This window comes from Amphibalanus amphitrite, unplaced genomic scaffold (assembly GCF_019059575.1).
Source record: "Amphibalanus amphitrite isolate SeventyFive unplaced genomic scaffold, NRLGWU_Aamphi_draft 000073F_arrow, whole genome shotgun sequence".
Lineage (NCBI taxonomy): Eukaryota > Metazoa > Arthropoda > Thecostraca > Balanomorpha > Balanidae > Amphibalanus > Amphibalanus amphitrite.
The window spans coordinates 376,252-482,139 of NW_024881569.1; the positions used below are offsets into that span (position 1 = coordinate 376,252).

The 105,888-nt window shown below is 49.0% G+C and overlaps 4 protein-coding genes and 1 non-coding gene across 15 annotated transcripts; 3 read left to right on the forward strand and 2 right to left on the reverse strand.

Annotated features, from left to right (window-relative positions):
- The first annotated feature begins 1,182 nt into the window (after nucleotides 1-1,182).
- Nucleotides 1,183-33,126, forward strand: LOC122379170 (collagen alpha-1(I) chain-like). 5 transcript variants are annotated; one of them, XM_043361133.1, is made up of 19 exons: nucleotides 1,191-1,442; nucleotides 7,565-7,765; nucleotides 7,914-8,114; nucleotides 8,558-8,899; nucleotides 9,454-9,572; nucleotides 11,266-11,462; nucleotides 11,844-12,468; nucleotides 12,725-12,838; nucleotides 13,687-13,778; nucleotides 14,142-14,330; nucleotides 14,869-15,532; nucleotides 17,008-17,210; nucleotides 17,538-17,686; nucleotides 17,987-18,163; nucleotides 18,504-18,671; nucleotides 27,529-27,600; nucleotides 29,208-29,265; nucleotides 29,396-29,517; nucleotides 29,960-30,668. In XM_043361133.1, the coding sequence occupies exons 1-19, from the start codon at nucleotides 1,296-1,298 to the stop codon at nucleotides 30,098-30,100; spliced, it is 3,981 nt and encodes a 1,326-aa protein (XP_043217068.1). In that variant the 5' UTR covers nucleotides 1,191-1,295; the 3' UTR covers nucleotides 30,101-30,668. The 5 variants fall into 5 exon arrangements, with proteins under 5 accessions (XP_043217067.1, XP_043217065.1, XP_043217064.1 ...); XM_043361130.1 differs by lacking the exons at nucleotides 29,208-29,265; nucleotides 29,396-29,517; nucleotides 29,960-30,668 and adding exons at nucleotides 31,446-32,210; nucleotides 32,400-33,126 and having other exon boundaries at nucleotides 1,184-1,442; XM_043361129.1 differs by lacking the exons at nucleotides 29,208-29,265; nucleotides 29,396-29,517; nucleotides 29,960-30,668 and adding an exon at nucleotides 31,446-33,126 and having other exon boundaries at nucleotides 1,184-1,442.
- Nucleotides 13,285-13,366, reverse strand: Trnas-cga. The gene has a single exon. It is a non-coding gene; the product is annotated as a tRNA-Ser (tRNA).
- A 1,862-nt stretch (nucleotides 33,127-34,988) lies between the features above and the next one.
- LOC122379171 (glucuronokinase 1-like) lies at nucleotides 34,989-44,869 on the forward strand. Of its 5 annotated transcripts, none has more exons than XM_043361138.1 (16): nucleotides 34,989-35,022; nucleotides 35,902-36,010; nucleotides 36,321-36,427; nucleotides 36,751-36,795; nucleotides 37,159-37,345; nucleotides 37,732-37,889; nucleotides 38,146-38,295; nucleotides 38,736-38,912; nucleotides 39,274-39,365; nucleotides 39,616-39,778; nucleotides 40,157-40,385; nucleotides 40,682-40,859; nucleotides 41,106-41,235; nucleotides 41,618-41,750; nucleotides 43,674-43,813; nucleotides 44,287-44,869. In XM_043361138.1, exons 2-15 carry the CDS (start codon nucleotides 35,954-35,956, stop codon nucleotides 43,782-43,784), a joined length of 1,917 nt encoding a protein of 638 aa, XP_043217073.1. In that variant the 5' UTR covers nucleotides 34,989-35,022; nucleotides 35,902-35,953; the 3' UTR covers nucleotides 43,785-43,813; nucleotides 44,287-44,869. The 5 variants fall into 5 exon arrangements, with proteins under 5 accessions (XP_043217073.1, XP_043217071.1, XP_043217070.1 ...); XM_043361135.1 differs by lacking the exon at nucleotides 34,989-35,022 and adding an exon at nucleotides 35,243-35,330; XM_043361136.1 differs by lacking the exon at nucleotides 34,989-35,022 and adding an exon at nucleotides 35,024-35,041 and having other exon boundaries at nucleotides 43,674-44,869.
- Nucleotides 44,870-58,269: 13,400 nt separating this feature from the next.
- On the forward strand, nucleotides 58,270-81,482 carry LOC122379172 (neurotrimin-like). Its single transcript, XM_043361140.1, has 7 exons — nucleotides 58,270-58,428; nucleotides 65,939-66,066; nucleotides 70,539-70,746; nucleotides 77,393-77,563; nucleotides 77,934-78,062; nucleotides 78,766-78,904; nucleotides 80,575-81,482. The coding sequence occupies exons 1-7, from the start codon at nucleotides 58,326-58,328 to the stop codon at nucleotides 80,912-80,914; spliced, it is 1,218 nt and encodes a 405-aa protein (XP_043217075.1). The 5' UTR covers nucleotides 58,270-58,325; the 3' UTR covers nucleotides 80,915-81,482.
- Nucleotides 81,483-98,498: 17,016 nt separating this feature from the next.
- Nucleotides 98,499-104,052, reverse strand: LOC122379173 (Golgi pH regulator-like). 3 transcript variants are annotated; one of them, XM_043361143.1, is made up of 11 exons: nucleotides 103,978-104,032; nucleotides 102,917-103,017; nucleotides 102,462-102,625; nucleotides 102,139-102,245; nucleotides 101,593-101,818; nucleotides 101,069-101,294; nucleotides 100,579-100,722; nucleotides 100,122-100,307; nucleotides 99,778-99,843; nucleotides 99,380-99,594; nucleotides 98,499-99,291 (listed from the first exon to the last, which is right to left on the reverse strand). In XM_043361143.1, coding segments are annotated over exons 2-11 (1,377 nt in total). In that variant the 5' UTR covers nucleotides 102,959-103,017; nucleotides 103,978-104,032; the 3' UTR covers nucleotides 98,499-99,290. The 3 variants fall into 3 exon arrangements, with proteins under 3 accessions (XP_043217078.1, XP_043217076.1, XP_043217077.1); XM_043361141.1 differs by having other exon boundaries at nucleotides 98,499-99,594; nucleotides 103,978-104,052; XM_043361142.1 differs by having other exon boundaries at nucleotides 98,499-99,594; nucleotides 104,007-104,047.
- Nucleotides 104,053-105,888: the final 1,836 nt, after the last annotated feature.

Consider the following 105,888-nt stretch of genomic DNA (forward strand, 5'->3'; position numbering starts at 1 on the left):
TTGGCTAATGATTTATGTGCTTGTTGTATCATGGCCAAACTACTTTAACAGCAATAATCCCTGTTTCATCTTGATCTTGCTTTTATTTCCATTTGAACTCAGATCTTGAAACAATCATCTGAAGTGATATCAGATACTGACTTCTGTTTCTCTTGAAAGCAAGTTAAAACAACAATGATAAACTAAGGCAGGAGATGTGAGTTGTGGCAGTAGATTTTTGATTCAACATATGTCAACCTTATATTGCTTGAGACCTCTGTGACAGACAAACAAATATTTATAGTTTTTTGATAGTTTGGATTCTTGGCTTGATTTAGCAGATCAGCTGTGAACCTTGACTTTGAAATCACATAAATGTCATGGTACCCGAACGAATCCTCGCATGACATTTCTTCGTAGCACAATTTTTCGTCCGCATTTCTTCGTCTACAAATCTTCGTCGGTGCATTTATTTGTCCCTCAATGCTTACTCTTGCATATATTTGCGTTGAAGAAGAAATGCGAGCCGATTTTCATATACCCTGGTGCGAGACAAAGTAATGCGATAGGTACGAATAAATGCCCTGACGAAGATTTGCAGACGAAGAATTGCGATACGAAGAAATGCCATAAGAATTGTCCTGGAACCTTTATTGGCCATCATATATTGACCTTGATAAGATAAACGCATCATTCGCGCAATATTTGTCGCACTTTGATACCAAACTATTGCTTCCAAATGCCGACGTAAAGAAAACCTTTATGTGACGTCATAGAAACAGCGGATTTCCCAAAAAGTAAACAAAAATAAAAGTCTTATATCTCGAAAACGGGTGAATATTTTCCGGTAAAATTTGGTAGATGTTCATTTTCGCTCTTTGTGATTCACGCTACATCACTTTTATGCCAATTCATCAACTTTTTTGAAGGTGGGAGGGTCCCTTTAAAGAAACTCCTCCGAAATCCAAAAGCCTATTCGGGTCCATAGAGAATAACTGCGGTCCCCCGCAATTTCGTCACGAGCGTCGGACCAATCAGCGTCGAGTACTGCCGAGCGCTGATTGGTGAATTTTCCGCTAGCGTGTAAGTACTGCTCGCGGAACAAGAGTTCGTCGACAATCCTCCACAAACGTCTGTCACCATTTTTCGTAATGCTAAACAGCCGGAGCGTACCCCCCTGGACCTGGCAACACTGGTCGCAATTTTGGATATGGCGGCGTGGTGATGTGAGGGAGGATGACAGCTACTCTGTGTTATTTTAATTATTTTCCAGTCATTGAATGGTAGCTGTGTCTCCAAAGTAGTTCAAGATCAAAATGAGCGGCTGGGCTTGGGCGAATGCCGCTCAGGCGCTGGCAAATCAAGGGATCGGTGCAGATCCACCCGTACCGCAGCCCGCGTCGATGATGGACGCATGGCCGAACGCCGGAACTGGAGCCGGCTATGCAGGCTACCCTTTAATGGTAAGTGCTTTTATTTTAATATTTTGTTATGGGCGATTTCAGTCAACTATGCATGCCATTTGTTACCCCAACTAAAGGCTTCAAAAAAATTGTGTGGTCTTTCCGTACTGATACTTAAAGGGACCCTCCCACCTTAACATTAGTTTTGAGTTGAGATAGCCAAATTGGTGGCCATGGCCTGCAAATACCGGTTTGGGCACTCACAACATCGAAAAATGCTTTAATTCGGAGATATGGAATTTCAAACTTGCAGTTTTCGGATTCTAAGGGGCTAATGCATTGAGATGCCCCCTTAGAATTTGTGACGTCAGCGGTAATCTAACGATTTTAAAACCTTATACTAACATCTTTGTAAAGCAGTGGTGGTATATGCTATTTGCGCGCAACATCTGCCGCGAACGCCGCACTTCTAAAATGAAGTCGCTAGGAACAGCGGAGATCCCAAAAAAGTAAACAAAAGTAAAAGTCTAATATCTTGAAAACGGGTGAATATTTTTCGGTGAAATTTGGTAGATATTCGTTTTTGCTCTTTCTGAATCGAGCGACATCACTTTCATGCCAATTCATTAACTTTTTTGAAGGTGGGAGGGTCCCTTTAAATAGGTACCTACAATATTTACTGACTACTGTTGCCAGTGACAGTTGCCACTGTCCTTCTCCACTGACTGCGCATTCCACCTGCCATGCACTGCATTGAATGGAAAAGCTCCAAGGCTGAGTGAATACATATTACAATGCTATTCAACCGTGAGGAAAGTGATGTCAAATTGCTTTTTGCGAAGCAGCGCAGTGCCAAAGGCAATGCCATAGTAAGAAGGTTCAAGTTAGAAGGTGCCTACTGCAGGCTATTGCAGTTTTTCTCCTGGCTGGAGTGGCAGTGGCTTCTTGTGATTTAGGGAAATTCAAGAGTGAGAGGTGAGAGCTGGTGTATCTTGTCAACTCTGCTTCCATAACTCACAGGTGCCTGTTCAAGTTTCTCTGGTCGCCACAGCTCCCACTGTAAAAAAGGCATAAAGGCAGGGATTAGCTAGCGGCCAGTCAGAGCCCTTATCAGCAGCCCTAGCTAGCGCGCTAGCCCGTTCATGTTGCCTTGGCAACAGGCTATTGACCAATGAGATGCGAGGGAAGTGTTACATCACTGATTTTTCCATACCAGTGCTCCCACATACCAGTGCCATACCAGTGTTACCTAAGCTGGAATTAAGCAACAGATCATTTAAAACACCAACTTCACATATTTTCAATTGGAATACTCATAGTCTTCTAAAAGCTGGTATATGTGAAGATAAAGTCTGAGAGTGAGTGGTATGTAGGTTGGTAGATAGGTTGTTGGTTGGAAGGTTATAGGTGAGGTAGGTAGGTGGTAGGCTGTAGGTATGTAGGTTGTAGGTTGGTAGGTTGCAGATTAGTAGGTTTGTAGGTAAGGATAGGTCAGGCTAGATTTTTTTTGTGGATGCCATTTAAATGCATTCTTGAAAAGCTGTTTCTGGCACTCAATAGCTGTTTCAGCCTAAAAATGGTTGGCAGCACCTTTGGTGATAAATAGCACCTAAGGTGAAAAATGACCAAATTTACCTGTTTTTGGCACTAGTTCTTCAGTGTGGTCTACTCTAAATCTGGGGACTGGCACCTAAATTCTGAGAGTAGTACCTACCTATCTTAACCCTCGCCGGCACAGGGGGGATGCAACCCCCCCTAAGGTTTTTCGCGAATAACTCGCGTAAAAAGCGGCCGATCGCAACGAAACTTTCAGTACCCTCGCATTGATCAATTTTACACCTACCCTGAAAATTTCATGACCCTGAACCAAATGACCTTTGACCTGTGACCTCTTTTCCGAGACCATGTTTGGCCGGAATCGCGATTCGGCGTATGTCGGCTCGCATTAGCCGCGCGTTTGCAAGCTTTTCGTGGTTTCAAACGTTCAAACATGTGATTTGACGTTGCTCCCATACATTAGAGTGGGTATCAAGGTCACCTGAAGGTCAGGTCAGGTCATTGACCTTTGGTGACCTCGGGTGACCTCGGTTCACTTTTTCGAGTTTTACATGTTTCTAGGCTAGTTTTTGGAGCTGAATTCGAATTTAGCAACCATTTGAACATTTACGAAGTAGTTTTGGTGCCTTCGTAACATGTTACGAAGCTGTCAGAGGCGGTTGACACGTATTACGAATACCCGTCACAGCCCCTACAGGTTGACCTGACCTGACCTGACCCAACCTGGTCTAAATGCTTAAAGACATCATCTCTGATCAAAACTAACACGATATTCGTGATCAGCACCCCGGAAAACCACATAGCAGCCACATTTTACGACTTTCTAACAGGTCCCGATTTTCCCGGTTTTCGGGTCATTGACCTGACCTGGAAGGTCACCCGATGACCTAGGACCTTAAAATCGGGTATCATCGGCTTCCTCTCGTGACGGGCAACACGCTCGTTTTTTCCGCGAAGCTCTAGCTCGATCAGGGGCTAAACGCGAGGGGGGGGGGGTCGTACCCCCCCCCCCCTTGTGCCGTCGAAGGACGCAAAATGGCCTGTGCCGGCGAGGGTTAATACGTAGTACAGTATATTTACAGGCCATTCCACATGGTGGGTTAATGTCATACCTGAGTCAAAATGCATAATTGAGACATGGACTAAAAAAGAAAAAGGTGAAGAAACACGATGCATTGCACACCGATGAGTTAAAATACACACATAAAACACATGAAAATAAAAAAGCACGTATCCAGTAAACGTAAAAACTCTGCTCGCGTTTCGGAGCTGGTGACGGCCGACGGCAGGCGGTTCCAGGACGAGGGCGCCCGACAAGAAAAGGCGCGACACGACATGGCCAGCCGAAATCCCGGAGGCTCTAGCATACCAGCCAATGTCGCTCGTGTGGTTCGCTGGGATACATCGGCCCGGGGACAAACAAGGACCGGACCGCGGCGGGAGCTCGCTTGTCCTTCAGTGCGCCAAAGACGCGGACGCAGTCGTGGTGAATGGTCATCTCACCTAAACCACGCCAGCCCAGCTCTTTCAGAATTGGCGAAATATGGTCACGCGCAGGTGCCCCCAACACGATCCTGGCCCCAAAGTTGATCGCCCTCTGCACTCTCTGAAGGTGACATGCGGCGGCCCCGCCCCAGGCGGAGAGGCAGTATCGGATATGTGGGAAGGCATGACATTGGATAAGTAGCTGTCGGGCCTCGGGGGTAAGGTGATGTCGAATTATATAGAGCGAGAAAAGGATGGAATTGCACTTTTTGACAACAGTGGATATGTGCGCTTCCCAGGATAGTGTTTGGTCGACCGTCACGCCCAACAGCTTAACGGAAGGAGAGTGTGTTAGTGTATGACCAGAGATACTTAAGTGAAAGGACGAGGTTTTCTTAACGTTGCTAGTGGCGCCAGTAAGGAGCAGGGTTGTTTTGGATGGGTTCATTTTTAAGGAATTGGATGTGAAATAAGACTGAACCGTAAGAAGGGTTTCCTCCTGACGGGCTTTAAGGATGGGTAGATGTCCGGGATGGACGGAGTCAAGGAGCTGGGTATCATCTGTGTAAGAAACCAACCGTCCATGTGGGAGATAGGAGGGGAGGTAATTGGTGGAGATGCTGAGCAGGATCGGGCCGACCAGGGAGCCTTGAGGTACACCATGGGAAGGGGAAGGATTAAGGAGTCGCCTCTCACCGCCTGCCGTCGCCCATCCAGGTAGCTCCGAAACCATCTCTCGTGGATACCGTACCATTGTAGTTTCGATAGAAGGATGCCGTGGTCGACGCTGTCGAAGGCACGACTCAAGTAGGGAAAGGCACGACTATCTAGTAGGGAAGCAGATGACAGCACTGTCGAGTCCATCTGAAGTGCAGTCTGTAGTTGCCAGTGCAGTTGTATTTCAAGGGATGACTCGAACGAGCTGGCTGGAGGAGACCGGCGGTTGACAGCGCGTGGGAGCGGATAATTCGCTGTCTGGCCGGCCGGCGTCCTGCGTGCGGACTGAGGAAAGGCCGCCCCACACTGGACCTCGCACATGCGGGTTGCGAGTTTTTGGGTTTTCGTGTTTCTTGAAAATTAAAGAATGCACTCTATGTTGAGTGGCCCACATCACCATGTAACAAGCGAGTCTGCATGGTTTTAGCATGCGAGCCAAGTTGCATCGCATTCCAAAAGTTGATTTTGAGTCAACTTTTGATTTTCCTCGCTGCGAGGGCTGCGAGTTTTGGTGTGTTTTGTTGAAGTCGAATTTTGGTTCATTGTGCTGTTATTGCGATAATGTGCAATGTCTGAGGGTGCACCGGCTTCACTGCATTGATGTAGTGACCATAAGAGAATGGTTTAATCACTCCATGAATGAGTATTATACTCGAGAATCCAAAACCCGCAGACTCGCAAGTCGCAACCCGCATGCGAGGTCCAGTGTGGGGCGGCCCGAAGAGTCGAGAGAGGGGCGGTGCGGTTGAATGGAGAGCTGGGTGGAACGTTATCGTGATCGTGTGGATTGTGTGGACTGTGGTGTTGTGTGACCAGGTCTAGGACAGTGGCTGCTGACACTGGCGGATCCAGAAAGGTGGTATTTGACTCCAAGACCACCTTTCTAGTGTGCTGGAAATTGAAAATTTGTATTGGAATTTGGAAAGTACGCCTTTTTTTTCTTCATTTCATTTCTTCATTTCTTCAATTTCAAAAACTCACCGGATTTCGACTCTTGCACTGCTGTGCAGTTTGAAGAAAACTTTTAAAGATTTGTGTAGTTTTGGTTTTATTCTCGAAAAAGTGCGAATTTTCGTTGATATCGGGCGTTGCGGGGAACATTTTTTCCAAAATGCCCCCCCCCCCTCCACCCCGCGGATCCGACAGTGACTGCGGAGCGTCGCTCACTGAGATGCAAAGTGTAATTTTGATTGGACAGCTGGAAAGCCCCTTGTGATCATCTGTGATCATGAAATTCGTAACATGAAATTCGTGATCAACACCCCATAACAACCTCACTAATAGTCTCAACCATAACAACCTAACTTTACGAAGTTTTGACAAACCCTTATTGTCTCGACGTTAGGGTCATTGACCTGACCTTAAAGGTCAACCAATGACTTAGGGCCTTAAAATTGGGTATCTTTTTTCCGCGAAGCTCTAGCTCGATCAGGGGCGGCAAGGCAGGAGGGGGTCCAACGCCCCCCCCCCCCCTCCCATACGTTCGCGACTGGCTAAACGGGCGAGGGTTAAGGTGTTGACCTCGAGACAAGGTCAGGTCAGAGCCCATCAGGTGACGAAGTTGGACGGAGGAGGTCATATCGCATATCATTCGATTCGGCAGGTCTTCCTGGGTCCATTGGTGGGTTTCCAGACTCGCTAGCTCAGTTGGTCGGTAGCTCACTAGGTCGAGAATTATTGACGAAAAACGGATATGATCTTAGTTTAGTGACGTAATGACGTCACGCCCGGTCTACAATGCAAAAGCGAAGCATCGGACCCTGCAAGGACTAAGGAGTGCACGGAATCACGATTCCGTGTGCTTGAGATAGTTTTAGATTATTCCCGGCGCCAAAATAACAGTTTCCATATTTCCCCATAGCCCAGATGTCACGTGGCCGACCTGACCTCATGTATCTTTAGAAAAAATCTGACATGTACAAATTGTGAGGCTTCTCAAGGATGAACTCTGCAAGTTCATCTCCCTGTAAAAGCGCATCTGGCACTGAGGGCTTCGCAAACTTGCGACAAACTTATTTTTCTGAAAACTTTCGACCGGCAAAAGATGAATTGCACCGGCAAAGACATTGCAGGACCGTGCGGAGATTTGCTAATGACGTCATAGGTCAGTGACCTGACCTGACCTGAAAATGCGGTTGGTGTAAAAAGATCCGGCTTGAATCAAAGGTCAGGTATGCCAAGTTTCAGCTCTCTATCGCCAGTGTGTTCTAGCTATCGCGAAATAACTCAGGAGGGGGGTGGGGGGGTTGGCGGCCGGCGAGGTTGAAAGCAAGGAAAAATTGCACATTCTATCCATGAAAGATTTGGACATTATTGCTAAATGGTTCAGCTAGTGGGTTCATACTTCTTGAAAATAAATGCTGGAAATAGGGTCTCAAAAGAACTTCCTAGCATCTAATATATTTCAATGTATTTTATTACAGAGGACTGGTCAGAAGCAAGTGTACATGACTGGGGAGGCTATGACAATGAAAAACAGAAAGAGGAAACTCTGGTTACGCTACTTGCGTTCACAAGACCCCGTAGACTATGACCGTTTTGTTCGCGTTCGAAACGACCTTCGGCGTCTAACAAGGAACCTCCGTGGCTTACACGAACAACTACTGGAGGAGGAGGATGACGAGGTAATCACCATTTATTTTGAAGGCTCAATCAGGGCTCAATTACTATCGAGATCCTTGGTGTTTGATTCCTGCGGATGCCGCGGTCCGTTCAGTGTCGCCTCTGTAGCTCGGCTGCAGCTCACCGGGTTCCCCCTCCCCTCTGTGGCAGCCGGCGGCGGCGGGCGCGCTGCAGGCGGGGGGCCAGTTCGGCGCGGCGGCCGGCTGGGGCGCCTACCAGCAGCCCGGGATGATGATGGGAGCCGGCGCTGGCCAGGCCTACCTGCCATCCGGCCAGCACCTCTGGAACGGCCAGCAGCAGCAGCAGCAGCAGCAGCAGCAGATGGCGGCGGCCGCCCAGTGGGGGCAACAGGTGAGCCGCGGCGACCGTCTTACCTTACGGAATTTTGAGGCTAACGAGTAGTGGCATTTATAGCCAAGTATGTGACCATTGCAACCTTTAGGGCCTTGATTGCAACCACTATCGTCCTTTTATAATTTTGCACTAATGGAGGCGATTCTTCAAACGTAAGTGTCAGGGTCCTTCATTGTTCCTATGGAAGCGCGTTGGGCTCCACGCCTTTGATTTTCGATATCTGATGCTTTTGCTTACGTTAGTTCAGCATGTACGTTTTTCGATAACGTTGTGGGCCTTCAAAGAACAGCATAAATGGCTCATCTGGCTAGTTAACTAACTTGTGTATATGTATAGCTTGACGAAGTAGCTCCATAGTAACAAGGTTATGTGCTATTGGTTGAGAAACATGATTTCACGTTGCCTCTCAGAGGTGACCTCTACTCCGCTCTGTTTTGCAGATGGCTGCCCATGACGCGGCGCTGTCCGGCCAGCTAGCTGCGCGGCCGCCTGCCCCGGCTGAGAAGCCGCCTCCGGCTCCGGTACCGGCGCCCGTCCCCGGACTGGCGGCCGCTCCGAGACTGGCTCCCCCAGGCAGCACCTACTCGGCCCCCGGCGCGTCCGCCGCGGCACCGCGGCCCGTCCAGCCGCCTGCCAAGGCCCCCGGACAGGCACCCAGCGCGGGCCCGGGGCCGGCCGCGCAGTCCCAGGTCCGCCGGGAGCCCCCTGTACCCGGCTCGGCAGCCGCGGCGGTGGCTGAGTCGGCGGCGGCCATCTCCCGGCTCACACCCAAAGAGCAGGAGGTGAGTCATGATGACCGCCACACAATGTCACACTTCTGTTAGTTGTTTGTGTACCTTGCTGTCTCATGTTATTTAAGCTGTACTCGGCTTCAACACTACTCAGCGTTGCGAGCCGGAAGATGCTGGGATTTATATGTGGGATATGTCGGATATTATCGTCTGGACGACACCTGGCGCGACACCTCTGTCACCTGGCGCGTCCTCCCTCCGTGCTAGTACGGTACCTAGACTGTGCTGATGGACCCAGTCAGGTACTGTATTAGCGCGCTGGGATGGCGCCGCTCGCACGTCCAGAGAGGGCACTCAAGTGCACTGAGTATGGCGGAGCCGACTGATTTTTCATGCTTCAGCATTTTTAGACTTGTAATGTTCACGTGAACCATAAACAACATATAATTCTTGTCATTGATCAGGTTAACAGGTTAAATCTTTAATGCTGGTCCGCTGTCAGTGGCCGTGGTTTCTGACTTGTTTTGTTGATTGTGTCTATGTTCTTTCGTGGTTTGCCTGCTCCCAGTAGGACTGCTACTGACAGAAGTGAATCGCTTCCATAGGAAATTCGCCAACTGCAGCGAGCGGACGAGCTGTTTGACAAGCAGTTCAAGGCCTGGGAGGAGCAGTTCAACAGCTGGAAGAACGAGAACAGAGGACACGCCGATAAGTCTCAGCTCAGGTAGGCACGTGGTGGCACTCTGCACAGGGATTGCCAGAGCTTATGAGATCCTGTGTCCGTGAATGTCAAAGAATTAGTGAATAGTGATGCTGGATGGAACATATTCAGCTCTTTCTGAAGGAGTTCCTAGTTGTACATTGAGCGATGTTTGTTTTGTCATTGAATCCTCGCGATCCTCCCATCTTCATCCCGCCATCCTCTTAGCGTCATTCTTTCATCCCCTCGACACCTTCATCCGTTCATATTTTCACCCTCACCCTGCCGTCCTCTCACCGTCATGATGTTATATTCTAATCCTCATCTCGCCGTCCTCTTACCTTAAGCCAGTGGTCGGCAGGCCCTCCGGGGTCGTGCCCCCTTTTCGGGCGCCAGGCAGGGCCATTACCCCCACCCTACCAGACACCATTGCATACACAACCGAGCTCACTATACCTTTCCGTGACTCTTTGGGTATTTCGGGTATTATTATGTAAAAACGTCGGATCACGACACAATTTTACCCTCGAGCCGATCATTTTTTTTATCTGCCATAAAACATGTCATACATTGACAGAAATAACTGTTGACTTGTTAGGCAGTTGTTTCTTGAGATCATGGAAGGTCATAAAATTTCAATTCTAGAAGGTACAGCGGGTTCTGATCTACTACACAATTGTCATTGACCCTTTGAAAGTCTTAAGTCACCCAATGGCCAAGGAAGTTAACCGTCACCCATATTGGTGTTTTGCCAGCCGCTAATTTATGGGGGGAGAAATTCGTTGGACCCCTATTTGTCGTTCGGCCCCTGATCAAGCATGAGCTTCGCGGAAAAAACGAGCGTGTTGCCCCTGACGAGAGGAAGCTGATGATACGCAATTTTAAGGTCCTAGGTCATTGATTGACCTTCCAGGTCGGCTCAATGACCCAAAAAGTCGGAAAATCGAGACCTGTCAGAACTTCGTAAAGTGAGGATGTTGTGGAGTTTGTCGGGGTACTGATCACGAATTTTATCTAAGTTTTGATCACAGATGTCTTCGTGCATTTAGGCCAGGTCGGGTCAGGTCAGGTCAACCAATAGGCGTCCTGTCGGGTATTTATAGTAGGCATCAACAACCACTGACAGCTTCGTAACATGTTACGAAGGCACCAAAATTACTTGGTATATGTTCAAATGGTTGCGAAATTCTAGCTACAATGTATAAAATTGATAAACCTGTACTGAAAATGTCATCGCGATCGGCCGCTTTTTGCGCGAGTTATTCGCGAAAACCCGAGGAAAAGGGGGGTCCCCTATAAGTGCGAAGGTTAAAATTGGGTAGCAGCGTTTTCCTATCGTCACGGGTAGCACGTTCATTTTTCTAACGCAAAGCTCCAGCTCATATTTCAGAGGCCGAGAGGCTGGGGTCCGACCGGCCCCTCCCCGTTTACCTTAGCTGTTATGAAAACGCCAATAGAGGGGCGACGGTTAGCGTTCGATTTTTGAACCCTGAGACCAAACAGGCGTGATGTCTGTCCCATCAAGGGAGACATTAATTCTAAGATACGGCTTTCTCAGAGGCCCCCATTACCCCCCGCCGAGGGGCTCCATTACCCCCAAAGGGGGCCTGCCCCACCATTTGCCGACCCCTGCCTTAAGCCCTCCATCGTCGCATGGCTGTCCTCTCACCGTTTAATGTCGTCTTCTTATTTACCATCTCCCCGCCACCCCGCCCAGGTCGTACGAGGAGGAGATGCTTCAGATGAAGAACAAGCTGCTGCAGCGTCACGAACAGCTACGGCGACGGCTGGCTCAGAAACTGGCCAAGGCTCGCGGCGAGACACCGCCACCGGACCTGCCGCCTCCGCCGCCGGCCGCCGCCGCACCCGGGCCTGGCGCCGCTGCAGCGCGAGCACCCGGCTCCGGCCGCTTCGGTGAGTCGGTTGTCGGCTGTGAGGGCGTACGTGATTGAACAGGGATGGATTGGTCGTTTTGAGCTAGATGCTTCCTTGTGTATTGTGTTACCAGTGGTGCTTTCCTGTATGTGAAATAAAATGTGTCATTTTTTTTTTTTTTTGCTTAGTTGTCTAGTATGCGACGTAAGCTGTACCATTTTACTTCTACTAGTTGTCGTTTTGTTCTCTGTTTTTGAGTTACTTTAACTAATTAGAATCGACCTATGATTCCCTATTTTCCATCAATCCATGAATAACCGACGAATTGCTGCCGTGTAGCAGTCCTTCGTCATGTCCCTCACCCCCGAACGTGAGCACCGCTCCCCCTCTGACGTGAGCACCGCTCCCCCTCTGTCACAGACGAGGAACAGTCGGGCAGGGGTGAGCGCGGCGACTACGACGAACACGGCGGCTACGGCGAGGACTACGGCGAAGGCTCCGGCTACGACCGGGAGTACGGCGAGAGCGGAGCGTACGGCGGTCGTGGCGGCCGCGGTCGGGGGCGAGGCGCACGCGGCCGCGGCGGGTACAGCGCTGAAGACCGCGGCGGCCCTCAGGACGATGACTACTCGTGGGACGGACCCGGCGGGCGCGGCCGGGGCCGTGGACGAGGCCGGGGAGGGCTCGATGAAGGATTCAGAGGCCGCGGTAGGGGCGGCTACGATGGTGACGGACATGAACGCGGCCGGGGCCGGGGAGCCCGCGGCCGCGGCCGTGGTGGCTACTCTGCTGAAGATGACTACAGCCACGGTGATTACTATGAGGAGGAGGGTGGTTACGGCCCGGGCCGCGGTGGCCGCGGAGGACCCCGCGGCTTCCCGCGCGGTGGACCCCGCGGTGGGCCCCGCGGCGGCCGGGGTCGTGGCGGGTTTGGCCGCGGCGGAGGGCCTGGAGGAGGATACGGAGACGAACCGTATGACCCAGCCGACCCCGGCAGTTACGACTATGACGGCGGCTACAACGACTGGGACGGCTACGCCGACGAGTGAGTTAATGGAAGAACTGGGTGCAAAGTAATCGATACGCGACAGTTTTTTTTTTTAATTTTTAACTCATACACACTACTGTCAAGTAGTCCTAGCCCCTAGGTTAGCATATTATTAATACTGCTGTCTTAACATTGCGTTGCCGTGCATTATCCAGCTCTGCCGTATGGTAACAAGTGGCCCTCCACATTGTTCCATCATATCAGGACTATCTATTTCCCCGACTGACTCCTGTGCACGCCGTTCGTTTCGCAGCGGCACCGGCCCCAGGGAGAGCCGCGGAGATCGACCGGGAGAGTCCGCAGACTCGTGGCAGGACCTCGGTGGAGGGCTCAAGGGACGCCCGTTCTCGTCTGCGCCGTATGCCAGGTAAGGAGACTAGCCCCGGTTGTAGTGATGTCGGGGTCTGGTTCCTATGACAGTCGCTTCTAGCGTCCACCAAGCCTGACTGTTTACGCGTGGAAACCAAACTAATACATATATCTGCATCTTCGCAACCGGCCGCCTGCAAACAGTGAAGTTTTATGAAATTTCAAATTATGACGTCCCGCGGGCGAATTGATCAGCTGCTTACGCAGAGCGTAGGATTCTGTGTTTTGTTGGAGTGCATTGACAGGGGACTGATAGTCCCAATTTTTTTTTTCTTCAAGAAATCAAATCTTATTAACATTGAGCGCTTTGTAGGTGATAATAAGTAACCACTCGTTGCTTCGAGCACGGGAAAACGGCCCCCTGTGTGAGGTGCGCCGAGTCGCGGATGGTGTTTGTGTCTATCCGCTTATTGTGATGTCAGTTTGCCATACTTTCAAAACCTCCGCAGCCTGCAGGATTCGAACCTGCGCGGGGAGACCCCATCAGATTTCGAGTCTGACGCCTTAACCACTCGGCCAAGACTGCACCCTGTGCGGTCAAGTACTGCCACTTTATTTATATCGACAGGATAACACAGATCCCCTAAACTTCATGCAATAATGAACTCGCTGGATTAGTTAGCTCGTCGCGACTTGTCACGTTCTCAATCTGGTAACAGTAATTGGCAGGATTCCGACGAAGGTCTTGCCATTGAGAACCAGTCGGGTCACACGTCCAATATCAGCTGAGCAGGCTGTGGCTAATTATTTTGTATTCGTCGCTCACTGACCAGCCTCCCAGCCCGCTCCACGCCTACACGGAAGGTCGTCTGATCAGTCGCCTGACCGTTCTGTTTGCCTTCACAGCGGTGGACCCGACAAGGGAGGCGAGGGCGATGACCATGCCGTCATCGACTACGGCCACAAAAACGCCCTGGACGTGGTCTCAAAGTTCGACGGTGAGGCGATGGGTGGGGGTCTTGGGTGCGGGTCTAGGGTCAGGGAGGAGGGGTATTTTGACGCCCTTTGGAAGTGCAGTCAGAATTGGTATGTGACGAGCTCAGAAAGTTAGGTACCTGTTAGTGTTGACTTGAAGGGGTCATTTATGTATTGCGGTGTTTTGAGTCGTTCTAATTGATGGTAGCAGATAAATGGAATCACAACACACACACTATTGATTACAGTGCTTGTTTTCAGCTTTTCTCAGAACTCCATAGTTTGTTGTGCATTTTAGACACCACCTGAACCAAGGTTTAATCTTAACAATCTTCGAACCACAGAACTAACCATGCGGCTCTCGCTGACGTCCTGCCCTGTCTCAGGTGGCGGTCCGCCGCCGTCGCTCAAAGACGCCATCGAGAGTGTGTACGAGGCGTTCACGCGGCCAGTGCGCGAGCAGTCCATCTCCTCCATCGCCTCTGCTGACCGGCTGGTGGGTCTGGGTGTGCCAGAGCCGGTACCGCCCCCGCCACCGCCGCCGCCGCCGCCCGGACGCCACTCGTACGGCAGAGGTGAGTCGATCTGTGGGGAGATAGACAAGGTGGGAGTGTGGCATATATCGACACCTTTTTTTTAAACCCCACATCTGTTCTCCGGTGAATTTTCGGGAAGCACGAAAGATCTCTTTTTAGAAGTGTCCAATCGTCCGATCCTGATCAAATTTGTGTGTTCGTAAGCTTGCTCTGGCATTGCTTGATCTGCCAAGACAGACAAACTTGAGAAAAATCGAGTGACTGTACCTTTTTTGAAGGTTTCTAAACAACTTGTCTGAACTTCACGGGAGAACAAATGTGGGGTTTAAAAAAGGTGTACAAAGGTGTAGATAAAAAGGTGTAGATATGGCTGAGTAGAGGGCTGGGAATGATTCAAAGTTAATGGTGCTGGTGCATTTGATGGTCTCACTGCTTTAGTAGATTGCAGTCAACATGAACGTGTTGGAGAAGCTCATACCATCGTGTGGCAAATCGCACGCAAGTACGGCATTCTACGTCCACAGTTCGCCGTTATAGTTTGCCTGCAGTGTCACCTCTTTTCGTCTCCTGCCTACAGATCCGGACGGCTACGGCCTGGGCCCCAGCCACCCGGACGACTACGCCGACCTGGGCCGGCCGCCGCGGCGCAGTCGGTCCCGCTCGCCACGGTTCCGCTCCCGCTCGCGGTCTCCGCGGCGCTACTCACCCTACCGACACCGGCCGCGCTCGCGGTCGCGTTCGCCGCCGCGCCGCAGCCGCAGCCCGTGGCGGCGTGGCTACGACTCTCCCCCGCGCCGCAGCCGCTGGTCGCCTCCTCGTGACCGGCGGCCTCCCTCCGACGACCGGCGACCCCCCTCCGACGACCGGCGACCGCCCTTCGACGACCGGCGACCGCCCTTCGACGACCGCCGACCTCCGTACGACGACCGCCGGCGGATGGACGACCGGCCACGGGACCCGTACGACCGACCGCGAGACCCGTACGACCGACCACGGTCTCCGCACGACAGGCATCGAGATCGCTACGACCGGCCACGGGATCCGTACAGTCGTTCACGGAGTCCGTACAGTCGTCCGCGCGAGGTGCCCCTCCGATCGCTGAGTCCGTCTGACCGGCCGCGATGGCCGGGTGATCGGGTGCGGTCGCGGAGTCCGGGCCTGGGCAGGGGCCGAGGTGGCGGAGTAGTGTACGACAGGCCGCGGGGCCCGGGAGGCGGCGACGATCGTTTCCGCTGGGTGAGGTGAGTTGGACGAGGTGTCATTGTATTCAGCGGGTCAGGTAATCTGGTTATGGGGTAATATTGGTAGCATTCAGCGCGCTGAGCTATCAGCCAAATGATGAGCAATAATTATGCTTAACCCGCGCCCTGCTGGGGGGGGGGGGGGTGTTTGAACACCCCCCCCCTTGTGGTTTTTCGCGAATATCTCAAAAACGGCGGCGCGGAGCGCCGCCGTTTTTGGTACACCTTATCATACATCAATTCTACACATGTGAAAATTTCAGACCAAGGTCATTCAAGGTCAGGTCACCAGGTCACTTGAAGTGACCTCACCTCATAAAAAGTTTCAATGTCTGTCATAGCTACACCGAGTGACCGATCGCTTTGAAACTTTCAGCGATTGCTAAGAGCAATAGCATGTACAAAATGTATATCTCAGAATTCTGATATCGATGACCTAAGGTCAGGTCAATTTTGCGACCTCCCCATTATAAGTCAATGGGAGAAAATTGAAATGCGCCTCTTTTGGACGAAAGGCGTTATAAATACTCCCAAACATTGAATTACAAGTGGTTGAGACACACTGAACATGAAAATGGTGTCCGTGACCCCTGTTTATGCCCTGAGGTCATCTTAGGTCACGAATGGTATCTAACAGTTTTTCGCAAATAACTTTTGATAGAGGCATGCTAGAGCGATGAAAACGCCTTAGATGTGTTCAGCTCGACGATACGGATCGACTGATATGCAACATGACCCTTTCCGGTCAGGTCATGACCTTGACCTGAGGTCAAATTTTCAAGTTGACCTTTCAAGGTCAAGTTATAGTTCATTCGATGCGTCTTGACGAGAGGAACACGATGCCGGTAAAAGTAAGCTCGTACAAGGTTTGGGTCAAAAGTTATTGCAGAATAACTGTTTCCGAAAAAATCGGCTATTTTTGCAGTTTTTGCCCCCTGCAGGCAAAACCGTTGACGTTAGGTCAAATCTGAGGAAATTACTCAGAATGGGCGTTAATAGGGCTATCGAATGCGCTTCTCCGCGGCGCTGTAGCTCTATTGGTTCCCGAGTTATGCGTTGGCTTCTTGGAAATTGTTGACATTCTACCTGGAAATCGGCGAAATTTTGCCTTCAATGACCTCTGGTGACCTGACCTTTGACCTGACCAAAAAATTGACCGAAGTAATTTCCTCATTATTTTTGACGTTCTTTCGAACGCCGCCTTCCGCGTATCGCTACGTGGCCCAGGAGCCGAGTTATAAGGGGGGGGGGGTGTTCAAACACCCCCCCCCCCAGCAGGGCGTGGAAATCCAGGACCCCCAGCCGGGCGCGGGTTAATGATATGATCTTCGATCCATCATATTCCGTCTTGTAGTCAGTTTCTCATTTTAAAATAGTTACCTTAGAACCTGGTGCGAGTTTTTCGTTGCTATCTTTTTTTCTTTAATGTAACAGTAAGTATCCGCTATTGACCTCCTCCCCCGTCTCACCCTCAGGCCGGGAGCTGTGCCGCAGGACCCGGGCTCCCCGACTCCGCGTGCTCCGCCTGCTCCTCCCGCTCCCCCGGCCAACCCCCCGGCTCCACCCCAACCGGAGCCCCTCTTCCCGACTGTGAACGTCAAGGATCTGCTGCAGCCGCCGGGTCGACTGACGCGGCCCTCCAACCTGGTCATCATACTGAGGGGGCCGCCCGGATCGGGTGAGAAACTCATGGACTTGAGGGCGTATGTTGTTTGGATGAACGGACAGCAGTCATCTGACAAAAAAAAAAACTGCATTAGATTTGGCGGCAAATAACTGGTCTAAAAATTTGAGCGATTATCATAGTTATGCCTGTCTAGAGCATTGAGAATGATAAACGATGCACAGATAGCAATATTTTTGCCGGCCTTGTGACTGTTACTGTCACAAGCAGCTGGCCTTAATCAAACCTTCAGCCAGCTTTTTATTCCATTCGGTCACGTGCTTAGTTATGCTCCCACAGTACCAATTGCCAGTCCATTTTTTACTTCAATTGTCCCCGCAGGCAAGACGTACACGGCGAAGCTGATCAAGGACCAGGAGGTGGCGAACAAGGGCAGCGCGCCTCGCATCCTCTCCCTGGACGACTACTTCTGCACGGAGAAAGAGAAAGCCGTCACCGACCCAGACACCGGCAAGAAGGTCACCAAAAAGGTAACGGAGGCGAACCGCTGTACTTATACTCGTAATCGTTTATCAACCAGGATCAGAGGATGAATTTGACTGGCGGGGTGAAGGGATGTATCGAGGCTTTGTGTTCCAGGTAGGTATTCTGCCACGAAACATATGCTTTGTTAGTATTATGATAGCTTCGCTGAATCGCCTTGCGCCAGTTTGAATGGCGGTGCTGTCTTTACCATGGCCTTGCATGCCACCCTATTGTGTCGAACCGACCACTCATCACTCTATGATGTGTTCGTGATGACCTGACTCTGACCTCCCCGCCTTCCGCAGGTGATGGAATATGAGTACGACGCGGCCGTGGAGGAATCGTACCGCGTCTCGCTACGGAAGGTCTTCAGGAAGACTGTCGACGAGGGCTTCTTCCATTTCATCATCGTTGACTGCGTCAACGCGCGGACCAATCAGTACGACGAGATGTGCTCGTACGCCAGCGCTCGCGGCTTCAAGGTGCGTATGAGGGTGGTGGGCCTGAGGCATGGATGTGATGACTGGGGATGACGTATGGCTGGCGGAGGGCAGGTATTATTGGAAATACTGAGCAGTTCCGGGGATGGTTTACCGGAGGAGGATATGCTGGGTGGGCTGAGCTGAGATGGAGGGTAGTTGATGGACTTTGTTGGTTTTTCTTTGAAGGAGTGCGGGTATTGAATGATACAATTTAGTCGTAGCTCACGTCGTGTGTTAATTATGAAGTACGTTATACTCAAGGTCGTGCTACATGATGTATAGCTAATCTTTTTTTGCTCGCCGACTCCCTGCTAATCACTATTCCCTCCGTGTCCACTAGGTGTACATTGCCGAGATGGACATGGATGTGGCCACGTGTCACAAGCGGAACATCCACGGCCGATCTCTGGATGATATCCGAGAGGTGGTCAAGAACTGGCAGCCCACGCCTCGACACTACATCAGGGTGGATGTGCGACCGGTGCTTCAGGACGACAGCATCCAGGAGGTAGGTCCTGCTGCCGTCGGGCGTGGGGTTTGGGTGATTTGGTCCGTGGCTGAAAATGCTATGAGATGTGACCGAATCGGGTATCGGGGCGTTGATTTTGTCGCTGTGTCCTGTCACACCGTGATTATTCGGACGGTAGGAGCGGGAAAATGTAATAATTGCATGCCTGATGGCACAGATTTCTGTCACCAGGACTAGTTGACTTTGGGCGGTGACCCTTGCCCTCAGTACTAGTCGAGTACGAGTCCAGGTAGAAGTCAGGGTCTTTTTCAAATATGGCCAGAAAGAAGTACATTTCGTGAAACAATGACACATAAAGGGTGAAGTATTAGTGACAGCGACAATGATAATGCAAATGTTGAGCAGTGCTATGAGATAAGAGGGTTGAACATGTGTTTACGTGCACCGACTGAAACCCACGGGCGGCATGTCATCGCTTTATGAGCTGGGCGTGCTCGCCGACCTGGTAGCAAACTTCCTTCGGGAGTGGAAGTGGCAGGAGGCTTTGATAAACCAGGTTTGGCAACCTGGTCGTAGGCCTCACGCCGGAATAAGTTATTTCGTATCAAACCAGGTTTGGCAACTTGGTCGTCAGCCTCACTCCGGGATAAGTTATCGCGGTGTCAGGTTTGGCAACTTGGTCGTCGGCCTCTGGCAGATCGCGACGCGAGGAGGTTACCTTCCGTCGGCTTGTACCGGGCATACCGGCCAGGTACCCACCGGTACCTATGGGCACCTTATTGGCGTCAGCTCTAAACCTTATTGTGTGAGATGTGACAACTTTCGGTCCGAATTGTCTTGATGGAGTGCCAGAGACTGAATCTGACCGGGCCTGCGTGTCGCTCAGCTCTTACTGAGCATGCCCGTTGGTGACAATCCCCTACGTTTGGTTCCTCCGGTACTCTTTCTTTCGTTCATTACGGCCTTCGGACTACGGGTGCTTTAAATCCCCAGCTTTGAGGAAGTAACGTTACAACTGGGCGTGATATAACCTGGTAGCTGGTGCGCCATTACGCCAATTCATCATCAGTACCATCAGCAATTCATCGATGTTTGTGTCCGAAGTAGCCCCGAAGAGTGTTGAGGCGAATCTTGAAGAAAACATGGTGCTAGCACGGCCCAATTCTCAGGAAACAGTACAGAACGCTGCCGCCCCAGCCTCCTCAGTTTTCGCCAGCCGATCGCCACTGGTAACGCTACAGCTACCTGACCTTCGCTTAGGCGTCTAAGACAACCAACATGCTATTAGCCTAGTCTGGCATAATCAAACGCTTGACTTGCTTATCGACAGGGTGCACGTAAACACTATGTTCACCGCCTTTGGCTCACAGCACTATCCATTGTTCGATTCCCGCAATAGCATTGTCGCTGTCGCTGGCACTTTTACCCTCGGGTGTCATTGTTTAACGAAGTTTCTTTTTACTCAGCTGGAAACGGCCGCTGAGAACATCAAAGCGGAGGGACTTCGTATCGCTGAGCTGCTCAAGAATTACGATCAGCTTCTTCCTTCCGATTACCGAGAGTGTGGTCCAGGCGCCAGCTCATACTCCCGAAGTAGTCCCCTACGCTCCAAGAACGGGGGCAAGATGCACCTCATACTGGGCGACTCCTTCGCGCAAAGAGCCAGGTTTCAGCCCGCCGATCCTGAAGACGAGATTTTCAGTCGCTGTAGAGGCGGAGCCACATGGTCATCTGTACTCGGGAAGATTGCAGAGGATCTCAACGACTGGGCTGCTATGGTACAAGAGACAGGAATGGACCGGGGCAATTGCGCCATATGGCTGAGTGGCAACGACGTATACACGGGCGTCGCTCGTCCCCCGAACTTTGATCGTGAACATTTGGAGGAAGTGGCGCAGACGGCCAAAGAGGTGATCACGGCGGCGGAGGCAGCGTGTGTGAGGGTGTTTGTGCTCGGACCCCTGCCGCGATACTGCGCCGACCTGCCCGGATCCGCCTGGGAGAGAACGGCAGCCTACCACCTGGAGCGTGCTCTCCTGAGAAAGAGCCTCAACGCCGACACTCAGCTGCTGAAACCGGGACGAGGCATCACAAGAAAGTTTCAAGGCCGGCACTCGCTGATGGACGGCTGTCTTAAATGGTTCGCGCCCGACCGCATGCATCTGTCGCCTCTGGGGTACCTAAAACTGGCGGGCCATATGCCTGACTGGCTTCGTGTAGGCTACTCGGAGAAGTCCGAGAAGTCTGAGCAGTCTGAGAAGGAGAAGTCTGAAAAGTCTGAGAAGTCCGAGAAACCCGAGAAGCCTGAGAGCCCTGAGAAACTCAAGATGTCTGAGACCCCCAAGAAGCCTGAGAAGTCTGAGAAGCCCAAGGATCCCGAGAAGTTTGTCAAGTCTGAGATGCCCAAGGAGCCCGAGACGTCTGTAAAGTCTGAGATGCCCAAGAAGGCCGAGACGTCTGTAAAGTCTGAGATGCCCAAGAAGCCCGAGACGTCTGTGAAGTCTGTGATGTGCGAGAAATCTGAGAAGTCCAAGAAGCGCAAGAAGTCCAAGAAGGCAAAGAAGCCGAAGCAGTGTGTGGTATCGAGTGTGGTATCGAGTAATCTGATTCAGCTCTAGTGACGAAATGTGCTGGATGCTCTCACATGCACATCATGCGATGGCGTTTTATTTGCGTGCCGCGGCGTGTCCTGGTAGACTGAAGGATAACGTTTCGTATGTTTCTTAGTTCCAGAGAAATGCTGTTTTTGTTCCTCGGTGTGTAGTATGTCACACAGTTTGTGTACTGATGTTTCCTCTCGGAGCCCTGTGCGTGGGCCGGGGACGCGTCCGCGCACCGGGCGCCTGGCCGCAGCCCTGCCGCGCGAGCTCGCGTGGAAGGTGGAGCTTGTAACCCGGAGAGGTGCCGCGTGCAAAAGACGTGTTAGCCGGGAACGGTCTGCGTCTAGTAACGGTCAAATATTCCACCCTGCTGTTTGGGGAAAGCTCGGTGTTCTGAACCGGTGTAGCACTCCCCAAAACATTGTTTTTTGTATTGTTTCTGTTCAACATACTATACAGTCCATTTGTAATTTGTATGCATCGCTGAGTTTGTATCGCTGAGTGATCCGGAGCCATACAACACGGCTACATACACGTTACACACTGTTGCTATTCTATAAAATGTATCGGAAATAAATGCGCGTTTTCGCACTGAAATCCCTTCGAACTTGAAAGATCACTGTATAAGTGACGGGGGGTGGGGGTCTCAGGTGGGTGTTTACTGTTCAGTAACAAAATGGTAATAAAAGGCAAGCTGGAAATCGGTAAGAAAATTGCTTCTCACAGGGAAGTCCCAAGGTGGATTCTGAAAGTCGGTCTCGGACGCTACGGGGGGGGGGGGGGCGCACCCTCCAAACGTTTTTCCAAATAAAAAGATCGTTTCGATTGTTTTTGTGCAATTAAAAGAAAATCTTTCCTCATAAATTTGTTATGCTCTCTTTCTTGACTAGAAAAAAACGACGAAGTTTTCATCGAATTAGACGCTGCGATGAAGGCATTCGACCCTAATGCTCTAACCCCTGGGATCCACCAGTGGGGAAGTCGAAAACTACAGCTGCGAGATAGTATGAAAAGTGACAGCCAGAACCCACGCTAAGCAGAGCACGCTGCCCAGGCCCCGGCCCCGGCCCCACAGTCTGGGTGGGGCGCTTCCAGGGTTTGGATGCCAAAGTTCACAGCTAACAACATGTTTTTATATCCGCAAGCCCTTTATTAAGCCGTTTGGGCGTAAAGGGCAGCAGAAGGGGTGGAAAACTGCGTTAGTCGCATTTCGCGCCCTTTTATTAACCCGCGCCCTGGTGGGGTCTGTTTATAACGCGACCTGGTGGGGGGGGGGCTATTTTTTGCCCCCCCCCCCTCGTATCTCCGAAACTACTGGACGGATCCGCAAAATTCAAACGGCGTTCGAAAGGCCTGTTAAATTTGTCGAGGAAAACCAAATTTCATTGACCTCGGGGTCACCGATGACGTCACAGGTCAGGTCAAAGATGAAATGTTTCACCGTTCACGGGTCTTCTAGGGAATGCGCTATAACACCGAGGAAAACGCATTTTGTCGAGAATCAGCGATAGGGCGTCAGTTGCCTAGTAGATATATTACTATTAGAGGTCACTGACAATACCAGGTCAGGTCACAGGTCAGGTCACCAAGGGTCACAGGTCAGGTCACATGAGCCCAACTTTACTAAGGTTGTGTGATGCATGTTTTATGGCCAATTTTTCATTTCCAACTCAATGGTATTGGTTATAAGACTATCAGGTACGGCTTAGGTCACTTTCTGGTGAATTTCAGGTCAAGGTCAGGTCAAGGTCAGGCCAAAAAAGGTCAAATTTTAAAGTTGATAGTTTTGCATAAAATGGGTATTGATTCGATGCAGCTCGTCACGGAGAGTCTAATGGTGGTCTTTGTTTTGCGCTACGGGGTCTAGAATTGCTAAAAATTGAGTTTGAAAATTTGACGTCATCAATTTTGAACAGTTTTTTCGCTATAACTTCGCCAAAAAAAAAGAGGTATCGATCTCAAATTTGGTATGTGGATGGAAGGCGGTAAGGACTATCACATATATTCCGGTTTTTGCGAAATTCAAAAAACTTTTTGGATTTTGCGATTATTATATGCAAAAAAATTATTTTTTGATTTTTAGGGGTCAAAATCCAAAAATTTCAAAAATCCGAGATAGCAGTTTTGTAGCCCTGTTGATTCTACAGCTTTTATGTCTTAATCATTTTTCTGTATTTGCAAAGCTATAGGCCTGACAGCTCTTCCCGCGAAACCCTTTTTTGGGTCGAAAACGGCAGAACATGACGTCACTCTGACGTCATTTCCGGCCAACCTATCATAGCCTCTGGAAAAATGTTTGGTCACAATGTGTAAAATTGATGTCCGGGAGGGTACTGAAAGTTTGGTGACGATCGGCGCAGCGGTTCTGGAGATATATCAAAAAGTCTGGAGGGGGGGGGCAAAAAATAGCCCCCCCCACCAGGGCGCGGGTTAAATCGACCGCAGGTTGGATGGGGTCGCACCGGTGGAGTCAATGAGTCAGTGGTCGAAAATTGAATAATGGGATAAGTCAATGGGTCAATGGAGAAAATTGAAAGGCGCCTCTTTTGGATGTAATTCTAAACACTTAAAAGGCACCGTATTAATAGCAAAAATGACACACTGAACTGGAATATGGCGCCCGTGACCCCTCATGCATTAGGTCATCTCGGGTCACGAATGGTATCTAACAGTTTTTCGCGAATAACTTTTGATAGAGGTATGCTAGAGCAATAAAAACACCTTAGGTGTGCTCAGCTCGACGATGCGGATCGTCGAGATAGGCAATATTACCTTTTCCGGTCAGGTCATGACATTGATCCGAGGTCAAATTTTCAAGATGACCTTTCACGTTATAGTTCATTTAATGTGTCTTGGCGAGGGAAACACGATGCAGGTAAAAGTTAGCTCGTACACTGTTTTTTTTCTTCTTCAAGTTCTTGCATAAAAACGTTCTGAGAAATCGTCCATTTTGGCGGTTTTGCCCCCTGCAGGCAAAATCGTTGATCATAGATCAAATCTTCGTTAATTATTCAGAAAGAGTATTAAAAGGGCTATCAAATGCGTTTTTCGGGAGCGCGGTAGCTCTATTGGTTTCCGACTTATGCGCCGGTTTCTGGAAAATTGTTGACATTCGACCTGGAAATCGGCGAAAGTTGGCCTTCGATGACCTCTGGTTACCTGACTTTTGAACTGACCAAAACGTGACTAACTTCGTCATTATTTTTGACGCTCATTCGAACGCCGCCTTCCCCGTACCGCTACGTCGCCCAATAGCCGAGTTGGAGGGGGATGTTCAACACCCCCCCCCCCAGACGTGGAAATCCAGGAGCCCTAGCGTGGCGCGGGTTAGGTTAAATCTCGCCGGTATGGGTGTTTTGCCAGCCGCTAACGAATAGGGTGGAACTTTCCCCCCCCCCCATAAACGGTCCCTGATGGTGCTAGAGCTTCGAGGAAAAAACGAGCGTGTTTGCTCGTGATTAGAGGAAGACGATGCTACTGAATTTTAAGGTCCTATGCCATTGGTTGACCTCCCAGGTCAATGGCCCAAAAGTCGAGAAAACGGGACCTGTCAGATCTTCGTAAAGTGAGGCTGTTATGGGGGGGGGCGGTGTTCGGGGTGCTGATCACAAATTTCATGAATTTGATCACAGCTAAGGTCTTCATGCTAGTTTTAGGCCAGGTCGGGTCAGGTCAGGTGATGTCAACCAGTAGGGGGTCCTGCCGGCTATTCATAGTAGGTGTCAACCACCACTGGCAGCTTCGTTACATGTTACGAAGGCACCGAAACTACTTCGTAAATGTTCAAATGGTTTCTAAATTCGAAATCAGCTCCAAAAACTGGCATAGAAACGTAAAACTAGAAAAGGGACCCAAGGTCATCAAAGGTCAATGACCTGACCTGACCTTCACGTAACCTTGACACCATAATGCATGGGACCAACATCATTCTACATGTTTGAACGTTAAAAAAAAAAAAAAAACCACAAAAGGCTGCAACTGCGCGGATAAAGTGAGCCGACATACGCCGAATCGCGATTCCGGCCAAACCTAGTCTCAAGAAATAGGTCACAGGTCAAAGGTTATTTGGGTCAGATTCATGAAATTCTCAGAGTATGTGTAAAATTCATTAACTCGAGGCTACTGAAAGTTAAGTCGCGATCGGCCGCTTTTTGCGCGAGTCATTCGCGAAAAACCGAGCGCGCGAAGGTTACGTGGACACCACTGGACAGTAGTAATGGGCTTGTGTGATGGCAAAGTTCAGTCTGGCGGCTGAATCTGTGCGCCGTTTGGCAGCGGCCCTGCTGCCCACTGCACAATGCCCATTGCCCGGCGACAATTAGTGCGTACTTACGTATGTTTGTTTTCCCCTCAGTTTAACACCATCTCATCGGTCGCTCGGAGTCCCGTGCTCGAGGTCACCGACCCGGAGCCCCAGCGGTGGCTCGCTCGGCGCCTGCCACGCTCGGCGCCCCCGCTGCACCTCCTTATAGGAGACTCGGTGGCGCGGGATGCCGGCCTAAGATCCAGGCTGAACCGGCACCAGTTTCTGAGCCTGGCGAGAGGTGGCGCAACATGGTCCTCTACAGCCGATGAGCTCCCCGCCATCCTGGACCGCTGGACCTCGGAGGCGGAGAGACAGGGGAGGCGGTTGGGCGAGGTCGTCGTTTGGCTCACGGGTGACGATGTCTATAGCGGGTCAGCCATGCTCGCCGGCTTCGACGAGACCCTGGAAGAGACGGGCCGGCTCGCCAAGGCTGTCTGTCGGCACCTGCAGAGCCTGGCCCGGGTGACGGTGCTCGGCCCGCTGCCGCGACTGTCTGAAGAAACGTCCGGGAACGGCTGGGAGACGACGGCCGCCTACCACCAGGAGCGGCGCCTCAAGCACTCCCTGCCGCCGGGCGTGCACCTGGTCCTGCTGGGCCGGCAGCTGATGCGCCGCTCGGCAAGACGCTACCGCTTCGCCCCCGAGTGCGCCTCCTACTTCCGGAGTGACGGCGTGCACCTGTCGGCCGAGGGGTACGGCCGGGTGGCCGACGCCCTAGAGCTGCCCATCTGGCTGGCCATGACGGCGGCCTGCGAGGACCTGTGAGAACTGCCAGTGAACTGCAGAAGTGGACTTATGTTCAGCCCCATTTTGGTTGGGATGAGTTCTAATAACTTGGCAAAGTGAATTATTATTTATCGTGTTTTTGCCTGCTTGTACCGGCTCGACCGCCCGTGTTTCTCCTCGGCCAACACGCGGCCGCTGTGTGGCGACACGGCGTCTCTCGCTGGAGCGGGCTGTGCGGCGCGGACTCGTGCAGTAATTGGTCTGCAGCTGACCACGTGATCGCGAACCCAGGTCGGCCTGGGTCGCGCCGGCGGGGACCAGTCGGGCAATGGCTGCAGTTGTCGCGGCTGGGTGTGTCGGCCTCGAATGTATATGCGTTTGTTGGGGACGTCGGCAGTCTCGTCTGACGACATTCTGTCGGCTTACTCTGCGACGCATATACATTGGGGGGTCAAAATATGGCGTTACATCTGCCCTGCAAGCTTTCACAAACTTTTTTTTTTACCCAACCACCGATTACACAGTGCCGTAGATTTGTTAGCCGTGACCGTCTGAATGGCCGATCGGCGAGCACATTGTGGAGGCTGCTGTTTGACTTTCTATTTGAGCGTGCCTTGCACGGACGCTTTTCAATACGGCAACCCGCCTATTCAGGGAGGATAGGTGCCGAGTTGGTACTGGGCCGAGTCTGAGCCATTGCTGTTGTTGAGTTTTTGATGACCCAAAATACATACGGTCAATGTATTTAAACTTTCTTTGAGGCTGAGATTGCAGCACGCATATTTGATAAATATGTTATCAACGGATGATCTTATTCTAAGCAGATGCGAAGTAAAGGAACTCAAAGTAAACGTAAAATCTGATGCCACGCATCCGCATCCCATTTTCCCCTACTGGCTCAATCATATAAACGCCGTGGAATGGATATGGCAGCACTGGCTGAAGTTCAGCTGCAGAAAACGGCTATCAAATGCAAAATGGTTTTCACGCATTTCAGTCCATGGTATGTTGACAGTCCAAAGAATCATTTTGTCGACTCTGATAACCATTTGTCGGCACTGGTGTCACTGTCAATATTACCAAATGCCGTGAATAGAATAGTAAGGCATTTTATAAGATTGGGCCACTGTGCGTCATTGTTTGACACCTTGTATCGACATGCAACGCCAAGTAACAATACGTAACACCATGTAGTGTAGCACTTAGTTATAGCTGTGAACACCATTGTAACATAATGTGACCCTTTGTGACTCGCGGCTACCAGGTGGAGATGGAGGACACGGAGCCGGAGAAGCCGTCAGCCGGAAAGAACAACGACGAGCCAGCTGTACCCGGGGTGAGTGTTCTGGGGCGCCGCAGGTCTGCCTGGGGAGAGGGACGCTCGGCCGGGGGAGACGGACAGACAACTGGAAGAGGACATACAACTGGGGGAGGGGACAGACGACTGGGAGAGGAGGGCGGACGACTGGGGAGGCGAGATGTGATGAACAGCGGGCTTAGGAGACGGAGGAGCCGACACTGGTCAGGGGCAGAGTGGTCGACATTGGGTACCGGACGATAGCTGTGACGATACATGTTAGAAGTACCGAACGGGAAGAGGCGACGGTAAAAGGTTATTCGGGGTATGCATTTATGGGAAGCAATGACAGCTGGCGACATGGAATAAAGACGTTGCATGAACAGATGGGAATAGACATAAGTGTGGGTGCCTGTCCTGATACCACGAGTTCTCAAATCAACCACACTAGGGTTTGGGGGTGAATTCAACAGACTGTCGGTCGCAACTCACGCTGGAGACGAACATCAGACACATTATAAGACTGACGCGGTCGTGGCGGGACTGGCGGTGTGTGGACAACGATGACTGGTTCAGGACTTATGGGACTCTGACGACTGACGGTGGTAGGGTGGGTGGGGGTGGGGTTGAGGGAGGGGGTGGGTGTGAGTGATGTGTGCCCTACGAAATGAGTGAGTGTGTTGTGGTTGAGATGAAGCCAAGTGGTGCCAGTGGTCAGTGATCAGTGAAACGGCAAGACCAACAGTTCGTGGTGCAGTGTGATGGTGCCGGCGGAGAAGACAGTCCCCAGTCACTGTGCCCGTGTTATTTACTGTCAGTGAAAGGGTTACCCCTGGGTGACCCAGCCGGCTGGTCTGGAGCCATGCTCGCTGGCGATAGGAAGTCAAGTGCTGGTGTAGACGGTCTTTCATTTTTAAACCAGTTTGTGCACAATAACTGATCAGTGCTGATCGGACAGAAAATGTGAATTTAACTGTACCACTTTTTATGTGTATCCATTGTTCATTATAATTCTTGTGTTACATATCGATATTCGTTGAGCTGTTGTAACGCTGATTGTGGTATCCTTCATTGTCCACAAAATGTGTTATGACCTGTTTGGATGTACCGGAGTGTCAATAAACGGAACACAATGCCTGCAGCCCTGCACATCCACTAAGAACTATTGAATAAAGCGAGTAACCCTACGCATTGGATAACTCATAAGTGAACTACGAACAAAGTGTGGAAGTGCATAAGTGAACAAGTGCAGTGTTAAATTGGTGAAGTGCTTGGTGCATCGCTTTGCTTTGATGTGCGAATGTTTATTTTTATGATGTTATGATCCGTGCAATCTGTATGAAGATATATTCATGCGAAGTGATAGTGTCAGTCATGGTAGCACTAACACTGGTAAAATGTGTGATCATGTTTGAAGTCTTTGATATGTGACTTTGTTTTGTGCATGCATATCTTTGAAGATCAAAGCATCAGTGGTGAAATCACAAAAATGTCAAATAATATGCGTGGTTTCAAATTCTGCTCTGTGAAACGTCTCACTGCTCAAGCGAATCGTCATAAGTAATAAGTAGTACCGAATGTGTGTGCGGCACTCGCCTAGCGATGCGGCATCTCTGTAGTCATGCGTCCACTCTCAAACACTGCAGGAAGAAGACGTCACTGTCAGCAAGTGGGAGAAGATGGATCCGTCAGAAGAGCGACTAGGTAAGCACTTTTGGCTCTACATCTAAAAACCGTTTCGATCTTTTGATTTTTCTTCTCGTCTGATATTTTCTATTCATGCCTGATGGTTTTGCTGTGTGTTTGTGACCGTCCATCCGCCTTTGCGCCGCAGACAAGCTGGACGGTGTGATCGCTGCGCGGAAACGGAAGGACGCCCACCCGCAGACCATGGAGGACTACCTGTCCCTGCCGGACGACTACGAGAGTCGCACCGGCACCACCGGCAAAAAACGGGTACGGATAGACGCCGGATAAGCTAGATGGTGGGACGAAAGGAGCCAACTCAGTTCACAGAGTACCCTTGACCGGTTAGGTCGAATGCTGGCTTCTCTCTTCTTGGCTGGTTGAATTTCACAGACATACTGAAGGAACTGAACGAACCGAAAGATATCCAGTCAGATCCAATCGTGTTCTTGTTTACATTAGTGTCTTACATCGCTCATCTAGCGTGGCTAACCACCAGTCAGCTCTAGTCAGCAGTCAGCACCCCTGGGCCCTGAAATAAATGTTTGTATTTTCACGCGGGGGCACTTCATGATTTAAGTTTTTCTAGCTTTTTTTAATATTTATTTTTGACCAACGACACTTGGGTGACCGGTTTTGGCGACGGGCGCTGCCATCGCGTCTCCGGGTTTCCGCTGGACGCTGTCTGACCCGCCGAGCCGGTATGTTTCAGGTGCGCTGGGCCGACGTCGAAGAGAAGAACCAACAGCGCAAGATGCGTGACATGGGTTTCGTGGTCGGTCAGACCGACTGGAACCGCATGACTGACCCGACCTTTGGCGAGTCGGCCCTCACTAAAACCAAGTACATCTGAGGCGGCTTGCGGCGCGACCGTCCGCCGTTTTACGCCACTATGAGCATCCCATCCTCTCAGCCCTAGCGAGTCGTTCAGGACTGAGTGATATGGCTTCACAAACCGTTTGGACGCGTTTTTTCTGGACATTTTTGCGCGGCGTTGAGGCTCTGCGACGGAGCCTGATGACGTTTGTGGTATTAGTGTGGTCGGTTAATTCGGCTTATGGAGGGACGTCTAGTTAGAGCGAGACGGACTCACATTTTATCATCGCAACGTTCCGAATGGGCGACGCCCAAACAAACTCAGTGTCATTGACTCGGTGTCGTTAGTGGTTGGTCGACAGGGCAGCCGACCGATTACGCCCGACTGTGGCTTCGTAGGTGTGTTTGGCAAGTGGTTGTATGTCTGTTTGGAGGTCAACTGGAACCTGAGTTTGGTCCATTTTGCGCCGTGTGTATCGAGGGCCCATCAGTGGGGTCTCCCGATCTACTCGATGTGAATTGCGGATGGTCAAAAGAAAGCTTGGTTTGAGAGGTTTAGCCTGCGTTACCGATAATACATTCAGTGGACCCAAAACTACAAACAATCCTCAAAACTGCTGCAAAGCTGCCGATGCCCTGGGGCGGTGTAAGCATGATCATACCGGCTGAGAGAACGATGCCTTGTACTGCTGTGGCTGACTGTTGCCGCTTACCAGGTGAGTTTAATTTCGAATTTTCGCTGTCTCAGCAATGTTGTGGAAATGATGGGAAATTATTTACTAGTTACGTATACGGCACACCTTTCGATGTGCTTACTGCGATTATTGCATCATACAAGTGAATTCCGCAACCGTTTTCGCTGACCGCTTTATCCAGCATGCCAGCTAATTAGCCAAAAGACCGGCGAAGTTTTGACGGACGGGCAAATTACCAACTCTCGGTTGTAAATGGCCAGCTGACATTTATATTTACCAATGGGACCCAGTGAAATAAGAAACTTATAAGCTGCAACGTTTATAAAGAAAATACGCCTTAAGATAAGTACCCGATTGATCGCAATCAATCAGTCACATTTGTGACGCATGAAAAAGGAATGAAAGCTAACAAAGAAGTTGGGATGAAGGGTGATGTTTGAAGCTAGACCGCGAACGCAGCCGCCCATAGCGACATTTATCTGGCATACATATCAGTCAATAAAGTCGATAACAACCGGTGACTAAAACTGGCACCGCCAACTATTTTTTATCGGAGTTTTTTTGTGTTGGTATGCCATCTGTTCGGTACAAATGTTCTGTCTGTAGTCTGTACCTGTGGTATCCGTGCCGCCCATCCACGTTTCGCACCGCGGTATGATCCGTTGCTGACACCGCTCTGTGTTTCAGGCCGCGGCTGAAGGCGTCTGTCCAGCGCCGGGGCCGTTCCACATGAGCAATTGGCCGCCTGGTCCGCCGCAGGGCACTGATGAGACGTCGAACGCCGCTCCGGACTCGATTGCGGCTCCAGCGGCTGATGAAGCGACCGTTTGGCCCTCCGACAGGGGGCAGCGGCCGCCGCTGCCGCCTGGTCCACCACCGAACACAGATACCGACACTCAGCAGCAGCAGCAGCAGCAACAGCAGCAGGACTGGTCGGTACCAGCTGCGGCTCTCGGCGCGGCGCCGAGCCCCGACCCGCGTCCGTCCACTCCGTCCAACCACCGGCCGCCGCTCTCCCCGAGACAGCAGTCGGCCTCGCCGCACCGGCTGATCGGACCCTCTCTGCCCGGCGGTGTGATGACTCCTCCGTGGCAGCCCCCGCCGTCCCACTCTCCTCGACAGCCGTCTCCCTCTCCCCGACACACTGCGTTTTCGCCCCACCAGCCGCCTCCCCGCCAGTCGGTATCTCCACACCAATCTGTCCCATCTCCCCTTAAGTCTTTCCCGCCTCCACAGCATCCGCCCCCGTCTTCCCGACAGTCTACCCCGTCTTCCCACCGATCTGACCCAGCTTCTTACCAGTCTGCACCGTCCCCATCTCCCCATCGGCCGTCTCCATATCCACGCCAACCTGTCCCATCTCCCCATCATCAGACACCGCCTCCCAGCAATGGTTCTCAGTCTCCCCACCAACCTGTCCCATCTCCCCATCATCGCCTGCCCCAGACACCGTCTCCCAGCCATTCTTCTCCGTCTCCCCGCCATCAGACACCGCCTCCCCACCAGTCTTGTCTATCTTCCCGCCATCAGACACCGTCTTCCCGCCATCATACACCATCTCCCCGCCATCATACACCATCTCCCCGCCAGCTGTTCCCATCTCCCCGCCATCAGACACCGTCTTCCCGCCATCAGACACCATCTCCCAGCCATCAGACACCGCCTCCACATCAGTCTTTCCCATCTCCCCGCCATCAGGCACCGTCTCCCCGCCATCAGACACCGTCTTCCCGCCATCAGACACCATCTTCCCGCCATCAGACACCATCTTCCCGCCATCAGACACCGTCTCCCCGCCATCCGTCGCCATGGCAGGCGGGCGCGGCGCCGTGGAATCGACCACCACCGACCCCCACAAACATCCAGCCGACCTCCCCCGGGGTGGCGGGCGGGTGGCGGCCGGCGGCGCCCCAGCCGGCCGCGCAGAGTCGCTGGTCTGCGCCAGTGCCGCAACTGGTGTGGCGCCAGAGGCCTCCACAGCCACGGCCGGCGCGCTGGTAGTGTCGTATCGAAGACAGAATCATCGCATCAAAGACATAATTCATCAAAGACAACGGTGGAATGAGTGACTTACGTGTCCATGTAGTGGGTCGGTTTGGGCGGAGAGTTCTGGAGATTGTACAAAACGCGATTGAGGTGTCCTGGCACTATGTGCTACTCCCGCGATGTACGTTTTTGGCGTGACGAGTTCCAAGGAACCCAGAGGTGCTCAGTAGGAAACGAGGTCAATTATGGCGGGTTTTATGCAATACTGCTGTGTCTTGGAGGGACGATGTTTCGGTGTATGTAGTTACGATTGACGATATGCCTTTTAGTAGCTTAGTTTAGTCAGCTGTTTGACCCTGCTCTATTGGAGCTTATTAACTGCCTAATATGTGTTGAAGTGCATTAATATTATTTTGTGCTGTGATTACCTAATCGTTTTTGCTACTGTTCTCGTCAAGTTTTACTTGTCTTTGCAAAGAATCTAGTCGATGCTAGAATGAAGTCTTTCGATTTGCTTGCTCACGCGTATCATGCATAATGTACATTCATCTGTGATGTTATTTTAGTGAATTGGTTATGTCGAAGCCTTTTAGGTTAGGGTCAATGATGCATCTTTCTGTATCACCTTGGTAGAAAGACGTCGCTCTCAGTCAGAGCCTATTGATTGGTGATATTTTAGAGCTTTCTTGTGTTCATGCCTGGTCTTCTGGAAATGTTTTCGAATGAGGTACATTTGAACTGCTGAAATACAGGTACGAAAAGTGCAGTTCTATTTCGTTGATCCTGATACCGAGATAGGGCAAGTCAATATCTCGTCTATACATTAGGCGTGACAGGTATAACCAGCTCCTCGATTGCTGCATATTGCAAAATATTGACCGGCTACGTATGTGTTATCCTTTATAGTGCTGACTCTGAGGACTTGTGGCACGATGTCTTGAACGGTATCAGTAATGCGAAGATTGACTTTCCTTTTCGCTTATTCGTCCCGCATTTTCACAGCTGCCGGAAAAGGTGGGGGGGGGGGGGATTTCTGCGTGCTATGTAACGAGTAACGACGTCTAGAGTGCCGAAGGAGTTCACCATTGTCCAGGTGCCACGGTGCCTTGCTGTTGTCCATCAACCCTGCCCCTGGTAAGGTAATTAAACTTGAAAAAGTCTGCCGCTTGGCGTGCAGGAAGTCTGTATGCGGCAAATGGCATCAGTCGTCCGGAACGATAATTGAGGTACCGAGGCTTCTGCGTCGCCTACTGATTTCCCCGAAAAAGACAGTATGGGTGGCAGGCAAATTCAGCAAAATATGCAAAAATAAATACGGACTGACGGCATACCGCATAAGTGTAACTTTATATCTCTTTGTGGGTGCCCAAGCACCCCCAATCCTGAGCTCAGCACCCCCTGCCTCCTTAAAGCACCCCCAGCCTCCTCAAAACATTCCCAGCTGACTCAAGGCCCTCAATAATCAGTAGGTATTTCCATCTCCTAGTACTGTAATGAGCTCAGTGAATCATGCAAATGCTATGCTTACTCAATTCAGTGACTAAGAGAATATACATTGAATAAATTGCCACAAATTAAGACGCATGATACTTGTGTTTACATTACATCTGATATTATGGTGCTTGGGACGAAGTAAGATCTCCAATGTAAGGGACATACTGTATGTAATGTAAGGGACATATATTACATTATGTAGGGACATAATGTAATATTTCACGAGAACCATGTCCGGAGAGTAACCATCGAGCCTGTCCCGTCAGGCGTCATGTTGGATAGCCCTCACTATCAATATAAGCTCATTCGTGCAGAGCTATGCAGACCAGGCTGCCTAAGCGCGGACCTTCCAAAAGTCCAGTAGGGCTTGAATTTAAATTTTAAACCAAACGTGTTCTGAAATATGTTCAGGAACTTCCGTGATTATTAATGCATTGGGTGAGCCAAATTCGTTTTACAGTGGCGCTATTAAAACAAGCTTTCGAACCGATTTAACATCATTTCTTGCATGATGCCTGATGGCTACAATAAAAAAGAACAGCTGAAAAAAATATCTACGAAAAATATGGCATGCCTTTCTGAAAGCTATTGAGCACCCCCAATGATTTTTGGAAAACTACACCCATGACTGACGGGAGTGAAGCCCTGCCCAGTGCCCACTAATAACCGATCAGCTTGTGAGAGGGGATTCGCGGTAATGAAGGAAAACTCGTCCATTTTTTGGATTTGGTAGCCAATCCGATGGTCTAAATATGGCAGCGGTAATAACCGATTTGTTTGTTTGGTATGTTGTGGGATAATTTGTGCGTGCTTTTTGAGTGAAATATGTGCAAATAAAACTTGCAGCATATCTCACAGATAAATTTGAACCTGCTAGTCATTCTTATTTGTGACAAGGCTCATTGATTCTTGTTATACTGTTGAATTTAAGGATTTGTCCTGCTTCGCGTCTGTAGCAAGCGCGCCATTTTTGGCTCATCTATTTGGTTCTTGTACGAAACGAAATGATTTGATTAATATTTCATAAAGACATTAACAGTGACACAAGACAAAATCACAAGAGTTCAACAAATTTTACGCATGAATCATCCAGTAGGCACTAGGTACTGACTTCGAGAACAGTTAAATTGAAGATGCACAAGAAAGCGTAATTTCCCATTGACATGATACGGCTGCCGCAATCCTTATTCCTTAGCCGAAATCACCTCTTTTTGTAGTTTTAATGGTCAGTAATTTTTTGAAATTATCTGATAAAAATCCAAAATTGATACCAGATTAAAGGCCTATCAATTCTACACATGAATCAGGTTGTACGTATCTTTGAGAACTTAAAAATTTAGGTGTGAGAAGAAAAACAAATGAAAATGCACCATTTTCCCATAGACTTTGTATTTGTTCCAAAATCACTTGGGTCTAGATTTTCTGGTGTGGCCCTCCCGGCTCCCCACAACTGCATGTGCGCTGCACTAGAAAATGATCAAGTGACCAAATCCAGATCACAGATGGGATCACCGTATTTATAGTCACCGTGCGGAAATCAACATGAAAGGTTAAGGGGTTTTGACAGGTTATGATACCTATGTATTATGAAATGGTAAATATGTTACACTAACAGGTTCAATAATCATGAAATGTCTATTAATAATGTTGTTTTTTCTTCCAGGATTGACACCTTAATGCTATAATCTGGTGTTCTATAATACTGAACCAACAAGATGATCTGTATACTGATGGCAGCAGGACATGCTGCAAAACTTGAAACAGACATACGAGTATGTTCTCGCTATTCTGAACAGATTGCTAAGTGTTTGTAGTCAGAAGTTTAAGTGTTAACTGCTTTTTTGCTTTTTATCATTTATGTAGGGAGAGTTTCAGCAAATTAAGGTACTGGAACTTTCTTAACCTACCTGATGTCTTTTGATCTGCTAGTTTTATACAAGGATGTATTGCTGTTTTGATTCCAATTGTGTTCAAAAAAGCTGTAAAGTGATAATGATCCTATGTTTGTTCTCCATTTTCATGTTCATTTTGGCATTGATGAATACCTATTCTTGTTGAATTTTCTTACCATTCTGACAACAGGAGGAGACATCTGACCAGTTCAGGCATCTGGAGGGTGTTCCGAAAGCACTCCTGCCAGGAGTTGGTGGGAAAAGGATCCTTGACTATTGGTGGAATGCCATCAAAACGTGAGTTCATTGTGCACTCATTATGTTGGGCTTAGTTTCAGAGGCTGTGATGAATGATATTAAATGTAGTAATGATATGAAAGTTAGAAGGTTCATTGAATATTTGTTTATTTTTATCATTGTGTGGTAGCAATAGTGACTTGTGAGGTTCAGTTGCATAAACACAAAGTTTATGCATGCACAAAACAAATTAGAGATAAACTATGTGATCAGTTACACAGGCTTCTGAGTTGTAGCTGATTGCATTGAAAGTTAGGTTATATCTCTTTGAAAGTTAGGTTATATCTCTTCAGGGATTTCTATGTTAGTTTCTTCGTTTCCAGGCGCCAGCTGTTCAGCGATGTCTACCTGGTCACCAATGCTGACAAGTGAGTCAACACTCCTGCAAAGCACACAACCAGACATATTATTTAGATCTAAGCTACTTAGAATACGCATATTGCATGCGAATTTAATAATTAATTACTTTTGGCTGCCTTTTTATATGACACGTAATAATTCTGCTGTCAGCAGAATTATTACTATTAGAATTATACTGAGATACCACAACTCTCTGGATTATTCCTTTACCCTCTGCTGTCTTTTACCACCAAAAACTTTATCTCACTAATCATTTCATTTATTTCAGTCATCGGTATACACTATACAATGATTTCTTGCCATCAGAATTCGCAATATCAGTTCGCGGTTATCTTCTAAGTCTGGCTGACTCATTCAAATCTTCCCCTTAGGTACAAACACTTTGAGCGGTGGGCGATGGGCGCCGATTTCCCGGTGGCCAATATCGTCAACAATGGCTCCAGTCTGTCGGCCACACAGCGCGGCGCGCTCTGTGACCTGCAGCTGGTGCTGGACACCAAACGGCTGACGGCCGGACCCTGCGACGTCATGGTGGTCGCCGGAGACATGATGTTTCAGGTGATGAGATGTGTCGGCACAACGGACACCGGGCGGGGATATCGGGGCTTCTCGTAGTGATCTGAGATGTGGTTACTCCCTGTAGTTGCTGTAAATGGGGATGATGGTCAAGCAGAGAAATTGTCGATCATGGGACAGGAGCTAATGCACTTATTGATTTCGCTGCTTTTGTTTTATATTCAGTTATACTTTAATTGACTTTTATTTCATATAGGTAAGCGATGTCGGAATTTGAAGCTCGTGTGTATGTTGTGCTGTACTTACGCGAATTTCTTTACTGTTATTGCGAAGCACCGTACTGTTTTCCACTCAATATTGTTTTGCCAGAACCGAAAATCTGCCAGTGTGACTGACGATGAATGACTGCTGTGATCTTGCTCACACAGGACGACACATTCGACCTGACCCAGGTGCTCAACTACTTCCGTCTGAAGCGGGAGACGGGCGACCTGGCGCTGTGCTACCAGCTGGACGGCCAGGAGGCGGGCGCCGGAGGGCTGCGGTGCACGCGAGGCCTGGTCCAGGTCTGCCCTGATACCAACAGGTAAGCGGACCAGAGAGCTGGCTCTGGTAGCGCTGGGAGGATAGGTTTGCAGTCGGCATGAGGTTTTGATGGCGATGGAGCGGTCATTTGTGCTATTTATTATCCTCGTAACGTAATATATGATGCGGTGATACGGACGGGTGGCTTTGTTTACGCTTTTGTCTGTTTTGCCACGTTAGGAGGTTGGAATTGTCGCAGTGAGTCCGTTTGCTCGCCGATTTTACCGTAGACTGATACGATATCCCCCTGTCCACAGGATCCAGCGGTTTTTCGAGAAGCCGTTGTGGACGGACACACCGTCCCGGCTGGCCAGCGTGGTGTTCTACTGTCTGCGGCACGACACGCTGGGAACAGTGCAGGAGTACCTCGGCCAGAGCGGGGATGGACCGCCGCCAACATTTGGACGGTCAGTACCCGGTACAGACTACAGGTACAGTCAGGAGTACCTCGGCCAGCGCGGGGACGGACCGCTGCCCATATTTAGACGGTCAGTACCCAGTGTCCGGTGCAGGATCCCCCGTTATCCACCGTTGTCCGGTTTGCACCCTGACGTCTCGTGTCCCACCTTTGCTCACGGAACTGGTATGAGCACCGCGAGCTCTACGGCGAGTTGACCGAGTATTTATAATGATTTTTGTCTTTGAGTTTTCACTTACTATGAGTTTATGAGCTCCATCCCCGTTAACGCGTCGTCAGTACTCGCTTGCGCCACCTGTTTCCAACTTGCGGTTTCTACCAATCGCTCTCACTGCGCTGCAGCTCATGCCACTCTCGCCTCTCTGCCTCTCCCATGCCCAGCCCGGGTCCCCGCTCCTGTAATGCTCACCCTAATCCCCTCGTTCCCAGGTATCTCTCATGGCTGATAAACGACCGTCAGCAGACTGTGTACGCCATGAAACTGGCCACCGGCTTCCAGCTGATCGGTGACGTGGGGCTGGCTGACTACACCCGGTGGTTGGCCATCTTCCACCAGAGGCATCTGTCCGAGAGGAGACCGGCCATCAGACACAGGGTCAACGCCAGGTGAGGAAAAGGGAAATCAGACATAGGATCAACGCCAGGTGAGGAAAGGGGGGATGGAGGTGATCCGACGTATATTCAGCGCCAGGTGAGGAACCAGGGGGAGTGTTCCCGACAGAGGATCAAGGTCAGGATGGTGTCACGGGATTTGAGTAGTGCATCCAGGAAACAACCGCCGGGACTGAGGTGATTCCAAGACGGGGATAGGGACAGGGGAAGGGAAGCTTGGGCCGGTTTTGGCTTGTGGGAAAGGGTTCTTTTGTGCCGCCTGATGGCTATTTTAGCTGTGCAGTATGTTGTTGAATGCCTGCTGGACTGGATATGACAGTCATGTAACGAGACATTCTGTTTTTTTCCTTTTCAGAGTGGGGCTGATGGGAAATCCATCGGACGGCTTTCACGGGAAAACCATAGCGCTATCCATTGAGAACTTCTGGGCGGAAGTTACCATATCAGGTAAGGACAATTGTGTTTTCAAAGTGCATGCATTGATAACGGTAAGATAATTGCAGCAAATACTACTTACTTCACATCCATTGTACCCGTATTTCAATTCATGGCAGATAATTATCGCACGGAGTGGTACTCAGGGCCAGGGGCCCCACTACGGCTGCCGTGCGCCGTATCGTTTCACATGTTACTGCGATCTATCTCCTGTTTGTTTCGCACTAAGAATGGTATATTGGTACCCCCTCCTTTCCCGCAGAGTCCGCCACGCTGCGTCTGCTGCCGCACCCCCTGTACGACCCGACCGAGTTCGGTTCGCTGCACGACCTATACGGTACCAGTCAGAAGGAGGGCTACCTGGGCGGCCTGCGGCTGCTGCAGGCCACCTGCAAACGATTCTACCAGGTGGCATCGGAGAATGGGTAGGTGACGCTCCGACCCGGCGGGTCCGGCTTGGCATGGTTTCGCCTTGTCCCGCCCGGGGAACCGGGGTTGATGTCGCTATCTGGTCGCTTGCAGTAGGGTAGGTATGCTGTATTCCAACCAGGTTAAGTTCGTGTCATGTTTCAATCGTTTATTATTGCACACAAACTTACATCCACTTACATCCAGGTAGTGCTTGGTTCAGCCTGGTTCCAAAATTTATAAGCAACCAACGCTGAGATTGAGATTCGCAGGTGGCAACTAGGTAATCATCGCCGCGCCATATCGAACTGTATATTGTATCGTTGTAATGTATGTTCCATGGCATTATCTCGTCAGTTCTATGAGCTCATGTGTCCCTATCGCTCCCCCTGCAGGACGGCTCTGGGCCGGCGCAACTTCACGCTGCGCTACGACACCAACATCCCTCGCCAGGTCGGTCTGGCCGGCAGCAGCGCCATCGTGACGGCCGCGCTGCGCTGTCTGATGGACTTTTACGGCGTGACGGAGGCGGATGTGCCGCGCCACCGGCTGCCGCAGTTGGTACTGGACGTGGAGAGGTCCGAACTGGGCATCCAGGCCGGGCTGCAGGATCGCGTCGTACAGGTAGGTTACTAGGTTAGGGACCGGGCTGCGAACAACTGAGAGTGCGGAGTATGGGTAGCGGTTTTACCGGACTACCGGGCCCCGTCTTTAAAATGTGATCGTTTCCTTGAAAGTGGTATGTCGGTTACATGGAGCACACGTGGTTTGACGATTTAGAATGGTTTCTGAGTGGATTTGTAGCGTTTCGATGCTTAATGGCATTTTTAGGCTTGGACATTTTTCCGTACGAGGTGTTTCAGCCCATCTCTGCCTTACATTTCTCTCTCACCCACCCATTCCCCCTTCCGTTCCGTCAGGTGTACGGCGGCCTTGTGTACATGGACTTCAGCCGCGAGCTGATGGAGAGCCGCGGGTACGGCGAGTACCGGTACCTGGCCGCCGGCGGGCCCCTGCCACCCCTGTTCCTCGCATACCTGGCCGACCCGAGCGACTCGGGAAAAATGCACAGCGACATCAGCCTGCGCTGGAAACGGGGTGAGTCGATGGGATGGCGCGCGGGAAAGGGAGAGAAGCAGGTGAAGTGAGGTTATAAAGTATGTATTCGTCACATGATTATATTGCACGCTGTGTGTGCGTGCTCTCCATAATTCAGGTGGACCAGAGCTTGCAGGAACACTGCTTCACGTGATTCATTTGTTTACTTTTCTCGATGATGCTGATGAGGCGAGCTTACAGGGTGTTTTAACTGGTTCACCGTATCCTCGCCTGCCGTCCCCTCAGGCGACGATGACGTGATAGCGGGCATGGCTCGGTTCGCGGAGCTGACCGACGCCGCCCGGGACGCCATCTGTGCCGCCAACTGGGAGACGCTGGCCACGCTCATGAACGAAAACTTCGAGCTCCGTAAACAGTAAGAAAGGAAACAGTCCAGCAATAGGATAATCAGATCCCGCCAATATGGTTAGCGTAGGTAGCCGTGCTAATGCAAGAAAAAGTAAGAGCGGTGATATGATTTTGTCTAAGTTGTAAAGGTTGACTGTGTAAAGGTTGACTGACGGTGGGTCATCGTAGCTCGCACGCCTGTTGCTTGAGTACATGCTAATTGGTCCCACAATAGATGCTGCTGTGCCAGCTTTTCATATCGTCTGTCGACTAGGTTTATTGTTGCCCTTATCTGAATTCAACTGACAGCCCCACATAGCTACTACTGATGATGTTTTTTTTCATGCGTTCACCGCATTCTCCTCTCGCCGGCTGTATTCACTAACATTGCCGTCCAATGTTTCACTCAGGCTGTACGGGGCAGCGGCGCTGGGTGACCTCAACCTGCGGATGGTGGAGCTGGGCAAACAACACGGAGCGGCCGTCAAGTTCCCGGGCAGCGGAGGAGCCGTGGTGGGCCTCTGCCACGACCACAAACACCTGGTAAGTGTTAAAGAACCACGGGCCGGGCGCTGACATCCACTGATGGGAAACGTCCCGTGATGAGGGAGAGCTAGAAGGACATCTGAGGGAACCTCGCTAGTGGTTCGTTGATTGAAGAGCAAGTTGTTAAAGAAAAAAATGTCTTGTTCATGGGAGTATCTTTGACAAGTATTGGTAGGGTAAGGGCGGGTAAGAGTACGCGGGCGATAAGAGTACGCATCAGCTGTTTCGGTTGCTTAGCAACGCGGGTTTGTCGAGTTCATGAAGTGACATGAAGCCGCCAGTGCGTGCTTGTCACCAACGGAACGTGGGCGTTGAGCGGCGACGCTGTTGAGTTTAAGGCGATGAATATTATTTTCGAGCGTTATGATATTATTATGGTATGGTACAATAATTTTGATACTTGGCAGTTGAGAAAAGGTACATTTCCGTGATTGTGGTGGGAAACTTGTGAGGTTATCTGGGGAAATACTGTGCAGTGCAATATTCTGTTTGCGAAGTTTTGCACAACGTTTCGGGGTTGTTTTGTGCGCGAATTGCATGTACGGTAAGAGGACGCACTGTTCAGGAGGGTAAGAGTACGCAGAATTATACATTAAATCGAATGTACAGAAATATAAAATTATTAATCTATCGCTCAATGACACTTGATTTGTAGGTATACCATCAATGGAGCACTGTGATACAGATGCGTAGGTACCCGAAATTCTTCCAAATACGAGTTATTCTCCCTTTTGATTGTGCATTTTTTTAAGAAACACACGACATGATTATTTCCTGATTTATAGACTTGAAAGATTTATTTTATGTTTTTCTTTCTTGATACTAGAATTAACTTAAATGCCTTCTGAGTTTGAAGTTAAGCATTTGGACAGTACAAGCTGCATAGCGGTGTGTGTTCATATGCTTGCGTACCCCACCCGCCTGGCGTGCGTACTCTTACACACCCCATATGGTAAGAGTACGCAACTGCAGCGGTTCAGAAAATGTCAGTTTTAGACCACTTCCATTTACGCTGAAGGATCGTTGCCCCATGGGATGGTGGCTAATTCAATGAACTTTAATATTCCCTATTTGCGATTTCTTTCTTTCAAATATTAAACAAATGAGAGCAAGAAATCCACTAAGTGCGTACTCTTATACGACTTCACCCTAAGTGTTATGAGAAGTGACGCTTTTTACGAGAACACGGTAAGTGAAGAAGATTTCATCAGATACTGTGCAGAGCAGCTGGCTGTCCGCTTCTCAATGTGCGGTATGACAGTGCCATTCCGCACATTACTGCTCAGTCGCCGTACTGATACCGTCACCAACCGATCTGTTAGCACCGTGTTTGCGTCGGTCGGCAACGTCCCGGTCGGTTGGGTGTGGCTGCTGCGTCCGGCGGTAGCGGTCGCACGCGGCGCAGCTGTCCCATTTGTCTCGGCCGTGGGAATGGGACGACACCTGCCCACCGCGACTGGACACCGGCCTGGAAATAGAGCTGACCGGCCGGCCGGCCTGCGGGTGGCTGGTCCGCGGCCGATAACAGTTGCTGCCGCTCACCGGAGATGTGTGGGCCGGACCGGGTTAAAACCGAAACTGCTGGGACCACAAACCTCCGTGGGTTTGCGAATCGGTTGGGCCGAATTGATCTGTAGTCTGTACGGTCTTTGTGATAGGTAGCTGCTCAAAATGGCGCTGATTTTTTCCTTTTGGATATTTATGCCGCTCGTGTTGAATATCGTGGCATTTTTTATTCGTTATTTAATCAGCTATTTACTCTTGTATACATGTCTGACACTTATCAACGATAATATCTCTGAGAAACGGTGTCACGCCGTTCTTGTATCGTATGACCAATTTCTCTCGGCTACCGCATTTGCTCTCCATGTGACCATCACTGACCTTTGTGACTAACCGTGACCCCGTTTGTGCCCGCAGGCGACCATGCGAGAGGTGTACCAGCAGGAAGGTTTCGTTTTCTGTGAGGTCATACCGGCTCTGTCGGCTTCTACGGGCCGAAAGCAGACTGGAGACTCGGGGTCGCAGTGATCCCAATCGCCATTCGCCAGCAATAGAGAGTGAGGAAAAGAAGTTATCTGATGGTGACCGTTTACGGAGGAAGGGACACTAGGGTCAATCGGGTATTGATCAACATTAAAAGTTGTCTGCGCATTTTGTGCCAAAGGTCTGACCAATTATATTGTGAGATGCGGTGTGGCCAGTTAGTTTCTTTGACGTTCTTTTTTCTGCTTCGCCGCGTCTTATTTAATAACTATCGTGCTTGTTGCCCTTTGCTGTTTTATCTATTTTTCTACGCTTCTTGCCCGTTGTTACGGCTGGGCTTCCAGCGTAATCTGTGTGTGCGTTAATGCGATGATATGGCGCGATGGCTGGCCGGGCGGGTAATCATTACCTCGTAATCCGCCGGCCAGCTAGGTCAGTATTAGCTACGGTCGTGGTTACGTCTCCTGCTCTCCCCGGATCGGGCGCTCCCTCTGTCCCTCTCAGACTCTCTCCAACTCTCCGGGGCGGCCCTTGGGTTTCCCTGTAGACCGCCGAAGGCTGCCACTGCTGCTGGTGCTGATGATGCCACCCGTACTCTGCGTCGGACGAGTGCGCCCATCATCCGCCGCGGTGCGTCGGAGCGACAGTCGATCTCGGACGCACGTGCCGGCGCGGTGCGGCGCTGTTTTTGCGTCTGTCGCCGCTGCCAAACCGACGTGCGGGCCGAGCGGAGGCGCGTCCCCGGTACCGACTTCATCTGTGGCTGGTGGCGGTGCCGACGGCGGCACGGTCCCTCGGGGGAACGGCGACCGCCAGGCCCGACGCTGCAAGCAAGAGTTGGCCGCCGGCGCCGCCGATTTCGATACGGTGGATGGTGGATACTGCGGGGAGAGCGATCGACGATCAAGTTCGACGGGAGTTTATGTGGAGAGTTGAGGCGCTCTTGTTGCGCATCTAGTCGATGTTGGTGTAACTGCGTGAACGGGCACTGTTGGTGGAGGGTTGTGCTGGTTGTGCTTTGTTAAAACTATGGGACCACCTCGCCTTACTCGTGCTGTGATTGTTTGCCGATTCCAAATATTGTTCAATATTCAAGACAGTGATGTCGTGACAATACAGTCAGTACAATACCTGGTATTTACTTATTTTAATCTATCTTGGGATGCCCAGACAAACTCGATTAGCCTGCCTGCGGACTAGTAGGGTTCACAGAGTAGACGTTTAGCGGTAAGAGTTGTATGTCACTATTCGCAGCACGGGGCAAGACAATCCAGTAGCTGGGATGATAGCGCCAGCCTATCGGCTCTGGCTAGACATATGTGACAGGTGATGTGCCGCTGATGTTTAGCTGGCGAGAGATAATGCAGGCCGCAGGATGAAGGTAGGGGAAGCCGGGGGAAGCCCGGGCGCGGGGGAAGCCCGGCCACCCCGTTTCCGGCTAAATTATTAACAATAAAATGCTCAACTGTTTGTCCTTTCAGCGTGGCAGCTAAGGTAACGCCAGCAAAAAAGTTAAGGCCGACAAAAATTGCATATTGTTAAAGTTATAGCGCAAAAATGATATCCCTCGCGGGCCCGGGGGGGGGGGCGTTTTTCGCCCCCCCTGGCGAATATTTGCGATAGCTCCCGAACGCTTAGGGATAGGAAGGCGAAACTTTCAGTACCTTTTCTCCCATCAATTTGACATCTTCTGAAGTAAAAAATTTGGACCTAGCCCCCTTGATGACGTCACAAGGTCCATTTTTCTAGACCCCTGCACGGCAAACTTCGGCGTCACAGACGCAAACTTCAAATAGCTGCTAAAAATAGAGTTTTAGAGATAAAGACAAATTACGAGCACGGTTGTGTAGCGTTTGACCTAGAGAAAAATAGAAAAATAGTTTTGGTGACCTGAGGTCAGAGGTCAGGTCAACGACCCCGAAATGTGGTTTTAGTTTTTCGCAAATAACTTCGACAAAAATGGTCCTAGAGCTACGGCAGTGGTACCATCGCATTCGCCTTGTCAAGCCGCGTCGAATGATATATATTTTGTTCGGAAAAGGTCAAATTTTATGTTTACCTCATGTGACCTCGAATGACCTCTGGTTGACCTTGACACATGAAAGGTCGTTTATGATGGATTTGTACCCGCTGATCACGAATCTGGCATCTATTTTCCTCTAAGCCTTCATTTAGAGCTTCCGGTGTGCAAAATTGTCATATTTAACTTGAATCAGTGAAATAGCCTCTAGCAGGGATACTCTTCTGTGACCTTGACCTTTGAGCAGCCTTGTATCGTAAGATGAACCATAAATAGGGAACTGATAAGCCTCAAAACATTTCAAAACATCTTGGAAGTTAGCACGCAAGATGTGCGAAAAAGTGCCAAGTTTGAGGTCAATTTTGAGCGTGACCTTGACCTTGACCTTTCACTTTGAGCACATTTTCAGAATCCTCAGATTCTCTTCTTTCGTTTGACAGCCAATTTTGCCGGTTTGATGCAGCCTGCCGTCCTCTAGAAGGCTTACTTTGAGATCACTACACATGTGGCGGTTTTTGCCTTTGACCTTGACCTCTGACCTTGAAAATTGACCTGAGGTCAAAAATTTTAGGTGCATTAGAATCGCCTCGTAAGGACCTTTCGTTTGGTATCGCTTTTGTTTCCGTAGCTCCCTTATTTACGGAGTTAGACAGGGGGGGCGAAAAACGCCCCCCCCCCCGGGGTGCGGTGGTTGGGATTACCCCCCGGGCCCGGCCGGGATATTTTAAGGGTTTTTAGCTAAAAAGTGAGATATCTTGCACTGTTAATGTTATACCATACAGTACTAATATTTATACGAATGTTATGTAAGGACCGTTTAGGTGTTTGTAGTGAGGGGTGACGAGGCAGGCTGGCTTAAGTATGACATTTTTTCGAATATCGCTGTTCTAAAATAAAAATTAGCACATTGGGGTAACCCCGGGCGAGTGGCCAAGCTTACCCCCAACCGAGAGCAATGCCACTAAACCACTGTTTTCCATGAGATAACAGGTACTGAGCAGGTTTGGTTTACACCTAGATCAAAGATAAATTTCGAAAATAAACATGTTATCATAGACAAAGCCAGTCATGTCACTTAAGGTCAACTAGGGTCAAACTACGTTTTTGCAGATAACGCGACAGACAATGAAGCTAGAGCTTCAAGAATGGTGTCGTTGTGTTCTTCTTCATCAGCCGAGTCGAATGATATCCAATATGATGCATTAAGGTAAAAAGAAAAATAAATTTTAAGGAATTTTGAAATACACATTTTTTGTCAATTTTGCATCACGATTTTCATCGACCTGTACTGTACATGTAGTAGACCCTAGCTAAAATACCAGTAGTGACATAAACTCTAAGATGTCCAGAGCTAATCAGTACCTTAATATTTCACTTTCCGTTAACCCGGCGGCCGCTGGGCCTCCGCGCCACCCGCCGGCCGCTGGGGGGGGGGGCATATAGTTGCCCCCCCTTTACTTCTGCGACGATATCGTCGCAACGCGAAGAGATAGAGAAGCGAAACTTTGCACACATCTTCCTGAATACCTAGCCGAGGTTGTATCCAAATTTGGTGTTGATCCCATTTGAAATGACGTCACAGTGACGTCATAAGTGACATTATAGATTTGCGACTCTCTCATATTCCTCACGATACATCAGATATATGGGACCGAATATAAAGGGCCGATTATTGGTCAGAAACTAGATGGAAGTGTAGTTAGATGTTTTAGGATGACAGCAGGTGCTGTCTAGTTCATTTACAGTTGAGTTTCATGCTCACCGTCATCAGAAACGGTCCATATCGGAAAACGACAAAACTTTATGACGTCACTGTGACGTCATCTTAGGTGCTACAACCACCAAACTTTCCTCAAACATTGCCTATGTATTCATTTGAAGCTATGCCAAGTTTCACGTTCGTAGCTCATCAGGTTTCGGAGATATTTTACAAAACGTAAAGGGGGGGGCAACTTTATGCCCCCCCCAGCGGCTCGTGGGTTAATATTTGGATAACGCATAATGGTTTCATCAACTCGTTGTAAAGCGCTGGGGAGCTGGCCGGCGTTACCCCTATGCCGGGCTTACCCCAGAAAAATCAACACTTTTTTAAAACTCGATTTTCTCAACCTTATACTTATTCCACAAAACCGAATTTTTGGGAAAACACGGCCAATGAACTTAGCTAGCTAGCAGGATGTCAACATTTTATACAGCACGTATGGTATGTAATAAAAATGCAAAAGAGCTTACTATGCCGGGCTTCCCCCGGCTTCCCCTACGGTTAACATTGAAACTCTCACCGTACCTGTATCGTTAATAATTGAAAATTCAAACTGAATACCGGACAGTTTCGTGATTTTCCTGAAAGCTGTGCGATTTTACCGTATGTGGTTGGAACATCATAAGAAATTGGTTCCACTGACATTCCAATTTCCATGTAGTGCTAGATAGGCTCTTTGTCCTTCAATTAACCAGTCACACACTGTCGTGTCCTTGCGTAGCTCACATAATAAACTGTCGTCCATCTAAATAAGCATGGACCATAACGATTCACCGGGCATCATCGCCTCCTGAGGTGAAAAATTGTGACCTTTCAGCTTTCAAATACGTAACTTTGCCTCTCACAACGCTACTCGTGCCGCTTTGTAATCACTGGCCGGTCGTGCCTCCTGCTAACGTTGTTGACAGACGGAAATCTTCGCGTAGTTTTTTCCCGTGCGGCGGTTTACGAGGATGCGCCTGAATGGCTCCCCTCTACTCCCCCCCCTCCCGCCCTCCCTCTCCACTCGCTCCAGTGGGTGAGACTGATGTTACGGCGTCATCCGACGAGCCATCATTCATCGGCGGCGGCGGCGGCGGGGCGGGGGTCGTGTCGCCGCCACCGCCCCCCGCCGGGCACCTCCATCTCACACGTCCTCTTACCAAGTGGTCGATGATCGGTGCCCGCGTCCTCTCAGCAGGGGGGGGGGAGAAAATGACAACAACTCACAGCAGAGCGAGGCGGCGACGTAGCATGGTGACTCATCGTCTAGTGGGAGAAAGTCGCATAAACTTCAACTTCGAGCAAAAATATTTCAAGCAAAAGTCATGCATGTTTGAGAAACCGTACTGGTGTGCGTGCCTCCTGTAGCGGCGAGTAGCAGTTTCGGTCATTTTTTCCGTAAGACAGGGGACTGGGGAGGGACGACTACCGTCGTTACCGACACTACCCCTCGCCGAGGCGTCGGCCGCTAGCCGGGCGGAGGGCGGACAAAGACCCCACACCCCGGCCGCCCGACGAGGGCGGGCTGGAGATTTCTCACTTCCTTCTGTTCGGGAAACTGAGTGACAGGGAACGGACCCCGAAACGTCACATTGAACATTCGACATGTATGTTATGTTATACCTGCCAAGTGTCACTGGTCCTCTGTTAGGAAACTGGAGTTGGTGTTTATTGCTTGCGTAGGTCTATCAGATTTATATTTTGAATAGGTCAATTGGCGTATCTCGGTGACGGGTGGACAAATTGAACACTGGCCATTTATTAGTAGTGTCATTTACATACGGTTCACGTGTTCATGGGGATACAAAAAAAAAAAGAAACTTGTCACTGGCTCGGCGTCCGATTCCTTATACGAGTTCCAACTTCATGCTCTTGCTGCACCGTCTACCACTTCTGTACTCCGTACCGTACCGTCTGTCTAAAAGTTCTGTGTTCAGTGCTGCGCCGTCCGCTCTGTACTTCATAAGTTCGTACGGCTCACCGACCCGTCCGACAGTTCCTTGCATAGATAGGCCCAGGGGTGGATAATTGTGCCGAGTTGGGGTAGCACGAGCTTTCCCAATTCTACGCCGGCTTGGCTTTAGAGCCGCACCAGACGGCGGAGGTCAAGGTCACCGCTAGGGCGGCGGCGGATTTGCTGCGCCCGTGCGACCCCAACTCAGCACATTTGTCCACCCCTGGATAGGCCTTCTCTCCGTACTCCATATAGTCGGCTCTCCGTACTGTCCATATCCCAGTTCCGTGTCCGTGCTGCGCCGTCTCTCCGTTCTCCGTATTGGAATACCCGTACAGTTCCGTCTCCCAGTTCTGTGTCCGTACCGCGCTGTCTCTCCGTAGTTCGCAGTCCGTAATCTGTACTCCGTACTCCGTGCTCCGTAGTCGGCTCTCCGTACCGTACCGTCCATCTCCCAGTTCCGTGTCCGTGCTCAGTGCTGCGCGCTGCGCCGTCTCTCTCGTCCAGTCGATGTCGCTGTCACGGCTAATGGCTGTGTCGGTGGGAAATCTTCGCCGCGACGCGGCCGGCCCCGGGATCGCATTACCGGGTGCCGACGACGCGGCGGCGACGGCGAGCGATGGGGAAGGGGTGCATGGCCCGGGCAACGGCAGGTGGGGGAAAGGGTGCGAGAAGGAAGGGACCGGTCGGCAAGGTTCGTCTTCGCGTACAACAGTTAGATACTCGCCTTACCTGCAATCATATCACCAGCCGACTGGGCTGATGACGAAACCTACACCGTTAGTTCCGTTGCACCGGAGCATGCCCAAATATACAAACACGAACATCGAATACGGTATCCGAGCTGCTCCGTGCAGTGAAGTCAAGCCTTGCGGCGCAGCATGCTCCAGGCGCTCGACCGCAGAGCCATCTATCGGCTGATTCACAACCTGCTATATGCTCTGCGGCACAGCATGCTCGTAGCGCGCAGGCGCTCTACCGCAGAGCCACCTATCGGCTGAATAGTAACCTAGCGTGCCATGCGGCACAGCATGCTACAGGCGCTCTACCGCAGAGGCGGCAGAGCCACCTATCGGCTGAATACTAACCTGCTGTGTCATGCGGCACAGCATGCTACAGGCGCTCTACCGCAGGGCCATCTATTGGCTGAAATTGTAACCTATGCTCTGCGGCACAGCATGCTACGGGCGCTACGGGCGCTGTGCCGCAGGGCCATCTGCATTGGTTGGCTGTACATACAGCCCTCTGTATTGGCTGAATTGGACCTTCTCTGCTATGCGGCACAACATGCTCTAGGCGCTCTGGCAGAAATATCCTTCACGTGCATCGGAACTTTCTAGTATTTTTTTTCGTTATACGTCCACAACGCCAGTAAATATTTTGAATAGCTCGGGTGTTCAGCACATGAGCACACGGTATCAGTTAGAAGAAAAACAGTGAGGAACACATCACATGGTTTCATGCTATGAAATAAACAGCGAAATTATGTACTCCTCAATAGTTTGCAGTTATTCTTTGCAGCCATGCTATTGTTTTTCTTTTCTTTTTTGTTAAAATTTTGCTGGTATATTTAATCGCTCAGCCAAGAACTTCGATTTTATTGAGATGATGACTCAACTAAAACAACTGGAATCAAATGATAAAGTAAAATAAAGCATAACCATATGCTTCCGGATATGGAGTTAAAGCGATATTTGTGTTACTGATCATCTGTCTAATTTTTAGGCTTACCATTGTTGTAAAGTTTCCTGCGCCATTACCAAAACCGTAAGTGAGTGACAAAGAAAACTCCGGAAGCATAAAGCAATTAAGACAAGAAATATTTTGCTGGGAGACGCGTCCGAATGTGAAACGCGGCGATCCTTTTCTGTCGGCTTCCCCCCCCCCGTCCGGCGGGGTCCGGGCGCCAGGTGTTATCCGAGCAGCCTTTTGCCCGCTCGGCCGACTTCGCTCGTCGGTCGGCCGAATAGCCCGCGGCGCGCGGCCCGAGCGTAATGCCGCGCCGCGATTTATACAGATTGTAACATTACGCCCAGCTTTGCCGCGTTAGCCGCACGAATAGAGCAACAGATAAGGCGTGCCGGCCTATTCTAGCATGCAAATGCGGGCCAGCTGAAAAATACGCTGTGTATCTGACGTCGGGCCGCGGTCTCTGTGGCAGTTAGCTCCGGTGACGGTCGGGAAATGACGTACATTTTAATGATAAACCGAGCACACGGCTACGGGAAACGGACGCATGATAGCTTAATATGGAACCGGAGCTGTCTCCGAATGGACTGAACTTTGCCCAAGGCTGCAGCGGCAAGAATTGTGGTTGGCCCGCAGCTTAACCACGTTTAACCATCTGATGAGCCAGTTAAAGCTGCTGGGAAATTTACTTCATGATGATGAGTATAGATTAAGGATTAACTAAATTGAGTGCAAGAATACAATTCCTGAAAATACACCTGCAATGTAATGCAAAATACATCTTGTTCATCTAAAATCCCATTATCGTCTCCTTCGCTGAGTACTTCCCATTGCAGATGCTTTCATAATCACTATCATTCGCTTTAAGCTTTTTGGCCATCACCATTGACCATTGCTTTTTCCTTAGCTGTTGTGCTGTCTAGAAAATACATTGTTATGTTTGTCTTTGGTGATTGTACCTTAATGCTCCTGTTACTTTTCTCTCGTTCTTCTCCATTCGATAGGATAGGGTAGGATAAACACAACTCAGGTTAGACAGTCCTACGCCGGGCGTCATTTACTGCCGTGTCATACCTATAGCTGTAACCGATGTATCTTCTCATCAGTACCTATAGGTTTTACAATGTGCACCCTTCTCTTTTTGCCATGCTGCTTAAAGGGAAAGCAGAAAACTTATAGATGAAATAGAAAATAAAACTAAAAACAAACTCGATTTAGATTACTGCATTCAGTCAGATCAGGCTCATTCCCACTGGAATGCACAATTTTGTAGTCTGAGTCAACCCTGACTTTCCAGTAACTACGTTCCTGAGAATACGTTTCCAAGGACAATAATTAAAATAGTTTCACAACGAATACGGATCGATGCTGGAAGTGGGTTTTTGAGATTCTTCCTCTAAACAGTACCTCAACACGGTTATCTGTGAGGAGGTCATAGAATGTCTGTTTTGCTTGGCGGGCGTATGTACCTCATTACATGTGTAGGTACCCCGATGTCCCTGCACACCTCAAAGTGTATGTATGCACATTTGAATGCAATAATGAGGCTCCTTCCTCTTCTGAGATGTTCCTGGTACAACAACGGCTATATTTTGTCGGTCAAACGATACCCTTCACAGAAACGGTACCCAAGTACCCCGCTGGATCCCAATGCACCCCTTTGTACCCCTGCGAGAACCAGATGTCGGCTGGGCCCGTCGGACGGTACCCGGTACCCCACTGTACCCCCTCTGTACCCCTGCGGGAACCAGGTGTCGGCTGGGCCCGTCGGACGGTACCCGGTACCCCACTGTACCCCCTCTGTACCCCTCTGGGCACCAGGTGTCGGCTCAGCTCGTCGGACGGTACCACTGTTGACTGTACCCCTCTATTACCCCGCTGTTATCCCCACTGCACCCCTTTGCATCCCACTGTACCCCCTCTGTACCCCTCTGGGCACCAGGTGTCGGTGCAGCCCGTCGGACGGTACCGCCGGGAGCCGTCCGGACCGTCCTGTTTATCCAACCTGTCAGGAGGCGGCGCCTCGACGGCCATACACGCGGCACGGACGCAGCGGCTAATTTCACGGGCCGGCGCGCCGCCGACAGCGCGCATCCATCTTCACAACTGCCCCCCATTCAATTATCCGTGTCTCTATTATCTATAAACCAACCCTAAATTAATTACCAGGAACGGACACGGAGAGGGGTTAGGCTGAAGAGCTGGGGAGGTGAGAAAATAATACTTTTTACCACTTTCTCAGAGGTAAAAACGAGGCGGTGACCGGAGGGTGACATTCGAACGGCCTAGCGTGGGATTTTATTTGAGAACGAGTTGGAGCCGGACAGCATCAGTGGTGTGGCCTTTGGTAGTAATGGTCTTGGGTTATATTTTTAGACAAGTAGGCAGTTATATTTTGAAGTGTTGGTGTAATTACGTTTTCCTTAGATTAGTTTGTAAAATGAATAACTTTTACCGTGCTATAAATAGAACCGTGCTACCGTGCTATAATAGAAGAGAATGCCCTTTTAATTAAGTAAAGTTCAGTGCTATTGAGTGCCTATAGACAGCAGGGCGCTATTTCCCTAACAAGATATGCAAATGCGATGAATTAGGTATGGCAAATATGCCAATTCCTTATCGAAAATATTCCTTTCGAAACGCATAACGTAACACATTCCACACTCAATATCGACTATCCTAGCACATTGGCATGGAATGAATTATTGTTTGCCACCGGCATGCAGGGAGCGGATATGTGGAGGCTGTTGTCGGAATGCGACTGGGTATTGGCTCCACTATTCGTTACATAAACTGTTCAGTGAACTATGCTCCCACCCAGTGGGTTCGTGGTCTTATTATGACCCTTGAGTTACAGGAGGAATCAATCATCACCGAAATGAACTATTCTGAAAGTACTTGCGATGTCAGAAATAGACAAGCATGCCTTAGTCCGACTAGTGATCTCGACGCGGCAACAATTAACTTTCAACTGTGTATCGGAGAGTCAGATTGTAATAGCGCTTATTTTTACTAAAAGTCGCACGTTCAATGCCATGTCAAGAAAGCAACCACATGCTAGAAAGCATGATGAACTCTTACACATAAGCCACTGACAAAATAATCAGTCCTTCCTAATCAGCAGACAAAACACTGCTGGTAGTGCCCACACAAACGCGCGAGTCCTGAATCTACAATAGTGTGGACAGCGACTAACGTGTCAATTCAGTCAGACCATCTCTTGGTGACTTTAGAAATGAAATGCGGGTGGGCTAGACGACTGTTGGAAGATTACTTTTACACCTTGGGACTGGCACCGCGGTGGTTTCCGTGAGCCAGGGTCGAGAGGGCTTAGCTGAGCTCTGACCTCAGTGGCGCAGTCAGCCGTTATTGCATGCAGAAGAGCACGTACAAAGCTGCAGGATTTCAGGTGTGAGAGTTGTTGGACGCCCGTCGTCGGAACTCGGAAGCAGTGCTCCTTTCGTAACCTTCAAGAAAGCTGACGGGGCGAAAATGTGTGCACGACATTGTTCAATTTAATGCTCAATGGAATATTTCCAAGCTTGATCGAAAGTGACTTTGAAGTCTTGCAAGTGCAAGAACTAAATGATCGCCAAATTATCTATCCCTACGCAATACACATTACATACACATTCCACTGACACCTATCGACTAACGCAGTTCTGCTAACGACGGTACTGATCCCGACTCTGTCCAACCGTTGCGTTGCCTGGCCATGATGCTCCTGCCGTCATGTCGTAATGGTCGTGACTCGTGATGGTCGCGATAGTAAGCTATTTCCTGTTTGTGTTAATCCACACCACTGATTCCGGTGTCGGTGTTAACTGCTAGCCCCCGCCACACACCGGGCTACTGTGCCTGTTCCCCGCTACTGGGCGAGAGTTAGTGCTGACCTCCGCTACTGACATCCTGTGCCCCCTGCTACGGGCGGCCGGCGGGAGGTGCTAGCCCCCGCCGCTGACCGGACCCCTGTGTTTAGTCCCTGCTATACCGGGCGGCCGGCAGACGGTGCTAATTATCGCCGGCCTTTCGCCCGGCCGTGGCGGCGCCGAGAAGCCATCGGCGCGACACAATGCCTGCCACTGGCCGCTCCTTTCTAATGCAAATTACCGGCGCGGGGCGTCAAAGGTGGCAGCGAGATGGGCTCAGCGGCTGAGCATCCCACCGTATCCGGATCAGCCCGTGCCGGCGACACCGGTTCTTACACGGCATCAAATGAGCGGTTTGCTCTTACACGAGACGACGAAGAGTTCTTGGAGAATCGCTTGGTCCTTTTGACAGGACGTTCATGGCTCAAAAAGGCACATCTCACGGTTCACCACACATTAAGCATTTTTGTCTGAATATGTGGTAGGTATAAAGTAGCCGTTTTCACGAAGGAATAGCGGGCACCTAATATATACCAGTATAACGCCTTTTGGGGCGACTAACGGAGCGAGCGAGAGGGTGGGCCTTGCACGTGCGAAATTGCGAGGGGTACCTCCAACTGACTTGTGCACGGCACCCTACTAACTGGTCTCTAGCGATGTGCCAAATTTGGGCACAATCGGCCCAGCCGTTCTCGAGATCTGGAAGCGGCACCCTGCACGTGCGCACGTGCAAAATGGGTCCCAACTGACTTGTGCACGCTACCTATTAACCGGTCCCTAACCGTGCACCAAATTTGAGCACAATCGGTCCAGCCGTTCCCGAGATCTGGAAACGACCCCCGCACGTGCGCACGTGCAGCAGCACCCCAACTCTGGCACATGTATATGCAGTGCCTAGTGGGTGCCTACCTACATGCCAACTTTCAGCGCAATCGGCCAAGTAGTTACCGAGATATTGCAACAATTACAAAACTGACACCTCTTCGTTTTGCACGTGGCACGTGCATAAGGGGTCACCCCCATGCATCGGGAATAGTCCAATACTTGGTAGAAGGAATGAAGCTACCCTACAAAAATTACCGCGTGTAAATCGGTCAAGTGGTTGCTGAGATATAAGCCTCGCAAAAGCGTGACCACGGCCGGCCGGCCGGCCGGCCGCTCATACTCAGAAATTTCCGTTAATCTAAGGAAAGACTACGCTCGCTTCGCTCGCTCCGTAACCAGTTTGGTCCTTTAATACCTCAGGAATTTTAGTACTTTCTTTTTTTGCCTCAGGAATTTTAGTAGTTTTATATAGTAAGCTTTCCACCCTTCGAATAAGAGACCCGTTAGTTTTGCTGTTTTTCTACTAAATATTACATTAATTTATTTTAACTAAGGGTTTATCACTCAGGTAAACCTAAAGCGTAAGCACGTTTATGAAATTATCAAGTCTATATAATGCTAGTACAACGATTAGGAAATATACTGAGCTGCCAGCTGCGGGTGACCGAGCTCTCCCAATTCCACGCTGGCTTGGCTTTGGAGCCGCAGCAGACGGCGGAAGTCAATGCCACTGCTAAGGCGGCGGCGGATTTGACGCCCCCGGGCACCACCATGGCTGACCGAGCTCTCCCAATTCCACGCTGGCTTGGCTTTGGAGCAGCAGCAGACGGCGGAGGTCTAGGTCACTGCTAAGGCGGCGGCGGATTTGTTGCGCCCGGTCACCACCAGGGCGCGCGCAGCATCGGGCCGGTGAAACAGAAGACGCGTTTACATAGGGTTTGTTGCAAGCTTATATCTCCGTCCGTGATGTTGCAAAAGATGCCAATGGTGCTGAACAATTTACAAAATGATCCCCTCTAAATATTTGAAGACCACTGCATCGAAATTATCGCCAAATTAACGAGCTAGAGCCTCGTCAAATATGCTAGGTAAACCGGGTTAGAAGCCGGGTATCTAGTTGCCAGGCTGATTTGATCCCTCATAGTCGAAAGGTAGGCTACTTGGACCAAAAATTGACTTGTTTGTAAATAAATAAGCGATTTGATGGCGAAAATTGCCTGGATTACAACTTCTAAAAATATTTTGAAGGAACAAGACGAACGAATTTTGAAGGAACAGTTGTAAAGATTCTAAGGCCTTAAAGGGTTGGTACTTTCGAGGCATCAAATAGGTTCCAGCGCGAAAGTCCCGTCGTGAAAACGGCCAGTGTGGCATATTTATCATTGTGTGGAAGTTTTTTTTCATGAAAATTTTTATTTCAAAATAAAGAGTAAGTTGTAAAGATTCTAAGGCCTTAAAGGGTTGGTACTTTACAGGCATCAAATAGGTTCCTGCGCGAAAGTCCCGCCGTGAAAACGGCCAGTGTGGCATATTTATCATTGTGTGGAAGTTTTTTCATGAAAATTTTTATTTCAAAATAGCTTCATGTTTACCTACTTATGGAAACACATAATTTGCAACCTTCCAAAGAATAGGATGGAAGTTCAAAGATTTCCTACTTTCTAGTATTTAATTTTGCTCCATGCATTTTGATCACATGTAAATGCATGCGGATGACAGGAGTGCCTTATTGCTCCAATCGTTGTTGCTCTAATTCGGGAAACCTTAGTGAAGTTATTTACAGTACAACATTGCATAATAATACAGTGTTTATTCATGAATTTTTGCCCATTAGAACAGTGTAAACCACGTCAAAGCTTTGATCGTTGATGCTCAGCAATATAATTTTCCTAGCAAGACTAAAATATCACAACTGAAATGCGTAGCCTGGGAGTTCGGTATTCGCGAGGTTCCGACACTGTTAGCGGCGTGGAACTATGCTAAAGTCAAGAGCAAAAGGCCAACTACAATGCCATTAAGTCGAATGGTCGGTGGGCTGCTAGCGTATGGGACCTTTCTGATAATTTGTATAGGAGTCATACACACATCCTTGCATGGAAGTCCAGATGCTAGCTTACAACAGCTTACAACTATTGCACGTAAGTTGTGAATAACCCATGCAATCTATTGTAAGCTACACAATACACACGGCGTAGCGCTTTTGCTACTAGGCTAACTGAAATCAAGACCGATGGTATATTTTAAAACGGCATTAGATATCTCCCTACCACACCGTGCCTTTCTGGATGGCCTCATCTGTTCACCCGCGGCTCGCAAAAACCTCGCGCAGGTGTATGTCGCCCAGCGCGCCCTGGCCGGTCGGGTCATGAACCCCCGCGGGCCTGCGCGCGGGTGCGCCGCCCACCCTCCGCCGTCGACCGTCCGTCGTCCACGGCGCGTCGTCGCCGGAGGCGGCAGTGCTGGTACGGCCGTGCCCGTCGGCGCGATGGCCCGCTCGGTCCGAGTGACGCTGCTGCTGGCGCTGCACATCTCGGCACGATCGGCCGCCGACCGGTACGGCGACGACGGCCGCAACTCACACAGTAACGGTGAGCGGGTGTGAGAGGCTAGGGTGGCTATGGTGAGATAGGTTAGACGAGGGACACAGCAACGGTCAGACAGGGAAAGACGGAGACGGGAATGGTGATACAGGGTAAAGGCCTGGCTACACTATGCGTTTTCTGCGTGCATTTTTCGCGAGTTTTCGTTTTTTTACGTAATATCGTTCAAAAAAATCGATATGACGTTTTATGGTATGTTTTTTATGTTAAATTTTAGCCAATGTAAAAGTTATATGAACTTTTATATATACTTAACATAAACATTATATTAATTATAGCCTTTTCTAATGTATGTCCGCAACGATGTTACGCAAAACACGCAAACCCGCAAAACAAAACGCACGCAGAAAATGCATAGTGTAGCCAGGCCTTAAGAAGGAGATTCCCAGCTACGGTGAGAGCGGGGGAAACGGATAGAGCTAATGTGAGATAGGTTGGACGGAGGACACAGCAACGGTGAGACAGGAGCAGGCCGAGACACAACTGCCGCAACTCACGCAGCAACGGTGAGAATGGGAGAAAGCGGAGACGGGAATGGTGAGAAAGACGAAACGGGACAGGAATGGTGAGAGCTAGGAGACGGCGACAAAGGAACGGTGAGAAAGGACGAGAAATAGACAACAACAATGGCAACGGGTGTAACGGAGATATAAACGGTGAGAACCGGAAAAGCGGAGACGGGAAGAGTGAAAACGGAGACGGAGACGCCAACGGTGAGAATGGAGAGGTGGAAACATAGGAATGGTGAGAACGGGTGGGACGGACACAGCCGAGCAGTGAGGCGTTGCAAGAGGTCAGACGCAGAAACACATGAACGGCGAGCTATAAGGACATGGCAGAGACAGCGAAGGTAAGACAGAAGGGATTTACGAGTACTCACGGTTAGAAGATTAGTACGAAGATACACATCCGACGGAGGCATGCATCTGACGCGCAGGGATTGTTGAAGCATTTTGTCCCTGCTGTAATCTCATTGCAACAGCGTCACGATGTTTTGACACAGTGAAATAAGACGGAACTGAATACTAGATTATCGAGCGGCCTTAGTCCCCATGGTGGCGTGCATGCGGATGCTGGCTAGATGCACTGTGGGGTTGCGAGAAGATATTGGATTAATTGGGAGAAGTAAGAGACAAGAATGCATGCAATGTGATCGGTATGAGAGGATTGACTTTCTTTGAGAGGGGTATGGGAGATAGAGGGAGAGAGAGAGAGAGAGAGAGAGAGAGAGAGAGAGAGAGAGAGAGAGAGAGAGAGAGAGAGAGAGAGAGAGAGAGAGTGAGAGAGAGAGAGAGAGGGAGAAAGAGAGGCGCGAATTAATTAATCGTAAACTCCACTCTGGGATAATTGATGCGGCTCTAAATCTCGCCGGCTGTCTGGCGATATGTGAGACGCGGCCGATCGTGCCAATAGTTCAATCGGCACAGTAAGCTATCGGTAAATATATCACCGCGCCATTGAGACAAATTGCAGATACCGCGCGTCATGCTGGTGTCTAGGATGAAATGGAGGGCCCCAATGTGCGTCCGTTGCGCACACGTTCAGTTGGTTGGTGCAAATAAAATTGCAGGGTGAGAACACCGAGTGTATTTTCATCTGCATGACAAACCAGTGAAGCATGAATGTGACTGCTTGAACAGCCAAGCTCATCGAAATAAGTGTGACGTGTTGTACGAAATGACATTTTTTGTAAGTGCCACTAGATTCCAAGCGGCAATATTTGTTCCAATTACATATACGAGTAATGTACGGTAACAACACGACTGAATTAGATAGCAACGCCTTTTTAATGGCTACCTTCAATTTTACATTAAATGCATGCCATAAATAGTATAAGGATGTCATTGCACTACAGTGAAACACAGCTTAATAATTTAAGTGCTGGGCTTATTTAGTACGCACTGAAAGAATAATTGTTGGTTTGAAACACTTCTATTTGCAAGGCCTGTGCCACCCTCACTCGGTAATGAAGCATTGAAAGATCTCCGGAAATCCTTTAAATCTCCACGCCGTTGAGTCTCACCATACGCACACAGTCAGAGCAGATAAGTTTGCTCTGAAATAGAGATTATGCCGCGAAGAAAGATCATAAAATAATTGCCGGCTCATCACAAGAATCAACAGACTTGCACAGACTTAACACTTCCTCCCAGGATTGAAATCAACTATTTTAACTGCAGCCCATGAAAGAAACTATCACTTCATCTTCAGCCAATTGTCAAGCCTAATGTGCATAAGAGGTTAGTGACGTTGTTAGCAAGCGAGACGAATATCTTCATCTTCACAAAGGCACTTATTTTCTGCACTGGCGCCTGTGAGCGTCACGTTTGTCGGCCGATTAGCCGCACATTGAGTGTCGCGGAGGCCGGCCCGGCGCTGGACTGCCGTCGTAACTTAGCTCGAACCATTAGCTGACAGAAATCGTCACCGGCTGCTGTCGGTTATGTCCGCGATAAGGCGTTTCCCTCAGTATCATGTATGATAGAGAGGTAGACATTTTCTCCGACTTAGAGGAGAGTAAGGTCATTATTACAGTCAGGGTAGGTGCTGATATGCATTTATAAAGAAACGGCTTCATAAATTATTCACTACTTTTTTGGAATAGTTGCGCTGCGTTAATTCCCTGTCATCTCAGCTTCAAAACGTCGGTGCCTGCTCTGATCTGAGCGGTACATGCGTGCTGAGAGTCCGGTTCACCGTTCAGGCCAGTCTGGTGCTCGCTTTTCGTTCCGGATGTGAATAATCTGGAGCTGTCGACCTCACCTCTAATAGCAATAAAAGATTCAATGGATACAGGTCGTCCCCTACGTAGGAATATGGTATATTTTCAGGCGAGTAGGTATAGGCTTTTCATTTGGCAACTGCTTGGGTGACACGCTTTTATGTAAAGACAGAAGGTTAAACATTCTTTGATAAGCAATAATAAGATTTTCAAGAGTCTTTATCCCTTGCATGACTATATATTCATGCTTCCCATGTGTAATATTCGATGCTATGTAAAACAAGCAATATAAGAATCCAAGCGTTGCGAGTGCGTACTTACTTATCTAGATTTAAAATGTATCACTCTTTCGTGTTTTTGTCATTCCACTGAAGAAGGTCCAGCACCGAAAATATATTTTGGATTTGTTTTTAGCTTATTTTAGTTATGAACAAAAGGTTACCTTTCCATCTGATTTCCATTATAATTATAATCATGCTAAAAAAACGTTTCACACCATTCAATCAATAAAAAAATAACGTAAATTTTGCATCCTTCATCTGAAGGGTGGGGTGAGGGAGGGGGGGGGGCTATTGTTATCTTTAAACTCACAATGCATGCAGCGACCTATGATAGAAATGAAAACATTTAAGAATGAGATGTTTGGAAGTCAGCTTTCCAGAGCATTTGTTTTTCATTCATGGCAACCATGCTATTCCGGCTTCCGCAAAAAATGAATGAGCTCACCATGTCATAATGACCTGCGTAATACGGTACACTCTGATTATTAGATATCAAAAGGCCGATTCATTGCCAAACGCGATCAGAAAGTCCCGGAGATTGGCTGATTGATAGTAAATAAGCACAGAGAAGCCATTTTACGTCATTCAAATCAATGAGTGTTTGCAGGAATACAAATTTGGATGCAACATGATTTATCTATGTTTCGATCTGCTCCTTATTGGAACATGGGATCAGTTGCCAAGGAAGATGGCAAGAAAAGAGACAAAATCATTTCCGGTGATAACAGCACGTATTCTGAGCCGAATGGCCATACGTGCCCTGCGCACAAATATTACTGTCAATGTGTGCAGACTTCTCAGAAAGATCCAGCATTCATTGCTTCACAAGTGTCTATTTGCTATAAGGACGCTGCCCCTCGCTTCATTTGCTAACCCAGTTTTTAACACGGTACGTAAAACGTGTGCCATACGACGGTAGTCAGCTTCTGCACAATGCAGCGTGAACTAAAGACGTCGTGTGGGCGACACAGATATAAACAACGTACCCTATCATGCTGAGGACAAGGTGACAGTTTCAACATACCTGCCACCCACGCGGACTTGGTTGTAACAAAAATACCAGCAGCACTACTCGTGAGTATGTAGCACGTATGTAGCGCCGTTAATGTCAGCTGTTGGTAATTCGGATGGAACCATGCTATTGAATTGATAACTAACTGGCTATGTGAGGCTGGAGCAATTGCGCACAAACTTGCTCGGGAAGTATCAGACGAATAAAGTTACGGAATTGTCGAGTGAATGTGACCTACACCAATGGAAGGTATCCGTTTCTAAGCATGTAGGCTGTCTTATTTAACCATATATCGTTCGCCTTTAAACCGATGATAGATCGTTCCACTGCCCAACACTGACCCTCGCGCTTTGTGGGTATGTGCAGCCTCACCAACGACGGACAGAACGCCACCGTGGCCCACAACTTCTAGCGTCAGTATTGAGTCACCAGCGAACCACCGCCGTCCTATGAAGTCGCCAATGACGGATCTTTTGTCGTCACCAGATATCTCCAGCTCAATAGCAAATGTTGGAGTCCGACAATCATCACTCATCACAGCTGTCACTGCGCAAAGAAAACTGCACCCTGACATTTAACTACGCCAACTGTCATCCGCAGGTCATTATGCAACCCCATTTGGTCATTCAAACAAATCATCCTGCAACTTTCTGGTTCAGCGTAGCTGCGCCGACATCCAATGTTTCTGTTCGTGGAAGTCAGCTGTCCTGGTCATATCTCGCACCGTTCCGGCTGACAGAAAATCTACATTCGAGCTCTATTAACTTTTCTGTGAAAATCCCCTGACGGTCTTAGCGAACGCCTCTCGGTTCGTATCAGTCACTGTGATCAGGTAGTGCGAATGACGAACCACGCTATACGAATGCACGAGTGCCTACATTGAAAATACGCCAATGGATTATGTGTGGGCATAAAAGACACCCATGCAGTTTTGGACTGGAATTAATTGATTTCTTAGCTGAGACTTCAAAGGAATGCAGAGAAGCTCGTACTGCACAAGCTATTTGTGTGATTTTCACATTTCAAATCTGCAATTATTAGAACGCTCTTAGAACTTATATTTTATCTTCATTCGTCTTAACACAGAACCCTTTGCATTGCCAATGTGCGTAACCGAAGATTTGTTGTCAATAGTTAAAACACTATTCGTACAACTGTGTTTTTCTATTGAAAAACAAATCTGAGTTCCCTGACAATTTGGCAAAAGCTGCCTGAGATCAGCATCATTGGCCCTTCTTTATTACGAGTGTCTGCATTTCCCTCCTGGCATGCACGCCACCTGATTGCATCCCGCTGCACACAGCCAGGTAGCACAAACTAGAGCCAAGTGTGCGGTGCTCCGGCGGGCAGCCTCGCAGTCGGCCACCGCTGTCTCTGGCTGGTTTATGGCCCAACTCCGCGACAGTCGCAGAGACAGAGGTGACGTCCCAGCAACGGGAAAACACCGCTCTTGGAATCAGCGATAAACACGTCAACGCACGCCGCGCGGCCCGAGTTTGGTGCGAGAGAGCGCCGCACTGTGTGTGTTACCGGTGGTGAGGGAGGGCCCTCACAATTTCTAGTGGGCAGGTGTATACCTAGTTTGAAACAGTAGCACATCACTACTTACCGTTGTTATATGGACCAAAACGGTCGATCAACAATTATCTAAATAAGTAGAAAAACTTGTAATCTGTTAGGGTTCCGGGGTCTTCCTTTTTACGTTCAATGTTTTCGTGGCTAGGTAATTATAACACGTACCGGTACATATGCAATTGTCAGAAAGGTCTGTGATAAATAATGGAAGTAAATAAAGCCGGCACCGATATGACTTACGGCTACCTCCGCCAGTTTACTGCTCATCTCCATGCTTCAGTACCTTCTCAGCCAGTCCAATTTGCCGGTGCCCCGGGGCGGTTGACCGGAGTCAGGTCGGGGAGGTGCGACACCCTCTGATTGGTCCTCGGCGAACGATCTTCAGTACTGCTGTCGGCTAAGTGGATGCCGTCACCGGCAGTCGCGTATTACCGTCGCCACTTACAGAAGCGCCTCTTAGGCGGGCCAATCGGCCCGGCGGTGCACCAAACGGCGCCCATCACCGGTTCAAAGGCCCTCCGGCTGGTGGTCCCGAGGCCGGGAGATGAACGTTCGCTGAGGAGAGGCGGGTATTCTGACCCGGACACGGAGACAGCGAACCGGACACGGACACGGAGACTGCGCCAGAAGAATGTGAGACAAAAGACCAACGTCCTTGGTTTGCAGAAGGCAGGGGATCGGAATCAGCGACGGTGAAGACATAGACTATATAGACACGAGGGACATCAAAAGCGATTACGTGGAGTTTTGTGACGTTACTATTTGAGTTCACCAGTTTTTTTTTTTCGCTGCACGGGATCGACCTCGTACTTAGGGGAAAGTGGGGTAAGACGGTCAGGGTAGGTAAGACGGGCACCCCTTCTGCAGACCAAACCAATAGCGCTACGAGCAAGAAAAGTTAGGACCAGAATTGCCTTTCCCACTACACACCACCATTCAAGTCTGGTGAATTTGTGTTCAGTCGATAATCTTTTATTTTGATTTCTTTAAAACACTCATTTCATTGAAAACATCCATAATGTATTGTGCAAGCTTTTGTGTACAGCACTATAGAGTTAAAAACTCGCAATCACTTGTGGTACACTCATATGCCAACAGTGTTCATTTACGGCGGATTTGCTTTGTCTGCATCAAATTGTCCACAGCGAAAAATCGTGCTGAACTTCTGACATTGAGTTTGGGGTAAGACGGGCAACTATGAACCCAATGGGTCTGTAATGGTGAAAATATTTTTGTTGCTGTAGGAAAAAAGAAGCATTTCTAATAAGAATATGTTCGATTCCGATACTCACAGACATGTTAGCAATATTCCTTCGGCACAGTTTATTCTCGAATAATGAATGTGAAAAACGGTTCTACATGGCTTCTGAACTAGGGCCTATATAGGAGCATACGCCTTCTGCACGAATCTCGTATACTGCCATTTCCGAAGCACTTGAGACCAACGAGCGACTGTATAAATGCGGCTAATCTCGGGCATTTGTTGCGAGCTGCGCTGATCGGTGAAAGAAGCTGGCCGTCTTGCCCTACCCATGTGACCGTCTTACCCCATGGGGTGGGGTAAGACGGGTTTTTGCAAGGTTTTGCAAAAATAGCTGCAGTTTATTTGTTGAATCAGGTCTAAGTCTCATCTTCTGGCAAATGAAAGTAAAATGTCTGAAAAAGGTTTTCACCCAGTTTCCCGTTTCTATGATGTTTCTAACCGGCCGAAAAATGGCTCCAAAGTTAAGGTGCCCGTCTTACCCCACTTTCCCCTACCTCGAGTTTACACACGCAATAAAAAAAAAACAAACAAAAGAAAAAGTTGCGTAGGCACACGTTTTTTAATGTCTTTTAGTTTCACTGTTGCCAGCTGCAGCCGTCTTTACTTATTTTTCCGTTACGTTTACTGCTGTGGATCTGTTTCAGAAATTGAATACGGCATTGAGACGGAGGAGGGCGATCCTACCTTTGTCAAGTGGATCGGAAACGTCACGGCACCCGTAGGAAAGGATGTCACCCTGCAGTGCTCCGTGCAGAACGTCGGAAACTATAAGGTCAGTCCCAGGGCCAGGAGCCAGGAGCGTAAATGCCAGGAGCCAGGAGCGTAAATGCCTCTTGCGTAAGTCATCGCTGTTCTCTTAATTTCACGACAGAATGTGATGATGCCGTTGAACTGTGCATCTGGGCTGGCTCGATCGATCATTTCATGGTGCATCTCTCGAGCATTACTGCGAGTGGCTGTCGTAGCTGTCTCATCGTTTCTATCATTCTGTTCGCCGGAGCCGACCAAACGGATGGACGGACGAGTACGTTCAGCGGCGGCACTGCGGGGTGTCTGGCCCTCCGCCAAAAGTCACCCCAACTGCTGACACCGGTTCCAATCCGTTATAAAGCCCGTATCCACCGATTTACGGCGACGCACTGAAGCTCTTTCAATTAGACGTCAGAAACGAGGTTAGACGCCGCGCGTTCCGATTCGGAGCCGAGAACAAGGCGGCGGTTACGGCGCTCATCCGATCGGTCTCTGCCACTCTCAGTGGTCCAGGGTGGGACAAATGAGCACCAATGTGAAACGCTCCTCCCATCACTATGAAACACATGGTGACAGACAGATGATTGCGCTGTATTTGCCTCGTTAATATCAGCGTCAGGAGGTCGGCTGCGCAAGTGCGCAGCGAAAATCGGTGCAGCAAAATGTCACGCAATGCGTGAATGGAACTTTATGAAACATTGCCAACAAATATTTTAAAAGCTCATCCTATCTGCACACAGGAAGCTCCTCTACAGTATTATTGTTCGTCTTCCATCCCGTCTACATTCAGCTCTGAAATAGACCTTCCACCTTCCATCGTCCGCCGTCCACCGTCCGCCGTCTGCCGTCTGCCGTCAACCGTCCACAGTCCGCCGTCAACCGTCCACAGTCCACCGTCCACCGTCCACCGTCCCCTCCTTTCCCCGTCTCGGCAGAATCGCCGCCGGAGCGGGGGTCGCCGTCTTCCACAGTTTACTGAGCTTTTCCGAGCATGTATAGATCATTGTGCTGCCAATATCGGGCCTGATCTACAGCTGGTAGCGTTGTCCGATTGAAAAATAGCGACACCTCGCCGTCATCGGTCTGGGAGCTGTAGCAGCCGCCGGCGGCGCCGGCGCGCCGGCTCCCTTCCCCAGTCGTGACACGTAGCTCCGACCATTGTGGCCGCCACCCATTTATCTTACGGCTAAGTGAAAGAGCATATGTGCACCCACTTAAGATCCGGGCAGGCGCGAGAAAAGCGTCCGTCGGGATGGGAAGCCGGCACGACAGGGCCGGCGCCAGGAGCGGTGCTGGTAGTACTACAAATGGCGATGTGTAGGCGGCGTTAGCAGTTCATGGCGAGGATGGACCTTTACGGTGGAGTAGGGTTCGGTTTTACTGACAGCATCTATGATCCCCACCGTCGCCGCTGTCGCCACCGCTGGCAGCTCCGATCGGCCGGCCGCCTCCCCCCGACCACCGCCGTCGCGTCGGCCTGCTCCGTTTGCCGCCTGTCTGCCCGGCGAAGAGCCACGAGACACTCTGAGCTCAGTAATGTGCATATGAGCGAGCCCTTTATCCGGCGACTCGTGTCGACGACCACCGACCGAGCGCGCCGATCGCAGCGACCGTAACAATTTTCGAACCGTTCTGACAATCTATGGTGCGCTATCCTGACGGAGAGCCCGTATTTTCAGACTATTAAACCACTATGTCAGAAATGGTCGAGAATTTTGATAGGTCCAACATAGCTCGCTATCAAGGCTACAGATCCGTTTTATTTCATGCTCGAGATATTCGGGGAAAGAATCAACATTTGAAGAATTCGTCTATTTCACACTCCAGAGGATGCACAAGTGATACCGGCGCGGCGGGAGCCGAGGCGAAACGACTGCTATTTTAGTTCCCTTCTCGCCCGTGCTCCAGCTTTCTCTTTTTCACGCTTGATGCATCTTCCTCTCCTCTTCCTTCAGTTTTCTCTCGTCTGCTCTCATTTGTTTAGGTTTGTTTTTCGTTTTTTGTGTTAGGAGATAATTGACTTATTTGTTTACACATCCCTCTGTCTTTTTCACACTCACCTTCATACCCTACCTCTCGCATAGCTTTTCCTTTCCTTTTGTTCTGTCGCTTCCTCTTTGGGCTCGTCGAGTAATCGGGCCGTTAGAATCGGCACAGGATCAGCTGTTCTGAGGGTGGTGGTCAAAACTGTCGCCGAGACTGGTGGGTCAGAGACATGAAACATTGACTCGGCTCTAAAAATGGGTGCAACAGGTGTCACAATGACAAATGGGGGCATTTAAAGGAACCCTACCACCTTCAAAAAGTTAACGAATTGGTATAAATGTCATGTACCGTGGTTCAGAAAGAACAAAAATGAATACCTACCAAATTTCACAGAAAAATATTCGCCGGTTTTTGAGATATTAGGCTTTAATTTTTGTTTACTTTTTGGAATCTCCCCTGTTCCTATGACGTCAGTTGGAACCAAAAATTTGGCATCCTAAAAGTGCGGCAGATGTTGCGCGCAAAGCAGTAGGTATATACCACCACAACAACAATTGTCTTTTAGTATCAGATTAAAAAATCGCTAGATTTACGCTGACGTTACAAAGTCAGAAGGGGCATTCAAATGCATTAGTCCCTCTGAATCCAAGAACTGTAACTTTGAAATTTAATATTTTCGATTTAAGGCATTCCTCGATGTTGTGAGTGACGGAATCGGAAATTGTGGGCCAAGGACCCCAATTTGTCTATCTCAACTCAAATTTAATGGTAAGGTGGGATGGTCACTTTAACGCAGGGAGATCAAACTGAGACAGAGTGAAAATAAAGAAAACACTTGTGAAAGTTTCCGTATAAAGCGGCAAGGTGTTCGCGGGTGTCTCAAAACGGGCTTTGGAGCACCTTTAAAGTGATATTTAATTAACTGAATGGCATGTATCAAAGCCGCGCCAGCGGGGGAGGGACGCTGTGTCCGCGGCTGAAAGAAGTTAGGAAAGCTTAGCGACATACATAGTTTGGCAAGGGCGAATGTCATGTGCAATTCTCAACGGGGCACTGCATCCGGCGAGCGAGACATCTGCCAGGAATTGCCCAGCAGGACGATTTGTTTTCGCAAGATCGTACCGCTCCATTTTGAAAAGTTAGGACACTTTCAAATTGTGAACCAAGAGCGGCAATAGAATTAAGCAGTGTTTGTTCACAAACATTCCAGCACCAAACCTTACTGATGTATTTGCTGCAGAACGAACAGAGACTTTCAGCAAAATGTAAACGCCTTTCTGACAAACTTTACGATGAGATAAATGATTTATATGTATTGTAAGGAAGGTTTCACAAAGATCATTTTAACATATTATGTTGCATGCTATTAATTTGGCATATCACAGTGGAAAATTTGGAAGATAAAATTCTCACCACAATTGTTTGCTCCACTTAGCTTTGGCGTTTACTGAATGCCAACCAAGTACACTGTCAAACGTTACAAGAGATTTGCTTGTTGCTCTCTAAAAGCAGTGAGAAGCGATGCGATAAGCACCGGTGAGTTAAATTACATGTCAAACAACTCTATTTAAATGGGAGCCCATTACATAAAGTCACTTTCTGGCGAGAGCTTTAAGCGTCCCTTACGAGCCCAGTTGCGTTCTCCGTGCTGTGGGACGAGTGTCGGATGTTACCATTCAGCACACGGTGGCACCGGCCGGCTGGTGCCTCTGCGCGCTCTCGACGGCGGCCGGCCACCGCTGCCTGCACGCCCCGGCCTGGACCACCCGACCGGCCGGCTCTAATTCTTTCTGGGAGTCGAATGGTCGGACGGGTTATTGGATTCTTGACTCGCCTGGCAATTCCAGTCGGCTACAGATGTAAAACCCCTTTTCAATTTGAGGCGCAAGACTTTACGGCTATGGGAAAACCGGAAAGCAATTTGACATGCCAATGAGTTCAGGTGTCCTGGGCATGCCGTTGAGAGCAATGGCGATGGTGCTAGGTGACCGACGGAATTAAGGCGATGAAACCATCAATTGCGACCAACTTTGAGGGGATCTCATGGAATGTGCCCAATATGTAGGCTATGGGGAAACATTGTCCCGTATATTTTGTGAATGCTCGTCCACCGGTAAAAATTTAGGCATTTCAAGGGTGACCCACGACGGTTCATTGCTGAGCCGGGCTTTCCCTATACGAAGACAGCCACCAGAACCCTATCGTATTATTTCTTCTTTTTCATAACGAGATTTATCACCGACGATTAAAGGTCATTCATTGAAAGTACCCCCCTCTCTAGGCTCCAGCAAAATACCTTTTGTGAAAAAAATCAAATAACTAAGTACATGCACCTTGTATCTCTCTCTCTCTCTCTCTCTCTCTCTCTCTCTCTCTCTCTCTCTCTCTCTCTCTCTCTCTCTCTCTTTCTCTCTCTCTCTCTCTCTCTCTCTCTCTCTCTCTCTCTCTCTCTCTCTCTTTCTCTGCAGTATCGGACTAACATAGCACCCCTCTCTCGCTGCCGTACAGGTCGGCTGGATGAAGTCGGATACGGGCACCATCCTGACGGTGCACGACCAGGTGGTGACGACCAACCCACGAATCAGCGTCAGCCACGACATGCAGCACACCTGGAGTATCCACATTCGCCAGCTGAAGGCGTCCGACCACGGCTGCTACATGTGCCAGCTCAACGCCAAACCAATGCGCAGTCAAATGGGATGCGTGGATGTGCAAGGTGAGTCTGGTGAGCTGTCTTTGTCTTTGAGTTGACCGAAAACTAGGTTCTTGGTGCTTTGTCATGGCTAGATAGTCAACTAGCCGTTAAGGTTAATTTTCTGATTCATTTCTTGACGTCTTTTTTGTAAATGTAAATATTTTAGCTCCATCACCAAAACTATCCAAATAGCGCGTGTGATTTAAATGCTAACATTTTTTTTCTGATATAATATCAGAATTATCGGCGGTTCGTTTGTCTCCGCCTGGCGACCGACCGGTCAGCCGTCCGAGCTGGCCGGTCAAAGCAGCCCGTCCGATCAAAGTACACGCCGAGGCCCGCTGGCTTTAATATCGCGCCAATAGAACATCTGCATGGGTGGATCGGCAATCGAGCCTGCCAGTTCATATGCCGACGGCCGCTAAATTCTGACCGGTTCCAAGAATCACAATATAGTGAGGGCGGATCTGTGTGCCGGCCCAACTGTCGATGCTATCGGAATAAACGTACACCGACACAGAAGTTTCGCGGAACAAAAACGCCGCCCACTAACGCCACCGGCTGAGGCCGTCCCTGCTCTTTCCGAGCCATCATCGGAGCGGCTTTTTTGCGCTCGATTTCCTGCGCCCCAAGCCGGCCCCATTTTCATACGTCATCCGGCGACGCGGCGCCGGCCGACCACCGCCGTTTCCGTTCCTTCCGTTCCTCTTCGCGCGTCTCTGCGCGTCTCCAGCGTCTCCGTTGACTCCGGGCGTCTCCGTTGTCTAGTGCCGCGACCGATCGCTTCCCCTGCCCCAGTGGTGTTGGACCGTGGCGCGACAGGCGGTCGGGGGTCCGTTATGAAGTGACGGCCGGCACGTGCGACAGATGCAATTTGAATGGTCCGCCGGTCGAGGGTGATCGGACCGAGCTCAGCGTGGCTCGCAGACGCTCGGTTGAGAGGCGGAAGCGACGGGTGAAATCCTGTATTAGGTGGCGGGCTGGACCAGAGGAGGCTGTGGCTGGACGCCGACAGACGCAGGGCTGGTTCATAAATGGCCCTTGACAAGCTCGAGTGTGATATATGAAACTAATGCACTTCGACGTTTGAGACCAGAGGTGGTCTGGTGTCACCGGCCCCACCATGCACCCCAGTCTTCATGATTCGTACGACAATAAGCAAAACAACTTTTATAGTTTACTGTATCATATGTATTTCTATAATTCAGTAATTGTAAATTTTGCCACATATTGCATACAAATAAAGTGCTTTCTTTCAAAGTTCTACACACAAACAGTTCAAGTAAGTAAGGGTCAACTCAGCGGCTCGGCAATCAATCTATTGAGAATGGAAGCGCAAACATCTGCCTCACCCTACCCCGCGAACTAATGAATGAGTCAGAGAACCATTGGCAGGCTTCATTACGGCTCATAAATGACCCTTGACAAACTCGAGCAATAAGCGACTAATAGCCTATCGCCACTAACGGGCTCTTGACGGCACTCGAATATCCAATAGAAGGGCTCATATGGTGGTAACATGATGGAGTTACATGCCTGCTGGAGATGACAGAAGTTGACGCCCTCTGGGCAGGCAGACTCACTGTCAGCATGAAGCTATTATGTAATTAACCGTCTGACCACCCGAACATCGAGTCACTCAAATGAGGCGGCGTTAGCAGTGGACGAGCAATTCCAGAACAGCGGGCTGATATGATAAAATCATATCGCATACACTGCATAGAGTGGAAGTGGCAGATAGCGAGCTCCTTTTGCTGCCCAATGCCCATGTGAGCTGACCTCAGAAAGTTTCGTCCGGCAGTAGGTGGGCTCGTATGAATAAGTCGTGCAGACCACAGGCCCCTGTGACATCGCCCCTGCACCGCGCCGGTCCGCCTAGCGAATCGTCCTCAGAAGGTCGATGGCATTGTGGCGACGAGCAAACAGCCTCGCCGCGAGCCCCCATTGATGACCGGAGCTGCTTTTGATGGAGTTAGTGAGCTTTGCTGACATTTAGCATCTACAAACAGAAAAGAACACAGAACAACTACTAATGGCCACGGACTTGTATGCTCAAACATCCATAATGAAACGACCAGAATGAAGTGTGGTGTAGTTATGCCTAGATGCCTAGATGGTAACAGGTAAATCAAACACTTGTCATATGTGGTCAGAGAGTGATGTGTCTAGTTACTCCATGGGGTGCACTATTTGCTTGGTAATAGACAAACAACACTTGTCTTGCTTCATTTTCTTGAAGGTGCATAAGCTCTGTTCGTTATATCAGGTATGTGAACCAAACAAGGGCAGCTGTTCAAAAGGGAGATACAGGGTTGGGCAGATAAATTGGGACAAAATACATATTTGCATTTGGAACGCCGTAGCTTAGAAATTTGTAAACATAGGCATTTCAAATTTGGATCACATATTGTCACACCAATTTCACACATTTTCACCAAATATGGTCACCGTGGTCCACCTGCATCAGTTCTTATCGGTGCCTGGACTGGCCGCACGCGCGGCGAGATCTTCCGTCTGAAATGGCTCGTAATTGTAGCCAACTGGCACTGCTGAGGCTCACCACAGTCACATGGGGACGTTCGTTAGATTCACCCGCAAATACGCCCCAGCAACCAGAACTTGTGCGGGCTGAGGTTTACTGAGGAAGGGGGCATTTTCCCTTGGGTACAGTTTGCGGGATCCTCCGTTTCAGGAGATTTTGTATTTAATTTACTGTATGCCGGGGAGCTGACTCCTCGAAGAGCATCACTCCATGCAGGATGTTGCCTTCTTTCATCTTGTTGATTCGAACTGCCGGAATAATGGTTAGGTACCTTGTAATGGCGAACCCCCTCCCGATTCCGTAAAATAAGGGGGCCCCATGTGACCGTCAGAAGTCACCGGGTGGAATGCCATCACCGATGTCTGCTGCATGCTTTTTGGAACTAAGATCACGTCTTCTGGGCTGGTTGCGATGTTACATGGTGTTTGCGGTTGTTCATATGTTCGGTTATGGGGATACCATCGTCGAAAAAGACCTGCACGTGCTTGCTCGCTTCTCCAAGCCCTTCAAGAGGAAACAATCTTTTTAACGTCACAGCTGCTTCAACATCTATGTTGACAGGTTGATATGCATCAATGCATAAGAGTGCATGTTTGAGGTGCTGGTATATCGCTTTCTCATGGCGCGGCTACCTTCGTTGTAAGCTCGCGCCACTGTTTTCGCGAGGATCCTCTGATTTAACTGAATTTTGCCTTTTAGCCTCCCTGGAAAACCGGGGGAGCGGCCGGTGTCAATGCAATAGGTATGTAAGGATGAGTCAATATCATCTCTTCCTCCAACGTTTACGTCTGTTCGATACACACTACTTTCAGCCATTTGATGGAGCATAATTAGAGTAGGGGAAGCCGGGGGAAGCCCGGGCGCGGGGGAAGCCCGGCCACCCCGTTTCCGGCTAAATTATTCACAATAAAATGCTTAACTGTTTGTCCTTTCAGCGTGGCAGCTAAGGTAACGCCAGCAAAAAAGTTAAGGCTGACAAAAATTGCATATTGTTAAAGTTATAGCGCAAAAATGATATTTTAAGGGTTTTTAGCTAAAAAGTGAGATATCTTGCACTGTTAATGTTATACCATACAGTACTAATATTTATACGAATGTTATGTAAGGACCGTTTAAGTGTTTGTAGTGAGGGGTGACGAGGCAGGCTGGCTTAAGTATGACATTTTTTCGAATATCGCTGTTCTAAAATAAAAATTAGCACATTGGGGTAACCCCGGGCGAGTGGCCAAGCTTACCCCCAACCGAGAGCAATGCCACTAAACCACTGTTTTCCATGAGATAATAGGTACTGAGCAGGTTTGGTTTACACCTAGATCAAAGATAAATTTCGAAAATAAACATGTTATCATAGACAAAGCCAGTCATGTCACTTAAGGTCAACTAGGGTCAAACTACGTTTTTGCAGATAACGCGACAGACAATGGAGCTAGAGCTTCAAAAATGGTGTCGTTGTGTTCTTCTTCATCAGCCGAGTCGAATGATATGCAATATGATGCATTAAGGTAAAAAGAAAAAGAAATTTTAAGGAATTTTGAAATACACATTTTTTGTCAATTTTGCATCACGATTTTCATCGACCTGTACTGTATATGTAGTAGACGCTAGCTAAATACCAGTAGTGACATAAACTCTAAGATGTCCAGAGCTAATCAGTACCTTAATATTTCACTTTCCGTTAATATTTGGAAAACACATAATGGTTTCATCAACTCGTTGTAAAGCGCTGGGGAGGTGGCCGGCGTTACCCCTATGCCGGGCTTACCCCAGAAAAATCAACACTTTTTTAAAACTCGATTTTCTCAACCTTATACTTATTCCACGAAACCGAATTTTTGGGAAAACACGGCCAATGAACTTAGCTAGCTAGCAGGATATCAACATTTTATACAGCACGTATGGTATGTAATAACCAGTAAAACGCCTTTTGGGCGAAGAACGAGCGAGCGAGATAGTGAGCCCTGCACGTGCGCAAGGGCGAGAGGGTACTTCCAACGGGCTTGTGCAAAGCACCCTTCTAACCGGTCGCTAGCGGTGTGCCAAATTTGAACGCAATCGGCCCAGCCGTTCCTGAGATCTGGAAGCGGCATTTTGCACGTGCGCACGTGCAAGCGGGGTCCAAACTGACTTTTGCACGGCACCCTACTAACTGGTCCCCAACCGTGTACCAAATTTGAGCGCAATCGGCCCAGCCGTTCTCGAGATCTGGGAGCGCCCCCTGCACGTGCGCACGTGCAGTAGCACCCCAACCTTAACACATGCAGATGAATTATCTGATGGAGACCTAACTGTGTACCGAGTTTCAATTCAATCGGCCCAACCGTTGTGCCGTTATTGAGGTTGCAATTTTGGGGGTTCTTAAAAAATGTCCAACTTTACCACGCGCCACGTGCGGTGGTTGGCAAGAACGCATGGTGGCCATCACACCACAGAACTTTTACGTCCAAGTGACATTCAGTAAAGAAGACCGCTTGTCAATCGGATGTCCCGTTCCTAAGATATTAGCTTTTGAAGAGCGTCCCCACGGCCGGCCGGCCGGCCGGCCGGCCGGCCGCTCATACTCAGGATTTTCCCTTAATTCAGTATGAACTCGCTCGCTCGCTGCGCTCGCTCGCTCGTAAAAATGAAAAAGAGCTTACTATGCCGGGCTTCCCCCGGCTTCCCCTATTGGCACGCATGTGCGCGCGGACTAAGTTGATAGTGGCTTGCTTAAGCCCACGTTCTGTGACCAGCCGACTCAAAATTACAACACAACCTGCATAACATGGAAAGGTATTCATTAGCCTATATTTATATCAAAAATTATCTTTATCACTCAAAAAATAGTCGTTTTAGAGGAAGTTGAAATTTGTCCCAATTTATCTGCCCAACCCTGTAATGAACTTCCTTTTTTCTTAAATAAAATTTATTCGACATCCATGCTATTTTTACTGTGGTTTCTATAAAATATGAAAACTTCCTAGCACATTTTCGTATGTGAAAAATGATTTTTATTTTTGCAAAAAAAGCAGTACTTGCAGTACTTGCAACACCCACCGAAATGCGTTGTCCTTCTCTATAAAAAAAGTCGCAGTGTATGGCGCTTTTGTTTCAAACAGCGACGCTTGGTTTTTTGTTTATGTTACCGTTTGTTTATGTTGTTAGCTTGGTTGTCAGTGTCGTGTGTAGGGCGTTGGTTGTAGGTGCATAGTACCCTACAACCAACGTGTGTAGGTACTGTGGCCATTCAAATCAGATGGAACGCAGCTACGAAATTTATGTCATCCGGTACACATGTATTTCGACTCACTGGTATTCTAAGAAAGGTAATGTATTTGTATCAATATATGAAAAGAGTCTTTTGACATACTGACTAATGAAATAACTTATACCAAATTCTTCCAAAAATAAAGAGCAAGACTGTGCTCTCATTCGTTCCTTATTTAAAATGAGAAATGCTGCAACTAAATTATGTATTGTCCGGTACCTAATAATTAAAAGCATTCGTACACGTCGAAAAAACAAATGAATAAGAAAACCTTTTATTCACGAATCGACCATGAAGGCAGCAATCAATTAAAATAAAATTTTCAAATATTATGTAATTTTTACTCACCGATTTTACTTAAACCTGCAAGTACTTGCTCACCCATCACTACCAAGCGCGGAGCGCTTGAGCTACTTCAACTTTAAAAAAAAACATGGTAATTTTGTGATTTCGGCAAAATGCAATGAATTTACATTAAATTTATACATTTTTTACTAAAAAATGGTCCCAACTCCAATAAAGTGGGAAAAGGTCATAATCTCCCTTTAACAATTTGGTGGGCATACATCAAAGTAATCGAATCATTAAACTAAAAACAAAATTTACTTACAACAGATCTCTTGTTCCTCACGTATTCGCTGTATTACAAATTATCTCTAACTAAAGGGCTCTTTTTAGGCACCATGCACGACGCTCTAATATTTACGCCACACACAACACATGGTACATTCAAGCATTGGCCTCTCCAATAACTTTGACCCACAGCAGGCGAAGCCTCCATCTCCCGTATATTGCACAGTGCACACGCTTCATTAAGACACCAGCAAAACCTTGCGATAACCTACCAACAGCCTCTGATCTCGTGGCGCGCGGCCGCCCAGTGCCCCCCGACATCAACAGTGACGAGTCGAGCAGTGACCTCAGCCTGGCCGAGGGGGAGACGGCCCGACTGACCTGTACCGCTCACGGCTACCCGCGACCAAACATCACCTGGCGCAGGGAGGACTACGAGCCCATCTTCGTGCACGGAGACTACCGCAACAGGCAAAAGGGTGAGTGGATCAGCGGTCAGTAGTGAACGAACATCGCGATAAAACAGCACACAAAATTGTAAGACCGCAGCGATGTAGGATTAGGTTGCAGAATTGCACTGCATTTAGATACGATAATTGGCTAATTGGTATCTAATAGAAGGTTGAATCGAACTGTGTAGGCGAAATTGAAAATGTTTGCGTTATCGAGATTCAGAGACGTGCACAAAAACTTCTAAAAACTCTACATTTGGTGCCCCCAGTGTGATAATTCGAGTGTCGAGGTAATGTGGCTCGCTCATCCTACTTTTGTAGATGTACTAGCCAATGACAGTAACGTTGCGAATGGGTGAGAATCTACCAGCTCTGCACCCCCCCCCTCCCCCCCTAGAGTACCAGGCGAACGGCGAGACGTTGCTGCTGACCAAGATTACCCGGCGACAGATGGGCGCCTACCTCTGCATTGCCCGAAACGACGTACCGCCGGCCATCAGCAAACGGATCTTCGTCTACGTCAACTGTGAGTGCAGCGAGCAGATCCTTTGCAGTGTGATAACTCTGATACTGTTTGATTCTCGACAATATGCAGTGATATCAGGGCATAGCAGCATTTCTGAGAATGAATTGAGTGCTGAGTTTTCTACGAATTTAGAGTCAAATGGTGGTGTGTCACCATCACACTAAACGGCCGAATGGGACACTTATGAAAGAAACGGCCCCATTTCGTGCTAGTTTCGTCCACTTGGCCCAATCCGAGCCCTCTGTATCCTCATGGTGTTGTATCGGCTGTCCGGTTGATGCCGGGGTCAGTCTGTCGGTCTGCCGATCTGTGGGTACCTAGGTCAGACTGTCAGTCTGTCGGTCTATCAATCAAAAAGTCTGTCTGTCAGTCTGTTAGCAGGTATATCGGTCCGTCAGTCTGTCGGTTTGTCGGTCTGTAAGTACCTCGGTCTCTCACTGGCCAGTGACCAGGGTCGATGACCGCAATTAGACTCACACCTGACCAGTAATATTTAAAGTCACCGTGACGTTGACCGATAGCAGATCAGACTAGCAGTGACCTATGATCTTTGACTGGTCAATGGTGACTTTTGACTGGTGACTGGTGATTAGTGACCGGTGTTACTGACCGAACTGCCCTGACTGATCGGACTGAGCGTGCTGAATAGACTGACAACTGACTGAACTGATCTGACCTTCCACCTGCCCGCCCCGTGCTATAGTCCGACCGGAGATCACGGCCGTCCCGGAGCTGCTCGGAACCATCATCGGCGAGCAGGCCACGCTGCGCTGCGACATCCAGGCCTACCCCAACACCGTCAACTACTGGGTCAATAACCGCAACGAGATGCTGCTTGGAACGTGAGTAGAGAAGCTACTGATCATCATTGAAATGGGACCAGGAAATGATGGTCGTCCCAAAAATCTCACGGGGTGTGTCATAACTGAACAAGATGATGGGTCATGACAAAAGGGACAAGCGTGTTATGACATACGCGCCATGATGAGGTATATTCATCATAAAGCCGACTGCTCGTAAATTTCCATAAGTTATGTTTGAATTATTTACTCAAAGATTCCATTAGCAGTCATCAGTAAGCACCACCGTCACCTTCCAAAGCAAGAGTCGGGAGACGTATGTCGTTAATGATTCAGCAGACATAACCCTTCCGTTCACAATTTTTCGTAGAAGCGTGTAGCTCCTCTGATTGATGCACTACTTCCGCCGTACTTTTCCCGCCGTACAATTCCATTTGCCCGGGAAACAGCCATTCACTACTTCGGTCGTCAGCACGGCTCATCGGCCCACAGACAATAGCCGTGTAATATTACGACCATCTTCCATCTCATTATGACATTAGTGTCAGTGGTGCGTTTCCCTGGCGAGTGGCGATGGCGTGCGCACCCCACGTGGTGTTTATCAGGGGCTGGGGGTGCTGGTCGGACCCCCGCCCGGACAAACAGCTATCGGTCAACTGGTACCCCGTCCCCCTCGCTCCGGCCTGCCCGCTTTTTGTGGTCCCGGCGAGATGGGACGCAGCGGTCCGCGCCAGGGAGGGGCGTCATCTCTATTCTCCTCTTCCCTTCTCTCCTATCATCTTATTTTTTATCCTCTCCTCTCTTTCTCTCTCTCTCTCTCTCTCTCTTTCTTTCACTTTGCTTTTTCTCTTTTGTATCCATCCTCTCTTCTTCTCTTCTCTCCCCCCTCCCCTCTTTTCCTCACGTAGTGCGAGATCCAGTCAGTCACCACACTATGTACAGTCATTGCGACGCCACGACACATAACAACCACCACAATTCAGAAGCACACGTCAGTACGGGGCCAGAACGGTGCATAGATCGAGACCAATTTAGGCACACCGTATCGCCACAGCGCGGTGGCACGTTGTCGTCTATTCATCCTCACTCCCAGCACCGGATGCTGGCAGGACTTCAGTTTGTAGAACGGAATACGCTATTTATAGGAGACGTTAAGTAGCACGGGCTATGGTTATTTAATGTTGGGGTTCAGCATAGGAAGGTCGCGTCGACACCGTCCGCCACTCTCAGAACTCAGTTGTTTGTCGGCACACGTTTTGATTTATTTGATCTGATTTGCACGGAAAGCTCGGCTGCTGCGGCGATTTGCAAAGCAAATGTAACGGGAAACTTCTGTCCGTCTCGTATCATTCGACGTAAACTTTTATTTGGCGGCTTTTTTACATTTCAAAGGTTTTATGCTACATCTGTTTCGTATAATAGTGGGGTACAATATCACCAGTGTTCAATGTTCATGTGCTATTCACCTCACAGAAACATGTTGACGTTCAGGTCAGTATAAACATGCATTTGAATGCATATGCCGAAACTCGTGTGCGCCACTCCATCTGTCATCAAGGAGGATATTGAATTACCGTATAGGCGTCCCACTAGGCCATGATGAAAACACGAGTTTGCCGTAATATATTTTGTTTAACAAGTCATTACGATTGCCGGCCCATGCGGTCGAGCCGGCTGACCCTGCTGTAACCGAGTACCGTCCTCTCCGCCAGGCCCAAACATCTGATCTCGGACGAGCGGCACGGCTACCGGACTACTATGTGGCTGCGTATCCTGCGTGTATCCGAGGACGACATCGGCGTGTACCGCTGCGTCTCCTCTAACTCAATGGGCTCCGCCGAGGGCGAGATCCGACTGCACAAGATCTACCGGCGGCCGACGGCGGCGGGCCGCGGCCGCTCGGTGCACGGGCCGCGGCACACGGCGGCCACCGAGGTGCCACCGCCGCTGCCGGCCGCCTCCGCCGCCGGCCGGCCACCGCCGCTCCCCGCCGCGTCACTGCTCGTCACCGGCGCGTTACCCCTCGCCGCCGCCGTCAGCTGGCGTCGCTGACGGTAGCGAGGGGAAGTGGTCGGAGCGGCGCGACGGCGGGCGGTGCTTCTTTGTTTCGTCGGTGATGATGCGCGCAGTGTGATTGATAGCTTTATTTGGAGTCGACCTGATCCTTGTGAATCGTTATCGACGATGTTCACATGCAAATGCTTGTTTAAGATGCGGCCGGCGCGGTGGGCGCGCAGTGTGGCGGCAGTGCGTTAGTGCGTTGCGATGCAGGTGGCGTTTTCTACCGGCGAACTGCCGGTTTTGCCGCCGCGAAGGGGTGATTTGCATGGTCCGCGGCGGCTGGGACGGACTCACCGGTCGCTCGGCAGAGCCGGTAACGGCGAGTAGATCGGCTCAACGGAGTTCTCCTTGTAAAAAAACCAACCCGAGGATATTATCAGTCATAACTGTTGAGGCCGGCTCAGTGAGGCGGCCGATAGATGCAATTATTGATGGCCCGTGCAGATGCACGGAGCCAACCCTGAGGTTTATAGTGTGATTTGATATGGTGTTGCGAATGGGTGAAGTGTTCTATATACGAAAGGTCATTCGTAATATATCAGCAACGGTGACCTGATAATCAATGTGTTACTATACCTGCAGCGCAGCACCAAGGACAACCTTCTTTTTAAAACAGACTACAGTCAACTTTCCAATGTGTCACTTCTCACCAAACACTTCATGGCTAGCGGTGGTTTAGATACGATATCTAATATTCTATCAGCAAGTATTACCTACTTCGATATTACTATTGTCATTGATAACCTAACTTACATCGACAATTTAGCGACAACAGTGTTCATCTATTAGACTGTTCCATCTCAGAGTAGTTCATACTTCATCTGATCATTTATATTCAATAAGTTCTAAATATACGCCAAATGTACCCCCATTCTGTTAGCACATTTCACTTACAGGCTGGTTACTCAATCAAACTCTTCCATCGATATCATATAGCATCGCATCAATTTTCGCGTCGACAGTTGACAAGTTTGGGGTCGCTTGTCTGTGATTTTCCGGCATCGCTGGAAGGCGGCAGAGAGGCGACGGCGAACTCCATTACCGAAATTGGCAATATCAGCGTAAAATAAATCATACAACTCTGTCACAAAGTGTCGGTGGGTACGATCAGAGGTTGTGCCAAGTTCGATGACTGACCACAGTGATTCTTGAAGAGTTAGACCTTGTTCAAATTTAACAAAAAGCTGGTTACGATAATGCGAACACCACTGAGTAGTGAATATCCACAACAGCCCTGCATTTTGTACTGAGGCTGGGTTGTTCGTATATTGAAACAATCCATGTAGCATTCATTTTAAATTTCAATTCTCATCAAACAATTGCGCCAATAGTTCAGTTAACCTAGATTGTGATTCCTCCTTTGGTAGGTTGTAATTTCTACCAGCGTTGCAATTATGGAATCGCATGGGTAGCACACTGTGGTCTGAGTCAGATGTCTAATGATCGACATCGCTGAGTTGTCCTTTTTACATCTCTGGGTACGATTCACTTATTTTGCTCGAATGAGCAGCGGCTGATGACGTAAAAGATCGTTAGAAATAATCGAGAAACATAATTTTACTTGCATCAACTGTGTGCAAGCACGTGAAATATAATAGTAATAGATGGAGGAAACAAACATATCAGCAGTAAAAGCACGTTATGTAAGAACTTTTCACTTCCACATTGACATCAAGATATTAATCCCTATGATTTCAGAGAAAAATAGCGTCAACTACTGCGGGGCACGTAACAAGCAAACAAAAAACTTCGGGAGACAGCTTCATGTTCGATTCCAATGTGCAGTGAAGACAATTTCATGACTGATAAAACACGCACTACGCAGCATTGCTTACTCTGTATACCTACATCGCTTACTGTCCTTTTGAATGCAAGATTTTTTTCAGGGATATAAGTCTCCAATGCATTCCTCAGAGACTTAAAGATGTGACAGGATTTGAACCAATTAGACAAATTTTGATTTCTGGCATTGAATAGTAATAAGACTTCCTTAGATTTTGAATTCCTCAAGAGCCTGTGACAGCTATAATCAGAGGTGGAGATCTCGGGAGGGGGGGGGGTGGGGGGGTCAGGACCCCCCTGAAAACGAATTACTGCTATGTAAGTCAATGGTACTGCATCCAGCCAGCCTCCATCTGCCCGGCCTGGACCCCCCCCCCCGAAATTTTGACAGATCTCCACCCCCGGCTATAATATCCATCAGCGCTTAGAAGAGGTTTCGCCGATGTTTTCTGACCGAATCAAAACCCTTCAGTCTCCAAGCTTCAAAGAGAGCTACTACGACTTTCAGAATTCACATGCACCCGCGCAGCGGATTTGTAGCGGCTGGTTGTTAGACTGCGCCGCACAGCACGCATGTAATGCGGTACAGTCTACCAGCACAGGGCACTGCAGGCTGGCGGCGAATCGCGCACGCCTTTCCTGATTTCCACTTCCAGGGAAAACTTTTAGGCTATTGGAAGCATTTCACATTCTAATCAGACTCTCAAATGTGAGCATAAAATGCAGTTAATTTAATGTTTATTATCAGTTCACAATAGCAAATATAGCACACAGCGAATCATATTTAGGAATTTTAATTGAGTAGACTGCACTGACGTTTGCAGTGGTGCAGCCGGCGAGCGCAGCCGGCGCAGGGGCGGCGATCGACTCAGATACACATACGCTGCGATACTCATGGTCCATCAAATTCATTTATGGTCGGCGTGCGGCAATCGGCGGAGGTTACGAGTTCATTACGGCGGCCGGCGTGCACCTGGCCCGAGGCCACAGACACCGGGCACGGCTGTGTGCCAGACAGGAGCGGCCTTACGGACAGCTGATCCAGACAGCGTCTGCTTCAATTAATCAGATCCATACAGTTCTGAAGCATGACGCATAAACACCTAAGCAGTCAATGTCCTTTTTTGTAGTGTGAATAATAAGAACGCAATGCCTATTACTCAACGAGCAACTTCCGAGAAGGCCCGATTCTACGGTGATGGCCCAAAATGTCGACTATGTAGGTATCAATTTAATAATTTTTTTTTTCGGGTAGGCTTTTATAAATGCACAGACACACACGCAATAAATTATTGCATAGGTACTGTTCATTATGACATAGTAACGATGAGTCTGAAATTTCTATTCTCTTCATCATATCAAAAGCCCGTGTCGGTTGCGTCCCGGCCAATTTCTACCGTCTTCGGTCACGCGCTCGTCAAAGTTATGGAATTTATTCATCATATTCTTCCGAAGCCGCGTCGGGCCCGCCCGGATTATTCCGATGGGGATAATTTCGCCATTAGTGTCTAAGGATGTTGAGAGCAGGGATCGGCAGTGACTGGTGGGGGAGGGGGTGGAGTGGGGGGGGGAGGGGGTGGAGTGGGGGGGGGGAGAGGGGAGGGAGCTGGCAGCCGCGGCTGGGCAGGCGGCCAATCCGTTGTCCACAGATGAGGGGTCAGGAGTGAGTGTTGTAGCATGCTTATCTTACTTGTGAAAGCATGTGTCCACAAATCAGACGTGCGAGAGTTCACGCCTTGGTTGCTTTATATTGTGGAAACGTGTCGGTATGATTGAAGATCTATGAGAGCACACCTGCTCCGTGTATCATCTCAAAGTAGCTGAAATTATACTTTTACACCTAACATCCGGTCATTTATACCAAGCACTTGGTAGCAGCAACTCTGTCGAACCCCATCAATGATGACAAGCTCGTATGTATGCATTTTTAACCCGCACCCTGATGGGGTCTGCCGAGCAACGCGGTCTGATGGGGGGGGCATTTTGCCCCCCTCCCTAAGATCTCGAGAACCACGCAGCATAGCGACAAGCGGTAAACGGCGTTGGATAGCCCCAACGGGGAACTACGTTGTGACCCAATTTCATTGACCTCGGTCAAACCGATGACGTCACAGGTCAGGTCAAAGGTCGAATTTTCACCGTTTACAGGCATTTCAAGAAATGCGTTGTACAATCGAGTAAAATGCATGTCATTGAAAATCATCGATGGGGAAATGTTCTTCAAACACATATTTTGCTATTTGAGGTCACTCATACCAGGTCAGGTCACAGAGGTCAGGTCACTGGGGGGGTCACAATATGAAAGTGTCGTGTGATACATGTTTTATGGTACATTTTACATGACAAATGCGATAATGTGGGTCAAGAAGACTTGTGGGCCAGCTTAGGTGACGTTTTGGTCAAGGTCAGGTCAAGGTCAGGTCAAGATCAGGTCAAATTAGGTAAAATTTTTAAGTTGATATTTTTGCATAAAATGGGTATCGATTCGATGCAGCTCGTCACGGGGAGTTCAATGGTGGTCTCCGTTTTGCGCTACGAGGTCTAGAATTGCCAAAAATTGAGTTCAAAAATTTGACGTCATTAATTTTTAACAGTTTTTTCGCTATAACTTGGCCAAAAAAAGAGGTATCGATCTAAAATTTGGTATGCATATCGAAGAGCGCAGGGACTTTCACATATATTCCGTTTTTTTCGAAATTCGAAAATTTTTTGGAAATTTTTTGAGTTTTTCTTAAAAAATCAATTTTTTTATTTTTGGGGGTAAAAGTCCCAAAATTTTGAAAATCCGAGATAGCAGTTTTGTAGCGCCGTCTTTTCTCTACACAACCACATAAAGAACTTTAAAATTGCTTGTGTTAACTGTAGAATTGGTGAGCGTTTCAAGATGTCATGTTTTTGCTCATTTTTACTCGAACATGACCTCAGTTTGACCTCAATAACTCCTGACCTGAGGTGACCTGTGACTTGAAATTTTGTGTGAAGGTGTCAAATTGATGCCCGGTAAGGTACTTAAAACTTGGCGGCGCGCAGCGCCGCCGTTTTCTCGCTATTCAAGAAAAACCACAGGGGGGACAAAATGCCCCCCCCCCCCATCAGGGCGCGGGTTAAGAGTTGTCGGGTTAGTTTGGCAGCTGGTGAAGATGACAGACGGCTCGGCTGCCACCCTCTCCGCTCAGACCGCGCACAGGTCGTGTCATCTTACAATCGCCAGAGCCGTGACCTAGCATATGAATCAGTGTCGACCAACCACTTGAAAGGACCACAGTGCGTTCAGATGGGTCTCAGAATAGAGCACGTGCATAATGGAGAGTATCGAATATAGGGTCAGAGGAATTTAGACGGAAGACAAAACTAAGCGCTGGAAATATTACAGGGAAAACTATTTTATAATTGCCACAGTTTCGAGCCATTCGATTGGCTGGGGGTGTCATGCTAGGTGAATGAAAATTGGTTGACTCCTTACTTTAGGAGGGTCGTTTGCTTGAACTTCTCAAACGATATTTTTGTTGAAACTTTCCCTCCTGTTTCAACCAGAAAGCACACTGTTTCGTAAAACAATGCCTCATTTACAGCGCAGCACAAAAATGTTCTTGCCGTCTCAGCTCTGAAGCGTTTCTGAGCTCTCAATTATCTGATCCACGCTCTAATTAAGACGGCGTTTGGCGACTTAAACAAATCGCCTGGGCTGACAGATAGGCGGACAAATAACGGCCGCCGGCGCGCGCCTCTCGGCTGGCCGGCCCGGGCAGACGGACACGGACCAGGCCGGGTCGGGGCTCACAGACCAGACCGAGTCGGGACTGTTGGGAGGCGAAATACCGACACAGCGGCAAATGTGCAGCTGAGCGCACACTGGAGAGATAAGCGGATATTCATTACAGTTTATCGATCGCTAGCAATACGAAATATGGCGATAGTTTCATCCTATCATTTAGCGGGTGTGGTTTTTAAATCACAACGTTGGTTCAGATCGCCGATTCATCGAATGTTACTGAACAGCCCTCTATCCAGTTTCGGACTTCGCAAACTACACATGGGCTATAAGATTTTATCACGCCAAACTGAAGTCGGCACCAGGGCTCTGAACCAAGAGGAATACATTGAACAGATTAGGGAGTCAACACAAAGGAACAGAGAGGTACGACGAGAGCAAACAGTTCCATTCTGCAAGAATTCGTTCCGAAAGGGAAACCTACTTGAATTTCAGTGACAAATTCTGGTCGGACTAATGAATATCGTGCTTTTGATCAACGGTTGACAAAATGTCACAACCACCACCACAACTTAAATCCATCTGGGTTTTTTACTTGATAGTTGGTTACCAAAACTTGTTAACTTTACGCCACTATTTGTTATGACTGATAAGCACTACAGTGTTAAATAAACATTAACATGTCCAATAACTACACGAATGCATTAAACACATACCTAGTTATTTCAAAGATTTGGTTAATTTCGAAACATTGGTAAAAAGCTTGTAGTACCGCCAGCAACGCATCATGGGCGACAATTTTAGAGGTAGATACTCCGTTTAGCGTGAATTTGACGGCATAGAGATGTGTAGAAAAATGACCGGCAAAGGCCTCGTAAGGATCCATCGATATATCTGGCCGGGATCGTTTCAGGAGCCGAAGCGGTGGACAAAGTCGGCAGGTCCGGGCGATATCGGCGGCGCCCCTGTCTTGATTGCATTTCCTTGTACCATTTCACTGTCGTGTTTTCGTCGTGGTGAGCGCGCCGGGCCGCACCATCTCCCCTCCTCTGGGCTCCACGCCAAATCAATGTCTATCTCCTTTATTTACGGTCCTCTATAAGTTGGCCAATATTTGATGTAGGGCCGGATTGGTTTGATAATAAATAACACCATTTATGGTGCAGTGTGCCTTTCAGCCCGGTAACTTGTCTCGTTTAGGCACAATCTCCTAGCCACTTGTTTATAAATTATGGTGCGAATTAACTAAAGCGAGTTGTGCTCGACACGGGAACTTCTAGCCGGATCGGTCGTTCGGCCACTTGTTGCGACTTGGGAGGTCCGTTTGAGATGACGGACTGGTTAGAATGGATTACTAACGGACCGATATTACACCAACTGACAGCTTGGTGAATGTAGTCATAAGGCTGATTTACGAGTGAATGCCCGCACCCATCGTTGTCACCTGGTAACTTGACAATGCTTCAGAACAACCGGTAGCATCAAACTGCATGCAAGCGGACGCTATTTGACGGCAAAAGAAGAAGACAAAATCGACAGTGTTATTAGCCCAATTCAAATTTAGTTACCTTGCGAATAGAATTTACATAGAATCTTACGCTACACATGAGCGGTAGAAGTTCGCACATCAAACTATCCACTGAAAGGATAGCGCGCCGTAATAACATGATGCGCAATGCATAACATGTTGAGAAGAATGAGATAAGCTTAGCCTTTGGTATGACCTTTTACATGACTTACGATATTTCTGCGTCGAGCGCCTACTAGAAGCCATAACGATTTAGATTCGCCCCCTGGTAACAACGTGTCAAGAGTCCCGCAAGCCGCATAGTGGCTAGCCTTTGAACCATGGTCACCAGCGCCCCCGAGCCTGTACCGGTGACACCGCGCTTCATAGTCGCGCGAATTAAAGTCTCCCCTCGTGACAGATGGGAGGTTTGCGGCGGTTAGGCTGCCAGAGATCCAATAATCGTGTCTGGTGAGCGCTCCGCCGGCTGATGACGCCACCGCCCCTCCCTCCACACCGGGGCGCTGTCACCGGCCGGCGCCGCGACAGGGGGATGGGATAGGGGGGGGGACCACAAAGGGCACTGCGCGGGGGGAAACATATGTAAGTAAAAATTTGCATGGGTGGATCAGCGGCAATGGACTTCACTTAATCGTTAATTTCTTTCCATTTTCCACCAATTTCAATCAGGGAAAGGAAAACTTCTATAAGGAAATCAAGGTGTTTGAGCCCTTCCTGACCTTATTGCCATTATATGAGCTGACCCTGAACGTGCTGCGAGAGAGAGAGAAAGAGAAAGAGAAAGAGATAGAGAGAGAGAGAGAGAGAGAGAGAGAGAGAGAGAGAGAGAGAGAGAGAGAGAGAGAGAGAGAGAGAGAGAGAGAGAGGCGTCCCTGTTTCAGCAATCTCTTATTAGCAACTCGGTGGTCGACCTTCAATGGTCCAGCCACCCGGCACCTACGCCTCCTCCTCACAGAGGGACCAACCCCAATATCGGGCTGTTGGTCCGCCGAGGCGTGGTCCAGGGTCAACGGTCCATCGAGCCGCTACTCGAGTCACTACTGAGTCAACACTCGAGTAGTCAATAGTCAACACTTGACTCGTCACCCGCCCGTCGGTCATATCGAAACCCTTCGCACCCGCCCGACCTCTTTCGGCCGTTTACTCTCTATTAGAACGACGTCGTAAAATTATAATGGCGCCGCCCCCTTCGTGGACTGTCCACCCTCCGCCCTCGACGCGAAGGGAGGGGAGGGTTTCAGCTGCTCCGCTGGACACCGGCTAGGGACAGACACACACGGACGAGGATTCAACCACGCTGAGCCCGGATCTGGACTGTGATGTGTTTGTTGTGTGCTGGCCGACGCCGGATTAGCTGGCGGATGGTGCCGCGCGCTGGACTTCATCCTGTCTCGGACATACCCGTGAAATAGAGCGGACGTGTAATGAGGTCAATACGGCCGCGACGGCCACGACGCCTGCCTAAGCAGTAAGCACAGCTGCAGCCATTGTTATTTTATACATATGACGTTATCACGATGGTAGGCTACTCAATAAAGCCGAAATATTTTGTTTTTAACAATTTTTTACCTCAGTGTAGCCCGAAACGAATACGAATTACTATCATTTACCTGAGGAAGATTAGAAATGACACTTCGTCAATACCTGAAGAAATATCAATGACAAATAACTGTTATTGGGCTGGAGCTGATGTAGACGGCCGTGAATATCCAAATGCAACAAGTCATTATCGCTATTGAAGAGCATCACTGCCAACTCAGTCTTTGCGTTTCACCGCTCGCAGTGCCCGTCCACCCCTACCCATCCCCTTCCCCGCCGTTCGTGCCTCTGGGCGTCTCAGTACAGGTGGGCCCCAGGGGGAGCGGCACGGAATAGAGACCGACAGAGCCTCGAGCCTACGACATGCGGCGACACCAACCGGATGAAGTCTCACGCTACACCGCCGGCACCATCAGACGAAATGGCAACGGCAGACGGAAACGAAACCGAGAGAGTGAGAGCGTTCAGAGAATAGATTGAGATGGGTTTGGAGAAGTGATGTGCATGTTATGCGCAGTATACTGGCATATGGCATGTGAAGTCAACAAGTAGTACGTTTGGACGGGCGGTGCCAAATATAGCAGATATGTCCCGGAGCTTGATGCATAGAACAAGACTTGGTTACGTCTTTGATCATGGCTTTGATCCGTAAACGACATCGCATCTCCGATTCAGTCCGTACGCATCTACAAAATATAGACCACACAAAATACCAGCGTCGTGGAGAACCTGCAGGAGTGACTGAATTTTGAAACTGTATATAATTTAAAACATTGAAGAACTGCTTTTGACAATATGAATTTAGGGGGTTCTCATGCATCCTTATAGAGCTATCCTTAAAAAAATGATGTACTCTTGCAAAAATGAGAAGAAAAAACATCGGCGTTCATGACAACCCAAATGTTACCGCGCACGGACAAACACTGGTCAGTATAGAACTGCAGCCTCTGTCCTGTGACTGTGAATAAGTTTGCCCCGCGGCTCTCTCGGCTCAAAGGACGCTACCTGTTGCCGACCAACCAGGCCGGCTCACTGATTCCACTCGCGGCACCGGTCGCGGGCGCGCTCATGGGAGGCATTTCAGTGGCGGCACGCCACAAGTCCATTACTGCGCGTCTCGCCTGGCGCGCCGCGACCGAGCCGCAATAGCGACGGCGGCTATTTGTCAGGAACGGTGCCCTCCCGGCGGGCTGAGGGAGAGAGGGGGAGAGGGGGAGAGAGGAGGGGTGTGGGAGGAAGCTGCCTCAGCAGGGCTGCGCCGGCGGATCAGCCACCCTGAATGTCGCCGACACAAAGGCGCCGTGAGAGGCGGTACGTCGGCACGGCGCACCGGTCAGCGGCGGAGAGGAGCGGCCGTGGAAAGGGTGGCGGGATGGTGAATAGAACTGGCTGGAGGTAAGAGCAGCGGAGTCGTGGACGTAAGAGCATTGGTTAATGAAGGTGAGTGTAATGTAGCAATAGTAAAAAGTAGGTAGTCTTTTAGTTTGTCCATGAGTGGTGAGCGGCTAGAAAAAAGGAATAATTATTCACGGTCTGGAAGTTAACATGTAAACCATGTCTGCCCATACAGCTTAGTTTCCATCACCTCCAGTGGCTTCTGGTGTCCCCGGGCGCCGGGAGAGGAACGCCGGTGGCCCAGCGGCCCTCCCGGCGGCACACGATCGACCCAAGATGCGCCGTCGGGGAGCGCGTCGCCGGCCATCCTTAAGGAGACAGTGATTACCGCAGATTACACCATTAGCCGGTCATATATCGGCACTTCTGGGCGGCGGCGGCAGCGCGCGGCGGGGGCGGGGGCGGCGGCCGCTGCTCCGTCGCAGTCTCCCCGCGGTGGCCGTGGCCCGACGGATCACGTCACCGGATTAATGGGCGTCGGTCGACGGCCCGTCGGCACCGCTCGACGCGCCCGTCCGCTGACGAATTCATGCTGCCCGGCGGCCGACAGCGGACGCAATGGATGTTCAGCTGCCCGGCGGTCGGGAATCAAACTGAACTGATGAGGCATCGCTGTCAGGGTCTGACGCCTCGGAGTTTACCGAGGGTGGGTTCAATGAAATCGGGAGCCATTGGAGTGGAGTCAATGATCGGAGGAGACTCATCGCCCTCTTATTTCTCCAGAACGCGTTCACAATACAATATCGTTGTTAGAATTGTGGAGTGTCGATGGCGAACTTTTAGCAGTTCTACAAGACCGGAGTCGCTCAGTTGGATAGGCATGTCTTGCGGCACAGTCTACCGCATCAGGCGCTTACAGCTGCTGCCATCTAGCGGCGATGAGGTGACATACTTTCTTCATTGGTGAAACCCCTTACGGTGAAACTCGGCAGGTTGATAAGGCGCTGACTGCTGAGCGCTCATCGTCAAGCCTAGTCAAAGAATTGAAAGAACGCTGCTCATCATGACTGAATGCAAAACGGATTTCTTCTAACATTTACGAGACGGTTTGGATAAGTTCCCTACCAAGTAATGATCAGATAATACCACCAGTCTTCGTTACCCCCGGAAACAATCCATCCAAGCTCTTGATCACACTTGTCCGGGCTGACGGTCACCCTCAAGACTATATCGTTGGAGGGCAGACCCGAAAAGGCTTCCCTCGGAGATGATCATTTGATTATCCGAGCTACCCGTCTAACCGGGAAGTGGCATCGAAACCCTGAAATGGTCCCGATAAATGAAAAGGGCCTAAGCCGGCAAAAAGGCAGAGACCTTATTGACTGAGCTGACTTTCTCATTATCACTTACAAGGCCCACCAAAGCCCCATACGTCTCCACTATGTGATGAAGAGTCGTCTGGACAAGAGGACGTGCCGTCATTAATATTTCTTTCGGAGTCAACGGGCACAGCTTAGCCATCGCGCTATGAAACCTGTGACGCTGAGTCACTGGACTGACCCGAAGTCACCGTCCGCCGGGCTTGACGTCCAGCCAGTCGTGACGCTGCATCAGTCGCCAACGGAGCAGGTATGTCATCTCGTCACCGCTAGATGGCAGGAGTTGTAAGCGCTTGACACGGTATACTGTGCCGCAATGCTGAAAACCAGAAAGGAAGAAACTCCGGCTAAGTAGCTATCAGCCGCTTTTTTGCCTTTTCACAGCAACTGCACGTGCACCTGACCGAACAAGCCTGACATTGCTTCCGGGCCTGACCAATCTTACCCACAGGAACTGACGTCGCAGACCAGACCTGATGTCACCGAATAGGGCCTCATACTACTACTCTGACCTGACGACGCCAAATGAACCGACATCACTGACCTGATCACCGTCACTCGTCAGACCTGACATCATGCAACCAAACCCGACCACGGTCATCGAATATTCGAGTGGACCTGACCGTCATTTCCTGGTAGACCTGACGTCATCGCCCGCCTGGCACCGTGGCCGCTCGGCCAGCCGGCCGCGGGGAGCCAGGCAGCTGGCACTCTGCCCCGGGGTTCATCTCCATGTGTTATTGGAGCCGGCGGATGGCACCCTTCCGCCGCGCGAGCGGCTATGACACTAATTGAGCGTCGGAGCGCCACGCGGGCACATATTAGCTGCCCCAGCGGCTGGAGAGGGCAGAGGGGGTGGCACTCTGACCTGACCGAACGGCTGACCGAAGCTCAATGTCGGCTTGTTCCTCCCTCAGGGTCACACCACGATGGCCGGAAAGGACACTCGATCGGTGACCGCTTATGTGGACACTAAAACCAACCATTCATAGGTGCTTCAGGGCACATTGAAAATGCATCTTTAACCAATTCAAGCCAATTCAAATCAATAAATACGAAAATATCTTATCATAACCCTTCCACTCATGCCAGATCCCTAGATCTATACGACTCGCAGTCTTTCCCATCCACGTTTATCATCTCCGACAGAAGACCTTCACCTTTCACCACTCGATCAGTCCCTCACTCCTTCCAGGGCGTGGAGCGCCTCATCCGACCCCGTCCAGACGGCCGGACCGGGGCCCAGGGCACGGGACGTCCGCTTTAGTGCCAGTCGCCTGTCGCGGAATGGACGCCATCTCGTTTGATACGCCTCCGCGATTATTTCAGCCCAGGGAGTCTTCAGCTCCAGAGCGTACCGACATTGAAATCAATACCACTCGAGAGGGGGACTGGTGTGCGAGGACATTTCGATTTGGGGAGGGACTCGCCTTTTCCTTGAGAAAGCCGTGCTATTACCGGCTCAACACACTCGACTCTTCAGCCCAGAATAGTGATCTAACGACAGGCACGGAGATAACAAGTACGTACACCAAATCATTTTCAACAACACTGTATGCCGAGTTCATATTCACGGAGTCAAAAGAGGCGTGAGCAGTCGTTGAGCTTTGGGTGCCACTATAAACTTACGGAGATAGGGAAATCTCTCACAAGATACTGTGTCGTTTTTTAGAACGCCATTTAAAAACTTCTGCTATCGTATAACAAGTTCTCGTCTATTTTTCTCGGGTCAGCGGGGCGCTGAGGGGGGGGGGAGAGTGCGGGGCGGGGAGGGACTACGAATAGGCCTGCTTGCCGCCGCCCTGCAGCCTACGTCGCACACATTGCTCTGCAGGCAGACCCATCCGCGCATCGGATTTCCATTTGCATTCCTATCTGGCATTCTTTCTCACTCTTGATAAGAAATTCCCCAATTCGGCCGGCTGATGAGGGCGGCTTTACATAGCGCGCCTTGGAAAGCCCGTCCAGACAGCAGACCAGACAGCACGGCGTCAGACAGCGTGCCCGGACAGCCGGCACAGACCGGGCCGCAGGGGGGCGAAAACAGAGACCAGAGGAGCGGACGGTCGTGACTCGTGAGTGGGTTTAGCGGAGAGGCGAAGTGACACGTGGACATATGATATGCAAATCAACCCACATCTGTAGTAGCAAATCAAGGCCGCGCGGTCAGTAGACAGTGGAAACTACGCACACAAACGTAGCGCCACCAATCCCAGTGTCCAGTGTCCGTCCACACGACAAACCCAATCACCAAACAACTCTAAAAACGTTCACAAAACCTCCGCCGCCACCCGCTCTGTCGGAGTTCGCTGGACGCCGGGGCGGTCGGAGAGCTGCCTCTGCCGTCTCAGCGGCCGACCGAGAGGGCTCGGGACGGGATCCGAGCGGCCTGTCCCTCAGATAACGACACAGGGGAGAGGCGGATCACGGGCAGCCAGGGCCGCGGCGTCAGAGACGAGCCGACTGCACGGCCGCCCGAGATAAGACGCCGGGGTGACGGGAGGGGAGACCGGCAATTAAACCGGACGGGAATAGCGCACGGGGGGGGGGGGGGGGATGAGAGGATTTGACCACCCGGTGCCGGATTCATTATACTGCACTCTTTGTACGAAAATCGTGATAATTGCTTATGTGGAATGTGTTTAGAAGCGTAACAATTACGTACCGTAAAGTGGGGCTATTTGAAACGGATTTTACTGTTTTTGGCCTCTCCCTTCAAAACGGTTGATATTTCCTATAGCATGTAAATTGGAAAAACGTAGTCCTCTGTAACCGCTTTCAGATAGGTTAATTTTGGTTCACCTAGTAACCATACATAAATTTATTTTTTTAATTGAAGCCTGTTTCAAATAGCCCCATAGTGTGGGGCTATTTGAGACAGTTTTAGTTGCAAGGAAATCGAAGAAAATTGGTCAAGCTAGGGATAATTCTTTTAAAGCCATGCGATTGGAAATTAAATTTTGATACTTCTGGCAAAAAGTATTTCTTTCAACTTATAACCCTTATAATCAAATTTTTCGTTTTTCGTTGGACGTAGCATTTCGGTCTGCTAAAAATTGCATTACTTTATGCTAGGGCTGTCATAATATGATGTGATCCTAAGCTCTAAAAATCACAGGATGATTATCTAGGACTATTTCTAGGTAAACGATAGTGAAATTTTCAAATAAAGTTGTTGTGTTTATATCTGGCGGCGTAAAACATATAGGCCGAAAGTTGGTGGGGCTATTGGAGACAGGCTCGCTACTGCATTACACGCACCGTAATGCATTAAAAAAAGGGAAAGCAGTTTCCAAAATGGTTGAATGAATGATATGCATGATCGATTGCTCCATTGCACATCTACCTGTGAAGAAATAACAGAAAAAGGTCCAATGGTTTTGATTTTATACCGATTTTGCTAGATCACTGCATGTTGTATCGAATGGCCGGTTACCGCACTGCATCAAGTACGTGTACTGAAGGCTCACCTAACAGTAAGTGTGTATGTTAAATAACCTTCAATGGTGCTTATGGTCAACCAGAGTAGACATGGGTCGATTACCGACCACGTCAGTGACTGATGATACACATTTTATGCACATTGCACATATTCATGATAAAGGTGACTAATATCGTCACATGGTCGTATTAACCCGCGCCGGGCCGGTGCTCTGAGATTCCGCGCCGGGCCGGGGGGGTGTCTGAACACCCCCCCGTCTAACTCGGCTCCTGGGCCACGTAGCGACACGCGGTAAGCGGCAATCGAAAGAACGTCTAAAATAAGGACGAAAACACTTCGGTCATTTTTTGGGTCAGGTCAAAGGTCAGGTCACCAGAGGTCACCAAAGGTAAAATGTTGACTATTTCAACATTTTGGAAACTGCCAACGGCTATCTCGGGAACCGATAGAGCTACAGCGCCGCGGAAAAGCGCATTCGATAGCCCTTTTACAGACCTTTCTGAGTAATGTTCTCAGATTTGACCTCAGGTCAACGGTTTAGCCTCCAGAGGGCAAAAACTTCAAAAATAGCCGTTTTTACGAAAAGTGTTTTTTTGGCAATAACTTTTGACTCAAAAGAGCCATGACATTACTTTTGCCAGCATCGTGTTCCTCTCGTCGAGACGCGTCGAATGAATTATAATTTGACCTTGAAAGGTCAGCTTGAAAATTTGACCTCAGGTCAAGGTCATGACCTGACCGGAAAAGGTCATGTTGCATATCAGTCGATCCGTATCGTCGAGCTGAACACATCTAAGGCGTTTTCATCGCTCTAGCATGCCTCTATCAAAAGTTATTAGCGAAAAACTGATAGATTCTGTTCGTGACCTGAGATGACCTCGGGGACATAACGAGGGGTCACAGTTGCCATTTTCCGGTTCAGTGTGTCAATTGTACCTATATCTCGATGTTTGAGAGTGTCTAGAATAGCGTTCGTGCAAAACAGACGCTTTTCAATTTTCTCCCATTGACTTATAATGGAGAGGCCGCAAAATTGACCTGACCTTAGGTCACCGATATCAAAATTCCGAGATATACATTTTGTAGATGTAGTTGCTCTTATCAATCGCTGAAAGTTTCAAGGCAATCGATCAATCAGTGTAGCTATGACGAGCATTCCTATTTTTTCTGAGGTGAGGTCACTTGGCGTGACCTAGTGACCTGACCTAAGGCGACCTGGGTCTGAAATTTTCACAACATGTGCGGAAAAGATGCACAAACAGGTGTGCCAAAAACGGCGGCGCGGAGCGCCGCCGTTTTTGAGATATCTGCGAAAAACCGCAGGGGGGGGGGTGTTCAAACACCCCCCCCCCCCGGCCCGGCGCGGGTTAAGTTACAATGTGTAAATATTGCTTGCTGCTAAAAGTACCATGAACCCATGGCCGATTCATCGGTGTTCCTTAGGTCGAACGTTTGATACACCTAAGGCAGATGGCGGTAAGTCTTTAGGATGCATCACATCACCTGTTTTAGGGCCTTGGGATCACAATCATCAGCTGTATTTGGTATACGTTGAGGTTTGACGAGGTGGGTATCATCGGGATTCTGAGACATCGGGTTACACAACTGTCACTACCGCTAACAATATATAATGTATTCATGTAAAATGTGCTTAGCCCATAAGTAAAACGATAGTAACGATAGATTCGGTAGCAAAGTTTTTAAAACTTAAACCATGTTAAGCTGCAGGTAGGGGTGCTTTTCGTATAACTTAAATTGTGGTTTTTCTGTATTTCTCATTTAATGCCAAATTTCTTTCAAAAATTTTCAAAATTTTCAAAAAAACCTATCCATGGAAATCATTGTTAAATTCCACATCAGCTTGGGCAAAAATTGATCAAAAATATCAAACGGTTTTAATTTTACAGCAATTTTACAAAGCCACTGCAGTACTGTCTCAAATAGCCCCACTGTCTCAAATAGCCCCACTTTACGGTATAAGGAAGTTAAGTAGATGTTTTTAAGACGAGAAATATGAATTTGCACATTCACTGCTTTCATTGTTTTATTTTAACCAACTTATTTATTTCACATATTCCAGATAAGAGCAGTACATAATTCTAACCCCAAGTTTAAGCCCGCCAGACTGAATTCCTAAATTTGAACCCAGTCTAGCCGTCTCAGAGGATCTTCACTCAGTAATAAAGTAGCCTTGCTTCCACTATTGTCAACGGTCACCGCCTATTCCGATTCACCACGTGTTCTCGATGACGAAACGGTCACTAAATTCTCCGTGAGGCGTGCATGTAGCTGCCAGTGCTCGGCACTAAACACAGATCTGCGCGGTTGTGCACTAGCGGATCATCCAGCAGGGAAGATCACGGACACGATCACGGTAAAAGTCGGGCAACGACCCGCCATAGGAGCGACCGCAACCACCATTCCTGGATGACGAAACAAAGACGGGCGCTTACCCTGCTCCCAATCCATACTAGCCAGCTGTTGATTAACTGGTTTTTTTTAACATAGTTGTGACATTTCGTTATTAATAAATAGCTTTCAGCACTCAGCACACTTTTTCGTACCTTTAAATACGGCGTGCTTAGAAGTGTTAACTTTGAAGCAAACCAGTTTGTACTTTTCATACATATAGTGCTTGATGAGGTTTGCCACCTAATCAATGACAGTAGTTCAAACATTTCTAAATGCCATCACGGTCCACTCCAGAGGCTCTTGTCACATTTGCTCGACAGCAGGACATAACCTCCATGGACTAGCTCAGCTAGGACCCTCCCTAATCCATACCGTCCCGCCCGGGCCCGAAAATCTCCCGCAGTCAGATTTCCGACTATCCGTCACCAGTCGAATAAAACAGCACCTGCAGCCGCAAATATCACATATATTCGCACCAGGAAACACTGGCACGTTGTACGTCATGTAAAACCCCATTGAGCGGCTATGAAAATAAATAACCCAGCCACGTAACCAACAACATGCATTCTGCATGACCGTAATACCACCACGAGGCACCTAAGGGCAATGACCCTACCCAGAGAGCATTCAAACCGACGAGAACAACGAAGCTGAAATGTTCTAGACACGTAAGGGTTCATCATGAGCCAGATTGTGTTTTGAACGTCGAACTTGATAATCAAGTGTGCCGAGATAGCAGCATGACACATTTCATGACAACATTTCATTGAAAGAACTAATAAGGACAGAGAAAAGGTAGTACCGAAATACAAAGTGAAGGAGTTCTAAGACAGTAACAATTAGTGCGCCAGGCAAGAAAGCAAGCGTAAAATGAACGACAAAATAACGCAACATCGACATCGATTGCGGTCGGAATGTTTGCGAAACAACCAGAAAATAAACACAATAACCACGCCGACCAGGATTTAGGTAGAGATTGTAGCTGAGTTGGGTGTATTGTAGGTTAACTATAGGTTAACTATATAACTGTAGGTTATATGCATTATCCAGGCAAGATCGAATGGCACTGCTGCAAAGTATTAGTTCGTAAAAATATACGGTCCTGCCGTTAGGTGCTCTTCCTAACAGCATGTTTTCTAACAAGACACTTTGGTTGACTCGACCTCCCCTTTCGTGAAACGTCCACTCCACAGCCACTCGAGTCATTCAGCGAGAGATTCACGGCCTATGGTCCGTCACCGCCGACTGTAACGCCATCCTGCGGCCGCAAATACAACTATTCATTCACCGACCGGCCGCGGACGGCGCCACTGCGGCGGCGCGTCACTACAGGCTGCGTTCCCCGGCGTCTCGCTCTGCAGACTGTTTGTGCGCCAAGTAGATGAACATGATGCTGGTCAGCGCGCTCACCAGGAAGATGACGTCGCACCAGCGGTGGTAGAAGCTGAACTGCAGGTCGCCCAGCACGTCAGTGATGATGCGCCGGTAGTCGAGCGGCATGTTCATGCGCATCAGCACCACCGACGACATGAAGTACATGCCCTGGAGACGAGCGGAACAGTCGTGAGAAAAAAGAGAAATAACAATAACAAATTTAGTATGAGACTGAAATATTCATCTCATGAAATATGCACATTTCTAGCTCCCAGAAACTGACTCCATTCATTTCAACACATTCAATAATCGCTGCCCTTTATCAAGAACTAAAGAATACACCCAACTCACCATTATTTGAGAGAAGACGAGCACGATCACATTCGAAGACTTGCTGCTGGACACAGCGTAGAAGAACTGCGAACAAACACCATGACGATCCAGTAAGCAAACTACACCACGAATCGTAAAGCCCAATTGACCATACAGGCTATGATGACGCAGCGTTGTGTCTCCGTTTGACTTGGTACAAAAATCAGCACATTACCAGCAAAAACCAGACGTCATTCGGATCTAGAAATTTTGTTCTACCCATCTTGATTCGGACCAACCTTTGCAAATATAAGCAAGACTCATTACTCGATAATCATCCTTTAGTTTGATCATTACCTAGTCCCCTTGGCGGCCGAACCTACCTTTGTCAGCGTGAGCAGCAGACCGCGGATGGACGTGACCACGATGCAGCCGACCACGTAGAACGATATCTGCTGCGACCAGAAGGTGACGTCGATGTTGAACCCCAGCCAGTTGACCACGATGTGCATCGTCTTGGTCACCGGGTCAATCTTACCCACGCGGTCGAAAACAATGTTCACCGTACACTGCCGGAAAAGGAAAAACGGCATGATGTCATCATGTTTCTAAGATAATTGTTCCTACCACATTCCCACTTATCATGCATGCTTAGAGGCGGCAAACTAAATCCCAGTGATGTACAAACAATTCCTTCGATTGACAGTCACAGAATCTAGCACATAGTGCAAATAGAGAAGTCTGAATGAACACGCTAGCCGATGGCTGGATACCACTTAAATCCATTAATTCGGAAACATGAGCAATTGAGTAGCAATATCCGCCCCAGAGAGTACTCACGATGAATATTTTCCAGGAGCAGTACATTGAGAAGAAGTAGCCGAGCAGGTTGAAGTAGCGTCCTTTCCACGTTTTGGACCATTCAATCCTCTCCAGCATGTATTGCTGGTCCACGTCCTCCAGAAATAGCTGGCGAACCACCTCCTATGGGAGGACAGACGGTGATTAGCCACGATAGCTTGTAGGTGACGAACAATTCATCGGTGAGCCCTACTTATTACTTAATGAAAAATCTAACTCCTGAACAGGGCATTATTTTCTAACCGCTCCCCATTTATTTACTTCTAGCACCTACTGTCATGTCAAATACAAATACCATACACAATCTGTGAATGTACCAGATTCAGCACCGACTGTACCGAACTTTCCCTGCAGGACCCCTATTTCTCTCTCTCTGTACCGATACCGTTTTCTACAACTGTCTTATGGTGAAAAGCCCTCGAGTCTCCCTCGCCACCCTTCCTCCTTGATCCCGAGCCGGTGATCGTACCTCCATGGCGGCGATCTCCTGTTTGAGCTGACTCTGACTCTGTCCGCCGCTCCACACGGACGAGGCGGCTCCGGTCAGCACGCCCCACAGTCGGCCCGTCCCGGCAGACGACTGCTGCGCGCCACCCCGCCGCAGCAGCGCCAGCTTCCGCTTCTTAGCCACGATTATGTCCATGCGTTTGAGGAGCTCACGCTCGAGTGATTGGACATCGGCGGGTGTCACCTGTCTGAAGAGGTGGCTCGGTCAGCTACAGCTGGAGGTAGGAAAGTGGCATACGACGTCACAGCTATGGTAGAACGCTCAGTGGCGAACAACACCGCCGCATACACTGCATACGCTAAATGATCGTTACTACATACGATCATTTATAACAGTGGCGTGTTGTTTGTATTGACATCGACTATAACCGGTAGCAATATTTTATAGTGAAATGGTAAATTAATGTCATACAACGGATCAGACGACCACAGAGCGTTGCGGTTGCTGTTAACTGACGAAGTCTTTATCGCCGTTTCACCGCTTACCTCATGAACATGGCCATTGACTGGTAGGGGTAGTTGACGGCACCGAACCCTGACAGCATGGACATGACGGTGACGCCGATCACGCCGACCCTGCTGATGAGGTGCTCAATGCTGAAGAGTCCGTGCTGCGGGCTGAGTAGCGGGAACGGGTCTCCGACCTTCCAGAAGGCGTACAGGAAGAGCAGCCAGGTGAGCACTGTCAGCGGCCGCTGCAGGTGGTGCGGAACTGATGGCGAGATGGGGGGAGCAGAGTGAGCTATTGGGGTGGGACACACAGTGGGGAAGATAGGGCAACTAGGTTCTGTAAGACACTCATCACATTTTAGATAATTTGAGTAGTGCCTCTGACAAAACAAAACTGATTAAATTTATGAGCCAAATTTACTATTTAGCAGTGAATGAAGACTGCTTGATACTTAAAAGTCAAAGTGTTTCATTCTTGCTCCATCAAACATCTCCTTTGATGCTGTCTGATATCCTGTCCAAATAATATTGATCCTGTCCACAGACAATCTCACTGTCATTATTCTAGCCATTCATACTCACCTCTGCCAATGTTGCAGATGACAAAGTAGGCAATGTAGAAAGGGATGACTCCAACTACCATAAACAGCATCAAGTACAAATCCAGATGCCAATGAAAGTAGCGAGACCTGTAAAAAAGGAATCATGCAGCTGTGTTACAGAGTGTCAGAGAGCCAGCAAAACAGAATAACTACCACTGTAGAATGATATACCTGGTAGTTTTGCTGATGGGCAATGAGCCAGCTGTCAATTCAATGGCTATAAACTGCAACATCACAGAACTAAACAATCATAACAAACTTACACTACCAGTCTCAGATTCCAATACAAATTACAATACTTGCCTTGAGTCTAGAAATCCTAGAATTTCAAAGATGATGAGCTCAAACATGGTACATGAGAGAGCGAACGTGATGGCAAATATGAGCTGCACTAGAACATGGTGAATCTCATAATCCTTAAACAGCATCTTGATGAAGAACACCCAGCCACCAGAGAAGAAAATGGCCTGGAAAGAACATTTGTCAAAAACAGTTTCACCACACAACTAGAAGTTTATTCATACTTATCACATCAATAGGCATATTTCTTATAATCAGCATGAACCCATTGATAGTCACTATATAACAACTAACAAGTGAGACATCTTAAAATATTGATGTTGAAGCTAAAATGTGTGCAGATTCAGCCATGCCTATTCAGTGGTTTAGAGTAGGCACCACCAGTAAAATTATTGAGTACCTACCTCCAATCTAATTTGTCAATAATACATTTACCACCTAATTGTTGAAGTTTGTACCTGTGAGAAGAACATGATGAATGAATCTTCCAAAAACGACATTCTTGCAAACTAGGGCACAAAGCCCAAAAGCTATCAATCTTGAACTTGTTGATCTTCACCTGCAACAGCAGTATAAACATGAGTTTAGAGATTCAAAGTTACAACAGACAAGATGGAGCAGGATTCAAAAGGTGCTTTCCTGTAATGGCATAAATACATTTGCTTGACATCACAGCTGTAAGTCTGGGAGAGAACAGCACAGCCGCTGGGCCAACCAGTCTTAGGTTGAGGTGCTGATTTGCATGTTATATGAATGACCTTATGTTCTGTTCCAATTGCATCACCATATCCAGCATATGCGGCGGAATGTGGGGGGCACCGTTCCCCCTTTTGATTTTGCCATTTTAACATAGGCCTATGGGCGTTGCATGGAAAGAATGGGACCAAAAGTCGGCAGTGCCCCCCTTATTTGAAGGTGTTCCGCTGCTACAGATATCCAGCAGCCTCAACTAATACCTACCTAATTGTTACTCCTCTTAACAATGCTAGCCCAGTCCAAGGCGCCCAGTCAGGTTAGGTCAAGGTTAGGTTTATTTTGATTTGGTTAGAAAGAAGCATCTCCTGCAGGTATAGCGCCTCTCCTTGGATGGAAGGTCTTTGTGTGATGTCTACTCGCCTACTCCTCTACTAATGCTGTTATTTCTGCTTGTAATGTACCTGGTTTTATAGCATTAAATGTATGGTTTTGGTTTGGTTTGTGACAATGTTGATCTTGATGAAGTGTGGCGCTTATTTAATTTTGAGACTTGGATGCAAAAGGAGGATTTCACCCATATCTCATCGTGAATCATTATGGTTCAGTTCGATCCGTATTTTTCGAAGATTATTATATCAATTACCCACAAGAAGAAACCGGAAAAACCGGCAAAAAATAAACAAATACCTAAGGCAGCCCAAGCCCAGGGATGGGCCAGGTTATTATCAAGGTTTAGGCGTTCAGCTTCATCCTTAACAATGGCAATTAAGTAAATACTGCAGTAATGCAAAAAATGTAAACAAAATAATAGCTTAAAAATTACCTAATACAACAACAAATATCAAAATCCACGGGAAGAGTTTTTGTGTGGGCTGTTGTGTTGGAAATAAAATGAACCTCTTGCGCCGCGTATGAATAATTTTGTAGTATTTGCTGCCAAATTTACGGAAATGAATTCCTTTATTAAATCAATGATGCGTAGTCAAATGCACGTCAATTTTGTTATAAAAAACTTGTGAACGGCATTTCCTAAAAATCCTCATTACTGATGCAGATAATCTTGATGCAGGTACGCAGCGTAATATTGATGGCCTTGAGTGGTCAAGTCAGCATTTCGGCAATTGTAGCCATCACATTGGCACTAGGCAGTAGGTACTCAATGCGTAAAGGAATCTTGCTCAATGCTACCAGACCGATCGAGACTAAATATGGATTCACCGTATGCCGGATTTCATAAGCCGTTTCAAATATGATGATTTCGGCCGGATAATCTTGGTGAAATTGCACTGGTGGATACAAATTACAAGGGGGAGGGCTTTTAGGGCAAATGCCCTCTCGTAGAGCCCGAAATCCATAGCTTGTCTTTTAGGCGGCGAAGTTACTATCGAGTCATCGACCGTCTGCGTGGCTGGGTGATCTGCGTCTAACTATCGGATTCGGTCTCGGCGCCGCACTTTGGTGGTCGTCAAGGCCCTAGACCATTGTGACTGCTTTCCTATTCAACTCCTGGCAACATTTCGATTCTAAAATGACCTCATTAGACCGAAACCGTTTAGCCAAACAAATATTTATTTTGCAGAAAACACAGGTTGCACTTTGCAGACCTAAAAACACGGTAACGGGTAAGACATTGACAGCATAATGACTAAACACGTACGTCCTGAGCTTCCCAAGAAGTCAAATACTCAAAAAGTCCATGGGCTAAAAGTGAAAATGATAAAAAGTCGAAACATTACATAGAAGTAAAAAGACAAAAAATTAAAAGGAGACAGAGAGTCACTGAGGGTGAAAATGGAAACACGCAGTGCGTCGGATGGGTGTCGGATGGATTGCATGACTTCCTCAGTCTTTGTATGTTCGGCGCCGGGGGTTACGGGGCCGTGGGATAGATTCCATCCCACCCAAGCGTCCACTTAACAATGCTGACTATACTCTGAGTGTCCGTGGGTGACCTAGAGATAGTTTGATTAGCATGAATGTTGCAGTGCGTTTGAACCTATGGTTTGCACACTCTGCTGGTTTGCACTGTTCACCGTCAAACACGCGTGACACCGTCCAGGCTGAAGGCCACACCCAACACGGTCGCGGACTCTGCCTCTGAGTTTATCGAGAGAGGACGGTATAAAACGACTGTGCTGTCTCAGCAGCGACACACACTAGCAACAGTGACCTAGACGGCAACATGTTCTGCACTAAGGTGAGATGTCTATACCTGCAGAGAAACGTCCGTTTCCTAAGCCCTAACGACATCATATGCTTGGACGTGTGTTGTATTTTGACAGTATGTCCCGTTTATGAATAGCGCATTCATCGGCATAACGGTTATAGATATTATCCTGACCATATGTCGATTCAATATTACAATGCTAGATGCTGGTTTCAGTGTATTAATGCCATTTTTTCACAACTTATTTATTTCGATAAGAAAAAATCAACACTTTTTAATTTCTTTTCAGGTTTTCGCCGCTTCCCTGCTGGTCGGGCTGTGCCTGGCTGATGGAGGTGGTCGCTTCAGTCACGGCCACGGACGGGTGACCTCAGGTCACGGAGCTGTGACCCGAGGTCGTGACTTCGGAAAACTGGAGTTTGGTGGACGAGGAAATAAGTTTAACGCTCTCAGCTCTGGATACCACGCTCCTAGCACTGGCTACCACGCCCCTAGCTCCAGTTACAGCGGCCCTAGCTCCAGTTACAGCGGCCCTAGCTCTAGTTACAGCGCCCCTAGCTCCAGTTA

Coding starts and splice junctions, on each gene's coding strand:
- LOC122379170 (XM_043361129.1), top strand. CDS start 1,296: ATGAGCGGCTGGGCTTGGGCGAATGCCGCTCAGGCGCTGGCAAATCAA. Junction 7,766..7,913: donor TGGAGGAGGAGGATGACGAG/GTAATCACCATT, acceptor CCTCTGTGGCAG/CCGGCGGCGGCGGGCGCGCT. Junction 15,533..17,007: donor GATCGTTTCCGCTGGGTGAG/GTGAGTTGGACG, acceptor TCTCACCCTCAG/GCCGGGAGCTGTGCCGCAGG.
- LOC122379171 (XM_043361138.1), top strand. CDS start 35,954: ATGATCTGTATACTGATGGCAGCAGGACATGCTGCAAAACTTGAAACA. Junction 40,386..40,681: donor TGCAGGATCGCGTCGTACAG/GTAGGTTACTAG, acceptor CCGTTCCGTCAG/GTGTACGGCGGCCTTGTGTA. Junction 41,751..43,673: donor GCCACGACCACAAACACCTG/GTAAGTGTTAAA, acceptor TTGTGCCCGCAG/GCGACCATGCGAGAGGTGTA.
- LOC122379172 (XM_043361140.1), top strand. CDS start 58,326: ATGGCCCGCTCGGTCCGAGTGACGCTGCTGCTGGCGCTGCACATCTCG. Junction 77,564..77,933: donor CTACCGCAACAGGCAAAAGG/GTGAGTGGATCA, acceptor CTCCCCCCCTAG/AGTACCAGGCGAACGGCGAG. Junction 78,905..80,574: donor AACGAGATGCTGCTTGGAAC/GTGAGTAGAGAA, acceptor CCTCTCCGCCAG/GCCCAAACATCTGATCTCGG.
- LOC122379173 (XM_043361141.1), bottom strand. CDS start 102,958: ATGTCGTTTTTGGAAGATTCATTCATCATGTTCTTCTCACAG. Junction 101,819..102,138: donor CATCTGCAACATTGGCAGAG/GTGAGTATGAAT, acceptor TCTCGCCATCAG/TTCCGCACCACCTGCAGCGG. Junction 101,295..101,592: donor TCAATGGCCATGTTCATGAG/GTAAGCGGTGAA, acceptor CCACCTCTTCAG/ACAGGTGACACCCGCCGATG.